The sequence below is a fragment of the Castor canadensis genome, chromosome 12, assembly GCF_047511655.1.
Source record: "Castor canadensis chromosome 12, mCasCan1.hap1v2, whole genome shotgun sequence".
Taxonomy (NCBI): domain Eukaryota; kingdom Metazoa; phylum Chordata; class Mammalia; order Rodentia; family Castoridae; genus Castor; species Castor canadensis.
The window spans coordinates 44,310,038-44,454,216 of record NC_133397.1 but is presented as its reverse complement, the minus strand read 5'-3'; the positions used below and the strand labels follow the sequence as shown (position 1 = coordinate 44,454,216).

The 144,179-nt window shown below is 34.3% G+C and overlaps 1 long non-coding RNA gene and 1 other non-coding gene across 5 annotated transcripts; both read right to left on the bottom strand.

The window, feature by feature from the left end:
* Positions 1-52,176: 52,176 nt before the first annotated feature.
* Positions 52,177-127,984, bottom strand: LOC141414810 (uncharacterized). Of its 4 annotated transcripts, none has more exons than XR_012439680.1 (5): positions 127,923-127,984; positions 122,769-122,869; positions 112,745-112,875; positions 73,559-73,663; positions 52,177-57,665 (listed from the first exon to the last, which is right to left on the bottom strand). It is a non-coding gene; the product is annotated as an uncharacterized lncRNA (long non-coding RNA). The 4 variants fall into 4 exon arrangements; XR_012439681.1 differs by lacking the exon at positions 52,177-57,665 and adding an exon at positions 61,468-62,979; XR_012439682.1 differs by lacking the exon at positions 52,177-57,665 and adding an exon at positions 67,340-68,548.
* On the bottom strand, positions 60,815-60,972 carry LOC141415114 (U1 spliceosomal RNA). The gene has a single exon (XR_012440140.1). It is a non-coding gene; the product is annotated as a U1 spliceosomal RNA (small nuclear RNA).
* Positions 127,985-144,179: the final 16,195 nt, after the last annotated feature.

Sequence of the window (144,179 nt, the reverse complement as noted above, 5' to 3'; positions counted from 1 at the left end):
GCCCTTTTATGTTCTGGTCATTTTGAAATGGGGTCTCTGTTTCGTGAATAGACAGAATTACAGGCATGATCTCCTGGCACCCAGATATCCATTGTCTCTTCTACTGCATCTATTATACAGTGGCTACAATATATATGTATGCATGTATGTGTATACAGAAACATATATAAAATATATTGTGTACATAATAAAATACACATAGTACAAATATATGTGTAAATACATAGATAATAGATAAGCATCAAATAGAAATTGGACCATATCCAATTTTAAACTCTTGCACAGTATCCCACAGCTCAGAAAATGAAATCCAAATATGTTATATCCTTAAAGACTTATAGGGATTTTGTCCCTTTCTACTTTTCTAGACCTTCTCTGATATTTTTGTGATACATTATAACATTCTAGACCTTTCTTCTATCAATTCTAGCAAGTCAAGATCTTTACCAGCTTAGAGATTCTTTATATATGCTCTCTTTAACTTGAAAGACACTCTCCATCCACACTCTCTTTCTGACTAACATCAATGCATTCTTCAAGTCTTAGCTAATGTCCCACTTTTCTTAAAAGCCCTTCTTTGACTACAATCTAAAATAAATGCTCCATTTATATTCTCTTATAAAGACAGTATTTTCCTTTCATATATTTGCTAAAACTTTAGAATAAACGTTTGTAGTGGGTTTTTTTTTTTTTAGCTCAGCATCTATCTAAGCCCTTAAATAGCAAACTTCATGAGGGTACAATGTTCATTACACAAATAAGTTTTCAATATGTTCTAATAAGTTGATTAATTGATTGATTAAGTGAATGTTTATTAAACCTACTTATTTTAAAAATCACCCATTAGAGTATGTATCTCTACAGTAAGGGATATTTGACATCTAACTCTGTACCACACACCAAGGCAATACTCAGTCAAAAGAACAATGCTGGAGGTATCATAACACCTGACTTCAAACTATATTACAAAGCAATAACAATAAAAACAACATGGTACTGGCACAAAAACAGACATGAAGACCAGTGGAACAGAATAGAGGACCCAGATATGAAGACACACAGCTATAACCAACTTGTCTTTGACAAAGGAGCTAAAAATATACGATGAAGAAATAGTAGCCTCTTCAACAAAAACTGCTGGGAATACTGGTTTGCAGTCTGCAAAAAACTGAAACTATATCCATGTATATCACCCTATACCAATATTAACTCAAAATGGATCAAGGATCTTAATATCAGACCACAAACTCTAAAGTTGATACAGGAAAGAGTAGGAAATACTCTGGAGTCAGTAGGTATAGGTAAGAACTTTCTCAACGAAACCCCAGCAACACAGCAACTAAGAGATAGCATAGATAAATGGGACCTCACAAAACTAAAAAGCTTCTGTTCATCAAAAGAAATGGTCTCTAAACTGAAGAGAACACCCACAGAGTGGGAGAAAATATTTGCCAGCTATACATCAGACAAAGGACTGATAACCAGAATATACAGGGAACTCCAAAAACTAAACTCTCCCAAAATCAATGAACCAATAAATGGGCAACTGAACTAAACAGAACTTTTTCAAAAGAGGAAATTCAAATGGCCAAAAAACACAGGAAAAAATGCTCACCATCTCTAGCAATAAAGGAAATGCAAATTAAAACCACACTAAGATTCCACCTCACCCCTGTTAGAATAGCCATCATTAACAGCACCACCAACAACAGGTGTTGGCAAGGATGTGGGGAAAAAGGAACCCTCTTACACTATTGGTGGGAATGTAAACTAGTACAACCACTCTGGAAAAAAATTTGGAGGCTACTTAAAAAGCTAGACATTGATCTACCATTTGATCCAGCAATACCACTCTTGGGGATATACCCAAAAGACTGTGACACACCTTACTCCAGAGGCACCTGCACACCCATGTTTATTGTGGCACTATTCACAATAGCCAAGTTATGGAAACAGCCAAGATGCCCCACCACTGATGAATGGATTAAGAAAATGTGGTATCTATACACAATGGAATTTTATGCAGCCATGAAGAAGAATGAAATGTTATCATTCGCTGGTAAATGGATGGAATTGGAAAACATCATTCTGAGTGAGGTTAGCCTGGCCCAAAAGACCAAAAATCATATGTTCTCCCTCATATGCAGATATTAGATCAAGGGCAAACACAACAATGGGATTGGACTTTGAGCACATGATAAAAGCGAGAGCACACAAGGGAGGGGTGAGGATAGGTAAGACACCTAAAAAATTAGCTAGCATTTGTTGCCCCTAATGCAGAGAAACTAAAGCAGATACCTTAAAAGCACCTGAGGCCAATAGGAAAAGGGGACCAGGAACTAGAGAAAAGGTTAGATCAAAAAGAATTAACCTAGAAGGTAACACACACGCACAGGAAATTAATGTGAGTCAAGTCCCTGTATAGCTGTCCTTATCTCAACCAGCAAAAACCCTTGTTCCTTCCTATTATTGCTTATACTCTCTCTACAACAAAATTAGAAATAAGGGCAAAATAGTTTCTGCTGGGTATTGAGGGGGTGGGGGGGAGAAGGAGGGGGCAGAGTGGGTGGTAAGGGAGTGGTGGGGGCAGAGGGGAGAAATGACCCAAGCCTTGTATGCACATATGAATAATAAAATAATAAAAAAAATTTAAAGTAAAAAAAAAAGACAATAAGAAAATTCACATATTATTATTAAATTAATTCTTATTTTTCAAAGACTGTCACCACTATGTAATGTGAAAAGGATATATGTCTTTCTCAAATTATGAAACAAACTATCCTGTGCATTTTTCTTCACATTCTTGTGTTTGTTGTTTTTGTTATTCCTTTTTTAACTCTGATATGTTGTCCTTTTTAAAAAACATTCCAGAGTCTCTTCTGTCAGGAGTTCCCAAGCCAAATCTCTCTCATTCTTGTTTTTCTACCATACCAAAAAGTCAACAGTAATAGTCTTTTATTGGTGTTTCATTACCTGTTTATCTTGTCAAGTAATATTTTAAATGTTGGGGGGAAAAGCTGATGTAATGCTCAATGTTTTTCATTGCCAGGAATTTTACAAAGAATTTTGGGACTATCTATAAAAATAAAATAATTATACATCTCTAGAAACCATTGGTTTCCAGAGACAACCTTTGTATCCTACTCCCCAACTACCACCACCCCTCTCTTCAGGATTACAATAGCAAGATCTACAAAGAATATACACAGATATAAGGCATTATCACTAAAAGGAAAAAATTTACATATCTTAGAAAATGGAAATGAAGAAAAAAGATGCATCCAATGGAAGAATAGATATTGCTTGTTTTTACCAATTTCCTTCTGTAGAGCTGTACTTCAAGTAATTCAGACTCCGAAAGTCTAAAGCCAGAGTTATCTCTGTAACATGAACTTACTCTCATTTCTCCTTCCCTCTGTGACTCTTTACCCTCTGATTCCTTCTCTCTCAGAAAGTCCTCCTATTTTACTTTAGCTTTGCAATGCCTTCAGTTTCCTTGTGAACTTGAAATGTACTAACAGCAACTCAAGTTCAAATTCTACATTAGCATTCTGCTCAAATATTTAACAATAACCACGTGTACTGTATGCATTCAGTTCACATTTTCAGAGGAGAGGAACTGGAAAGTTATAACCTGTTCCCAAATCATCTGTGGTACATTGGTCTTGCTTGGGTTATGCTAAACATTTGGAAAAAAATATCAATATGATTAGATACTAGAGGTCATAGGCATTCTGTGGTCATTAGTCTGCAGATAAGTTTAATTTTTAGGAGGAAACAGGTTGGGATATAATATCAGCCCTCTGATTCCGAATTCTAGGCCAAGCCATAGGAGTCTTTCACTTTGCCCTTAGCAAGTGGGTCAAATTCACCAACTGTTAACCCTCAGGCTTAGTTATTTCAGCAAAGGGTTTTTGGTTTTTGTATTTTTGGTTGAATAGCTGGGGTGTTTTGTTTTCAATTGAATACCTGTATTTGTGGCATGTGCTTTTCAATTCTCCTCAAGACAAATCAGCTCTATCAGCAGGTTACTGTTATTGACCTGGCTCTGCAAGTCATTGAAATTTACAACCCCAAGGTTAGAGCATTTAAGTTAAATCTATAACACATATGACATTTGTCAAGATTATTGTTCTAAAGCTGTTGAAACACTTGGTGTATTGACACAACCTTTTAACTAAGGAGGAAGGAGAAAGAATCCTTCTTCAACATATAATGGGAATTGAACCTGGTGATAAACAGTTTTAATATTCTCTCTTACTTAAGAATAATATAAACAGTAAGACACTTATTATTATCTTCATTTTGAAATTAGGAATAGCTATTCTGGGCTAGAGTCCAAGTTCATCTGTTTGCTATCCATGTTTCCTTGGAAAGTTATTTAAACTCCATTAATCTCAATATCTTCCTCTGAAAATGGTGGTGATAGTACCTATATTATAAGTTTAATGTCAGGATGAAATTATAAAAGTACTTAAAATTGCCTACATATAATAGATATTTAATTAAGTATTCCCTTGCCTTTTGCTTAATGATTTTAGAGAATCCAAGTTTAATCGTGTAATGTATCACCTATCATTGTCTTTCCTCTTGGGCTGTATAGTTACTACTGTAGTTGGGAAAACATTTTTGTAATCATATAAGAAATGTCTATATGCTTGGACCAGTGATATAATTTTTAGGATTACTTTATTAACCTGATTGCTGTATTAAAGAAGATATTTAGTCAGAGAAAGAGGAATCAAGTTGTAGGCACATAAAATTCACTTTGCTGCCCAGTGGAGTTCATGAATCAGGAAGCAGTGATGGAAAAAGAATGAGCTTTATTAGCAGTAAACCAGTATACTGTAAACTAGTCCTTTAACTTGGAACTAGAGTGCTCAGGAAGGGAAGGTTTGTGTATTCCTAGCTAACTTTAGTGTGCAGTTAATCTATAAAAGATAGACTTCAGTGTGTAGCTAATACTTACAAGATTCAACAGGCAAGAACAAGGAGAAGTTTCTGAGAATTGGGTCTGATTGAGACTTGGATTGTAGTTGTTTGTACTTCCAGTTATTTAATATATTTTGAGTAAAGGACTTGTGATCTTACCAAGCCAGTTTTTCAGTGTTTTGCAATTCATAATGGTCATTACTATTTACTCTAAATTTACTATTAGCTCTAACAATATTACTTTTGTCCCAACTGTGATATTGTGATATAAGAAGAATAGATATTTGGTCTGCATCCCCAGTTCTTGGCACAGAGTTCCCAAAACCCTCAAAATTTCCTGACCAGTCTAGGGTAAAAGGAGTATCTTTTCTTATTCATAATAAGATCTGTCAATCATACCTGATTTTATGCTAATTAGGTAACTTTTGGTTGATCCCTATACAGTTTAGGATAAGAGCTTGTGAGAGGAACTAATTTGTTATAAAAGAGTCAGCAACTTCAACCCTTATCCCCTCAATGACCTACTCCCACCAGTACTACCCCACTTCTGCCTCTGGGGAGGGGAGAGAAGCTTGCAACTAAAGAAATCACTAATGGCCAGTAATGTAATCAACCATGTTTATGCAATGAGTCTTCAAATGGGATATGGAAAATTTCTGGGTTGGAAAACACATGCATCTGCCAAGAAGGAGGTGCACTTCAACTTCACAACAGAGGCTCCTATGCTCAGAATCCTTCAAGATTTCTATGTATTTATTAATCCGGTTGTTTGAAAAAGTGGTGATAATAAGTGAAATCTTTTCTGAGTCCTGTGTGCCATTTTAGCAAATTAACAAAGCTGAAGTTGGGTCATTTGTGGGAACCTTTACTTTGCAGTCAAGTCAAAGAGAATTTGGCATACTTAGGCATACAGTATATTCACATCTGAAGTGAGGGAAGTCTTGTAGATCTGAGCCCTTAATTCTGTGCAGTCTGATGTTAACTCTTGGGCAGTTGGTGTTAGAGTTGAATTCAGCTGGAGAATACTCACTAAAAAAATTAATTATTACTATGAAAAAACTCACACACTTGGTGACAGAATTATGTTGAGTGAAAACAGTTCAGACATCCTAACTGAATGATTGTGATGTTGTTGATTCTAGAAGATTCATGTATACTAATATTATTTAAAATTTGATTGTCAAATCATTGTAATGAAACAGAAAGCGTATCAGCTCATTTAATGTCATGACACATGTAAATCTGTTTAGCAGAAGCCATGTGTCTTAGTAATTTATTTCCTTGAGTGCTTCAGTTTCTCTGGAAAATTCATTCTAATTTATCTTTATGTGGATAATAGCTTATTGCTCCATGTTTTGCTAATGCCTTCAGATCTTATTCCTACCTGTTTTAAAGGATGTATTCATCTGTGTATCTGACATAAAGACACAGGAGATTTGATTTCTTTGGAAAACTATGGTTTTCTTTATCTAAAGTATTTGGGGAGTGTTAGGAGAGGAAGCCAGGTCCAAATGCCTCTGAATGAACTTAAATATTCACATTTACTGGAAAGCAATTGGAGGACATTGGAAAATCTTGAATAGGTTAGTAACTTGACTCTTTGAACATTAAATGTTTATCAAATGCTTATGACACAGCCTTCTTTTGAAAACATTATCTGATCGCAATGTAAAAGGTAGAGTAGGTCAAGGTAAGATTTGGAGCTATTGTTTGAATCCCAATGTGCCATATGTCTTAAAATTATACTACAACTGACTATCTTAGCCTATTTCTATTGCTGTAACAAAGTTCTTTAGACTAGGTAATTTATGAGTAATATAAGTTTACTTATCACGGTTCTCTGAAGTCCAAGATCAGGACACCAGTACATTCTGTTAGTGGTAGGGGCTTGAACTCTGCTTCAAGATGGCACCTTGTTGCTTCTTCACATGGTAGAAGAGCCAAAAATCAAAAATGATGAACTCTGTGTTCTCATGTGGTAGATGATAGAAGGGTCAGGTAAGGCTGAAGTGTCTTTTGCAAAAGCATTGGTCCCATTCATGGAGGCAAAGCCCTCACAACTTAACACTTCCTGGTGGGCCCACTCACTTAGTATAGCAACATGATGGGGGTTAAGTTCCAACTTAAAGTTTAGAGAGAGACAAGTGTTCAAACCATAGAACAAAGAGAATATCAATAAAGGGAAGAATTAATAGATAGTGAAGGAAAGAGAAGAGGAAAGGCACCAAGTCAGATTCTTGCCACAAAATTAATAGAAAAAAAGAAAGCATTTTCCAATAGTATCAGACTTCCCAAGGGATGATTTCAGATTTTTAAATTAAAAAGTATTGTCACTATTGTAATAACTTTGGTCAACATCACAATGTACCCCCAGTACAACAATTAATAAAAAGCATAAAAATAAATAAAGAGTGTTGTCACCATATTCTCCTCATCTGTTTCCTGGCCCAATTCTTACCTTTTTCATATTTTCTGAAACAACTTTAATTATGTCACAAGATATGTGACACTGGAATTAAACATCAAATTTTTTTACAATAAAAATGTCTGGCAAAATAATGGGACCATGTGAGTGTGCCCGAGTCAAAATACAGTGTGTTACATCACATCTTCCCAGAAAGTATAATATTATGAGAGTAGGTTACATATTAGCATTAGAAAATTCAGCACAGAGCCAAGCACTGGTGGGTCATACCTGTAATCTTAATTACTTGGAAACCGGAGTTTAGGAGTATCATAGTTCAAGGACAGCTGGGGCAACAAGTTCACAGACCCCATCTCAACCAATACTTAGGCAAGGTGGCACCATACCTGTTATTCCAAGCAGCAGCAGGAAGCTTAACATAGGAGAGTGGCAGTCTGGCCACCCTATGCAAAAAACAAAGCCCTATTTCCAAAATAACCAGGGCAAAAAGGACTGGAAGCATGTCTTAATAGTATAGTACCTGTCTTGCAAGCATGAAGACCAGTTCAAGCTCCAGTACTGCCAAAAAGAAAAAAAAGTTCAGCATAGAAAGACTAACTATCCATCATAAGAGGGAAAGAAGACGAAAAGGAAGCAGACAAGAATTGCTCAATTGTCCAGGCTCATTAACTGTCACTAATCTTAGGAAAGGGAATATATTCATCCACCTTATGTAAATATTGGATATTGACTCAGACATTCTAATGAAAGTTCTTTGTTAAAATTTTTCCCTTCACAAACTGCTATCTTGGTCTTAAAAACTCCCATTCAAAATAGAGTTCATTAAGTTAAAGTATTGTCTTTTTCAGGATTCTAGGCAACTAAAAGAGTTGCACAGTCACAAATACATTTACATATTCATAATTTTGTCTTTTATATATGCTTTATGCATACAGTTCCAGGTCCATCCTTTAATAGAACAACTGGGAAATCATTCTGTCTCTATAATGACTTTGAGGAATGGAGCATAAATTGAGTTATATGAGCTAAGAGACCTTATTTAGAATATAGCTTAGTGTTTTATGGAACAGAAGGAAGATTCTGTCACTAGAGCATACTAAATATAATAAATTTTGGTATAAGAATGGCTTAGAAAGTGGATTGGAATCCAATAAAACAGGATCCATAAGACATGAAAGGAAATTCAGACTGTATTTTAAAGGCAAAATAAAACCATTGAAGGCTTATAAATTAAGAAGGGTTATAATTTGCTTAATAGTTCAATCTGATAGCTATCTGAAGATTAGAAAGAAGAATAGATGAAAGGAGCTTAAACAGCTCAAGACAAAAATAATGATGGTTTTGACTAAGTTAGTTTTTGTACAGATGGAGAAAATTGGAGAATCTGGAATATGCTCTGGAGTCAAAATTGACAGAATTTTCCAAAGGTTTTAGTGTATGGATTGTGGAAAGGAGAAATTGAGAAATGTTTTCATTGTCATTGATAGTTTTGAGAAGGACGACCAGAAAAGGTAGTTTTCTGGGAACAATTGGAGATTGAAAAGTAGTTACAGTGCCTATAGGAAGTGTTATTACAAAAAGAGCAAAAAGTTGGGATGGTTGCTGAGGAAAAAAAAAAAAAGTCTTGGGAGAAGTTTTGTAGTTTTTTTATGCTTTTTTTTTTAAGAGCTATTATTTGAATACTCATGGAAGTAATCCAGCAGAGAGGAAGTTACTGATGATGCTAAAGACAGATGGAAGGATTTTAAACTAGATAGGGAGAATTTATGCAAAGAGTGAGAAAAGTGTATTGGTTTCTAAATATATAAATTTTTCTATGAGAAAATTTTATAACATTTAACAAATGTCATTGAAGTATATGAAAATTATCTTGCTATGAATTCAATCTTGCTTTTCAAAATTATTATGAAAGCAAGTTGTGAAGTCATTTGCAAATCAAGTCCTTCTATTTCCTTCTATGTACATCAATATTTTTATTTATTTTTAATCTCTATCATTCTAGGAAAGCTTTGAGGCAGACTGCTCCTCTATCCTCTTTTCCAGTATTTCTGATTTTTGAGTTTGTCGGCTTAGCTATAAAATTATCAGTTGACCATTTTATGATACCTTTGGAAAAAAGTGAGGGAACCTTGAATTATTATAAACTAAGGTTTAGCAATCCCCATTTTTTATTTTTTCAATTTTATCTATTTATTTATTCTGGCTATCAGAATCTGCAAAGAGCCTTGGCCCAGTATACCTGAAAGCAATTGCTTTACAGGGAGCAATCCTAATCCAGACTCAGTTACAGTTAAGAAATCATAGTATTTGTGCTTAACACGTTTGTGTTCTTTAGAGTAGACAATCACAATGTTTGAGTAGAACTGAACTGAATTCATCACTGATGCTTAAGGCAGTAATAGAGAATTGCCTTGGGGGTTATTTGCAGCTGGTTTCAAGAGCATTGCGAATTTTGGAAATGCTTCCTATTTCCATAAATAAGATTCGAAAGTCTCAATATTGAGATATAGTTTTTGTGTTGAAATATAAATGATAAATGTTGTCTGGGTTAAATACCATTTATCGTTAGCTAGCAAAGAATTCACCTGGGTGTGTTTATGGTATAATTCCTTGATACATGCATTTGTGGTAGGAAAAGGTCATTGCCAGCTGCTGGATAAAGCTGTGTGTTTGCACTGTACATCTTAAGCGTTTCTGCCTTAAATTTGTATTTCTATGTTTTGTGACAGTAAGGCAGTTTTAACTTTTAAATCCAGACTCCAGATCTATGCATTTAACCTGCATGTTTAATTAGAAGTTTTACTTGACCTGCTAATATCATTGCATTGCAGGCTGGGATGGGTATCTCACAACTCTAATCCCACATCCTCCAGAGGCTGAGATCAATAGGATTAAGATTCAAGGCCAGCCCAAGCAGAAAGTTAGCAAGACCTCCATTTCAACAGACAGACCAGGCATGGTGGTACACTTCTTGATCCCAGGTACACAGAAAGCAATGGTAGATATATTGTGGTCCGAGACCTGCCCTGGGAAAAAAATATAAGACCTTATTTGAAAAATAAATGAAGCAAAAAGAGTCTGGGATATATAGATCAAGTAGTGGAGGTCCTGCCTAGCAAATACACAGCCCTGAGTTCAAATCCCAGGACCACCAAAAACAAAGAAAAGAAGGAAAAAAGGAAGGAACGAAAAGAAAGAAAGAAAGGAAAGAGAGAGAGAGAGAAAGGGAGAGAGGAAGGAAGGAAGGAAGGAAGGAAATAAGGAAGGAAGGAACAAAGGAAGAAAAAGAGGAAGAAAACAAGCCAGTATGACTGAAGTAGAGGCTTTTATCATGAAAGGATGTAGAATTTTGCCAGATGCTTTTCTGCATCTCTTGGCATAATCATGTGATGTTTGGTTTCATTTTGTTAATGTGGTATATCACATTTTTTGACTGGGCTCTGCTGAGCCATTCTTGAATCTCAGTGATAAATCTAACTTTATCATGGTTTATAGTCCTACTAATGTGATGTTGAATTCTGCTGGATTGAATTTTGTTGAGGAATTTTGTGTGCATCTTTATCACAAATATTAGCCTATAATTTATCTTCTTGTAGTGCCATTTTTGGCTTTGGTTTCACAGTAATCCTGCCCTCATAAAATGAGGTAGGAAGGATTTCCCCTTTTTCAATAGTTTTTGGAAGAGTTTAAGAAGGATTGGTATTAATTCTTCTTTAAATATTTTGCAGAATTCAGTCATAATTTGTTTGCCAAGATTTTTTATTTTTTCATAGTTCAGTCTTGGGAAATTGAATGTTTCTTGAAATGTGTCCTTTTCTTCCAGGTTATTTAATTTTTTGTCACATAATTGTTCATAATGGTCTCTTATGATCACCTGCATTTCTATAGTATCTGGTATAATGTTTTTGGTTCCTTAGGCAATTTTATTTGCAGCTTCACTCTTTGTTAGTCTGTTTGTTCATTTTATCCTTTGCAAAAAAAGTCTTAGTTTTAGTCATTTTTCTATGAATTTTTATTCTTTCACTTATTTCTGCTGCTTTAATGTGTAGTATTTCCATCCTTTTACTAATTTTTTCTTAATGTTGGTATTATAAACTTTCTTCTATGACAGCTTATATATTATTCCATAGGTGTTGATGTATCATGCTTCCATTTCCATTTTGCACAAGGAATTTGTATTTCTCTTTTGATTTCTTCTTTGACATATCAGTTGTTAAGGAAGGTGATGATTTTCTCACAGTTGTGAATTTTCCACTTTCTTTTGTTGATTTGTTGATTTATACCATTTAGGCCAGAAAAGACATGATTTCAGTTTTCTTAAATTTGTTCAGAATTATTTTGTGGTCTATATATGACCTACCCAGGAGAGTGTTCTATGTCTGGTGGACAGTAATTCATATTTGGTTTCTGTAGGAAAGAATGTTCATTTATACCAGGCTTACTGGTGTGTGCCTACGATCCCAGAACTCAGGAGGCTGAGGCCAGAGAATCATGAGTTCAAAGCCAGCCTGGGCATTGTCTCAAAAAAAATTTTTGTTTCTGAGGATTACATATTGATTCTCTGTTCAGATGATAGATATATTGTTGAAAATAGAGTATTATTGAATTGTTCTCAATTTTTTCCTTTTGTTCTGTTAATATTTGCAGGTATTTCAATGTTGGGTGAATATATTTTATAATTCTTTTATCCCCTTAGTGAATGAACCCCTTTACCATTATATAATGTTCTATTAACCCTTGTTAAGATTTTTACTTAAAACCCACTTTTTTTTCCATACCCAAATTTAGCAACTCCTATGCTCTTTTGGTTACCATTGGGCAGGATTATCTTTTTGCATCTCATCACTGTCAGACTATGTGTGTCCTAAAAGCTGAAATGCCTCTCTTGTAGGCAGCATGTTTTTTGGTTCACAAGCCTTTTAGTTGGAATTCAATCTATTTGCATTTCAAGTATTGATTAATCAGTTAAGCACTACTGTTGCCATTTCACTGTTTTCTGTTTTATTATTAATTCTTATTTTCTGTCTTTCTCTTTTACTTGCTTTCTTTGTAATTTGATGATTTTGTTGCAATGTGCTTTGTTTGTTTCTTTTTTGTTTATCTATTAGAGCTTTTGTGTGTGTGTGTACTTAACATAACTTATATAAACCATTTTGTTTTTATAATGATCTCTTAAAAGCTAATAACTGTCATTCCATCAGAAACACTACAATTTTGTTTCCCCTTTCATATTTTGTTTTTGACATCACACTTTACATCTTTTAATACATTTTTGCATTAATAGATTATTATATGAATAGATATTCTAATACTCCTGTCTTTTAATCTTATATGAGTTATAAGTGAGTGAAGTACACATTGCCAGTATAATATTATAGTATTCTGAATTTGAATATTCTCCCCTTACCAATAAATTTTATATTTTCATATGTCTTCATGCTACCAATTATGGTTCTTTCACTTTTGTTTGAAGAACTTCCTTTAGTACTTCCTATAAGGCAGGTCTTGTGGTGATGAACTTTCTTAGTCAATGTTTTCTAGCAAAACCTTTATCTCTCACTCATTTTTGAATGGCAACTTCTTCAGGTAAAATAGTTTTGAATGTTAGTTTTTTATTCTTTGAACACTTTTGTTATATCATTCCATACTCTTCTGATCTGTAAGACTTCTGCTAAGATAGCTTAAGAAGGTTTCTATATATGATGTAAGTTATTTTTCTCTTGCTACTTTCAAATTTCTTCTCATTTTGATTTTTGGTAATTTGATTATAATGTACTCTTTTTATAATTTACTTATCATAGACCCTGTTTGGAGAATTCTGAGACTCATGAAACTGAATGTTTATAATTTTTCCAAGATTTGGGAAGTTTCCTTATTCTTTTATACTTTATTTTTTATTATTTCTCTAAATAATCTTTCTATCCCTTTCTTTTCCTTCCATAATATGTATTTTAGTCCATTTGATAATGTTGTCTGAATCCTGTAGCGTTTCTTCATTCTTTTTCAATATTTTTCTTCTTGCCTAACTGTAAAATTTCAAATGAACCATCTTTCAATCATAAGGTTCTTTTTATTTCTGGTGATGATATCTGCTGTTGAAGTATTTTACTTTCCATTTTATTAATGTTGCTCTGCTCCAAAATTGATTCTATTTTTTATGATTTCTGTTGATGAACTCTAAATTTTGTTTTTGTATCATTTTCCTGACATCATTGAGTCGTCTATCTGTGTCTCCTGAAATTTACTAAGTTTTCTCAAAACAATTATTTCAAATTTTATGTCAGGTAATTTCTTCGGGGGATGTTTACCAAAATAGTGTTATGTTCCTTTGATGGTGTCATGTTTTGTTGATTTTTGGCACTTCCTGAAGTCAATGTTATTGTCTTCACATTTGAAGAACCAGACATTCCCTCTAGTGTTTACTGACTGACTTCAGCAAAGATCGTCTCTCACCAGTGAGTCAAGCCAGAGATTCCAGCAGTGTTTTTGATATTTTCTATGTATATACTTTCTCCATGCTTCTTCCTTATTGGGACGCAGAAGAGGGTTGGCTATGTATCTCAGAATCATATGCCTTTTCTCAGTCTTGAAAAACCAGACCATTTACTGATAGCCTTTCATTTATTTTTTCTGGAACAGTGCTCTGATGTGCTCAAGGCTAGGTTCCTTCTTCCAATCCTGCAGAATCGAACTGGCTATCTCCCATCGCTTGGGCACAATCCACACAGTCTCAATAAACCACATATGAGGATGGATATGAAATACCACCTATGGAGTTGCATGAGAGTTAGGGGCATGAGGAGTCCTAGGAGCATGCATGGTCTAGTTGAGGGGTTTTCAGATGATGCATTCTATAAGGTTCCTACAATGTTCATTGATTGTTCACAAGACAATTGGTAAAACTTATAACCCTTCGTTGAGTTCTGTGCCCTGCTTGCTGTGAGATTCTGCCCCTTTCTCTTCTCCTAGCTGCCCCCAGATTATTCTCCCATGCCTATTCCCTCAGTTGGGTAGGCAAGAAACAAATGGCTTCTTGGGAAGACTTCAACATGTCTGGGAAAACCACTTGTTCACTACTCTTTCACTTTATCTGTGAAGAAATTTCAGACTAGAAATCTCAGTATTGACCTCTGCTGCCTTGAGGAAGAGATGGTGCAAGCAAAGCAAAACTCTCCTTTTTTCATTTTTTAATTGATTCTCAGATTTCGTTTTTTTTAAACTATTTACTACAAAAGGGTACTTGAACCTCCCACACAGATCTTTGTGAAAATTAGTGTTTCTATGGGGAATAGAACGGAAAATTCTTATTGCACCATTTTGCTGCATGCCATCTTCTCTTCAGGAGATTTTTTGAAAAAGCAATGAGCAAGAAGATATGTAAAAAGTAGCTGATGCAATGAAAAAATTGTTTTAGGAATGCGCAAGTTATTGATCATGTTAAATTCAACTAATACATCAATTAAAATGAGTATTGAAAGTTGATCATCCAAGATGGCAAAATGTGGAAATCTTCCTAGGAAGGTAGTAGTTTAAGTGAAACTACATGATGGAAAAACTGATCTGAAGGGAGAAATAGACAAAGTAGTCACATAAGGAGAAATTGCCATCTTTATCTCAATAATTTATAGAAAAATTAGTCAAACGAATAGAATAAAGTGATTCAAACAAAATGATCAATCACCCTGACCTGATTTGTATTTATAAGACATTTCTCTAACAAGAGAAGGACACATATTATTCTCAAGGGCAAATAAAGCATGCACAAAAATAAAGCATAAAAAACAACAAATTTATAAGAATGGCACTCAAAGTATCCTTAGATTGCACTGGAAACAACCTAAAAATGAAAAGTAGAAATATCTCCAGATGTTGGGAAGTTAAATAGTGCATTTTTGTATACTCTATGGGTGAAAGTATAAGCTTAAAACTATTATTAACTAACTAAAACTGAAAATAAGCATATAAATTGGTGGGATGCAGTTAAAGTAGTGATTTGATTTTTTAGCATTAAATGCTTATACTGCAAAAGAAAGACCTAAAGTCAATAATCAAAGCTTCCATATCAGAAATTAAGAAACAAGTTAAACCAAAGGAAGCAGAAAAAAAAAGTATATAATAAAGATGAGAATAGAAAGTAATGAAACTGGAAACAGCAAAAAAAAATAAAGAAAATCAATCAAATAAAAAACATGATTATTAAAAAATCAGTAACATTTCTAAATTTTCTGACAGATCTGCCAAGAAAGTAGGGGAAACAAAGAAACAAAATGCCAAATTAAGACTAAACAAGGGATGTCACAACTGATGTAACAGATATTTAAAGGATATTAAGAGAACATAAGAAAGGCTAGGGCATGGCTCAAGTGATAGTGCCTGCCTAGCAAGTGTGAGGCTTTGAGTTAAAACCCCAGTACAGCTAAAAAAAAGAATACTGTGAAAACCCTGCCCTTATAAACTTAGCTGTGTAAATAAAATTCAATTTCTTAAAAGATGCAAACTATCAAAAGCTCTAAAGAAATAGAATAGTTGAATAATGAAAGAACCATATACGTGTATGTACATACATGTATTAAAGTATATATATATATATATATATATATATATATATATATATATATACATATGTATATAATCTATATATAAACTTGTTTCAACACACATGTACATATATAAGTATGTATGGTTACTCAGAGAAACAGCACATATATTGTATATTATATATAATGTGTCTACATAGATATAACATATGTAATCTATTATATAATAACCAATCTATATACACATAGAAAGACAAATATAGGTATATAAATAACTGGCTGTATTGTTAAAAAGGCCTCTCAAGATGCCAGGAATGTTGGCACATGAGTATAATCCAAGCATTTGGAAAGCTGAGTACAGAGGATAACAAGTTTGAGGCAAGCCTAGACTGCATAGTGAGACTGTCTCAAAAAAAGAAAAAAGTCCTCTATGTCCAGATGGTTTTACTTGCATATGTACCAAACAAACATTTAAGAGAGAAACAACATCAAGTCTACAAAATCACCCACAGAAAAACAGAAAAAGAAGGAATACTTTCTACCTCATTTTATGATGGCAGCATTACCAGTAAGGATGCAAAATTGTACAGCCAATCTGGAAAACAGCATGGTAGTATTTTAAGCCAAACATATCTAAAATATGACCTAAGAATTCCTCTCTTAGGAACTACCAAAATGGAAGAAAGTTAGGATCACATATTTTAATGATTATTCTCAGCATTATTCATTATGATCTAAACTAGTAGTAACCAAATGGCCATCCACAGAGGAGTGGATAAACAAATTGGTACAGACAGACACACACAACTGGAATATACTATTCGTGAATGGAAATAACAAAGTACTCATAAATGCTGCAACATATATGAACATTAACTATATCTCACTAAGTAAAACAATTGCAAAGTAATTACTACATACTAAATAGTTGCACTTGCATGAAATTCTAGAGTGCCAGTAATATTGTGACTGGGAATAAGCTTGTAGTTATTGGGGCTAGGACAATGGGATGGAATCCATTCCCAGTGGAAGACTGGTAACTATTTAGGAACTACTCTGTGTCTTCATTGGGGTGGTTGTTATATAATTGAGTGTATTTACCAAAGTTCACTGAACTATATATTTAAAATAGGTAAATTTTATGAAAAGTATACATTAATAAATATAAAATATGAACAATTAAACAATAAGAATGAAATATCAGAAAGGCTATTCTGCTGTACTTGAGACCTTTAGTTCATATTTTGCTAAAAATGATAAGAAAAGGAAATAAAACTTTTCAGAAAGTCAAAAGTGTCTGAAAGGTCTAATGATATCATTTGGACTATAAAAACAAATAGGTACCATTGAAATTACTTAATTATCTACCTATGGAATTTTCCTTGAGTGTTTTCTGGTTTGGGTTTTTGTTTTTTCTTTGGCTTAAAAAGTTCAGATGAATGCCTTTTTAGGAAGTGTCTTCATGCCTCAAAGATTCCTCATGGCAGCAATCCAAGTGTAAAGAGAAAAAAAATAACTTATGAGGCAGGAATTCTCTCCCACCCCCTTTGGGCTTTCTCTTCTCTGGCACTTAATCATCCTTTGGTGGGGTTGAATTGAGGTGGTCTGTATTCTCCCCCATCCTTTTGTAAGTGTACCACCTGGTGACTTCTTACTCCTATAGGAAACACTCTAAGTCAGCATTTTTGAAAACAGACAAAGTAACATCTTCCCATTCACCATGACAAAAATCTCTGCCAAATCATGCCCAATCTTAACAAACAAGGAATTATTCTTTGCCCCAGCTGAAGCTACATTCACAAAAAAAAAAAAAAAAAAAAAAAAACAATTTAATGAAAGCAAAATAAAGAGGGTTTGTGTGAGTATTCAATGCATTCCTTTCTGGAGCTAAGAGGCCTCTTTCATTTCCATTTACTTAAAGTTCTGGCAAGTCTAGATATGAATGTTTGCAAATAATTTTTGTCACATAATTTGATGTTGATGCTCAGTGTGTAAAGAAACCGTGAAGGAAAGAATTTGTATAGGATCAAAAGTGAGTATCAAGTGTTTTTGTCTCCAAAAGTATATTGGCATTCATTTTTGAAATCTTTATGTTAAAACTCAGTCAACAATAAGAGTTAGGAAGGTATCCTCTTGTAACTTGCAGACCTGGCTGCTTATGGTTGTTATACTAACATCATATTTAAAGTTTAGTGAATTGCAAGAGATGAATCCCTGTATTAGAAAAAGCACTTTGTATGACTCGCTTTTCATGTGTCTTTAATTCTAGTGGAGATAACAGGTTAAAAAAAAACATGAAACAAATATGTAACTACAACATGGTCTGTGATCTAGAAAGCAAAGGAGTACTATGAAAGGATGAAGCTGAGAGGATAGAGCTCTGGGAAATGAGCAGAAGACTCTGCTACAAGACAGTGGAGCTCAGTGTCCTGAAAAAGTTAGCAAAGCTAGACTAGTGTTGGTGGAGACTGCCATGCCATGCAAGAATGACTTTAGCAGTTTGTAGGAACTCAAAGAACTCCCTAGATCAGAATCAGAGGAACTAAATTTGAGTTTGAAAAAATAGAAGATAATGTGTCTAGCAGAGACTTTTAAAAACCAGGCTAAAAGTGGAAGAGTTAAGAATGTGGGTAGCATGTTATAAACATGTGGCCACATAGGCCTAATCTTCATTGAACTTTTATGAATTATCTTAAAATTGTCATTTTACAGCTTGTTTGATTGAATTAGAGCTTTTGCTTATGTGATTCTTTCCTCAACACCTGCCCTTTTCTTTTCTTTTTTTTTAAATTAGTGGCAGCATTTATTTCCTCAGTTCATCCCCAGAGTCAGAATAACAGCTGGCACAATAAATATTCATCGTCTCTGAGCTTCATGGTGTACCCTGTTTCTGCCCTTTTTCCTTTGAAGACTTTCTTTCTTTCCACTCTGACTTTCACTTTGTCATACTTCTTCCCCCTGTCATTGCTGGTACTGAAGTAGCTATAGCCTTTCTGGGGATCCCACTAATAGGAGCCCATAATGTAGATGCAACTAGCTTAGAGTAAGTGCAGTACTACCTTTGTCATTATAATCATTTCCATGTTCAGCCAAGTTGCTGCCAGCCACCTAGTGTAGATACAGCTTCCTAGAATTCTCCTTAATCTTCACTGTGCAACTCACCTGCGTCTTGAAATAAAGGTGCAAGTTTATAGATTGCATAGTGATATAAATGTGCCTTATAGAGCCCCCCTCCAGATTTATATAAGTAGGAAGATGCTTGAAGTACATGAACTTTACTCAGAACCAAGATAGGTCGATCTCCCATGCTTGTGTGTATATTTGGGTAGGGGTGTAGGGATTGGTAAAACAAAGATTTTTGAGTTGTTTTCTTTTTTTTTTTTTTCTTTTTTTAGGAAAAGTCTCCTTTATTCAAAATAAATAGATTCACAAATATTTTAAATACAACATAAAAATGCAGTATTTTCACATTTCATTGGTTTGTCTGCATCTATTTTGTTTCCTAATGTTTGGTCTATTGCAGGTGCTAAAGGTGAGGCATGTTTATTTTTTAAATTTCCCTTTAAATTTTTTCTGTTATACATGGTCACTGAAAATCTCCTAAAATTGTGGTTTTGTGCAACCGATGATGCCTTTATATTGTCCTTATCCCTGTTATTTATATTTCTTTCATCAAGCACTCTTCACCTTCCCTCTTCACACTAGACTCTCTCAAATATTTGTTCAATTTCCTTTTCTAAACACCAGTTCTAGAACCATATCATTTAAGATATTATTGAGTTGGGACACAGAAGGCTAATTCCTAGTTAGCACTTGAATAGGAGCCTTTAGTGAAAACTCAAGTGTTATAAGAAATAGTGCCAGAAATTCAATAGGTCAGGCACTGCCTCCAAGCCTCTGGTGACCCAATGCAGAGGCATAGAATAAGGAGCAGGTGGGTCTCACTTTGTCCTGAAGATGCACAGATTGGATGACTATAAACTCTGGCTGCTTTCAAACATAATAAAAGAGAAGTTTCAAGAACAGAAAGCAGATTCTGATTCATTTTATAAGTTGACACTTTTACAAAGCACCTAACTACCCACCCATTTTTCTTGCCTATGTATTTCAAGACTCAGCATTTGGTTTCCTTCTGAAACTCCAGAAACCTTATCTCCTGTCTTCTCACTTTACTTTCGAGCAACTGCAATTTATTCTTGTCTCTGTTCTCTCCAATTGAAAGTCATTCTTACTTATCTATCAGAGCCAATGCAATTGCTCCATTTGTACTGTGACGTATTGGCCAAATTGCCACAGTCTCTTGCCTGAAATACATGATTACACCTTAACTCTTTCAACTTTCCCTTTCTTACTTCTTACCCTTCCTATCCCCCAACTGCATCCAGAATAATTGTTACAGTACAGATTGATTTCTATTTAAATAGCACTTCTCATCAGAGTAAAGCTAAAATCCCAAAGCTCACCAGTTTATCTCATCTACTCTTTTTCTTCTTTTCACCTTGCCTCCACTGTCTCTTTTCAACTTATTTCATGAACTTTCCTCCATTTATTTTGCCTAACTAGTTCTTTCTCATACCTCAAAGCTTAGTTTAATTGTCATTTGTTTAAAGAACCATTAAATGATAAACCAGATTGGATTAGACAGACCTTCATTATTTCATAACACCTAGCAATTTATCTATAAAAATTTGGATATTTATGATTACTTAATTGCTACTTTTATGGCTAAACAATAAATTGTAAAATTAGTTGTATAATCTCTGCAACTCCAGCTAAAATAAAAGCTGCAGGAGTGTAGACACGGTGCCAGGTTTACTGCTAAATCCCTTGGTTCCTTGAGCCCAGAAAAGTTTAATAAGTCCTTTTTGAGTGAAAAAAGGAAATGAATGAATGATGCCAGTCCAGAATTGAAGGCTTTTAATGATATTCTCATCAGAATGCTCTCAGGTCTTGACTTCTACAGAACTACACTTCCCTGATTTTACTTCTGTATTCTTACATCGCTTCATCTCTCTAATATGTTTCTTTTCCTCCTTCATGCTTTCAAAGTAGGAACTTTTATTTTATAGATTAGCACTTGCTTCTTTTTTCACCCAATTTTCACTCTCATGGAGAATGCTTCAATTTTTAATGTCTCAATCACAGAATATCATTGGCAGAAGGAATCTTTCTGGTCCTGTAGTTCAGCCACAGACTTAATTCTTGTTTCTTCTCTGCAGAATTAAATAAATTAGACATATTATGACGGGTAATTCCCCATATTTTGAAGCAACCAATTGCAATTTCAGTTGGTGGCAATTTGATCCTTTAATCTTGTTGTTGTTTTGTAATTCTAGGGTTTAACTCAGGGTCTTGTGCTTTCTAGGCAAGCACTTTTCCACTTGAACCATGCCCCAAGCCCTTTTTGGCTTCAGCTATTTTTCTAATAGGGTCTTGCTTTTTTGCCTGGAGCTATCTTCAGATTAGTGATGCCTCCAGGTAACTAAAGCTTACAGGTGTACACCACCATGCCCACCTTATTTGTTGAGATGAATTTTCCCTAACATTTTTCCCAGGCTGGCCTCTGTCCTCAAATCACAATACTCCTGAACTCTACCTTCCAAGTACAGTAGCTGAGACTATAGGCACTAGCCACCATGCTTGGCCCATTAAGAATTTTTCAATGATGTTAATTTTAGTCTCATTGGAGATTTCATATGTGTATCATCTCAGTATTTGAATATAGTTTATCATTAACCCTGGTCACTCTGTTCTAACCAATTCTTACATGTTATGGTTTAAAGCCTTGTTTATTTGCTTTTCAACACAAATATCTCATCCCTGTCCCTCTTAAAAAACAGTAACTAGCCAGGTGCCATGACTTAAGCTTGTAATCCTAGCTACTGGCAAGATGAAAATTGGGAGGATGGTGATACAAGGCTAGCCCAGGCAAAAAAGTTCTGAAGAACCTATCTTTCCTGATGAGTACAGTGGAACACATTGGTCATCCCAGTTGTTTAGGGAAGTACAAATAGCAGAACTGTAATCCAGGCCAGCCCAAGCACAAAGCAAGACCCTGTTTCAAACATAAACAACTTGAAAAGGATGGTAGAGTGGCTCAAGTGGCAGAGCACCTCCACAGCAAGCCCAAGATCCTAAGTTCAACACTCAGTATGGACAAAAAAATATATAGTAAGTATTATGGAAGGTATTATTCCAGGTCTGGTGTGTTGAATTGTACTTCTGCTGCTTATAATCACACAACCAATGTTATTCATCACAGACAGGAAAACTTCACTAATCAATGTCTCAAACCATACATTCCTTTCCTGTGCACTCAATTAGTCATATTTTATTAAGGGCTCTGTCAGTTCCTCCATATGCAGGTAGAAGAATTCAAAACATAATAGTTTTTAAGCCTAATATATTTTCTTTTTAAGGGATGTTTCATAATAATTGCATTCTTATCCTCAGGTAATGGAATCATATTACATGTGTTCACTCAGCAAGATCTGACACCATAGGGCATGGTGTAAAGTAGTACATGGTAAGTACATACTGATATTTTATTTATGTAACTCACAATAATACTTAAATTTCCAATAAATCACTTCACTCTTTTATTAGTTCTGAGACCTATTCTTAAACTTGGCCTTTCTCTACTTTTTGATAGAGACATCTACTTTATTTATTTTGTACTCCCCAATATTTCACATTATGTTACAGATATTTCAATATGGTTTTTTCTACTTAAATTTTTTTTTCACTTTTAATTATCATACATTGATTTTTAGTATAAAGTATGGCCACATATTTCTAGGTTACACAAGGAAACCAGCAACACACAATAACAACCTCCATGAATTTACCTTAGCTGCTTTCTCACAGAGAAGTAATAAAATGTTTGCAGGAATTATGTAGATATGGATGAAATTATAACAGAAGTTTGGCAATTACCTGTAATTGCTGCTTACCCTCTTGAAACAGTAGCCACACGGAAGTAGTTAACAGCATAGAGCTTAGAGCAAGAGTTAACTATTAAACTTACAATATTATATGGCACCAAGTCCTCAAGTATTATATCAGCATCTAAAATAGTACCAAGTACCCTGAATAAATATTGTTGAGTAAATTAATAAAAAAATGAGAGGAATTTATTAATTTACTCATTTATTCACATGTGCATACATTATTTGGACCATTCCTCACCCCTGCTACCTTCTTTGACCCCCTCCCTCGCTTCCAGGCCGAACATGTTCTGCCCTTTTCTCCAATTTTGTTGAAGAGAAGACAAGCAATAATAAGAGACACAAAGCATTTTTGCTAGTTGAGATAAGGATAGCTACACAGATTCCTAGCATTGCTTCCATGTACAAATGTGTTACAAACCAAGATGATTCATCTCTACCTGACCTTTTCACTAGTTCCTGATCCCCTTCCCATATTGACCTCTGTTGCTTTAAGGTTTTTGTATTAGTTCTTCTGCAGTGGGGACATCAACACTTTCATGTTTTGGGTTTACTACCTCTCCCTATACTTCCCGTATGTGCTCTTCTGTTAGCATGTAACCCGAGTCCTACAACACTGCTGTATTTGCCCTAGATCTAAAGTTTGCATATGAGGGAGAATATTTGATTTTTAGTCTTCTGAGCCTGGCTAACCTGGCTCAGAATGATGTTCTCCAGTTCCATCCATTTACTTGCAAATGATAAGATTTCATTCTTCAGGGTTGAGTAAAATTTCACTGTGTATAAACACCACATTTTCTTAATCCATTTGTCAGTAGTGGGGCATCTGGGCTGTTTCCATAACTTGGCTATTGTGAATAGTGCTACAATAAACATGGGTGTGCAGGTGCCTCTAGAGTAACCTGTGTCGCATTCCTTTGGGTATATCCCCAGGAGTGGGATTGCAGGATCATATGGCAGATCTATGTTTAGATTTTTAAGAAGCTTCCAAATTTTTTTCCAGAGTGGTTGCACTAGCTTGCATTCCCACCAGCAGTGTATGAGGGTTCCTTTTTCCCCACATCCTCACCAACATCTGTTGGTAGTGGTGTTTTTGAAGATACCTATTTTAACAGGGGTGAGGTGGAATCTTAGTGTGGTTTTGATTTGCATTTCCTTTATGGCTAGAGATGGTGAACATTTTTTCTTGTGTTTTTTGGCCATTTGAATTTCCTCTTTTGAAAAAGTTCTGTTTAGTTCAGTTGCCCATTTATTGGTTCATTGATTTTGGGAGAGTTTAGTTTTTGGAGTTCCCTGTATATTCTGGTTATCAGTCCTTTGTCTGATGTATAGCTGGCAAATGTTTTCTCCAACTCTGTGGTGGTCTTTTCAGTTTAGAGACCATTTCTTTTGTTGTGCAGAAGCTTTTTAATTTTATGTAGTCCCCTTTGTCTATCCTTTCTCTTAGTTGCTGAACTTCTGGAGTTCTATTGAGGAAATCCTTGCCTATACCTATTACTTCCTGAGTGTTTCCTGCTCTTTCCTGTACTAACTTCAGAGTTTTGCAGCTGATATTTAGGTCCTTGATCCATTTTGAGTTGATACTAGTACAAGATGATAAACATGGATCTAGTTTCAGTTTTTTACAGGCAAATAACCACTTTTCCCACCAACATTTGTTGAAGAGGCTATCTTTTCTCCATCATATGTCTTTGGTGACTTTGTCAAAAATAAGGTGGGCATAGCTGTGTGGATATATATCTGGGCCCTCTATTCTGTTTCACTGGTCTTCATATCTGTTTTTGTGTCAGTACCATGCTGATTTTATTGTTATTGCTTTGTAATATAGTTTGAAGTTGGGTATTGTGATACCTCCAGCATTGTTCTTTTTGCCAAGTGTTGCCTCCGCAATTCCTGGTCTCTTGTGTTTCCAAATGAACTTTAAGGTAGATTTTTCAATCTCTGTGGTAAATGTCATTGGGATTTTGATGGGAATTGCATTAAACATGTAGATTGCTTTTGGTACTGTAGCCATTTTTACTATGTTGATTCTACCAATCCATGAGCATGGGAGATCTTTCCACCTTCTTTAGTCTTCCTCTATCTCTTTCTTCAGGAATTTTTAGTTCTTGTATAGATCACTTACATCCTTTGTTAAGTTTATTCCTAGGTATTTGATTTTTTTAGGCTATTGTAAATGGAACTGTTTCCATATATACTTTCTCAATTTGTTCATTATTGATGTATAAAAAAGCTAATGATTTTTTAACTTGATTTTGTATCCTGCCACTTTGCTGTTGGTGGTGGTGTCTAGGAGCTTTTGAGTAGAGTTTTTTGGGTCTTTGAGATATAGGATCATGTCGTCTGCAAATAGGGATACTTTGACAGTTTTTTACCTAATTGTATTCCTTTTATTCCTTCTTCTTGCCTAATTGCTCTGGCTAGGAATTCCAGTACTATGTTGAATAGGAGTGGGGATAGTGGGCACTCTTGTCTCATTCCTGATTTTAGGGGGAATAGTTACAGTTTTTCTCCATTAAGTATGATGTTGACTGTAGGTTTGTCATATACAGCTTTCACAATGTTGAGATACTTTCCATCTATTCCTAGTTTTCTTAGAGCTTTTATCATGAAGTGGTGTTGGATCTTATCAAAGCCTTTTTCTGCATCTACTGAGATGATCAAGTGGTTTTTGTCTTTGCTTCTGTTAATGTGGTTTATTATGTTTATTGACTTTCATATGTTGAACCACACCTGCATCCCTGGGGTGAACCCTTCTTGGTCGTGTTGAATGATCTTTTTGATATGTTGTTGGATTCAGGTTGCCATTATTTTATTGAGGATTTTTGCATTGATTTTTATTAAGGAGATTGAGTTATAGTTCTCCTTTTTAGGGTATCTTTGTCTGGTTTTGGGATGAGTGTTATACTGGCATCATAAAATGAGTTAAGCAGTGTTCCTTCCCTTTCTATTTCATGGAACAGTTTAAGGAGGGTTGGTATCAGTTCTTCTTTAAAGGTCTGATAAAATTCAGCAGAGAATCCATCAGGTCCTGGACTTTTCTTTTTTGGGAAACTCTATTGCTGCTTCAATTTCATTTTGTGTTATATGTCTATTCAGGTGATTAATAGCCTCTTGGTTCAATTTTGGTTAGTCATAAGTAACTGGAAATCTGCCCATTTCTTGAAGATTTTCAAATTTATTAGAATATAGGTTCTCAAAGTAGTCTCTGGTCATTTCCTGGGTTTCTGTGGTATTTGTTGTTATCGCCTCTTTTGCATTTCTGATTTTACTGATTTGGGTTTTTTCTCTCCTTATTTTAGTCAGGTTTGCCAGGGGTCTGTCAATCTTATTTATTTTTTCAAAGAACCAGTTTTTTGTTTCATTGATTCTTTGTATGGTTTTTTTTTTGTTGTTTCTATTTCATTGATTTCTGCCTTTATTTTTATTATTTCTCTCCTTCTGCTTGTTTTAGGATTTGCTTGTTCTTGTTTTTCTAGGAGTTTGAACTGTAATATTATGTCATTGATTTGAGATCTTTCTGTCCTTTTAATGTATGCACTCATGGCTATGAACTTTCCTCTTAGGACTGCCTTTGCTGTGTCCCATAGGTTCTGGTAGGTCATGTTTTCATTTTCATTAACTTCTAGGAACCTATTAATTTCCCTTTTTATTTCATCAATAACCCATTGCTCATTCAGCAATGTTTTGTTCAGCTTCCAATTGTTTGCATGTTTTCTGCTGTTGTTTTTGTTGTTGAGCTCCAATTTTAATGCATGGGATTATTCCTATTTTCTTATTTTTACTGAAGCTTGCTTTGTGCCCTAAGATATGATCAATTTTGGAGAAGGTCCATGAGCTGCTGGGAAGAATGTATATTTGCAGAATTTGGATGAAATATTCTGTAGACATCAGCTAGGTCCATTTGATTTATGGTGTGATTTAATTCTAGAATTTCTTTATTGATTTTTTGTTTGTATGATCTATCTACTGGTAATAAGGGGGTATTAAAGTCTCCCACTGCCACTGTGTTGGAGTCTATATATGTTTTTAGGTCTTTCAGAGTATGTCTGATGAAATTGGGTGCATTGACATTGGGTGCATATAAGTTGATAATTGTTATTTCTTTTTGATGTAGTTCACTTTTTATTAGTATGGAGTGTCCTTTTTTATCTGGTTTGATCAATGTAAGTTTGAAGTCTATTTTGTCCAAGGTAAATGTTGCTACTCCTGCCTGTTTTCATGGGCTGTTGGCTTGGTAAATCTTCTTGCAGCCTTTCACCCTAAGCCAATGCTTATTTGTATCAATGACATGGGTCTCCTGTAAGAAACAGATGTTGGGTCTTCCTTTTTTAATCCAGTTTGCCAAACACTGTCTTTTGACTGGGGAATTAAGTCTGCTAACATTCAGTGTTAGTATTGATAGGTATGTAGTGATTCCTGTCATTTAGGTTTTTTTGTTGTTTAAGGATTTGATTGTGTGCAGCTGAATTAATATTACTCTCTATTTTCTTTCCTTTTTTTCTCCTGTGGTTTGGTACTACCTGCCCTTTCATGGTTTTGTTTGCTTTCACTTTCTGTGTGCAGAATTCCTTGAAGAACCTTTTGTAGTGGTGGCTTAGTGGTCATATATTGTTTTAGTTTCTGCTTATCATGGAAAACTTTTTTTGCTTTGTCTATTTTGAATGATAGTTTTGCTGTGTAGAATATCCTAGGATTGAAGTTATTTTCATTCAGTGCCTGGAATACCTCACTCCATGCCCTTCTTCCTTTTACAGTTTCTATTGAGAAATCTGCTGTGATTTTGATGGGCTTACCTTTGTATGTTATTTGGTTTTTCTCTCTTACAGTCCTCAATATTCTTTCTCTATTCTTTGTGCTTGTTGTTTCAATAATAATAATTTCAAGTCTGTTTGGTGTCCTGGAGGTTTCCTGTATCTGAATGTGCATAGTTTTCTCTAGATTTGGGAAATTTTCTGTTACCATTTTGTTGAATATATTACAAATTCCTTTTGTTTGCACCTCTTGTCCTTCTTCAATGCCCATGATTCTCAGGTTTGGTCTTTTGATGGAGTCAGTTAATTCTTGCATATTCCTTTCACAGGTCTTGAGTTGTTTGACTAATAGCTCTTCAGTTTTTCCTTGAATTTCCATTTTATCTTCAAGTTTTGAGATTCTGTCTTTTGCTTGTTCTAGTCTGCTGGAGTGGCCTTCCATTGTGTTTTGTGTTTCTGTTTCATTCTTTTTTCTGAGGTTTTTCATGTCATGGGTCACTTCCTCTTTAATATTTTCTATTTTCATCTTTAATTCATTTATCTCTCTATTTATAGTGTCCTCTGTTTCACTTTGGTGTTTTTTTAGGGCTCCTATGATTTCATGTCTTTGTTCCTGTGTCTTCTCATATTCTTTATTTTTGATATCTTGAAATTTCTTGAGAGTCTCTTGTACATTTTGGTTAACCGTGTCTAGTATTATCTTCATAAAATTTTCAGTGACTACTTGCAGGGTCTTCTTTAAGGGTGTTCTTGAGGTCATCGTTGGGTTCCTTGGGTGGAGGGGAGGATGAGTTGTCTAGCGGGGTTGTGCTGGTTAATCCCAGGGGTGGCTGAGGGATAACAGTCGTGTGGGGGATGGTGCCCCACCTGTTCTCTCAGTGTATTTTGGCATGGAGAAAGCTACCACGGGCTAGGGGTTCAGAGTGCCAAAGTTTCAACTCTCCCTGGTGCTTCACCTCTGCCAAGAGTGGCTCCAGTGTTTCAGCAAAGTCTCTGATTCACAGAGCTCACACCGTCTGCATCTGTGTCGCAGTCGCTATTTTGAATCCTGTTTCCAATTGATACTTTTAATGAGGCACGTTTTATAAATCAAACTTTAACTTTATTCTAGATTATTAATATCTAAATTATACTGTAAGCAAATAAGGATGATACAATAGAAGAGAGAATTGTTTAGTCAGCTATTTATAAGTACATCTGGCTTAAAGACTAAATAAATCATTAGCCCTAGAACAGTATAATAAAAATGGTAACTTTTGGACAAAAAAGTGTTCATTTCTCTAAATAATCATCTAAAACCTGTTTCTATATTGAATATGTTAAGAGGGCATTTCTCAAGTCTTCACATTTTAAAAGTAACTTCTCTTTTCCTGAGCATTTTCTAGAGTTTATTTCCATTTAAGTCTTCAAGGAAATAAAAATTATCTTGAGATTTCAGAAGAAGCATCTTCCCTTAAGAAACAGTAAGAAAATATATAGCATATTACTTTATTCTAACATAATTCAGTTAATTAATCTTCATAAGTATATTCATTGTTTATTAACATCCTAGGTCCCAGAGGATATAAATGATCTTCTATAACTTTTGAATACTAGCATTTTAAATTCTTTGGAAGAATGATAAATATAACCAGGACAGCCATATGATTTTTGGTTTAAACTGTGATAATATGTAAATGGAAATGAACATGATTAATAATTATGGTGACCAGTATGATGGTGCACACCTCAAATCCCAGCACTCAAGAGCCTGAGGCAAGAGGATCACAAGTTCCAGGCTAGTCTGAGCTACACAGAGAGATCCTTTCTCAAAAAAAAGAAAAATATTTGGAATGTTTGGAAATATTTGCAAACTTGTAAATTTTGTCTATTCCAGATAAAATGGGATAATTGGTCTGCAAATAAGTTTGAATTAAAATATTGATACCTTACATGCGTGTACTATTTGTTGGGCTGTTACAAAACAGGCTCCATTTTAAGTAACAAACATCAGAGAATATAATGGCCCACTAGGAGATTTACATATACTCAATACCATTTTATAAAGTCTCAATTTAAATGCCACCAGGGATAAGAATCTCAGTGTCTTCTCATATTGCATTTTTAGATAGTGCTAATTTTATACAAAGGTGTTTATTATATTGCCCATTTGCTCTAGGTCTTAAAGGATAAATGCTTTTTCACAAAACAATTTTTCAAATGTGAAGACAGCTATCATTGCCTGCTGAGTCTTCTCTTTTCCTAGAAATCAATGCTCAGGTAGTAATTCTTTCTATGAGATGCTTGCCCTAATTGTTCTGCTCTAAATGTGCCCATTTCTACTAAAATATGTTACATACAAATAAATGAGTTTATATTCCCCCAATTTTTGGCTGAGAACAGATAGTTTTGCTTTGTTCTTTGATGAATATAACACATTGGGAATACTATGTTCAGTTACAGTTCAAGGAAGTCTTGAGGAAAATTTAAGGGAAGTCTAATTTTATTCAATTTTATTCATTATTATACTAAGAGAATATAAGTGAATATGTGTCTGTGCACTCTTGTATGGTTTTTCTTAATCCATACCTCTGTTTCATATATTTAATCAACATCTGGTAGGTTATGGATGATAAAAACTTGAAAGTATATATTTTTATGTTTTAATTTAGTATGCTGAATTAAATATGCAAATATATTAGACCATGCAAAAAGAAACAAAATTAAGCTAAAAGCTATTTTAGACAAAATATAATATATACTATCACAGTGACAGCATGAGAAAGGAGATGTATCACTTTAATAATTAGGTGCTTAGTTAATAGAAATGGGCAATAGCATATTTACACTTGCCTCAGAATAATAGTTTTTCAATTTTTAATTTTATTTTTGAATTCTATATTAATAATATTAGGAATTTCATTGTAATAATGCCATAATGTGCACAGTGTACCTTGAACAAGTTTACCCACTCCAGAATAACATATTTAATTTATGTATTCCCTTTATTATGGGCTACATGAAGCCATGCAAAGAGCCTGCATTTTTTAAAGTTATGTTTAGATTATTCAAGTGACTTGGATTTGAGTACCAACACCTCATAGAACTGATATTTCAAATGAGCCTGATGGGGGAGCAAATTCAGTTTGGAAGAGACAAGTCCAGATGCAAATGCATAGCTATAGCAGCTGTGGTTTTGTGTGGACATATTGCTGATCTGCCTTAAAATAATCAAACTCCAAGCTTCACACTCATAAATTAATTATGTTTTGAGCTCTCATAGAAAGCAAAGAACTTAAAGAGAAGGGTGAAACAAAAACAAACATCCCTACAGCACACTCTTCTTCAGTGGAAAATTATAGGTAAAATAATTCAGAGGATATTTAAGTGATATGTTAATTATGAAGACATTAATAATTGTTTAATGAAACTCATTTAAAACCATATATTTACATCATTCTGGGTCCTCAGCTCTTAGTCATATATTCCAGAGCACAGAGATCACTAAAGGATAATGTTCTTTTCTTTAGAATTTATAAATGAATTGAATCACATTTCCATGAAACACAAATATGTTCCAATACATGGCTGAAAGCCATGTGAATTCAGGAAGGGAAGTTTGTTATAAAGGCTTTATTATGCTGGTGAGACTTATTTATAAAGGTTCAAGTCACAGAGGGCTGAGGTCAACAGTAATGAGAAAGAAGAGCCATTATGGTTATGCCAGAAAATTACTGCTGATAGACAATGATAATTACATTGAAAAAAATTCCTGGCCAAGGTGCATTTGCCTGAAGGTAGCATTTCTGACTTTCTATTTAAGAGAATGAATGAACTGCAGGCAAAACATAAGCATCCTTATGTTGCCAAGAGAAGAAATCTTTTTATTTTCCTATTTATTCTTCATATTAGGAAGAGCATGTCTGGCAACCTTACAGGTTTGAATTCAGTTGATAGCCCTCAATGAAAGGTATTTACTAGCTCTGTGATAATACACTGAGGATTACACAGTATTACTGTGTCTTTGATTGGGATATGTCTTGTAGCACATCTATGAGTCTTGAACTCTACTCTCTGTTAACGCTTCTCTTCTATTTCATATAATGGGTTCATATTAAAATAAATGTCCTATTTATACTAAAATGTTAAAAAGTCTTTGATAGGGAGATTGAATCTTTTTAATTTATAAGAAATTAATAATAACAATAATGACCACAACAGTAGTACAAGTAGCAGAATTTTCCATCTATCTTATTCAATCTTCAAAATACTACAGTGAGTTCTCAAAGCCATAAAAACACATGGAGAGGAAAGTGAATCCTCTGTAAATCTTCAAATTTACAGAGCTAATAGTTAATTGGCAGAGTTGTAGTATGAAAAGAAAGGAAGAGTTGTTGTGCTGTACAATCATCTATCATTTGATGTTGCAATATACTTTTCATATACATTTAATCCTTGTGTATGGTTTACAAAATGCTCAGTACTTATTTCAAGCATATAAATTTAAATACTTATTTAATCAGAAACTGAATAATGAAGCAAACTTTCTTTGCCTCACAAGTCAAAAAAAAATCTAATGTTGAAAAATAGAAGCTTTATGCCAGATTCCTTCTCATTTCACCTTTTAGTGGGAAAAAAAATCCCTGTCTCGTATCCTTGAAAGGAAATTACATTTGGGGGATTTTATAAAAATGCAACTCATTCTTGTTCCTATTAAAATCATAATTCTTTGAATATTTCCATTTTGAATGCTTATATACCATGTATAAAAGAGGCTACTGACCAGCTGAGAGTTCATAGTACACTTTTTTGCATATCTCTAGCAAAAATAGGATCTAGAAAGCCAACTTTCTGTTCATTTGTTCCTTTAAAGATTTTTTTAAAGTTCCTGAAAATTATAAACACTTATAATACAAGAGTCCAATCCGGTGGGGTAAAGTATGATTCTAACTCTAATCCAGTATAAATTGAAGAACAATTGTATAAAATGCCAGTGTTTTTGCCACCAGCTCTCACCCCTCACCACTGCTCTTCCAAAAGACTGCCCCTTGGGAGAGAAGGGCTGAGAAATATCTGCATAAATATAGGGCCACCACAGTTCATTGTAGACCATTGCCTGATTTTTCAGGCATCATTGAGGGAGGCTCTATAGTAAAAAAATTGGACATGCACCATGACAAAAATGTCTATCAGACATTGAAATTGAAGTTGTAATGACTACTTTGATAGTTGTCCTTGAGGAGGATTTCCTGACTCCCAATATCATAAGACCAGCATACATATATACATTCTCCATGAGCGCTGCTCAGAGGTTGCACTTACAGAAATGGTGGACTAGACAAGACCCAACATGTAGGCAAATGATTATGAAGTGTTTCATAACACTAACATCAGGTCTCAGAACTAAGAAGTGACTAACCATCAAAATACTCAAAGACAGATAAAACTTCAGTGGCCATCAACCCCCACCCCACAAATTTTCCCATCTTCCCCTTGGGTCCATGGCAGGCTGTTTGATGTCACCTTGGTGAGGAACATAGGAAAGAAAAGAAATATAAAAGAACATCTAAAAGAAACATAAAATTCATGAGGCAGTTTCAAAAAACCAGCTTTTTCAAATACTGAAGCTAGTTTTTCATCTTAAACACAGTTTGCTGATACTTATTTCTCTCATTTGTTCTCCATTAATGAATGAGTTGGAGGAACTGACTCAAATCCTATTAGTTTTACAAACTTTATTTTTCAACTTCCCTCAGCATAGCTTGTAAATCTACCAAGGAATCTTGGTTTGCTTACCACAGCATTGCTTACCACAGCATTTCCCCAAATGATTACTGCACACTTCATCCTCTTTCCCTCCATCTCCAGCAACCCATCCCTCCTCTTGTGGGTATCCAGTGTTTTGCTTTCACCTCACTGAAGATATAGAAGCAATCAGAAAAGAACTCTGCACTTTGTCTCCTAATTAATGCCACTGTTTTCATGCTTGCCTTCTGCTTCAAAGTCTATTCTGTAAATAAGCAAGAGATGTAATTTGAAGATATAAACTGGATCATGCCATTCCCCAAGTGCCTGCCATTGCATTTCGGATACAATTCAAATCTCTCTCCAACGTTTACAAGATCTGTGGCCCCAGCAACCCTATGATCTAATACTCTATCTGCTCCTCCTATATCCTAAGCACTCTATCCTCTTAATTCCCCCAATCAAAGTACCAAGTACTGTAAACTCACTCTTCCTTCTATCTGTAATAGTTTTCCAATTGAAAGGTCACATAGTTGATGTTACTTCTTCAGAGGAGTCCCTGACATTAATCTGAAAGAGCTCTGCCCACGTCAATATTTCCCAAACCCTGTTTCATTTTCTTCTCAGAGCTTATTTCCTCACTGCTAGTATTTAGAACTGGCTCTGCCCCCACAAGAACTGTCTTAAACAGTATTTTTGAATGAATGCTTAAATTAATTAATTTTAAGAAAAGGATTAATACCATGTGATAATTATCCCATTATGAGTAACTAAAGAAATTAAAAATGATATAAATAGCATCATTGAAGTGAAGGCCTTCAATAAATGTAATTTGTCAGTGCTAATGGTTATTTGTAACTGGCTAACTTAATTGGACAGAGTGACTGAGATGAGATTAAAAAGCAGAAAAACAAAACAATGAGACTTTGATCCTCATGTGGTTCAATTAGTTTTAAAGTATTTTGTAGCCATAAAATTTACCATGCCCCAATCAGCCATTTTGTAATTATTTCCCCTTGTTTTCATATTTAGCTGGAACGATACTGATCTACTCCCAGTAATAGAAAACTATTCCCAGTTGGTGGGTCTGTAATACCCTCCAATCCTTAAATATAAAGAAGTTGTTTATAGGAATAAGAGAAATTAAAAGGGAAAATATTTGCTTTTAATTTAACCAAACACAGTGGCTACTTTTAGAATCCCTTTTGAGCATGGCAGAGAGCTCTTCTCAAAGATCATCACAGAGCAAACCACTTGGGTCTCTATTGATTTCAGATCAACCCACTAGAATCACGGTTTTCTTTCTGTAGAATTTTGGCATATTGGCTTCTTGCAGAAGTCAGGGGTTGGTGAAATAATGGTGAAAGCAATAAGAAGAGAGACATGATATAATGTTCAAAGCTGAGGAGGTCTGTTGTAAGGTCACTAAAACTCAGGTAAAATTCCAGTTGGGTCTCTTTTGTTCTCTTTACTGCAGTGTTGAAAATTGAACTTGGCAATTGGAGCCCTTTTGCCTTTTGATCAAATGTGGTTTGTATCCATTCTTCATCCCAAAAAATAGTTAGACAATATCTTAGATGCACATAATTCAAGTCTGAAAATGGTTTTGATGCCAATTGTTTTTGAAAAGACCCTGTGTTTCAAATAACTGCAATTTGACTGTGCATTCAGTACTCAGCAACTGCAAATAAATTGTAGATCTTTCTGTTTTACTTTAAATGTCATTATTCAAGCCCAATTTTGTTCACATTCACTGTAGCTTTCACAGTCTCCATGATTCCTGTTCACAGATTAATGAGAGTTTTTTCTTTTTTCTTCAAGAGAATGTGATGTTGGCTTTCTAAAGCTGTTCTTAAAAGCAAAAAGAAATGATAACATCTTTCAAATGCATAAATGAATCACATCATTCATGATTGTAACTTCAAAATTGAATATCAGATATGATCTAATTTCAGCCTAGCATGTATACAGTTAATGCTAGCCAGTGATCTTTCTCTGAGTCCTGAGGTGTGGTATTAATTATGTATATTGCTTACACCTGTGGAAAATCAGCCTGCCCTTCTGGAGCTAATAAGAAAATTAAATGTTAAATTCAGAGAAGGCCTTTTCAATTATGCCTGCCATCTTTTGCCTAAGAGATTCAGTCCTGCTTATTCAGTCCTGCTTATTTTTATGTAGATTACCATGTATTGTATGAGTCAGATTAGAAGAGAATGCCTTTTTGAAACCCTACAGCTGCTGGTCTATATACTACAGTGAAGAGAAAGAGGAGGAAACTGCTGTCCTGTTATCTATGAAAAATGACCTAAAATCCCTTGCATAGTCACTGAGAACCATGTGATACTATTTCTCAGCCATAAGAAATAGTGGTTTCTTAAGGGTACCGAGGGAGAATCTCACAGTCTTTTTCAAGGCTTCTCAAGACATTTCTTTGTATTTATTTTGAGAAGAATATGTACTTTTCTTGAGGACAGTAAAGTGTAGAAATTAAGAGTCTAATTTGTAGAAGTGATAGCTCGTGTTTACATCCCACCTGCTGTTCACCAGCTGTGTGAGCTTGGGGAGTTCACTTAGTTTCTCTAGCCCCATCTATAAAAGGAAATTGATAAAATTATATTAATAAACATATAGAAAGCAAGGAATAAGCTTTAACAAATGCTCGTCATTACTTTTATACATGTTTTGCTGAGTGACTGAATCCAGTGAAGCTAATTTGCACTAAAGTCAGGTCACTGTATTTGGTCTGCCATGTTGCTTAGTATACATCCTTCTTCCTGACAATTTATCTAGTATCCCTATAGAGCAAAATAATCCATGCCTGTATCATCTTTGCTTCTGTAGAAAAAAATACTAGATAGATTGGCTGGAATCTCTGTGGAACAGTATTTTCATAGCAGTCTGAAACAGTGATATTTCCTAACTAGACTTTTCAAATAGTATTGTGCCAGTTACTATGGTACAGATCTAGATAATTCATAAACTCAAGCTAAAAATTTCAATGAATAGTATCCTTGGTGATTGACAATAATAATCAGAGAAACATCAAAATATCAAGGCAAGCATATTTTTCCAAGGGAGAAATAAGATACATTAGTAAAAAAGACCTCAACAATAAATGTTTATAAATTCATATAAAAGATAGAGGAAGTTTATACAACAAAGTTATATTTATGGTCACCTTTGGAAAGGATACAGAGATTTGGAATATACTCAAAAGGGATGTTTTTCTTATTTTCATGGTTCAGTGTTTTAACATATTTCTTGAGTAATTTAAATTATTATTTTTATATGCATAATTTTATTAGGATTGCATAAAATATGCAATCCACATGGTACTCCATACATGTGTATAATTTTTATGTTTTTATGTATCAGCTTAAAATAAATTTAATGCACATTTAAAAAACAAAATAAAATAAAACAGCTAGAAATACTGCAATGACAGATATAAAATAACTTTTTAGAAAACAATATACAAATTTTACAATACATTAAATAAAACCTAAATATTTAGGAAGGTATACACAGACAGCATGTCATAAATGAAATTATTTAAAGATAGAATTTATATATGTGCCTTGGATTTTACTCTGCCTATCTCAAAACATAACTTGAGATAGTTTATTAAATAATGATAATGACAAAAAAGATCTGAAAAACTAATGCCTTAAAATAGAGGTAGTGATAGTTCTTAGTTTTAAGTAGTTTTTACAAAAATAGATAACTTTAGTTTTATGTATATATATTTTTGTGTGAAAGGAGTTTAAGAGTTTATTAGATATTATTGTAGCAAATACTTCTTTTTTTGTGGGACTGGGGTTTGAACTCTTACAAAATTTACAAAACTTACACACAAAGCAGGCACTTTACTGCTTGAGCCACACCTTCAGTATGATTGTGGCATAGATTCAATGTTTCCTTATAGATTTTGTATTTTCAATATGTTATTTCAAAATTACATGCAGGCTTATTAAAATAAGGAGTATTGTTTTTAATAATCCTATACAAAGCTAATAAGTTGAATATAATGAAAACAACAATATGAACAAAACTGTGATCATTTGTAAATACCTTTGTTTTACACATACACTGAGGCATAGAGAATTTAACTAAGCTACCCAAGATCAACCAAAATTAGTAACTGGTAGAACTATGGAAATAAAAAAGACAACCACAAACATGAGAACAGAGCCTATTTATTTAGATTATGCTATGACAAAGAAGTAAGTCACCGTTATTTGTGTTTGAAAAAGACTCAAAATCAGTCAGGGAAGTGAGAAAACTTCATCGTAAAAAAATTAAGGCCTCAGATGTGCTTTTATTGGAGGTTTTAGCAAGGAAAAGGAGTGGGGTAACCTGAAGCAAGGTGTTTTATGTCATTGGCTTGGGACCACACTTTACTTTTTTTGATTCATCTTGAATTGGAAGCTGAGGACAAAAAGAAGGAAACACATTCATTAACCAAGTCATAATGTTTCTGAACTACCCACTACTACTACAAAGGTTGCAGTCTGGCTTCTGGTCTGGCTGCTGCAGAAGGTACAGCTTGGCTGTCTAGTGTTTGCTGTGGAAACTGTGAGTCAGACTTTTCATTTTCAAACAGTCAGGTTGTCATTCACTTTAATGTTCAATCTTTCAAATCTAAGACTAAAACTAAGTTTTATGACCCAAAATGAGCTAGACTATTAAATCAATTCAAAGCTTTGTTTTAGTGAGTATAATTGAACAGACTATTTCTTTCTAATAATATACCTTAATGGTTCTTAAAGGGGAGTCTGAAAGCAGCATCAACATTACCTTAGAACTTGTTAAAAACGCACATTATTGTCTTATGTCAGACCTACTGAATTAGAGAGTGATTTTGACACAAATTATGTTTCTAAAATCATAGAAGTAGGTATTGAACTGAATTAATACAGAACACAAGATGATTTAGCTTTAGCAAATTATTCTTTAACTTAACTTACTGCTTTAGATTTCTACAATTTGCATAAAGGAACAACAGTATCCTATATCTATTTTCAACGCGACACTTTCTCATGATCTTAGTCAACAGTTGTTTCATCTTTTTAAAGTTGTTTAACAATGTTAGTGACTGATAGAAGTAAAAACTTCATCCACAAATGTAATATTTATTTTCAAAGAAGACATTCATTTAGGTTTTATAGATAAAAATTATGGCAAAAACTAAATTCACAGGAAGAGAGATGTGACCAGTCAAAAGATTATACTTATTCCTTTATGCCTTGGATTTTACATGATTCGAATGATTTTGATGAGAATCTTACCTTGATAATATATCATTGTTCCTAGCGGAGAACCTTGGCTTTCTAATTCTTTACTTTTCATCTGGATGAAGATGATGCAATTAATCTAAAGTGTTTTATCAATCTATTTCCTCCAACATATCCCTCATATCATTGCAAGTTGCTACTCTTGACTACCTACAGTGCTCCACAAATTTTTCACTGTCCATCTATAATGTGCCTCAAATGGCTTTCACTCAGTTGAGATAAATGAATCTTAAGGCGGAATGGAATCTGACAATTTGGGAATTTCGAATATCTTGTATTAACTGTTATTATTTCAGCAGATGCTCCATATGGAGCTAAGAACACTTGGAGCCACTGTGACAATGAAACTACTACATAACTGAAATCCTTTCCCTATGAAAATCGATAGGATTTTTAATCATAGTCTTTAACATTTTTGTGGAAAAAATGTGCTCTGAATAATATGAACTATACTGAAACTCATAATCTTTATCAATATTAAAATACCAAGAAGAAATGTTAGAAATGCTTGTTTTCAAGTGAGTGAAATGACTGGATCTATGCAGATTATATTCAGCAACTTATTAGCTTTAAAGATACTAAGAGATTTTTCTTTCATGAATTCAAAAAAAACAAGATGGACTACCATTGAAATTTTTAGCATTTTCCCTCTAGCAGTCAATTGAAGTAAAATGAATGCTAAGTCTCTGGTAGTGAGATCATATTTAATTAACTGTCAGTAAATTTGAGTGATAAGACTGTATAGTCAAATCACATAAATTGTACAATCATAAATAATGACTATACATCTGCATTTTTGAAAGTCAAATTCTAGCAATGTCCACATATATGCATACATTATTTTTTGATGGCTGAGCCCAAAATGTGTCATTTCCATTAAACTTGAGAATAATCACCTGCTAATACCTTTAAAATGACTTGGGGGGATTTTTCTGTGTTTATTGTCCTAAATTTTTCCAGAATTTGAAGAAAAATTCTTAAAAAGCAAAGCAATTGAAAGCAAAACCAAATGTTAAGATGATCTATAGTTCCACATTCATTCTAGCTGCCCTCTGATTTCCACAGCCCCAAATCCCAGTATGGTTGGGCTGTCCTGACTTCTCCAGCCATCCTTTAGCAAGCTCTGCTTTCTTGACATGCCAACAGACTTTCAGTTCTTTTTCTCATCTATTCTCTCTCACTAACAATCTTTTCATGGAATCCTTGGAATATCACTCTTACCTCCTTCATCTAACTCTCTCCTAACTTTTCTTTAAATATCAACTTAAGTTTCATTTTCTCAGGTAAGCTTTCTCTGTTTTTGGTGGTTTCTATAACTTTATTATAGACTTTATATTAATTTACATTTACCTTTAGCCTTTGCAATAGCCTTATTTTAGTTTGTTTATATAATTATTTAATATATGTATCTCACCCATATTACTATAATCTGATGTGCCTGATATATATGTTCATAAGTCTATTTTGAACAAAATAAGTCAATAGATAGATATATGCCAAGAACTTACTTTGCTTTCTGCTTTATTCACTTAACCTAACAAGCATTTTCTTATGCTTAAAAAATATTGGGATCCAGAGACACAGTGCAAAGGTAGAGGGTGTGCTCAACACTTGTGAGGTCCTGATTTCAATCCCCAGAACCACAAAAAGTTATTGGAGCATTATGTTCTATGACTGCATATATACATTCGCAGCACATGAATTTGCTATTTTCCCCCAGTTTTTCAGTTTTTGACCATTTATTTTGAATCCAGCTTGATTCTGTGACTTTTAATAGGGAAATTCAATTTGTATGTGTTCAGCAAAAAAATAGATACAACTAAATGGAAATAAAGATAATTAAAAATAAGCTAGTTACAAAATGGCAACTACTGTCTGATTCTACATAGGTGAGGTACCTAAATTAGTAAAATGTATCGACACAGAAGGTAGAACAATGGTTGCCAAGGGCTGAAGGGTGAGATAAGTATTTGTTTAATAGATATAGAGCTTCAATTTTGCAAAATGAAAAGCATTCTAGATGTGGTTTTGTGACAATGCAAATGTACTTAACACTGCTGAGTGGTGTCCTTAAAAATGGCAAGATGACAAATTTTACATTGTGTGTATTTTATTACAACTTAAAACAAAATTTCATTTGGATGATAGAAATAATACACTTTAAACACAAAATCTGTTCATTTTCCTTTTAGTGTTAAAAAAAATTTCTGTTAAAAATTTTAGAGAAGACCAAAGAGGCAGAGGCAGGGACCACATCTAAGATCATCTGTCTATTGTTAGTTAATAAAAAGAGGTTTTAAAATTATTGGTGAATAAAAAGAAATGTAGATAGGTAATAAAGGTCTGATTATTAAGTGGTTAGAAGTGCAAGTGGAATTGCCTCTGGGCTTGTCCTTAGGGCTGTCATTTAAAAATATGTAACTGGAAGGATAAATTACTCTGACCAGACATTTTCTTCTGATTTTAGACTGTTATCCATGGAGAAATGGCCTACGGGGAAATAATCTTCTCTATTGATATTTCCTCAAGATGAAACTTTGGAAAAGTACTACCAGTCCTAAATTTCAAATTTCCAATATTACCATGCCAACCAAGGAGTATGTTTCAAATATAAAATTGCTGAGGAGTCAAATTGATCCTAGATAACAGAAGGAAGATACACACAATACCAGAAAAATATGTTACCTCCTACCTATTAAGCTCTTCAATTTGTCAGGACCCCAGACTATAGTCAAAAAAAGTTAATTATTAAAAATACCATTTTGTAGTGTAGAAATTTATCCTTTGATGAAACCCAGTTGAGTAACCAGTTTTTAAATTTTTTAACTGGAAGGTTATCCTTATTCGAGCACATGTAAAAGAAACGGAGGTAATGTTTGAATCTGTATATAACACATTTGTAAGCCTGAAATGTGTTAAGATAAGAAATGAATTCCCAGTTCATTGAACAATGTGGTTTAAAAATTAAATAGTATATCCCTTACATATGTTCATTATTTTGTAGACTGTGAGGTCTACTGCAATTCAATTCACTGAACATGGGTGACTACAACTCATGAGTGACCACAATAATTTTCTTTCCTTGCATGGAAAAATATATGGAATTTTTACCAAGGTGACATGAGGTGAAAATCCCAGAAATTTCTTTTCCAAGTGCAAGTTAAGATAATCATTATCCATTGCCAGAACTATTCTGGTGTGGGTGTGCTGAAGGATCCATTCTTAAAATATGAGCAAAATATGAGCAAAAACATAATTATCGTTTTTGATTAATGAGAGCTAGGTATCAATAACAGGAAAATACTTAAAGTCTGTATTATTCAGGGCAAATCTGAACTGAAGGAGAGAGCTTTCATGGCAAAAACCAAATTAGTTGATAGTCTCTGGAAAGACTATGTTTAACTTCAGAAGCTTTATGGTCAGTTCAAACTGAAATGACCTGGTGGACTTAGACATTTAAAACAGGGAGAGGCAAAAGGCAGTCTCTCAAATAGCTCAAGGATTATTTCAAAACTACTTTGAGAGTTTCTGAAATAGAAAGATTTCTTCTTCCCTTGCTAATATGGGGCTCTGTTGTTCAGAGCCAAATACAAGTTCAAAATATATTTTAACCTCCTTCATTTGGTAAGAGAAACAAAGAATCATCATTGTGGTCTTAGGCACAATCTTCATTTATTGAGCATTTATACTGTGAGGCACTTTGTAGACATTACTGGCTAGAAGGGAAGACAGACATAATAAAGAACAAATTGCAATATTGATTTTCATGATTATTAAAAATAGTTGGGAACGACTAAACATCAAGGGAAATCTTCTGAAGCCCTTCCTTGTTAGAATATGGATTCGTTTTCGTTTTGTTTTCAGATATATTCTAGAGGAAAATCCATTTTAAAAGGATTTAAGTGTATTGTTTAAGTATTTATATCTCTCTCTCTAAGAGGCCCTCTTGAAAGTTTCATAACAACTGGTGGCTTTTCTGCTCCACCCTTGTTCTTCCTTTGACTCAGACAAGAAACAGATTTTTATTTGTTTGTTTCCTTTCCATTATTTAATCCTAACGTTCAGTAATCAAGCACTGTATAGTTTTTCTACATAAAACTCCTTTCCTTCCATACCTACCTTCATCTGCTACACATACTGCAACACATTAAAGAATGGTAAGCAGACTTTATTCAGAGGAAATGTGGCAAAATTATCAGGGCTGCTCCACTGGAGCTTCACAGTTGGGGAGACATATTAGGCCCTAAAAATATAAGAAAAAGTGTGAATTTATGATAACAAGTGAAGTGGGGGCTGTCAGTGGACAGAAAATAGCTAAGAGGAAATATTCAGGAAAAGGGGAACTCTGGCAACAGTTACCTAACAGGAGTCTTGCCGAAGGCAGGTCAGAATGAGCAGATGTCACGTTGGGAATGGAGGAGGATAAGGAATGTGCTGACATTGAGGATGATCAAATTCACGTCACTGGATTGTTCATACATCAAGGCCTCGTAGAAATAAAGTTCAGAGCATCCTGACTAAAGTTCAGTTAGGGAGAAATCCTTCATCAGTCCTTTCTTTTCTTTTCTTTTGGTGGCACGGGGTTTGAACTCAGTACCTCACACTTACTAGGCAGGCACTCTACCATTTGAGCCACTCCACCAGCCCTTGTCAGTCCTTTCATTTTTCAAGGAAAGAAGACATGTTTTTCTTTTCTTTTACCAATAGAACTTCATTTCTCATTTGATTGTTTTTTTGATCATTAAGAGTCAGCTGAATTTTCTGATGGAATCTGGGAGTTAATGTATACTTGCTGGATAGTGTCCAGACAGGGATTTATTAAGGAAAACTTACATGAAAATAAAAGAAAAAGAAATGTTAATAGTTATAAACCCAATTTCTGAGTTCAGAGGGCGAGCTGGCAAAAGGATTTCTAGATCCTTCGGGCTCAGAGTTGAAAGTGGCAATCAAGTACATTTCCTGGTTCTCAGTTTGAATGTCTTTGGCGGTAACTTCTAGAATTTCTGTAAACTTTCTTAGTGGCCCAAGCAGCAGCAGGCATGCAGGGTATGCGTCCATGATTTGTTGTGATTTCTTTGAAGTTTGTATCAGGGCACCTAGCCCTAGCTTGCAGAGCTTGGGGAAAAGGCAGCTTTTGTTCTCAGTGGCACAGTCAAGGGAGTGTAATAAAAGCTTGAAAGATCAGTTTCAAAAGTTGTAGCTGAATACTGAAGGAAACTAGAATTGATCTGCTTCAGATTATGGGTAATGACTCACAGAGTGTGCGCTCATTTCACATCAGCATAAAATTTCTCTCTAGTCATACATCTCCTGTTGATTCTCCTTTATACACCTGAACTCATTACGTTTGAGTTGGCTATGCAACGACATCAAGAGTGGCAATTAACTACACAGACCTTCTAAAATTTTCTTGCTGAAACTTTTCATAAACAATCTCAGATTGCACTAGAAGGCAAGGACAAAACACACTGCCAGATTCTGAGTGCAGTACCTACAGATCTCGTCTCAAAATCCCAAAAGGAGAATGCACAGAGCTCAAGTCTGTAAAGCAAATTTCTTACCTTGCCCACCTGCTTATGGGCAATTCCCTGGGCAAGATGTGTCCTCTGCCCTGTCCATTGGGTGCAAGGATCCTCCAGAAGGGCTTAGCTTCCTGGAGCTACTCACTGAGTTTCCTTGACTATCTGTGATCAGGCAGCTCCACAACCGTGTACCTTTACATCAACAGTTTATCAAATTGTTTCCATGTAGCTATTATATGATACAGTGTACCTTGTTCTTCTGGAATCCTTACTACAATTAACAGCCTATGTTGTCAGAGGAAGCCGGTACTTTGGAAATTCCAAGATGTCTGGCAGTTCGGCCAATGTGCTGAGCAAAGCAACTCTTCTGTGTTTGTTCCAAAAGTAGGTATCCTCCATTTCCTGTCTGTAACATGTAGTTGTACCCATTTCCTCTGCAGAGAGTCTGTTAGCTATTCTTAAAGCACCTGAATTCCAATTAACATTAAAAAGAACTTCAAAAGTTAAACACATGTTTTTGTTTGTTTCACTGCTATGTTTGATACATATGAAGTACAGTGTATCAAGCAATTTATTTCTGCTGCTTTTTATACATTTGTTCTTAGGTTGAGTTTAATTGTGTGTGTGTGTGTTTTATTAGAGAATGAGAATTCAAGGCCTCATGCTTTGCTGGCTGTATTGAACTAGCAGGATTCTGTTGCAAGCAGGCTAAGGTAATCAGACATCACGGAGGGAGTGGTAGGGAAGGAGGCATTTGGTCAGACATCAAAAGTGACTAGGTACCTGACTAACTAAACTCAGCAGGATTCCTGCTAAGATTAAGTGATGGAAATAAGGACACTGTTAGATGCCAAAAGATTGTGCTCCCAATTCATAAGATGTAATTTTGTTCCCCAATTTGATGGTGTTAGGAGGTAAAGCCTTTGAGAGGCTGTGATGATGAACCTCATGAACAGGACTAGTGCCCGTATATGAAGAGAGGCAGGGCTTACTGTCACTCTCTACTCTCCACAGCAACAGCTGGCATCTACCAACTAGACAGACTGCCCTCACCAGACACCAGACCTGCTGATATATTGGGGGACTTCTCAGCCCCCAGAACTGTGAGAAATGCACTTTTTTTCCTGGTGATTGAGCCCTTCATCAGCCCAGGTTGACTAAGAGACATAGAAATCCAAAAGCCAAAGCCTCATTGGGAAGAGAATTGAGAAAGGCCTAACTAAAGTTTGGCCAGAGACTGTCACATCTCAAGTGAACTCATATTTAGTGGACTCATAGTTAATCTCTCCCTCCTACAGATCATTCTATGTTTACTGCTGATTAATCTTCTTAAGGAACTACTTAATTCTTTCCATTTTTCTGCTTACTATTATCCTGTCTTCTTATTTTATATTAAATTTCTTCATAAACTGGCCCTAACTCAGTCTTCTAAAGACATATTATCTTTGACCCAGACAATAAATCTCTTCTCTATAGTTTTAAACATTATGTAGGCAAGGTGGCACATATTTGTAGTCCCAGTCACATGGAGGCTGAGGTAGGATGATCATTTGAATCCATGAGTTCAAGCTTAGCCTGGGAAACATAGCAAGACCATGTCTGAAACAAATAGACAATAAACTGCTCTGTATAAAGTTAACTATTTTCATTAAGTTTTCAGCACACAGTGCTGAAGATGTGAATATTAATTTGCAAAAAATAAGTAAATTTGGGTTTTTCCATCATACCGTTTACAAAATTTAACTCATAATGTTCATAGACCTAAACATAAGAGCTAAAACTATAGAATTTCTAAACACTAAAGTGAATCACCATGAGCTTATGTTAAGCAACAGTTTTTTAAATTTGACACTGAAAGCATAAGAGAAAAAGAAAAAATATGAGTATATCAAAATTTTAATATTTCAGAATCAAAGTCTTACATCAGAAATGAAAACATAACCCACAGAGTGAGAAAAATATTAACATATCACATATCTTTTTTTTAATTTTTATTTTATTCATATGTGCATTACAATGTTTGGGTAATTTCCCCACCCTTCCCCCCGCCCTCTCCCTTACCCCTGCCCCTCCCACTCCCTCCCTTAACCCCCCTTACCCCTCGCTACCCGGCAGCAACTATTTTGCCCTTATCTCTAATTTTGTTGAAGAGAGAGTATTTGTTTATACTAGTTTAGATAAAGATAGCTATACAGGGAGTTGACTCACATTGATTTCCTCTGCATGTGAGTTACCTTCTAAGTTAATTCTCCTTGAACTAACCTTTTCCCTAGTTCTTTGTCCCCTTCTCTTATTGGCCTCAGTTGCTTTAATGTATCTGCTTTAGTTTCTCTGCGTTGAGGTAAACAAATGCTATCTAGTTTTTTAGGTGTCTTACCTATCCTCATACCACCCTTGGGTGCTCTCGCTTTATCATGTGATCAAAGTCCAATCCCCTTGTTGTGTTTGCCCTTGATCTAATGTCCACATATGAGGGAGAACATACGATTTTTGGTCTTTTGGGCCAGGCTAACCTCACTCAGAATGATGTTCTCCAATTCCATCCATTTACCAGCGAATGATAACATTTCATTCTTCTTCATGGCTGCATAAAATTCCATTGTGTATAAATACATTTTCTTAATCCATTCATCAGTAGTGGGGCATCTTGGCTGTTTCCATAACTTGGCTATTGTGAATAGTGCTGCAATGCACATGGGTGTGCAGGTGCCTCTGGAGTAAGGTGTGTCACAGTCTTTTGGGTATATCCCCAGGAGTGGTATTGCTGGATCATATGGTAGATCAATGTTTAGCTTTTTAAGTAGCCTCCAAATTTTTTTCCAGAGTGGTTGTACTAGTTTACATTCCCACCAACAGTGTAAGAGGGTTCCTTTTTCCCCGCATCCTCGCCAACACCTGTTGTTAGTGGTGTTGCTAATGATGGCTATTCTAAGAGGGGTGAGGTGGAATCTTAACCAACTTGTCTTTGACAAAGGCGCTAAAAATATACGATGGAAAAAAGACAGCCTCTTCAACAAAAACTGCTGGGAAAACTGGTTAGCAGTCTGCAAAAAACTGAAACTAAATCCATGTATATCACCCTATACCAATATTAACTCAAAATGGATCAAGGATCTTAATATCAGACCCCGAACTCTGAAGTTGGTACAGGAAAGAGTAGGAAATACTCTGGAATTAATAGGAATGGGCAAGAACTTTCTCAATGGAACCCCAGCAGCACAGCAACTAAGAGATAACAGATAAATGGGACTTCATAAAACTAAAAAGCTTCTGCTCAACAAAAGAAATGGTCTCTAAACTGAAGAGAACACCCACAGAGTGGGAAAAAATATTTGCCAGCTACACATCAGACAAAGGACTGATAACCAGAATATACAGGGAACTTAAAAAACTAAATTCCCCCAAACTAATGAACCAATAAAGAAATGGGCAAGTGAACTAAACAGAACTTTCTCAAAAGAAGAAATTCAAATGGCCAAAAAACACATGAAAGAATGCTCACCATCTCTAGCAATAAAGGAAATGCAAATTAAAACCACATAGCATGTATCTGATAAAAATCTTGTATCAGAATATATGAAGAACACTGAAAACTCAATAATATAAAGATAACCCAAAATGGTCGCATGATCTCAACAGACATTTCTCTAAAGAATGTATCATTTGCTAATAAGGAGAACAACACACTAGTTTGTACAACAATATGGGTGATCCTGAAAACATTTCTCTAGTTGAAAGAAGCCAGTCATAAATATAATATATTCTATGATTCTGCTTACACAAAATGTCTAGAATAGGCAAATCTGTAGGGACAAAATGTTGTTTTGTGGCTGCTTAGGGCTGGGATAATGGAGGCAGTAGGGAATAGGGTGTATAGTAATTGCTGGTGAGTACAGTGTTTTGGATTGGGTTGATTAAAATGTCCTAAAACTAGATTGTTGTGATGGTAACACAACTTTGTGAATATGTTATAAGCACTGAACTTTTAAAGTGCACAAATTTTATAGTATATGAAATCTATTCCAATAAATTAAAAAGTTATGTATATTATGAATATTGAAACAATTTGATCATTTTTATTGTACAGAGTTTTCATAGGGCTAAAGAAAACATGTGTCTAATTTGATATTTCTGTTTTAGCTCTAATCTTCACATTTGTATTTCTATAAGTATATTGTTAACTTATAAAACATGATATTATTTTCTTTCACATTCTTACAAGTATAATTTTATATGATATATGTAAAAATCATAACTTCATGGCCAAAATTGACTATCCATATAAACTTCAAAAAGTCAAGTAAGTTTTTACTCCATTCTTTACTTACATTAAAGGTTAATGAAAATTTCACACATGAACTCCACCAGAAATTATGATAGCAATTCTACACATGATTAGATGTAAAGGTATAATAATGCAAACTTTTCAAAAACAATACAAGTTGAAATTAAAAAAACATTGCCTGCTTTATCCCACTTTTGGGATATGTATTTCCTTCCATTTTTAAGAGGGATATAATATTGACTTTTTTTGTCCATAATGAATCAGCCTTCTCTGGCTGCAAATACCCTGTCATTCTGACAGTTATCTTCAACCATTTGTAGTAATAAGATACCGCATTCTATAAAAGAAAATAATTACTTTTCATATTGCTAAATGCTGTTATTGATCTGACCAATCATTTTTTATTCACCAAGATGCTGATTATTAGTTTGGTACAAAGCTGGTGCAGACTTCTGATTGCATCCACTAATAAGAAAAATGAAACTGAATTCAGCACTATAATTTCACTTTACGTGGAAAGTATTAATTCTTAACCTAACCTGCCTACTTTATGGTAGTATAAGGTGAGTCTCAGAGGACAAATTTGTCTTTCTCCTGACACCTCAGAGGTGAACTTCAATAATTTCATTATTGTCTTGACTCTTCCCTCTTAAGTTTAGCCAGAAATTTTTCACACAACTAGATCTTGGTAATATAGGCATTCTAACAAAACCAATGTTTGGTTAAAACTAAATATATGTTTTTGGAGGGCCGCCCAAGGGTTTGAAGTTAGGGCCTCATGCTTGCTAGGTAGGTGTTCCACCTAAGCCACACTCCCAGCCCCTTTTTTTCTTTAGTTATTTTTTGATAGGTCTCATATTTTTGCCCAGGCAGACCTTAGACTATTATGCTCTTTCCTGTGCCTCTTGGCTCCTGCATAACAGAGACCACAGGCATGAGCCACCATGCCTGGCTTATTGATTAACATGGAGTCTCACTAACATTCTGCCTTTGCTGGCTTTGAACCTCAGTCCTCCTGATTGCCACCTTCCAAGTAGCTGAGTGAATAGAATTTTTTATACTGAGAAAATTGGCATTCTCTGATTAAAAGAACTATTAACTCAAGCATTTCATTGAAAAAATAAAAGGGTTAGTACACTCTCATTGAAGTGTAACATAACACAGGGCACAGATAAGACGTGGTGGACATCATAGTGAGCACACACACATAACCAAACACCCAAATCAAGACAAAGATCATTTCTAGAACCTCCAAGAACTGCTTTGTATCCCTGTGTCATTACTGACTTTTCAAGGACAATGACTAGAGAAAGTGTGTCTACCTTACATTATATTATAGTATTACAAAAGTCTGACTTGTTTTGTTCAAATTGTACTTATAAGATTAATTCATTCTGGTGTATAATTATGCTTTGTTAATTTCCTTTTTTTATATTGTGTTCATTATCCACCATAATTTGTTTGCCAGTTCTTCTGCTAATGAACATTTATGATGTTATGAGTCATTCTGAATTTGTTTTAATGAATTAACATTGGTTTTTAGGTCATTTAATATAACATTAAGATATTGAGCATATTAATAATTTCAAATTGATTGTGACATATTTAGCAGTCACTAAATAAAGTTAGCAAGCAAAAATAATTAGAAAAAATGTTAACATCAACACTTTTCTTAGACAAGGCATTCATATATATTTGATTTTTTCATCTGTATGTTTCATGTTTTTGAGACAGGGTCTTTCTATGTGGCCCAGGCTGCTGTAGAACTTGCTATGTATTCCAAGCTTGGCCTCAAACTGTTGATCCTCTTGCCTTTTGAGTACTGGGATTGCAGAAATATGCCACAATGCCTGGCTCTAGCCATTAACATTTTAATAGAGAATATTCTTTTTTTATTAGTAGAAATCCAGTCACCTTTAATTTATGTAAAATCATCCCACTTACCTCAATTTGCACTTTATATTGCTGTTCTTTGCTGGAAGTATTCCTGGTATACACACAATGGTTAGTCCAGCAGAAATTAAGCTGTTAAATGAACTTGTCTTTATTTTTCTTGTGAAGTATGTTGTGGTTTCATCAGATTAAACCCAATAAGGATTTAACATCATGTCAAAAATGCAGGCGAGTTTGGATTCTAATACTGCACTTCAAGTGAACAGCTCACTTAACCTTAAAACCACCTGTGTTCACAAGATTTAATTAAAGTGAATTATAATTAATATGAAAAATGCCTGAGATATTAAATTGCTGCAATACTTAGGTTTAGGATCTTGCTGAGATAGTCTTTCAGACAACTGGGTTTAGCTATAAGTCATTCAATTTCACTTCAGGTTTCTAAGCGCCAATTTTATGTATGGGAAAAAAATATTACACTGCCAAATGAAACTACGTAATCAATATTTTTTGTTTGTATTATTCTTGAAAGTATGGCTGGCTTAGTGCTTGTGATATTATAAGTGGAACATAAGTGTCCAATACACATTTGCTGAGACAATATGTAAGGTAGTGAAAAAGAAGTGCAGGGAGAAGATCTGCACATGGAAATGACAGTACACATAGCTTAGAGTTAAATGGAATATTTTGAGGAAGAATATTTTACTTGGTTTAAAAAATAAGCTTGCAGAGTGGCTCAAGTGGTAAAGCACCTGCCTAGCAAGCTCAAAACCGTGAGTTAAAATCCCAGAGTGGCCAAAAATCAAACAAACAAAAATCCTGTCACTAAAAACAGTTAACAAGGTTGATACGTATCTACTTTATTCAAAGTAAGTAGCACTGCAGTGCTGAGAGAAAAGCCAATTGCACTTAAGAAACTGCAGGGCTGCTAATTCTGTCTATGGAAATGTCCACCCCTTACTTCCACAGTAGCCCTCCAGCAGAAACTTTAAATATGTGATTAGATTACCCTCCCCATGATCTTGGCTTGCAAATGTCTAACTAGCAGTAATAAAATAATCATGGATTTGGAACTCCATCCAGTCATTCTATTTGACCATAATAATGTACCATGGAAGTTCATTGTGTGGCGACTGATGGCTGTGCTCAGAGGTACAGTTGAACCTGTGTTTACTGGAGTGGAACATGGACAGAAGCAGCTGGGCTTTGGAACGGGGGCTTTCAGTGGAGATCTCAATCACAGTGTTAACGGCAGGCCCCTCAGCAGAACTGAAATTCAGCCTTCAGTTAGAAACATTGTAATCTGGAATTAGTGTTTGCTAATCAGTTTTAAACTGTAGTCTTTTTCTTAAGACATCATTTCTTTATGTTTAAGGTCTGAAGTCAAAAAGATTCTGTTTTAAAGATTTTAAACAGAAGTTATAAAGTCTAAGTAATATCTTCAGATACTGGCTTTTATATGTGACAGTTTTTCTCAACTAATTCAGTTTTTGGATTATGTAACTACAGACTGAGAACTGAATTGGCTATCTGTATAGTAATTTCGTATATTTGTGTGTATGTTTGGATTTTGTTTTTGTTTCTTTGGTTTTGGGTTTGGTTTGTTTTCTGAAACAGGTTCTCACTATTGTAGCCCAGGCTGACTATAGCCCAATCCTCCTACCTCAGCCTCTTAGTGCTGGGATTAAAGACATGCATGCCCACACCCAGACAGTTTTTTGGTTTTGAGTATAAGAAACTTTATTACTAAAGTAAGCATCTTCTAGGTTTTAGAGTTATAAATAGCTTTTGTTACCGTAATTTGATAATATAATGCTATCTCTCAATGAAAGAGAAAACTACTTTTCATTAAGTTGGGTGAAGAGTTTTAAATATACAATAGTTAATAAGGAAAGACTGGCATCAAAACTATTTTGATATAATGAAATCTTGCAACATATTCTTTTTATTGGAACTTCATACAAACCCTCTGCCTATTCCCCTTAGAAAAAAGTCTGCCCGGCAAAGTTTTGAAAATGAAATTTGAGGCTGTAATAATTTGAAATGATTTTGACTTTTTCAAACATCTGAGGAACTTAATCATGTAAGTTACAAAGTAACATTTCAAGTAATGTTCACTCAGTTTCATTATTTTTAATATTCTACTGGATTTACTAAATCTTCAGTATCTTAAGAAATTTTGCTATGGAAAAATAACATAGTCCTGATTGTGAAAAAGAATTTTCAGAAATGATTTACATTTAAATCTCTAAGAGTAAATGAGAATGTCTCCACAAAGAATGCTACTAATTGAAATTCTGCAACAGACCTTTCTGCTAGATATTTTTCAATATCCCCCAAATTCATCTTAAGGAAAAAACTGCTGTTTACTTAAAATTGGATGCTAAGATCTTCTATAATCATGAAGTCTCTATTAAGCTCCTCTTCAGTTTTCATTTTATCTCTGTGCCCCTCCAATTAAAATATGCTATCACTATATCACTTTTAAATTGCCTGCAGAAAATTGTTACATTTTCTACCAAGCATACCTTTTTACTTTCAGAATTAGGGGAAAGTCCAATCAAAGATTGAAATTTAGATGGTAGCTACTAAAAATCACTGCCAACATGAAATGAAGTCATTACTAGAGCTGTGGGATGCTTCTCTCTTTCCATTATGTTCAACCTCCATCACTTTCAGACAAGAATGGACATTTCACTCTATTCTCCCCAATGGGCTGTTCTTGTGTCTTAGAAAGCTCCATAATCCAAAATCCTCTTTTTTCTTTTTCTTTTGTATTAATGTATTAACTGTACAAATGGGTTCATTGTGATATTTCTATATGTACTTTAATCAAATTTACCCCCTCTTTTGCTTTCTTACTCCCCCCTTTTTCTTTTATAATTTTAGTTTGTTTCACTATTCTATTTTCAGTTTTGCATATAATGTACTTTGATTAATTTAATTTCTCATCAACCTCTCCTTTTTCCCTGTTTCCTCCCTCAGACTCCCCAAAACATTCCCCCTTTGACATTCATGTCTTTTTTTAATCTTTCTTTTGAACCTCTGATCAAATTAACCTCACTGGATAAACCGTATCTGAATACAAAAGCTAGCCACCCCTGGATGTCAGTCATTGTCATGTTCTCTCATTCAACCTTTATCATTATTTGTTATTATCTCCATTAATTTATTTATATATTTACTAGTTGACTAACTTTAATCCTTCCAATTGCTCCTTCAGTCCATGCCATGTGTACATACCAGAATATATGCTCCATGGGATCAAAACCCTTGCTATGTTCCTTACCAACTACAAAACTGATGTTTAGAATAATGCCTGATACTTAAAAGGCACTCAATATATACTTTCATTAATTAGTAAGTAAATTATAAGAGTAGAGAGTAACATAGATGAGGCTGTAGAAGTAACCAGACGCCTGACTTTATGTCTTTTAACTGATTTAATGTCATTAGGAAATATTCTAAAAGCAATCAGCTAACACCCAGGACTTTATACAGAGAGTATATGAAGCATAAATTCTATGATTTAGCAACTTATATTTGCTTCTTAGAGCAGATTTCTGAGGATATTATACCACACTTTCTTTAGTCCTATTTTTGTACTTGCCAGTCTTCTCCCTTAATTAATTGTAATACCCACTCTGACCTTGACACATGTGTATCATCACAAGTCCTTCTACAGAATAAGGATCACTGAATACTACATGTGATTAGATTACTGAGAATTTATCCATCCCTTCAATAAACAGTTATTAAAGACCTATTTATAAAAATGAGTATACTGGATGAAATGGGAAATAGTAATAATTCTTGTCATTATCTGTAATTAAAGAAGTTATAGTTAAGTTATAAAAGATCCATTCAGAAATATGACTTTAATGAAAGAACTGCTGTATGTTTTCAGTGTTCATAAGAAGAGTCTACGGTTGTATAAAACATTTTTGTGTTTTTGTTCAAACTCATCATTTTTAGGATGCTGTTCTATCTGGAAAACTCTGGATGGGAACTGTTGGAGATTTCAATCAGTCACTGACATGTAGAGTACACCATTAGTTCTGTCCACCCTTATTTTAAATAGCCTACTAATTTATCTAAAACTTAGAAGAATGAGTAGATCTGTAGTCTGTCACATATAATCCAGGTACAGTATCCTTCTGTGGAAAGATGATCACCATGATGTTGTCAAGCAGGGAAGCGATACAGAAACTCAGAAAATGAGGTACTAACATTATGTTTGAGTTAAGAGCTACAAGGCATGTTTGTAAAATATTTTCTAAGCCTGTATCATTATAATTAGAAAGTGAAAATTATTCTAATGGAAATGGCTACAAATAATTAAGTTATAAGAACATAATAAAGAGTATGTTTTTCATAATTATAATCTCACTTAGACTATATTAGCCTTCAAAATTTGCATTTTTTCTATCTGAATCTTCACAAATTGCTATTTTTCAAGAGAAAAAGTTCTTTAAACATAGGTATTAAATTTATATCTGTGTGGGAAAATTGAAATATAACAGCAGAAAGGGAGCAATATACCCATAATACTATGTTGATTGAAACATCTTACTATTTTAATGAGTGCAATAAGCTCATTTCTTAGAAGTCTACTGTTGAGTTCATAAAAAGAAGTCTTCATTTTTTTCTATAATGTTTCTGTTTTCTAACATTTCCTTTTATTTCTTAGAGTTTCCATGTGCTCTTGCATTTTGTTCACTTTTTTCATGAGCAGTCTTAACTTACCAACCTCATGGTGTTGAGTTGCCTGTCTGATAATCACAAAATCTCTGCCATGTACAAGACTTGTTCTAACACTTGCTTTGTCTCTTAGAATTGTTGGGGTTTTCATGAGAACTTTTTAGTTTTCTGATGAAAGTGGGACATGTTGTATTGGATAATAATAATTTGCATATAAAGGCCTTTAGGGTGTGATTTTATTGTTAACTAATAGAATTTAGGCTGTGTTTAATATTCTCTATAACCATAGGTGTCAGTCTTTTGTTTCTAGTCCTCATTTTTATCTCCCCTGCTTTCTTCTTTTCAGAGTGTAGTCTGTATTTTCCAGTTATCTTAATTGTATCTCACTGTTAAAATAGGGTATACTTGTTAAGAGGGTGGCATGATAATAGAAAGAAGCATTCTCTAATCTTATGATTAATTCTCCATGCATGTAATGAGTCAGATTCCCTAGGCTACTACCTTTGGAAGAGTAACTTCGTTCTTTTTCTTCCCTATGTGAGAGTTATCCAAATGTCCTTCTCCTATGTCACTCAAGTCTCCAGAAAAGTAATTTCTTTGTGGGCAAACCTTTGCCATAGAACACTTGGAACATGTATAAAAACGACTACTGTTTTTATGGACATTGTCAACATCATTGCTTTTCCCTTTCCCTGTTGAAAGAATGAGGGAATTTATCTATGCTCTTAAGGAATTCTGGAAGTAAACTCATCAAAATCTCAATCCCCCCACCCCTGAGGTATTAGAGGTATTAACTATTAAGTTAATTCGCACTCAACTTCCAGTACTCATCAGTTACTATATTGGTGGTTCTAGCAGTTGAGACTACGTGGCTTCTGTTCCTAATAACCTGTGATTCTCTACTTTCCTCCATTACTCCAGTTTTGAGGATAGCAGGTTGTCCTATGATAACCTGTGTCCTCCTCAATTATACCTTAGCTAAATCTACAACATACCTGTTGCTACTTCATTGCAAATATGAAGTGAGGGAAGAACGATAGGAAATAAAAGTGGAATAACACAGTAGTCTTGTTCATGGTTCCCATATCGTATCTTACAAATTTTATCACAGGTGATGAGGTGAACAAGGACATTGAGTGGTCAATTTAAGAAAGAGTTGTTGAGTTTCTACTTAACCTTTTGCTTGTTTTACTCATGGAAATGGAAACTCCAGGCACTTTATTAATGTGGAAGCTGATCAACTAATTTAATCTTTATATTTTAATATATACCGAATATTGTTTGTTTATTTAGTAAGAATACTTTTGTGTATTCTGTATTCTTTGTACTGTCAAACATAAGATTTAAAAGATAATTCCTTCCTTTATCCTAAACACTCTTTTCCTTACTATGAAATCTTGTGCCGTGCATATTTTAATGCTGAGGGCAGCACAATGAAAAGAGGGTGATTGGTAGCTTTTCATCATTTCTTGAAAATGTGAACTAGCAGATGGTACTTCCTCTTTTCTGCACTTCATCATTCATCAGAAAACAATTAAAAGCAAATGAGTCTTAACAAATAGTTGGCATGCTCATTTCTTTGATGGTTATTTTTATAAGAATCAAAACTTGCTATAATGTATTTAAAATGCCACTTAATGTTCATTCTGCATTTTAGTTAAGTCTGGTGTTTTCATTTTCACAAAATTAGGAAATGTCCTCATTCTGATCATCAGAAACTTAACCAGTGAATAAAATACCACCATTGTGATTAATACATACAAATGAAAGTATATGGCTTTTAGGATACCTTGGGCCAAGAGGATATTTACAGTAGAGATAAGAAACTCAAGCTTTATGGTGTTTCACCCGAAGGCTCTCTCTCTCAGCTCTGGAAGAAGACGGTGACTTGTTCACCTCATCACCTGTTATAAAATTTGTAAGATGCAATATATTAACCATGAACAAGACTACCGTGATATTCCACTTTTATTTCCTATCGTTCTTCCCTCACCTCATAAATGGTAGTAATGGAGTAGCAATAGGTATCTTGTAGATTTAGCTAAGGTATAATTGACTTGAGAATACCTTTAGATTGGGTTTATAAAGATCCATTTAAGTGGTTTGCAGTCATTGTGGCACATATTTAAGTAATTCCTAGGTATCCTATAATAGATTTGGTTTCCAGGGATGTTCCTATTGCAAAAAGAACTTACATATGTAAGAGTTCACATATGACTCATAGCACTCATGCTAGGAAATAGGAAAAGTGAAGGACAAAATACATGGAGCCAGAGACAAGTCTCAGAAGACTTGACTAATAAAATTGAAGATTGTATTAAATTCTCATTATAAATAGAAAATGCACATTATTTTGTATCAGAAGTATATTCAGAGTGTTAGCTACTTATTGCTGCATAATCATTTATCCAACCTTCATTGCATAAAACAACAAGCACTTATCTCACAGAGACTGTGAGGGTCTGGTGTCCAGGAACTGTTTCATTGTGTGTTCTGGCTCTGATCCGATGAGTTTTCAGTCAAGGCTTGACTGGTGCTGGAGGATGAACTTCCAAAATGGATCAATCATGCAGCTGTTGACAGGAGACCTTGGATTCTCAATATGTAGACCTCACCACATGGCTACCTTAGTGTGTCCTATAGTCCAGCAGCTGGTTTACCCCAGAGAAAGTAAGAGGAGAAAGAGAGAGCGAGAGAGAGAGAGAAAGAGAGAGACAAAGTCATAGTGCCATTCATAAGGTATCCCCAAAGGCACACATTATCACTTTATTTTAGTCATTAGAAGTGAATCACTAAAGCAGGCCCATTTTCAAAGGTAGGGGAATGAGAAGAATTAGGTTCTGTATCATAAATGGGAAAAATATCAAAGAATTTGTAGACACATTTTAAAACTACCATGCTTGATATTAAAGCCGTGCATGAATGTGTATATGTGTTAATGTGTGTGTGTGTGTGTGTGTGTGTGTGTGTGTGTGTGTATTAACTTCCTAGGGCCATCAAAACAAACTACCACCAACTGATGATTACAATAGGAATTTATTATCTTCCAGTTCTGTTGGCTAGATGTCCAAAATCAAGGTTCCAGTGGGTTCTGCACCTTCTGAAGGGTCTAGAGATCCTTCTTACCCTCTTCCTAATTGTCGGTTCTGGGCAATCTTTTTCATTCCATGCCTGGCCTTTTTGCTTCTTTGTGTTCTCTTGTGTTTCCCTTTCTTTTCTTTCATAAAGTAACTGGTTGTGTCAGTAAGCTTTACATTGCTATAAAAATACCTTAAAAAATCAACTTATTAAGAAAAAATAAGGTTTCTTTTGGCTCACTATGTCAGAGGTACCAGTACGTGATCAGTTTGGCCCCGTTGCTTTTAGGCCTGTAGCAAGGCAGCTTATCATTGTAGGAGCATGTGACAGAGCAAAGTCACTTATTTCATTGCTAGGAAAGAAAAGAGAGTGAAAGAAGAGACTGAGGACTCTACATTCTCCTTAATAGAAAGCTCCTGATGCCCTGATGACTTCCCACTAAGAGAGCCTCACCTCTCACACTTTTCACCACCTCCCAGTAGCATCAGGATAGAGGGAAAGTCTCTCATATATGGGCATTTGGGGTTCATTCAAGATTCAAAGCCAAGCACTATTGAATTTGGAGCCTGCTCTAATCCAATATGACCTCAATCTAATTGGATTACACTTCCATCAATTTCTAAATAAATTCATATCACTAATGCCAGGGATTAGGATTTGAATATAGGTTTTTGAGGAAATATGATTCAGTCCTCTACCAATATCAAACATGATAGCATGTATTAGAATCCAAAGACAGCCCTCTCCCTTACCTCCCTAACATGGGTGGATATTACATACTTCATAAACTACTGTTTTTGCATCAAGATGTCTTTTATAAATAGTAAGCCTTGGGGACAGAGAAGGTAATATAACTTTTGTATGATGTTAACCTAAATGCTGATTCCAATATATTGATGATAAATGTTAAGGATGATGCTAAATATGTGGGGGGGGAAGGGGGAGGAGAAGGCAAGAATGATTCTTATGTGTGACTTGGAGGAAACTAAAGGTTCAACTGAGTCCACAGATATACTATTAATTCGATACATTTAAATTTATCTTTTATTGTAAGCAACTAATTTTTCTTCTCAGGGTTTATATTTTTTGAGAAGTGAATAGTGAACTAGCCCCTCAGTAATTTCTGTAAAGCGTATATTAGACATATAGCTGAATAGATGGGGTATAGAAATTTAAACCTCTCAATTTTCACTGAAATTTCATAAATGGAAATGGTAAAGAAAAAAATCAAGAAAGTAAAAATTCTTCATGTAACTGAAGTTCACAGAGCTTTTAAAGATGGGAAGGGCATTAGGTTATCTTGTTCATCACCTTGACAACACAGAATCACATCATCCTGCATTGATTAGAGTGTCCCAGACTATTTTTAATGACCCAGGAGATGGAAAACTCTTGACATTGCCTTTGGGAGTCAGTTTTAGCATTTGAACATTTGCTTTTGAAAGTTTATTTAAAAATACTTTTTTCTTCTTCCCAAGTTTGAAGTCAGCACTAAACTTATAATTTAATAAAGTACATCATATTTTGTGTTTAAAACAAAGTGTCATGTTCAAGATGCATGAGGATGTAATATAATACTTATAGCAACAGCTGTAAAGCCAAATACACATTTTATATATATATATATATTTTTTTAGTAGCCAAATTTAAATATAGATATGCAATATACACACACATAAATATGTATGTATATTCTCTATGCGATGATATGCATTAGATTATTACTGAGTGGGCGGCATGGAGACATCATTATTACTACACAAGTTCTACTGATAATGTTGAAAAGTCAGCTCAGTGAGATAAAAGGTACTTGTCCACATGAGAGAGATTAGCAAGCAACATCATCATGATTCAAACTAACATTGGACTGGCTTTGTGGGTAAGTATTATAAAATGACATAAATGTGAAAAATGTTGTGGCAGCATCTTTGTCAGTGATAAATTTCAGCTGTCTTTGCAATTCTACCTCAGATTGATACCATATAATGTGACAGATATGCAAATAGCACTTGAATGGAAAAATTAAAATAAAACATAGTAATAAAGGCTCACTAAAACATGGCCAATAAAAAGCTCATTTAGAGAAACTAAAAGTTTTGTGCAAGGCTGGTGATGTGGCTCAAGCGATAGAGCCACCTGGCTAGCAATCATGCGGCCCTGAATTCAAACCCCAGTACCAACAACAACAAAAAAAGATTTTGTGCTTAAGTTAACATAAAGGAACTAGATGGAGAGTTTCCTCTTTCCTCTTTGTTAAATTTCACTTATTTTCATAAATTGCTATCAATTTTTCTGACTTTGAAAAGAATGTGTATACTGTAGTAGTTATGACAGTGTTCAGTAACATATGCCCATTATGTCATGTTTGTTAATTGTGTTAATACCATATATTTCCTTAATAATTATTTTTCTATCAAATGCCTCAAAATGTATGGTAAAACAGCAATTCTATTTGTATATTTGTCTATATTTACTCTTTACTGCCAAAATTCACTGTACCAGTTTTATTTTATGGTATTGTGTTCAGACATTCCAAAATGATATATTCACTTGATCTTTATTGCTATGAAGCCAGTTTTATTTATAGCAAAATTTGTTGTATGTCATCAAAACCTAACTTGCTAATATTACAATGGTGGCATCATTTTTATAACATTTCCATACAGTATTTTTCTATCCTCTTACATTCAACTCCTCTGTATCCTTGCTTTTTTTTTTTTCAGGGGAGAGTGCAAACGCAGTCTCCCACTACCACAAATTATGCAGTTGAGTTTCCCACATTTGGGGAAATCGCAGGGGTCAGCACATCTGGAGTGCAATGGATAAGCCTCGCCCTGGGAAAACCACCTTCGTGATCATTGTGTCCTTACATTTTGATATGTCTCATAAACAGCATATAGTTCAAATTATTTCCCCCAGTTGGAATATTTGTCTTTAACAAAGCATGGAACCCTTTATGTTTTTCATTCAAAGTGAATACTTACATTTTAGAATAAATCTAAAAAATTTTTTATGTATTTGTTACACTAATTCAGCTTTTTATCTTTCTTAAAAAAATTACTGGGCATTTTTAATCATTATGTTTTTCATGCTTTCCATGGCTTTAAGTTATAAATTCTGATTGTATTTTGTTTGTATATATCTAACACACAATTATTCCCAATTTACCAAATCTTGTTTTAATAAAATTTTTATCTTTCTTAAATCAAAATTACTTTAAATTTTCTTTTCCAAATATTCCATTCTTTTTGGTTGTTGTTTATTTATTTTTTTGTTCATTTATTCACATGTGCATACATTGTTTGGGTCATTTCTCCACCCTGCCCCCCACCCCACCCTTTCCCCCCTCCCCGCCTCAGTTTCAGGCAGGTCCCGTTCTGCCCTTATCATCGATTTTGTTGAAGAGAGGACATATGCATAATAAGAAAGACAAAGTATTTTTACTAGTTGAGTTAAGGATAGCTATACAGAAAGATTCCTACTATTGCTGTCATGTACTCATGTGTTACAACCCATGTTGATTCAACTCTAACTGATCTTTGCATTAGTTCCTGATCCCCTGCTAGTGATAACCTGTCGTTTTAAGGTTTCTGTATTAGTTCCTCTGGAGTGGGGACACCAAACGCATTCATGTTTTGGGTTTTCTACCTATTCTTATATCTCCTATATGTGCTCTCCCCTTTTCTTGTGATCCAAGTCCAACCACATTGCTGCATTTGCCCTAAATCTAAAGTCTGCATATGAGGGAGAACATACGATTTTTGGTCTTCTGAGCCTGGCTGACCTTGCTTAGAATGATGTTCTCCAGATCCATCCATTTGCCTGCAAATGGTAAGTTTTCATTTTTCTTCATGGCTGAGTAAAATTCCATTGTGTACAAGTACCACATTTTCTTGATCCATTCATCAGTAATGGGGCATCTTGGTTGTTTCCATAACTTGGCTATTATGAATAGTGCTGCAATAAACATGGGTGTGCAGGTGCCTCTGGAGTAACCTGTGTTGCATTCCTTTGGGTATATCTCCAGGAGTGGAATTGCTGGATCATATGGCAGGTCTATGTCTAGATTTTTAAGAAGTCTCCAAATTTTTTTCCAGAGTGGTTGCACCAGCTTGCATTCCCACCAGAAGTGAATTAGGGTTCCTTTTTCCCACCAGCAGTGAATTAGGGTTCCTTTTTCCCACATCTTCGCCAACACTTGTTGCTGGTGGTGTTTTGGATGATGGCTATTCTAATGGGGGTGAGGTGGAATCTTAGTGTGGCTTTGATTTGCATTTCGTTTGTGGCCAGAGATGGTGAGCATTTTTTCATGTGCTTTTTGGCCATTTGAATTTCTTATTTTGAAAAAGTTCTGTTTAGTTCAGTTGCCCATTTCTTAATTGGTTCATTGATTTTAGGAGAGTTTAGTTTCTTAAGTTCCATGTACATTCTGGTTATCAGTCCCTTGTCTGATGTATAGCTGACAAATATTTTCTCCCACTCTGTGGGTGGTCTTTTCAGTCTAGAGACCATTTCTTTTGTTGTGCAGAAGCTTTTTAATTTTATGAAGTCCTATTTATTCATCCTTTCTCTTAGTTTCTGGGCTGCTGGGGTTCTACTGAGGAAGTCTTTGCCTATATCTATTTGTTCTAGAGTGTTTCTGCTCCTCCAAATATTCCATTCTTAACTAATAGTTTGTCAGTTATTTTAATCATATCTTGATTTTTAACATGTAGTATATGTAATTATTACTGTTTTGCTTGAAACATTTTTTAAAATTTGTCAATGCTCTTATTTTTTAATTTCAGACTTTATATTGTGTATCCTGTGAGGTTTTCTTCCATTAGTATTTTGTTTCATGAATATCTGTAGGTTCTGGTGTCCCATAATTATGCACAGGTTTTATGCCTTTATTCCTCAGTTAAAAAGAAAATAAAAGGAGATTAGACAATGAAAATCAAAGTGAAAACAGATTATTACTTTCTGAATGGAATGCTTGCTATCTGTCTATGTACCATTATCTGCTTTCATATTTAGCTCCAGCAACTTCTCTGTAGCTCTCATATTTCTATCTGCCATTTTAAAAAGTGTAAAGATTGAAAATTGTCTGTTTGTGATTAACTTTTTTCACTAAAAACATTTTTCTCTTGTTCTAATGGAATATTTTTTAGATTATGAAATCCTAAGTAGATTATTATTTTCTTTCTATTAACTGAGGATATCATTCAACTATTTATAGCTTTTATGTTGTATTAGAAAGAGCATTTGTTTTTGTCTAGCTATCATTCTTTCAAAGTAATTGAATTTTCTCTGATTTTGACATTTTCTCTTTTGTTTAGTTCTTGAAAATTAAAACATACTTGGATGTTTTACTTTCTTGCTTTACTTCTGTCCCTCCTATTTTCTTACTCTCCTTCATCTTTTTCTCCTTTTTCTTCACCTTTGAATATTCTGGAACTCTAAAATTTATGGAGTTTTTCCATAATTAATGAAATTTTTCAGCCGTTCTCTCTTTAAATAAAAGTTTTATGTCTTTCTCCCCCAACTAACATATTTGATGCATTCTTATTATGTTCTTTACTTTTTTATGGTATTCTCTTTTTGATATTTCTGTGCCATGTTTAGAATTTTTTTCTGATTTATTTCATAATACTCTTCTACTTTGTACAGTGTGCTACCAAATATACTCACTTTGTTTCTTGGAGTGCAAAATATATTATTTTATTTCTGTTCCTATGTTTGTTTTGTTGTTTTTTTTTTTTCAATACTGAGGATTGAACTCAGAGCCTTGTGCATTCTATACAAGGCTGTACCATTGAACTACATCCCCAGCCCTGTTTCATTCTTTTACCACTCTTATATGTCCCTTTCTATAATTACTTGCTCCCTTTAGTTATTTTCAAATTTTTCATTTAATTCTTTAAATAAATTAAGCAATCCATATTTGACTATTTTTAATAGTTTAATAATTTAATGTATATTTAAGCTACATATGCAGTCTGCTATATTTAGTCTTTTTCCTAATTTTTAAAAAATTTTTGACAGTACTGGGGCTTGAACTTATGACCTCATGTTTGCTAGCCAGGCACTCCACCACTTGAGCCATGCCACCAGCCCTTTTTTGTCATTTTGATTCACTTTTTTTCTTGTTTCTTTTTATTTGTTTTCCTGAATTATTTGCGTAACTTTGCCCTTGAGAAGCTGCATAAGCATTTTTAAAATCTTGGAATGATGGGCCATTCTTTGAGAGATACACCCAGCAGGGTATCCATCCTAATCAACCAAGCATGGAACTAAAAATGTCTAAACTTGCCTAGGCTATTCATGTGTTTGTGCACCCTACCTGGGTGTTCATAGACACTGAGAACAGATCAAGACAACCTTCTCTATAATACCTTGGGTTTGGGGAAGGAAGGTAGGAGAGCTACACTTCTAGTTCATTCTTATACTTATCATGAGGTTGTAGCTATTTGAGCTCTGTGATTAATGTGGAGGCTCTTTTACATGATTTTTTTCTTTAGTGTTACCTTGGGCTATTGAAGCTAAAATATCAACACTGAATTGTTACTCTTCAGAATAGAAATGGGATCTGTGTTTTGATAGTCAATATACTTCTCTAGGTTCAGTAATTTCCATCTACAATTGGCCTGATATGTATATATAAATATATATATTTTATATATATATATATATATATATATAGAGAGAGAGAGAGAGAGAGAGAGAGAGAGAGAGAGTGTGCATATGTATTTGTGTGTATGCTTATGAGAGAGAGAGAGAGAGGAAGAGGAAGAGGGAGGAGAGAAGAGAGAGAAAGAGAGCAAAAGCTGATATTCATATATTTGTGTTTGTGTATGTGTGTATGAAAGAGAGAGAGAAATTAAGAGGGAAAAACCAATGAAAAACATTGCTCAAAACCACAAGAATTTTTTAAATTCAGGAGTGTCCAGGTCAGTTGGACCTGGTTGATGTGGGACTCATTTGGTCACATATCCACAGTTAGTTTGTATGTGAGACATGATTGTCTTTGTTGATATTGGTTGGAGTCTCCCAAATGTCTGGTGCCTCAGCAGGGGAGGAATGGATCAAGTATCTAGATTGAATTCTCATAGTTTCACACATTCCAGCCCTATTCAGGGCTTGTTGAAATGTGAATGATGGTAATCTAAGAATAAGGAAATGCACATGGCTATGTGTGACCATATGTCTGTTTGTCCACTGCTAAAAGCAAGTCTTACAAGCAGTGTAGAAGTATAGGAAGGAGAAATAGAGTATGACTTAATGAAAGAACCTGAAAATGTATGTGCAAAGTTGTGAATATAAGGAGGACTGAAGGTTGAAGTCATTTATCGAGTTCCTGTCTCCCCCCATCTTTCAAACACACACAGACATACACACACACACACAAAATCACTTTTCAATATTTTCAATATGATGATTGGTTTGAATACCTGAAGTCAATATTTTGTCCTTTGATCTGTGCATGTTTCTCTTCCTTTCAGATTTTTCATTTTCTTTTTTTTCTTTCCTTTTCCTTCTTTCATTTTTATGCTTTTAAATTGGTTTTTAAAGTTTGTATTCTCAAGGAGATCCAAGATAGTGACTAGGATTCAGAATGAGAAATTCTAATCTCCATGACTCCAAAACCTCCCTGAGAAGTTTGAGCCACAGCTGGGTAACTCAGAATTCCTTTAGCCAATAATAACCACCATCACACTAGGTACAGGAAAAAATTCAAAAAATGACCCACAACTCAGCCTTTAATTGCACCTAACAGCTGTTATCTGCTGTACAGCCAGCAAGGCAGGGCTGCTGCCACCAGCTCCAAGCCTGCCTGTGAGACATTCGACAGAATAAACAGGTGAGCACCACAAGTCATGCAGAATTCCCCTATCCACCCCTGGAATAAACCAGCACAGCCCTTGCAGACTGACCCCCATTAAAAAAAAAAAAACTGAATAGCAAACAGCAAACTGTAATCTAGAACAACAGGAGAGGGGGGCCAGAATGCTGAAAATGCACCAGAGAAAGGGAGAGGGACAAGGAGCTAATCTCAGCACAAACTATCAGTAAACAAATGGTGGAAAGGCAGGAAGGTGGAAAGCAGGTGGGAGATAAGCCACTCCCCAAAGCAAGGCAGGTAGCAGACCACAGAGCTCATCTCTTAAAACAGTGAGCAACACCCAAAGCCAAATTGCTGCACAAAACTGAAAAACAAACAGTGAACCCTCACAACACACTGACAGCAGAGGGGCTGATGGAACACTAAACCTGCCCCAGAGAAAGGGGGCAGGGCAAAGAAATAAACCCCCATTGTGGAAATCCCAGTAAATAAACAGCAAAAAGCCACCTCCAAAGCATGGCAACTACTGGACCACAGAAATGATCTGAACCTGAAGGCAGCATTCAAACTTGAATTGCCCCATCTCACTGGGAGAGGAGCTGAGCAAGCAGCTGCAGCTGAAGGATAACGCAGTCATCAGCTGAGGAAATCAATATCTCTGACCACCCTGCATGATCTGGCAAAGCTACCTCACCTCACAATTTCAATTTAACTGGTAGACAGAAGAAAAAACACTACTCACAAGTCAATCACCTGGTGAGACCATGTCAGAGCTTTTGCTTATATGCCAAAACCAGGACTGGACGCCAGAGGAGTAACTCCAGAACTTAAACTAAAACTGAAATTCTATTGTTCCTGAACCTGGTGTTTTTCTTTATTTTTTTTTCTTTTTAAAAATTTGTTGTTTGTTTGTTTGTTTTTGGTTTTTGTTTGTTTGTTCATTTTTTCCCATTGATTTTTTTGGGGTTTTTTGTTTGTTTTGTTATTGTAGGTTTTCTATTTTTACTTCTATTTCCATAACCTTTTTTTTTCTTTCTATAGTATCAACTTTACCATCATCATCTTCTCATACCTACTTTCACCCCCTTTATCTCCCTTCTCCTCCTGTGCTAAAACCCATTGCTGTCCTCCCCAACAACTCATTTTTTTCCCTTCTCACCCACTCTCTCCCCCTGCCCTCAACTTCCCCTCCCATTCTCCCGCAAACTGTCACCAGACTACCCCCCCTTCCTACACACTCATCACCCACTGACCAGCCTACTATACCAACTTTACACAATCCCAAACCCCTGTAATCCCTGATACAAACATCTTCCACTACAACAGAAATACACCCAAACACACACAAGGACCACAAAAACAGCAGCCCCCACTATGCCTCTCACACACCCCCACCCTACTTCCTGCCCCCCCTTTAGTGCCATCCTATCCAACTCCCCAAATTTATATAACTAGACTTACAAACATTAACCCCCCAACTCCCACTGCTTATAGATATTACCACAAATGGGTCTTCAATATAACATATAAACCACTGGTTGGGCATTAAACCTGCAAATTATTACTGAATTACATCCAGACCAGAGACAAAAATAGCACACCAACCTAGCTAAAAACCCAAGACAGCAAAAAAAACAAAAATTAAATCAAAGGAAAGAAAACAGGTGACTAAAACCACCAACTAGCCTATCAAGAACATAGTTGCATGTACCAAGTGGAGCCATGGGAAGAAGAAAAAGGGATGGAAACCACCCTCTGCCCAAAAGTAATTTAATACAGGATTCAGAGGGAAATGAAGAAAACAGATACTCTGTTAACTCCAACAAAACAAAGAAAAATGACACCAAGGAACCCAACAATGCCCACAAAAACATCCTCAAAGAAGAAATCCTTCAGGTAATCACTGAGAATTTCATGGAGATGATACTAGACCTCAGTTAACCAAAATGTACAAGATGCATTCAAGAAATTCCAAGACACCAAAAATAAAGAAAATGAGAAGACACAGAAACAAATAAATGAACTCATAGGAGCCCTAAATAAACAACAAAGTGAAACAGAGAACACTATACTGTGATAAATGACTTAAAGATTAAAATAAAAAATATTAAAGAGGAAGTGACCCATGATATGGAATACCACAGAAAAAAGAATCAAGTAGAAACACAAAGCACAGTGAAAGGCCACTCCAGCAGACTAGAACAAGTGGAAGACATTTCAGAACTCGAAGAGAAAATAGAAATTAGAGGAAAAACTGAAGAACCGTTAGTCAAACAAATCAAGTGATGTGAAAGGAATATACAAGAACTCACTGACTCCATCAAAATACCAAACCTGAGAATCATGGACATTGAAGAAGGAGAAAGAGGTCCAAGCAAAAGTGATCCATAATATATTCAATAAAATAATAACAGGGAATATCCCAAATCTAGAGAAAGCTATGCCCATTCAGATAAAGGAAGCCTCCAGGACAGCAAACAGACTTGATGAAAATAGAACTTCCCCATGACATATTATCATTAAAACAACAAGCACAGAGAATAGAGAAAGAGTATTGAAGGCTGTAAGAGAGAAAAAACAAATAACATATAAAGGGAGACTCACCAAAATCACAGCAGATTTCTCAATGGAAACCTTAAAAGAAAGAAAGGCATGGAGTGAGGTATTTCAGGCACTGAATGAAAATAACTTCAACCCTAGGATACTCTACCCAGCAAAATTATCTCAAAATAGATGGGGCAATAAAAATCTTCCATGATAAGCAGAAACTAAACAATATATGACCACCAAGACACCACTACAAAAGATTCTCCAAGGAATTCTGCACAGAAAATGAAAGCAAACAAAACTAAGAAAGGAGAGGCAGTATCAAACCACAAGAGAAGAAAAGACAAGGAATCAAAGAGTAACATTGATTCAGCTGCATACAGTCAAACTCTCAAATACAAAAACAATAAAATGGCAGGATTCACCACATACCTATCAATATTAACACTGAATGTCAATAACTTAACTCCCCCATCAAAACATACCTTTTGGCAAACTGGATTAAAAAAGGAAACTCGAATAGGAGACCCATTTCATTGACAGAAACAAACACCGGCTTAGGATGAAAGGCTACAAGAAGAATTACCAAGCCAGTGGCCCCTGGAAACAACCAGGATTAGCATCACTTATCTCAGACAGAGTAGATTTTAAACTTACATTGATCAGATGAGATAAAAAAGCACACTTCATACTAATAAAAGGGAAAATACACCAAAAGGAAATAACAATTATCAACCTATATGCACCCAACATCAGTGCACCCAATTTCATCAAACATACTTTAAAAGACTTAAAAGCACATACAGACTCCAATACAGTGGTAGTGGGAGACTTTAATACCCCCCATCACCAAGAGATAGGTCATCTAAACAAAAAATCAACAAAGAAATTCTAGAACTAAATCACACCATAGATCAAATGAATCTAGCTGATGTCTACAGAATATTTCATCCAACTTCTACATAATATACATTTTTCTCAGCAGCCCATGGAACTTCTCCAAAGTTGATCATATCTTAGAGCACAAAGCAGCCTCAGTAAATATAAGAAAATAGAAATACCCTCCTGCATTCTATCTCATCATTGTGCATCAGAACTAGAACTCAACAATAAAAACAACAGCAGAAAATACAGACATTTGGAAGCTGAACAACACATTGCTCAATGACCAGTGGGTCATTGATGAAATAAAAGAGGAAATTAAAATGTTCCTGGAAGTTAATGAAAATGAGAACAAAACCTACCAGAACCTATGGGACACAGCAAAGGCAGTCCTAAGAGAAAAGTTTATAGCCATGAGTGCATATATTACAAGGACAGAAAGATCTGAAATAAATGACCAAATGCTACATCTCAAATTTCTAGAATAACAAGAACAAACAAAACCCAAAGCATGCAAAAGGAGAGAAATAACAATAATAAGGGCTGAAATTAATGAAATAGAGACCAAAAAAAACCATACAAAGAATCAATGAAACAAAAAGCTGGTTCTTTGAAAAAATAAGGCAACATCATACTTAATGGAGAAAATCTGAAACCATTTCCCCTAATGTCAGGAATGGAAAAGGATGCCTATTCTCCCCACTCCTATTCAACCTAGTCCTGGAATGCCTAGTCAGAGCAATAAGGGAAGAAAAAGAAATAAAGGGAATAAAAATAAGTAAAGAAGTAATCAAACTGTCCCTATTCAGAGATGACATGACCTTATACCTTAAAGACCCAAAAACTCCACCCCAAAACTTTTAGACACCATAAACAGCTTCAACAAAGTAGCAGGGTGCAAAATCAACTTACAAAAATCAGTAGCCTTTATATACACCAACAATGAACAAATTGAAAAAGAATATATGAAAACAATTCCATTTACAGTAGCATCAAAAAAAATCAAATACATAGGAGTAAATTTAACAAAGGATATGAATGACCTCTACAAGGAGAACTAGAAACCTCTGAAGAAATAGATTGAGGAGGACTACAGAAGGTGGAACAATCTGTCATGCTCATGAACTGGTAGAATCAACATAGTAAAAATGGCTATACTACCAAAAGCAATCTACATGTTCAGCACAATTCCCATCAAAATCCCAATGACATTCATCACAGAGAGTGAAAAATCTACTCTAAAGTTCATTTGGAAATACAAGAGACCGGGAATAGTAGAGGCAATACTGAGTAAAAGCAGCAAAGCTGGAGGTATCACAATACCTGACTTCAAACTATATTACAAAGCGACAGCAATAAAAACAACATGGTACTGGCACAAAAGCAGACATGAAGACCAGTGGAATAGAATAGAGGACCCATATATCAATTCACACAGCTATGCCCACCTTATTTTTGACAAAAGGGCTAAAAACTTATGATGGAAAACAGACAGCCTCTTCAACAAATTTTGCTGGGAAAAGTGGTTATCTGCCTACAGAAAACTGAAATTTGATCCATGTCTATCACCCTGTACTAGTATCAACTCAAAATGTATCAAGGACCTTAATATCAAGACCTGACACTCTGCAGCTAGTACAGAAAAGAGGAGGAAATACTCTGGAAGCAATAGGTATAGGCAAGGACTTCCTCAACAGAACCCCAGCAGCCCAGCAACTAAAAGAAAGGATGGACAAGTAGTACTACATGAAATTAAAAAGCTTCTGCCCAACAAAAAATAAATGGTCTCTAAATTGAAGAGACCACCCACAGAGTGAGAAAAAATATTTGCCAGCTATACATCAAACGTCTGATAACCAGAATATACCGGGAGCTCAAAAAACCAAACTCCCCCAAAATTAATGACCCCATAAAGAAATGGACAACTGAGCTAAACAGAACCTTTTCAAAGAAAGAAGTCCAAATGGCTACAAAACACATGAAAAAATGCTCACTGTCCCTGGGCATAAAGGAAATGCCCAGGAGATTCCACTTCACTCCTATTAGAATAGCTACCATCAAAAACATCACCAACAACAAATGTTGGTGAGGATGTGGGGAAAAAGGAACCCTCATACACTGTTGGTGGGAATATAAGCTAGGACAACCACTATGAAAAACAATATGGAGATTTCTTTAAAAACTAAACATAGATCTACCATATGATCCAGCAAATCCCACTCCTACGGATATACACAAAGGAATGCGATTCAGGTTATTCCATAGGCACCTGCACACCCATGTTTATTGCAGCACTATTCACAATAGCCAAGTTATGGAAACAGCCAAGATGCCCCACCACTGACGAATGGATTAAGAAAATGTGTATTTATACACAATGGAATTTTATGCAGCCATGAAGAAGAACGAAATCTTGTTATTCACAAGTAAATGGATGGAACTGGAGAACATCATCTTAAGCAAAGTCAGCCAGGCTCAGAAGGCCAAAAGTCATATGTTCTCCCTCAAATGCAGTAATATTATTGGACGTGGGACACACACTATGGGGAGAACACATACAGGAGGAATAGGGAAAGATAGGAACCCCAAACTTGAAAGTGTATGTGTGCCCACTGTAGATGAGCTAATATAGTAATCTTAAACTGACAGAGGTCACTATGGGAAGGTGACCAGGAAGTAGTGAAGAGGTCTGGTAGAGATGAACCAATTTGCATGGAAGCAATGCTAGGAATCTCTCTGTATAGCTATCCTTATCTCAAACCAGCAAAAATGCTATGTCTTTCTTATGATTGCTTATGTCTTCTCTTCAACAAAATTGGAGAAGAGGGCAAAACAGGTTCTTCCTAGAAACAAGTGGGTGAGGGGGAGAAAAAGGGAGTGGGGAACAGGGGGAAGAGATGGCCCAGACAATGTACGGATATATGAAAAAATGAATAAATAAATAAATAAATAAAGTTTGTATTTTCAATATTTCTACCAAGTTCATTGACCCTTTTTTCCCCTTGAATCCTCTTTCCACTAGCCCCTTAAATTTAGCTTTTCACTTTTTCTGGTGAATAAAAAATACTTATTAAGTGTTCATTGTCCATTTATGTCCAATAAATAATAATAAATATGTCTGATATTCTTTCCTCATCAATTTGGATAAGTATCCAAGGATAGGAGCCATATTTTGTTAAGACCTCATTAAACTCTGAAAATTCTCAGAATACCAGTGACTTAGTAACAGTTGCTTTGTTTTGCAGAGGCTAACATTAGTTTTAGATTTGCAGAGGTATCAGTGGAATTCCTTGAGTTATTTCAGATCAAACAATCTTTATAGCAGGGAGTAATAATAGTTGATTTGGGAAGAAAGCCATTCCTATCTGTGCCAATACAAATTTTTAATTAAATAAATAAGTGGCAAGTTCAAGGTATTATTGGAAAGGCTGGTGGTTTAAAACAGAACAACAAAGGTTTATGTTATAAGTCATGTTTCTGAAGAAGTCAATACAGTCTTGACTTTTGTTATATTTTATGTTTGGATGCTCCTCTTTAAAAGATCAACAAGCAGCAGGGCAAGGTGAGTTATGTCCTAGACTCTGCTATTCAACATCACATTATAAAAGGTTCATGACTCAGTTGGCATTTAGTAAGCATAGAGTACATAAGAGATGGTTGAAAGACTGATAATCCATTTGAAGGTGAAAAGAAGGAATGTTAACTGGGAAAAATGAATTACTGAGACAATAGTTAACTTTGAAAAATACTGGAGAGATTGTATGATATAATATATTGACATTAACTGGTTTCTAAGTGCATGGCACTGTGTCAATGCTACACCTATATATGAGGTTATTTACGTTTCAGGATAAGATAAACCTTGAAATAATATAAGCAACCTGTTTTTAAAGATGACAGTTGAGGCTGAAGGAGATTCAATAATGTTCCCCACATCTATGGCTGACGGATGGGAGACAGGATTAAAACTTCACTTTCTCATTCCAGAACCCACATAGACAGAAATCTCAAACAACTGGGTCTGATGTTCATCAAACCACACGGAGCTTTGTCAATTTTAATATGCTATTGAATGTTTTCACTTCCAAAATCTATTACTAAAATGTACAACAATAGTAATAATAAATATATTCTGACTGTACAATGTATCAAGCCCCTCTTATACATCATGTCATTTGGCATTATTGCCTCATTCTGCAGATGATCAAAACAAACCTGGCAAAGTCACCCAGTTAGGCAGTTGTGGAGTGAGAAGTCAAACCAAATTTATCTGGCTCTGGAAGCTAAGTCAGGCTGCTATCCTGCTCCACTCCGAAAAATCTGTAAAGATGAAACACAGAATTCTCAATTTTATCCAGTGCATAAAATGCTGTATTAATATGGTATTCATAATAGTGTCATCATCTTTGACACCATCTTCAATTTTAATTCACCACTGTGAATTTAACAAAGCCTTTGTTTTGCTTTTTTCTGAGAACCAATTCTGTAGACAAATAAAGGCAACCATGCCACAAATAGTGCTCTACTTCAGATAACAAGTTCCAATGTTTCTTAAGTTTAAGGAGAAATGATTTTATTTTCTTCTGTATTCCCATTCTCCCTCGCCATTCACCTTACAAGAGAGGACTCTCTAAATCCCTAAGCTGAGTTCATCTTTTAGTCATCTAATGAAGCTAGGATTCATGTGGTGCTTATGTATTCTACTGGAACACATAAAAAGCTAGCCATGAGTACTTGTCTCAAAACTTTACTCCTCTTAAACATGTCTTTACTCTTCAAGAATTCCCTTCATATGACTGGATTTAATGTAAACAAATGTTGTATATACTTCTGGGAACAGCTTATTTCTTGAGAACACTAACAAAGACATTTGACAAAGCTTAAAGATAAATGGTAGAGTAGCTTAGGTTTAGGATAGGTGGAGGGAAAATCTTGATATGGAAAAGAAATGTTCATAACTGAAATCACTGCCTTGGTCAGGTACTTTGCATACAACTGACCATGGCAGTCACAAAAGCAGTGGAAGTGAATGCAGTGAAGCCTATGACATGAAGGATGATGCTAATACATCCAAAAATAGTGTGGTTACAACAGTTAAAGAATAATTTTTCCTATGGTTGAAATAGAACATTATTGACAATTGAGGGGTGGGGCACAGCTGTGCACAGTCAGTAATTGCCTCTAAAATGGAAAGTGAATGTTTCAGCAAGATAAAGTATTTGCATTTAAATAAGAAAAAATCTAGTCAGCACTATCTTTGGATTAGGCTTTCTGAACATCACTTATTTTCTTTCTTTTTCTTGTTTAAGGCTTGGTTTTTCACCTAGCTGTAGAGATAAACAGGAAAACAAACTCAATGATGTGATCCTATATCATCCTCATGTAAAATAGTGGGCACAGGATGGCTGCAGGAAGAAAAGAGGACAGGATTTTTTCATGACCCAATTGACAAAGAAATATTCTAAAATGATTACCATGCCCCAAGAAAATAGACAATTGTGATCCATACATCATATTATTTGTATACTTCTATTTTCTATTAAAAAATTTCATGTGACATTTACTGTTTCCATATATATAAAATCTTTTCATATATTCAAATCCTGGTTTCATTTACATACTTGATAAAGGAAATAAATTTACATTAAGTGACTGAAACTAAAGGGAAAGCAAGTTAAGAATATCTTTGGCATTTATGACTTGATTTCTATCTGTCTGTGTAGATAGACAACTATGAGAGTCATTCAATCACTCATTCTGAATCATCAAATGGTGATATTCAATATATGATATATCAGACTGGTTATAAATTAGAGCATACAATGTTCAAAATGATATTCAATCATTTTTATTTAAAGTATTTTGAAGCTTAAGATAATATCTACCTGATGTCAATATTAATTTAAAATCTTTACATAACATTTAAATATATGGAATTCAAAATTACCAGATTATGTCAGAAAGTGGATTATATTTGCCCTCTAATTTTAAAAGAAAAGAGAAGTAGAAACATAATTTTTTCATTAATCATTTAAAAATTTTTAATTACCCTCGAAGAATGGAAGAACATTGCTGCTATTATTTTTGCATTTTTCAAAGAAAAATATTGCATAATATTGCTGGGGAAAGAAAGAGCACTATAAGAAAAAAGAGAAGTAAGATAAGCAGAATTTTATCTTCACAAATTGATGACTCAGCAGGGGTTACTAGTTTATCTACTGGGATTAACCCTGTAGAAATTATAAAAAAGAAACACAGAATCCAGAGTAGAATAAAATTTATGCTTCAGTGCATTTTTTAACTCCAGAGAATACCTTTCAGGGTTACTGATTCTGTTTCTATGATGTCTATTTAGGATTTTAAATTGTAGCTAACTGATAACAATGAGAAATAATCCTTGGCTGTAAACCAGCAAATACTCTGCTGTCCACTAAGGTTCATTTGGCTTTCCTCTCCTGTGGAAGTTTTGCTCTACTTGCATATTCATGTAATGTTCGTGATTGCTGAATATGTCTGCTCACCAAATTCTCTTTTGAACCATTAAAGCATCTGCCTAGTTCCCTCATTAATTACTCAGTAGAATAAAATCCTTTTAAGAAGTATTCTTTTTTATAGCTCCATGAAAGTAGTGATTTTATCTTTTATAAATATATTGTAACCTCAGACAATAAAATAACAAGAGCAAGAACAACAACACAGACATTGGGAAGAGAGAAGACTTCTGTGAACTACTCAGAGGTGGTCAAGACCAAAGCATTTGAGGTGGCAACCAGAAACAGAGGGAATGATGGCAAAACAGCTCTGGGGAATAAATTAGAAAAAAATATTTTAAGGTCTCTCCGTGCTCCTCTACAGTTTACCATTACCTTGGCACAATCACTGACTATGTTGTTAGAAAAATACATAAACCCAGTTCCAGTGTAAAATCAAAGGAACACAGAACACAGAGTAAATGAATATCATAAAAACACAAAAAGACTGAGGAGCATTTGGTATTCAACCTTTACCTGCTCTATTCTTCCACTGCCAATTTTGCTACTGTACACCTCACAGTGATAATACTTTTGAAGAAGTAGTGAAACAAGATACCACTAGACTCTGACAAATGCTACAAGAGCTAAGCAGTGTAACATTTAAAACGTTAAATAATAATATTGAAGAAAAGCGAAACAACAAACCATAAACAAAATTCTAGAGATAAATATGAAGTCAGCAAAAAGGATGAGGACATGCAAATGTGCTAAAATTCTTGCTGTATCAAAGGAAAATATAAAATTGGTGGGAATATGAAAATAATTGAAAAGTGATAAAAATGATCACAAAGGACAAAAAAATTGAGAAACATTAGGGTACATAAAGATACATCAAGGCATGACTGTCTAAAAGAAAGAGAGCTATTGTGGAGGCTGTGGTATTGTTACTGGAATAATCAAAGATCAGAAAACAAGTGCAGTTGTGCCTCCCTATTCAAAGGCATTGGTTCCAGGGCCACTTCAGAACAACAAAATCTGTAGAAGCTCATGTCCATTATGCGAAATGACACAATAGTGTTTGCATATAACCTACATACATCCTGCTTTATAAATTATCTCTAAGTTACTAATAATGCCTAATGAAATATAAAAAGTTTGTGCATAGTTTTTAAACTGCATTGTTTAGGAATAATGACAAGGAAAAAAATCTATCCATATTCAGAATGTTTTGGTGATGCAGAATGTTTTGGTGTTTTGGCAGTAGTAGGGTTTGAACTCAAGGACTCTTGCTTGCTACACGGGCACTCTACCACTTGAGCCACCCCCTCAGTCCTTTTTGTTTTAGGTGTTTTTCCCGTAGGGTATCTTTTATGCTTGAGCTGGCCTGATCCACTCTCCTGTTTACACTTTCCATGTAGCTGGAATGACCGTTGTGTGCCACTACACACAGCTTTGTCAATTAAGTCAGGGTCTCATTAACTTTTTCTCCCAGGCTGGCCTTGAACAAAGATTCTCCCAGTCTCTTTCTCCTGAGTAGTTAGTATTACAGGCATGAGCCACTGCACCAGGCCACATAAAATTTTAAAAATATTTAGATATACGATAGTTAAGTACATGGAAGCAGAATGCTTGAATATGGAAGAGTGACTGTACTCCACAAAAATTTCTTCCAAAGAAGAAACATTAGCACAGTCCATCTAAAATTAAGAGTAAGATACGAGTTACTACCATTGTCATTTTTATTCACTATTATATAGAAAATCTTAACCAGAAAGGAATACTGAAAAAACATATGGAAAAATTAAGGAAAAAATAGAAGTATTATTTTTAATAATATCAGATCTCTTTATAAACACAAAATCGACTGAAAATAAATCAGTACAAATAACAAATAACAGAAGGTTTTGTTTGTCTAGCTATAACATTAATACTCAAAGGCCAACTATTATCAACTGCAAGAATTAGTAGAGACACTAATAAAATGTAAACTTAACTTATGTGTACAGTACTTAAGTAATTTATCAGAAATGTCTTAAAATATTTAAAGTTGTAGAATAAGTCTTAAGAGGACACAGATAATTATTCCCCTATTGAATTATAGGGTTGATTATTCCCCCAAAAATAATCCTATTGTGGATTTTGTGTATATTATGTGTCTAAATTTATTTCAAAGAGCAATGATGGAGGGGGTGAATTCAAATATGATATATTTGGTATATTGTTAGAACTTTTGTAAATGCCACAGTATATCCCCAACACAATAAAAATAGAGTAAATGCTAAAGAATTGAGAAGAAGCCTCAGAATAAGTAGGAATAATATGACTCTAGCATATTTTAGAATTTGTGGTAAAGATACAGAGCAGACATTTAAAAAAAGAAAAAGATCAATGAATAGATAGTCCCAGAGACACACTCACTCTTTAAAGAATAATCATTGATACATACAGAAATGACATTTCAGATCAGTGGAGCAAGAGAACAGTTATTTTAATAAGCTAGAAATAAACAGTCATCCAAAACCTGTTCACCATTAATAGCTATCCAAATAAGAAAATAAATGGTAATCCAACTCTAGGTGGACTAAAATTTAAGCACAAAATCAACCCCTTATTGAGAACTTTGATTCTTTATTAAAGTAGATTATTCCTGACTGGTACTATTTATTTTGATCTCTAATTTCCCTAGTTTTGCAGTAGTCTTAACAATTTAAGGAGTCTACTGGATTTTCTGTGACTCTCCACTCTACACAAAATTGGAAAATCAGTGCAGTAAGCTGAGGAAATCATAAGATATGCTGTTTGGTTTTCCATCTCTCAAGGATCACTATCTTGTAGGTTGATATCTAGTGACTTTAAAATCATTATTACAAATACTCTGGTTTATTGACTGCTTTAGTCTATAAGGTAATCCAGTCCCTGTTACTTCATCTTGGCTAAAAGTAGTTGTCTAGCAAGCTTTTTTTTATTAATTTATTTTTAACTAAGATATGTTATATACTATTTAAATCAGGTTAAAACATATCTATCTCCTCAAACATTTACCATTTCTTTCTCTTAACTTTAAAATCCTTTCTTCTAGTTTTTTAAATGTACAGTGAATTATTTTCTATAGTCACCATACTGTACAAAATTTTATATAAATACAATTATTATAATAAATACCATAGAACAGAAAAACAGTAAAATTAAATCTATTGCTTGCATTTTTATTCATACAACAAGCTTTCAGAAGGACTTCAGATTTCCAAAATTGTCTCCCTAGATAATCTCTTGTCTATACCAAAGTTGAAATCATCTCTTTTACAACTTGTTTTTGTGGAAGCAAGTCAAATTTGTACTTAATAACCTTGATGTTAAGTTTTGACTCCTTCTATCCTATGTTTATGCAATACCCAGTCTTTACATTTTTTTCTTTTCTTGTAGACATATTTCCATTCCTTTCTGTCTGTACAATTACTCATTTAAAGTTGAGCAAACAAGGCACTATATGTCCCGACTCTACTTCATGAGAGGGAATGCTTATTGCAGATAATTCTCCATTTATGACAGGATTATATCCCAATAGACCTAACGTGTCAAATAGACTTAACCTACCAAACATCATAGGTTAGTTTAGCTCACCTTAAACATGCTCAGAACATTAGAGTATAATTGGAAAATCATATACCTGCTACACATGAATGAGTATAGAACTCTTAAATCAGCTGAAACCACCATAAGAAAGGGACTAAAGTAGAAGAAAGAAAAATAGAAGAGATGAACCATTTGGGGTTATAGTACATATATACATGGAACCATCACAAGGAAACTCCCTGGGTAGCTACCTTTATCTCAAACAAGCAAAAATGTCATGTTTTTCTTTTTACTTATACAAAACCAGGGAACAGGAGGGTGGAACAGGTTCCTTGGGAGGGGTGGTATCAGTGGGAAGGGGGAGGTGGCAGGGAAAGGAGTAGAAGGGTGAATATAGCAAAAAAAATGTGTATATGTGTATATAAATGAAAAATGATAGCTGTTGAAACTATTCCAGGCATAGGGAGAAAAGAAATAAAGGAGAGATGAACGGGTGAATTCAGGTATGATATATTTGATACATTGTAAGAACTTTTGGTAATGCCACAATGTACCCCCTCACAGCACAACAATAAAAAATAAACAAAAAATTAAATTAAAATAATTTTAAAAGATAGGCTAATATAAACTGAGTTTCAGTGACAGTACAAAAATTGTAAAATATTTCATTAACAATTTCTCTATTGACACGTTGAAATGATAACATTTTAGATATATTAAAGGAGATCTATTTTGAAAAAATAAATAATTTGGAAATCATTTAAAACAAAGCCTGTTTTATAATAAAGTGTTACACAGCTCGTGGAATTTATTAAACAGAGAATTTATTAATTTATTAAGACAGAATGGTTGCATGAACTCTCACCATACGCTGAAAGCATACTGGGCCTGAAGAATATTTGAAGAATTGAGCTTAAATCAGTTGCTGGATGGTAGGGATGCTGCAAATACAGCGCCATCAGTTTCTGCCTCTGTGATGAGGCTTAGAATAGTTGGTAGAGTGCACTGGTACATTGACACTTGTGTTGGAAATGTTGGCAGACATAGTGTTCTTTAGGAATAAATCAAGTTTTAACTTGATTCTTCTTTTCATATTTTTTGCTTCTTCTTTTCATATTTCTCTGCAATAACCAAGATCATCCTGTATCTGCTTGTCAGCTTTTGCAAATCTCTCATAATTGACACCCATTTCTTATAACAGCCATATGCCAATATTGACTGGAGAAAATGACCTTATCAATTTATTTGCTGTGAATTCCCTTAGTGTTTCAAATGTTCCTTCTTCTGCCTCAACTTCTTTTGTTTTCCTTCAGTTTGATCAACTTCTCAATGGAAACTTCTTCAACATTACTGCCAACAATCTCATAAAGATCCTTTTCATCAATATCTAACTCCAGTGCTTCCTAAGCACTAATAAATGGTACTTAACTATTTCATCAATAGCAGAATCTTTTCAAAGCCTTTGAATATATTCTCTTATGCTTTCAAAAATTCTTCTAAATACTTCAGTGATGTTTTGAGCAGCATTTATAATGTTAAAGTTTTTCCATTTGGTCAGATTCAATCACTGCAAAAAATATTTAGGTAAATGATGAGATAGAATGAAACTCTAGGATGTGCCTAGAATACAGTTAACTGCATTCAGAGCCAAATACATAGCCTTTACAGGTAGATGCATGCCACTATGATGTTGTGGGTACCCTGAAGCTTTTTTCTAAAATCAGAAGAATCTTGAATGGGATGTTGTTGTGCATATATTCTCTTGCCTGGAATAAGACATAAAACCAGTGTTTAAACAATGCTGATGCTATTCTATGTCTGTCTGGTCATGACAAAAATCAATGAGAAGTATGTGGTTGTTTACATTCTTGAATAGTCTAGGATTCTCTGAATGGTAGATTACAAACACTTTAATTTGAATCCCGTAACATTTCCAGTCCAGAGCAGTATTACATGGTGTTTGGCTGCCTTGAATCTTGGTCTTGCTTTGGATTCCTGGTGGATGTATGTACTCTTTGGTATTCATGTCTAGGTCAAGCTCCTTTCTTGAAATATGAAATATTTGTTCTAATAAGTATTTGTAATCCACAATTATCTTATGCAGCTCTTATTCAAAAGCTTCTATACTTTCAGTTGGCATTCACCACCCCATTACTGACTTTCATTTTGTGAAAATTATGACTTTTTGGAGCACTGAAACTCATGACTTGCTATAGCCATTTGCATATATGGAGGATTATTGACACACTCCTTTAACAAATAAAAAAAACATTCTTGCCTTAGCTTGGATCTTTTGTAGGTTAAGCACTACACTCTTGTGTGTCTATCTGGTCTTCCATCCACATCGAAAGCATTTTTTTCATATCATCTATTGGTCCAGTTCTTTTCTCCATAAGGACGGTAGATTTAACCAATGTTAGCATTTTTACCATATCTCTGACTCATTTCTTATCCTTTCAGCTGGTCAGATGTAGATGACAAAAGTTCTAACTCATGAAATGGCCATGACCACCTTGCTGTGGTCATGTTGAGCAATTATATTAAGTTCCATCCTAATAGAAATTATACTCCTAACAGAAGCAGGAAACGCAGATGATGATTCGTAGAGTTAAAGAGATACACAAACACAAAACACAATCTCCAAATTCTTGCCATACAACATCCTACAGAGTATCAGTTGACCTTTATGAGTGCATGGCTGACTGGGAGATTCAGTTCACTGCCACTTTCCAGCATTAGGGGAGAGTATCTTACCAATTAGTAATCCATGAAAAGATCAAAATTCATAGTTTTCTTCTGGATGCATATTGCTTTCACACCATCAAGTTAAAAAAACAATCCTAAATTGAGCCATTGTAACGTGGGGACCATTTGTGTAGACATTTTCAACATTGCATTGAAAAAGCTACCTATAGTGATATTAACTAGTCAAGGTGTCTGTTCTTTTGATTTTGGGGTGTATATTAGGTCTGATGACTCCTCATGCTGTCCAGTCACTCTTGCTTACTAATAAATACAAATGTTTATCAGAGAATAAGCATACTGCATGAAATTTAAGACTTTCTCCTCACACATTTTTAAGAAATACTTTGAATTCTGCTCTCATTTATTGTCTGAAGAAGGGAATGCCTAGGACTCTCCAGCCATTGTGTGAAAACTAGCAATAATTAGTGTTGCATAAGTAATTGCTACAAACTTGGTGGCTTAAGACAACAGACATGAATTATCTCATAGTTTTTCATAGGTCAGGCTTAGGTGGTCCTTTGCTTCAAGATTTCTCAAAAACCAGGAATTGAGTCCATGCTGAGGTCTCTTCTGAAGCTCATATTGAGAAGGATCTGCTTCCTGGCTCATGTGTTATTGGCAGGATTTGACCTTTGGGGACTGAAATGCTCCATCTATTCCTGTTAGCTAAAGGTTTTCCTCAGTTGCACATCCCATGGTGATCCTTCATGTGGCTACTTAATAAGTACTAGCAAGTTAGTCTCTTAGCAAGACAGATATTATAATCTTATATAATGAAATCACAGACGTGATTATCTAGTCACCTTTGCCGTATTCTGTAGGTTCCACCCACAGTCAGTGAGGGATATTATGTAGGAATATGAGAAGTGGGAGGTGAAGATAAATAGAATTCATCTTAAAATCTGTCTACCACACTGATTTAGCTCTGGAAAAAGTCTCAATTTTTGGTAGAAAATTCAGATTTAATCTTGTTTATTGAACGGTCATATCTTAATACTAAAACAAAAAAAAAGCTTATGGAAGATATGCCACACAATTTTTAATTCAACCCCAGAATATGACCTTTTGCCAGTGTTAAGAGTAACCCACCTGGGGAAATTATCACATGTACAATGGGTGGCCAAATAGCAAAAGATAAGAGAATTTATTTGTACAGTGATAGCTGGTTCCATATTTTGGAAGGCTGTGAAACAATAGCATTTTTTATCTCATTTTAAAACTTACACTAGCAAAATCATTTTATGCTGACTTCCAGTTTCTGACTTTTCCAGTAAGGATTTTAGAAGTTGCTACTCTATCTTTATAACAAACAAAAAGCTGAACAAGCCTGGTATGGTGCTGAACAAGCCTGGTATGGTACTACACGCCTGTAATACCTGCACTTGGGAGGGTGAGGCAAGAGAAACACTAGTTGGAAGCCAGGCTGTGATCCTTAGTGAGAAGCTGTCAAACAAAGTAAAACAAAAAAAAAGTTTTTGGATCTGTAAGAGAAGATTTAAGTCACAGAGCAAACTTCTTCCCACTCCCCAAGGTTATAGATACACAGGAAAATACAGGGAGTCAATACCAGGGTAGGGACTCCAAAGAAGAAACTGCTTTGGGAACCAGGGCTGGAGTAGGAAAACCTGAATCATCATTTATAAATTGCTGGAAGTTCAGTGCAAACAACCAAGAGTTAAAAACACCAAGGGCTCTCCTGTCACATACAGTAAAGTATGGATCTTCAGAGTACACAATTTTATGATACATTTTTATGTGTCACTCATACTACATCATTCTCTCTCTCATCTCTCATCTCCCTATTTCCTTCATGTTTCTATTTCTGGGAAACCCTAATGCACTATTTCATTCTTGCTTGCTTCTTCATTCACATCTCCCACAAAATCCATCCTTGCAATTGACTTACACTCTTTCTTCATTTCACTGTAGTTTATACCATGGTGATATCTATATGTATCTCTGATTCATATGTAAATCATCTCATTGTTTTTGAGAGAAAGGGATTCCACAAGAACAAAGAAACATTCAGTCTTCTTCCCAACTGTATTTCTAGTTCTCCAAACTGTCCTGACTTCACAGTACATATTCACATATTTGAGGAATGTTTTGTAATACCATCAATGAATAGATACATCAAACTATACATATATTATATATATATACACACACACATACATTTGTTATGTGACAAATACGACATTGCAAATCAATGGTGTAATCATTACATTAATAAGTTCTCATGCATAGGAGAATAATAAGTCAGATGCATGTGATCAGTTTTATTAAAACTACATTTCAGATTTAATATATGTGTACACGAATGAAATTTACTAAGTTTCATAACTCAAACATGTCTGGCCACAAAAGCACTTAAAATTTATTGTTGAAAAGATCCCATAAACAAAGTTAAGTAACAAATTTGAAAAATATTTGTGATATATACATATAATACAAAAGATCGAAATTTTGAATAATTTTAAATATTTAAAAAGAAAATAAAAACACCATTATAGCTCATTAAAAATGCCAAATAAAATATTTATATATTTTAAAGAAATGTACCTGACAAAGTAACAGATTATCAAGCTTTTAATAATCCAGAATATATAAATTAAAATGAGATATAAAATATCTCTAACAGATTGAATAAAATTAGATTATTAATTAATAACAACATATTAATTATTAATTATTAATAACATATTAATAATTATTAATATGTTGAGAAAGGCTTGATGAATTGAGAAATTGTATTCTGTTAGTAAAGTTATAAAAGTCTAGCTGCTTTTGAGATTAATTTTTCAAAAAATTCAATATCATATGCTTAGTTTTTCAAATATTCTGTTTATATATACAAGAAAAATACTATCACAATGAACAATGGTGGATGTTTATTGTGCAGAATATTTACTGTAACATTTTATGAGTTAAAAATTAGAATTCTTAGTTCTTATACTTTATCCTATGGAATATGCAGCATTAAAAGGAAACTGATCTAAAGCAATGATAGGACTCCTTATTTCACAAGTGTGAAAAAGGAAGAGCAAACTACAAAGCATATCCATAGTATAATCTCATCAATGTCAAGATATTTATAAATGAATATTCATTTATGTAAATATATACTTGTATGTGTAAATGGGAGCGGGAGATTTGTGTGTAAGTATTTAAATAAATACATATGAAACTTTTATCAGTGGTTATAGCTGGAAGGCTCATAAAATTGATTAAAGTTGTCTGGGAAGTTTTGTTTCTTCTGTTTGAAAATTTTAATAATTTTTTTTCCAATATTAATGTGTTTTCATGTGAAAATAAATAAAATGATTTACTGACAAGATGTCATATTCAATCAACATAATACATCTAACATGGCTTAAAGTTTAAGTAATTATATATCCTTGAGGAATTACTTTTGTAATTTTTATATTACATATTAGGAAATGTCTGAACACATAACATGTAGTCTGAAAATTTCCCATTAATTTTTCTTTTTATCTTGATTTATATATAATTTTCTTTTTCCTTAATTCAGTATTTCACCTAGAGTTAAAAGTCCAGACTGAGTATGATAGTGCAAGGTTGTGAGTGATTTTTCTTTCACAGGCGAGAACTATATTTAAACTATACATTAGCTCCCACATATTACAGATCCAGAATGAGAACGAGAGGTAAGGTGATTCAGGAAATACTCAGCCCACTTTAATATTAGCAAAGCTTTAGCAGTACTTCTTCTACCTTATCTATTCACATCCAGGCACTCAAATATGTCATAATGCTTTGACAGGTCTCATCTCTGACTGTAAAAATGACTTCAGAGTCCTTTGACATTTTAATGTCTAGATTTACATAAACAGACAGCTTTTACCAAAGGGATAGAAAAGAGAAGCAGAGTTTAAGAGTTCTTTCAATTTTTACTTGATTTGGTGTGTGAGGTGTGGGTGACATTAACTGTCTGGTTTTAGAATACCTTGAAGACTAGAAGAAAGTTAATGATTTCAATTGCTTTGACAATTTTTGGAAATTACCTGGACAGCAAACAATATATACTGATCAGAAAAAAAAAAAATATATATATATATACATAGATTACTGCACTAGAAATTTTATACACATATATATAATTCACAGATCCATTTTTCAAATAGAACTCTAGACAGACACTTTACAAAAGTAATTTTGATTTATATCCTCAAAGGTTGATAAAACAAAATCTCTTTCAATTGCATTTGTCTTTAAGCTTTCAGAATGGGTCAAAATCATGTTCAATCAATAAAATTCTATGCATCCAAAATAGTCATTTCATTTTTTTACATAAATACTCTTTTGCTCAAATCTCTTATACTAATGTAAATGAAATCTTTTATAAAATTTTCTGCACCTTAAGAAAATAAAGTATTGAAGCAAGAGAAATATTAAGTGACTACTTTGTGTGTGTATACCTATGTATACATTTATATATATATGAATTAATTGAACGCTTGTCAGTCTATATTATTTTCCCACAAATTATCTACCAAAGCAGGGTGGGATTAAATAGAACTATTACATGAATCCCAAGAGTGAATTTTTTCCTTTGGTATTGAATAAACTTAACTACATTAGACACAAGTTATCATATTCTATGAATTAATCAGTTCTTTTAAGTCTATACTATAAACCCAACTGAAGCCACACATGCACCCTAAGGATTTATACTCTCATCCTTGTTTTACAAATCTAAGAATAATTAGGAGTTACTTATATTTGCTATATGTTCTTTATAATATATATGATAAACACAAGAATTCAAGGTTGAACCAAATACCAAGACTCTAATTTTGATAACTGTGTACTTTGGTTAATTATGACTGGTTGAATTCAAATTCTTTTTTCTTAATATTCATTAAAAGGCTACCATTCTTGTGTGATTGCATGCTTCTTTTATTTCTTTCTACTTTGGACAATTTTTTGTATAGACCACATTTCACAGAGTTTGAAATTCAAGTTATAAAGCATTTATAAAGCATTTTTCATTATTAATTAAGTGACAGTATGCATTTCACATGCCATTTGTTAAAAAGTGAAGATATAGGACAGCCTCTTTTATTAAACCTTCCAGAAGAAAAGGTACCCAGTCATCAGTATGCAATCTGTTCCCATGGCTTTTTATAGCAAGTATTGAGATTTATCCTTAGCACAACTCTTTCCCAGGAAAACCTGACCTTTGGTATAAGCTCAAATCTGCTGTTTCAAAGATGGGTGATGAGGGCTCTCATACAACATAACCTCAAGAAAGAAAAAATTATATATTTTTAAAGATGATGTAGATGTCATGATATTTAATATCACTCAAATACCTCCATAATCTGGTCCCAATGCACTTTATGAAAATCTATGTTCTGCTATAAATCTTTACCTGTGAACTGAGACACTCAGTGATGGATCTTCTCCTTCAAGATTAATCTACTCTTGTATGCTCCCTCCCAACTGAAATTCAATACCTCTTTCTCTCTCTCTCTCTCTCTCTTTCCCTCCCCTCATTCCTTCTTCCTTCCCTCCTTCTCTCTTCCTCTTTCTCATACATCAAGAAATATATTGTTTCAAGTGTTCAAGTCTCTCTCACAACCTCCCACAGTTATGGCTTCTTTGTGACCGGAAAACACAAGTTTACCATTAACTAAACTCTTTTCTGCAAGCAAGCAAAAAAAGTTACTCTGGAATAGTCCCTCACATACAAAATATACCTTGAATAGACAAACCTATGGAGTGCAGAAGCAGTATTCTGTCTATACAAACAGAACATTCTGGTGAAGAATCCTGAGACCCTTGGTTCTGAGGAATGATTCTGTTCTGCAATATTATGAGGTGTGAACTTTCTTTAACTTGCGCTTAGTCTCTCCTCACTCAGCACCAGAAAAGATGCTGGGCAGGTGTGGGATTGTTTGAAACAAGCAGCTCTTGTCCTCACAATAACTTCCATACACATTGTAAAAGAGATGCCAAAGTCATAAAATATTGGAGGTGAGAGAAGACAGATTGCAACTACCTCTAAAACAGGAAAATATAAAAAACATTTGCTGAAAGATTCCAGTTGGTAATGGTGCCTCTGTGTGACATTATTAAAACCAAAATATTTGGCATTTTGGAAGTGTTATTGAATATTAGACTGTGAAGTAACAGAAATTAGGAACAAATCTCTATACTTAATTCATTTCCTATCTGCTTTTAGAAAGTTTAGTTAATATGTAAGTATACGAGTAAATAAAAAGAAAGCATTGTGATAACCTTGACAAGCTACCTGATATTGTCTATATGGGGAAAAAGAGGAAAAGCACAATCAAAACACAACATTGATAGCACCTTTCTCTTATTCTGTACTTAGCATCTATGGAAAATAATGAAAATCACCACATGATATCCATCTAAAGCAATATGGGGATCAAAATCCATCTGGCAAAAGTTCCAGACACTATCTATCAATCTGAGTTACACTGAACAATCATTATGATTATCTGAATTAAGTTATCAAGTAAGATGCCTTGAAATTTGACCAAAATTTGATGGAACAGCCTTGTTAAAAAAACGCATTTGCTGATGTGATTTCTGACATTAAGCAGGAATCTTATTTTCTAGTGTGATCTTCCTGTTCTGTCTGATCTGAACTTTGTCTGATCATTCTTACAATGGTTCATCAGGCTTCAAATGAACTCATCAGTGTTGATACCCTTAACATGCCTGGAAGAAATGTCATTTTTTAAAGTAAGTGGTCTCATTAACTATATGGTTTATAAATGGTGGCAGATGTTCCATAACATTGATGGGACACACATGCAAAAATGTCCATTTTGTCATATTTTGTTAATATACCAAAAGCAATAATGAGACATTGAGTAGAATTACTCTCCTAAAGGTTCAACTCTTCTTATAACCATAGACTAAGATTTAATTTCTCTTCCCTTTGGCAAATAACAGTCTCCCTTAAAGTTTCTTAATATCAAAACTTTGTTACTCAAACTCTTCTGCATTTGAATTACTTTAATCCTTTCCCCATGCCCATGATTATATAAGGTAACCCCATTGTGAGACTCCAATGTCTTCCATAAGGGCACAGTACCAAATCTTTCTGATAAAGTGCCACTATGCAAAATCATTTGCCTGCTGGTACAGTGTTGGAGTGCTAGACAACTGTTTTCTTTTTGTGCTTTGTCAGCCATGATTAAAAGAGAATCTAAGGAGCTCACACTTGCTCTTTTGAATGAATATTAAAAGGAGCACACTTGTGCATGGAAACAATGCTAGGAATGTCTCTGTATAGCTATCCTTATCTCAGCCAGCAAAAATGCTTTGTCTTTTTTATTATTGCTTATGTCTTCTCTTCAACAAAATTGGAGAAAAGGATAGAACAGGTTCTGCCTGGAAGTGAGCTGGGTGGGGGAGAAAAGGGAGGAAGCAGGGGTCAGTAGGGAGAAATGGCCCAAACAATATATGCACATATGAATAAATGAATTTTAAAAAAAAGAATGCCATAGACTGAAGACTATCAGAATCCAGGGGAAAAAAAAAAAAAAGGAGTGTGCATGTCTGTGCTTGATTTCTCTAATACTTTTGTTGATTTCAGATGAGGGCATGTTAGAATGTCCTGTATCATTCCTCCTTATGACTTTGCTCCTCTTGTGGTATTGGAATTCTTAGTTTTATATAAAGACAATTCAGCTGACAAAAGATGGGTCAAATTTTGTGCTAAGAGAGCCTTTACCTCTCATAAATTCATTTAACCTAATGGAATAATCTGATAAATGGCATGTCCAGGTCTAATATGTCTTAATACTGTTATCTGCTGAGTATTTGTTTATTGTTGAGCTTATCTGAAAAGTTCCAGATCTCGAGCTTTCTATTATGTGTTTCAAGGCAGCCAGCAGACAAGGACGTGAAGGACCTAGCTAGGTAAGTTCACAAATTCCATGTCTTGGTGGACAAAGGCAATGTACATAAATCTTGGATTACAGAGAGTGACAGTTTGTAGCAGATAGTAACAATGTATATTGTATTTCACTTATGTAGCTAAATTAAATGATTTTTTTCAAATTTTTCAAATACCTCTTTTTAAGTCACCCATCAATAAAGAATATTTGTTCATTAAATTGAAGAAATTTGCATATCATAAATTTAATGCATAATCTAAGATTTTTAAATAAATATAAATGCTTTAAAAAGGATCATAACTTGAACTTGAGGCTTCAGCTTTCAAATTCTTGATTTTATTCTGCTTTCTTCAATGGTAGTAAAAATCCTTATTCACACATATAAAATATTTCACATTTCAAAATATATACATTTTAAACCACACATTCTCCACTTTCTTGATACTTTCAATCTTACCAATTAGAAGGTTGAAAGACAAGTACCATGAAATTTTAAGAAACTTTAAAATTCATTATTGTATCTACAACTTCTAAATAAGAAATATCCTAAATTTATACTAATTACTTTAAAAATCTATAATCAAACACTATGACAAAAATGTCAGATACTTACCTGTAATTACAATTACACAATTTGTAATTGTATTAAATGAGATGCTTCTGTGATTCATCTAGCATTTACATCATCCTGGCCTATGGGGTATTGATTTACATAACTTCATGGGAATAAAACTGAACAGATCAAATGGTTTTTTTTTTTACAAAACACCAGTTCAGATCTTCTATATACTTTCTCATTAATTGAATATTGATATGTAATTAAAGTCTACGTCAGGAGAAGATTTATTCCCAGATCTGCCCCCAAACAAGACCAACCAGCCCTCCAAAAAATGCATTAATTATCTCTTGTGTTTTCACTTATGGTATATAATACACACAACTTTGTTTTTTGCTCTCCGATTATACATTAAAATATTAACATTATGAAAAGTAGTTTCCTTTTTTGTTGTTCAACTCCTGCAGTCCCTTCATAGTGTTGTGTGGTATTTATTAATCTCAGATGTGTTGATACTTTTGGAAGTTATTATTCTACCTGCATCTATTGACAAAAATCCATTAGGTCTAACTTTGCTCCTCATCTAATAGAACTGGCAGGAAATTCAATCTCAACGTTTTACTTAAAAAGTGAATTCTTCAGGTTTAGGATCATGGATGGAGTCTTCAGAGATTACATGGAACACAGAGACTCAAAACTCAGGACAATTTCCACCACTGGCTGTTGCTAACAATTCTTTGCTTAAGCTGATATTTTCCTTTGCTATGGCCAGGACATGTATTTCTTTCTAAGTAGGAATGTGGTAGGCTTTTGGTTATCTAAATTCCCTGATTGCTAGGTCCAGGCTACGTGGGTACATTCAAAAGAAGTAGACTTTTGAGAGTTTGCCACCTAACTGGAGCTTGGGTATCTATCATTCTAGATACATGTACTAACCTTTATTGCACATTCAATAAAAAGCATTTATTTTCTTAGCCTGCACTCCAAATCAGTTCTTTTTTTCTCCTCTCTCACTTTGGAATATGGAACACAATCTCCTAAATTCTTTCTTTTATAAGAAAAAGGAAGAGAAGTAATCTATTAGTAATTTTTAATTTTTCCCACAAAAGCTTCCAAAGTAATAGAATACTAAAAGAGAAGAAAGAATAAGAGGAAAAAAGCCAAGAAGAATTTACAATATTCAAACATAATTCTAATTATTCTACAAAAGCAAATTTAAAATGATAATAACTAGTATGATGGTAAATTTTCTTTTGTAATGGCTTTCATTCTATTTCTTTCTTCTCAGAAATATTATACTACGTAAAATCAAAACTCTGCTGCTCTGGTAAGCAGTGAGGCTCCAAATGTTTTTGAGAGCTCCGCCTGGAGAATTGTTCTCTCTCGGGACTGGAACTGATCTTTTATTTCAGCTTTGCTGCTGTTGCCTACTATGGCTCTTTTGTCAGATGGAATGTGGTAGGCTTCGGTTATCTAAATACCCTGATTGCTAGGCTCCAGTGGAGGGGACTCTTCACACCTGAGTCTCCCACAGGTGGGCAAAAATTCAAGTGGCCTTTGCCCCTGTCCTGGTGTGCTATCAACATAGACTTGATAGAGTAGAGTGAACAAGTGAAGGAAGAGCAAAAGGGAAACTGAGAAACAAGAAAAAACAGAAACAAAAATCCCACCCCACAAGAATTAACAGTCTAGAATCCTAATTGGTTTATTCACCATGGTATATTTCAAGTGAATTTAAGACAAATAGTAATTTTTATTTTCTCTGTTTTCTTCTTCTGATACTTCAATTATTTTTATACTTAATTTATTCGTTACTTGGCTACTTTGAAACAACTTAACTAAGAATATGAAGTGCAATGTCTAACATTGTGATTTGAGGAGAGGTTTGTTGCTTGTTTTGGCACTTGAAAGCATAGCCAATCTATTTAATGAATTAATGACAATTTTTAAATTTAACATTTTATTAGCATATATTAGTTGTAGAGTAGGGTTTCATTGTGAGATTTCCATATATGCTTACAATGTACCTTGGTTAGATTCACCCCCCCATCACTCTCCCTCATCCCCTGCCTCCTTACTTAAACCAATTTCAACAGGTTTCATCATTCTATTTTCATATACGTATACATAGTACATAGACCATATTCACCTTCCTTTATCCCCTCTACTCACCCTCCTTCCTTCTACTAATACCCATCCCCTAACAGTACCTGTTTTACTAACTTTGAAAGAAAAAAGAAAGGCAAAACAATAGTATCATTTTACAGTAGTCTACAAATAAAATTCTATTCTATTTACACCATACACATTCATCTGATTGTTGATTTCATTACTGATGCTAACAGACTTTTGGACACTAAACAAAAACAGCAGTCCTATGCCATTCACATGGAGAAAAGAGGCTGCTTATGGTGGCATAAAACTGTAAATAATTTAAAATTTTATTTCCACTATTTTCATTTCTTTATAATCTCATGACTAGAAGGGACCAAAAAGGTGGTCCAGGGAAATCATAGTCAGATAGCCTATATTTCATTTCTTTTATCTAGTAGTCATCCAACTTGTGCTCAAATGTTATATGTGCATATTGACAAGGAATTTAAACTTTGCAAGGCAGCCATCCTCAGACTGGTTGCACCCTAATAACCAGCCAGGCCACCTTTTATATTTTAACTCAATTGGTTTACATCTCTGATTTCTAGATGTAAATGCTTGCATTTTTGGAATAAGGTAATACTATTTCTTCAATGTATTGATGCTATAAATATTTTCTCCCAGCTCTCTTGTCTTCTGTTCATTATCTTCTCCTTGCCATTCATTTTGAGATACATCAGTCAATCCTGAAATAATTGAGAGAGGCCCAAGCTCCAGCCCTTTTCCTTCCCCTTAGAGTACACTGCTGTCTAATTTACTCCTTAGAAATCAAAAAGGGGGCAATATTTGGTAAAGAGTCACCAGAGAAGGGGTATGAATTTCTGAGATTACCGAGTAAAGTCACTTTAACATTTAAGCATACATGTCTAAATTTCCAAGCTTTACTATAAATATTTGTCATTATTTTCCTGAACCATTTCTGATACTCGTTCAGAAGGCTGAAAATCTAAAGATCTAAACTTATTTTTACTCTGTGATTGTATTGGAGATATATAATAGAAGTGAAACAATAATTAAATAATTAGGAAGGAAGAAATATTGGAGCAAACTGTTTTGAATAAAAACAACAGATATAAATAATGTGGATTTGATACATGTTAACAATAGTCATGTCATAATCTTGCTTATATAGTATTCTCTTTTTTTAGATACTGCAGTGATATATACACATATGATACTAAGTGAAATATGTGTTACATGATCATACACATATAAACATGCATTACAACTACTTACAATGCAACCAGAGAAACAGCCTTCAAAAGGCTTAGCACAGTAACATGCTGTTGCATAATTACAAGAACAAATTGATATTTCTAAGTGAGCACAATTTAGACGCTCAGTTCTCATATGCAGTTAGTTTCTTCTGATGATTTCACAGAGAAGTAGAGAAGACTAGCTCCATATCACTACTCAATCTGCCCAGCAGAAGAAGCACCCAAAGGGAATCAAGCATCTCTGTTAGCCCCTCTTTTTAGCCCTCAACCAAGAAGCAGCATAATAAAAACAGCTCCAGTTGCTAGGCAAAATCCCCCTCTTTTAAAATCAATAATTATAGAGAGGCTGAGGAAAGTTTTATCTTTCATATTTCATCACATCTTTCAATCACTATTAGGTGTAACAAGTAGGAAAAAATGTGCCATAAGGTTCACTATTTTCATTAGTTTTTAACTTATTTAATCATTTGTTTTACTTATTAATTTCCATATTTGATATTTGTTATGAATTTTAGACATTTTTGCTACATTCCTGTTTTTTACTGAAATACATTTTTTGAAAAACATACCAGTAAAGCTTTCCCAGGAAAAAAAATGCCTTTTTTTGTTCATTCTTATGATATATATATTTAAGTTTTGGATACTAACTTTTTGGTTTTATTTAATAACATTCAATTTATGTAATAAGCACTAAAGATATATCAATAGTTTCAATTTATGAAATATGTAGGACTAATTTTATTTTACTTGTCTCTAGGTAATGTGCAGTTTTCTGATATTTCATTAAATGTAATTAAAGTATGATATTCATATCCTCATTGAGGTGCATTTAAGATCACTTCTTCATAAACAATGATGCTATTTTAAATAACTCAAGTGTGTTATATTAACAGAGCCATCTGCTCAGTTCATAAAATGTTTTACTTTATAATACAAGCTCTGTAATATAGCATAGATTAAATCTAAAACAGGAGAGCATAAAAATAGGTTTTATATCTCATAAGCATTATAGATTCCTAGATGTCTTAACTTATTTAAGAAGTGCAGAACATCCAACACCTTCTGGATTTTGAGAAAACTCAGCATTCTGGAACTCTGTTTATTGCCCTCATTTGGATATATTTGCTTAGTATTCTTTTCAGGTTGGAATAATATAAAATGTTCCTTTTTTATTTCAAAAGTCTATCAAAACTAATTTGTCTAAAAGATATTTTGTTCCACCAAACTGCCAATTTTAATTTCTTGTTTATATTGCAAATAATTCTGGTCTATACAAGTGGGAATCAACCAAAGTACTCAGGGTCATTTAGTTTCAGAGATTCTGTCACTTACTCTTCTTATCTAAACCAGTTATAGGACTAGACAGTGGGGATGGGCTAGAGTAGAAGGGTGATGGGCTGGAGCATGAAGCATCTTTTGAAGTAAAGCACCTGCTCTACTTGTGTGAGTGGCTCAGATTCAAATTCAAATGAGAATGCGCACTAATTTTTCCAAAGAACCATGCTTTGCAAATAATATTTGAATAAAACCGCCAGCAGATGTTTTCAATCTTTTGAATATCATTTTTCTGCTTGTCATGGTCACTAGCTCTTCGCTTTACCAGTTCTGCATTTCATGTGTGACTTGATCCTGTTGTTCACATTGACTATTTGCTATCAAAGATGACTGAACACAATAAACAATTTTCATTCTCTTCCAAGAAATAAATAACATTCTCAAAATGTCAGTGAAGTTGCATACTGGCAATATTGTTTAGCAGAATTTACAAGCATTTGACTCATTTGTTTGTTGTCCTTTCTTTCCTTAGGTAACATCATATACTAGATAATTTTATCCTTGGATAATATTGGTGAACATTTTACTTTTAGGAGGACTTCAAAATTATTTTTATTCACCAGTCTGCCAAAGACTTAATTAATTTACTGTCACAGACATAACATATACAAGACAATAATTCCAATTATACTAGAAATCTGAACTATCTAAAATAAGTTATCACTCTTACTTGAGAGAAATAACTGATCTTTAGATAAGTGCTCAAATCCTGCTCCCTACATTTAATCTGTATTGATGCTTGCTTACTTATTTTAGTCAAGTTACTAACTTTCTTTTTTAACCTTAGAATTTTTATGTTTCTGTCAGTATATAAAGTGATTATACTGTGTACCATGTGTTCCTCATGGAATGGTGATCTCACTGACCTAAACAGTGGTAGAAGGGGCTAATAATGAGAAGACCCAGGGACAGTTAGAGCAAAGAATAGGTGAATTACTTTGCCATTGGTAGCAAGCAGAAAAATATGGTCAACTCTTCACTAACTGATACCCCACCTGGATGCCCACTTGGAACTGGGTTAAGAAAACTATCACATATCAATATTATGGGCAAATACACGGTTTAAAAGGATGATTTAGTTATACATCTGCTTCCATGGAAAAATCTCCGAAGAATATTGAGTCAAAAAGGTTTGTTGCTACACAACACATTACATCTGTATTAAAATAAAGAGAAACACAGTTACAAATACATATAATTCTCTGTATTGTTATAGACTTTTGTATGTATAGAGATGGAAAAATATGATCTGGAAAGATAAACATGAGTTTTGAAATAATAATTGTCCCTGAGCAGAAAATCCATTTTGGACTATGTGTGCAACAATAGAAATGAAAACTTAATGAGTGAATACTGGTGTTTCAAAAATATAAATACATTCATTGTACATAAAAGAACAATGAAAAAGTAAGGTTTTTCATTATTATAAAACAACTTCTAGCAAAATTACAGGCTGATTTCCACATAAAGGTTCATCAAGACATACTGAAGTAAACCATCAAGGATCGCTTATAACTGGCACATTTTTTAAAATGCAAACTACTTGCAAATAGTTTGTTTCCTTGGATAAAATGTTCTATAATTTTATTAATCATTATTTTTAATTTTGAAGACTATGTACACCCCATCTACACCTATAACAATAAATAGAGAATTAGAATTATTTTCTGGAGAATCCAGATAAACTGAATGGAAGTTGAATCCCAAACAAAAAATAATTCTAAGTTTCATTGGTTATTAAAAGCAACAAGGAATTCCAAGATGGCGGCTAGAGGTAGGAAGCAGAAAGCGACCCTCCTATAGTGAAATCTTGGAGAGACGCTGGAGACACATTTTGCAGGCATAATCACTGAGAAAAGGCATAACTTTGACCCCTCCACATCTCCAGCCGGCATAGAGAATCTCCACTTCACGTTAAACGGAGAACTGAGGAGGGCCCCCGGGGCCGCCAGTGGCCGGCGCCCATACGGCTTGGGAAGACGCGGACCAGGTGAGCTTCGCGGTACCGCGGTTCCCCCACAGACAAGCCTGGGCCAGAGCAGCATAGCCCCCTGGACAGACTGACCTCCACCCGGAAAAAAAAAAAGAGAAACTGAGTACTAAGCAATAAGAACAGTTAAGACACGCTGGAAAGAGGGTGGGGCTCCCTGAGCGCTGAAGATTGGGGGAAGGGAATCCTTCCCGGGACTGTAAATAAACGAGCCGGGCGGGCCGGAGAGGCTCTGGCGGGAGCGGGGCGTGCCCAGCAACCAGGAGCGGGACACTTGTGAGAGGAGGGAAGACCCACTTCCCACGTGAACTGTAAATAAACACCCAGGCCTGACAATGCGGGGCAGTGGCACCTTTCCCAGTGCTTGGAAAGGGGAAAGCCTGTAGCAGAGGCCCCCGGCACAGGAGAACTCTGAACAAACAAAGCCTGTGGGACCAGGTGAGCGCTAGCTCACCCCAGAGATCTGCATAAATAACGCCTCCAGCTACAGGCTGAGAGCAACAGGCAGGCAAGACACAGTTGCAGGTACCACTCTCAGAACTGCCTCCAGATGTTTTTTTTTTCTTTTTCTCCCTACCTTTGATGAGAGAACAACCGAATTACACCTGCAAGCCGAAAAACTTACTGAAACTGTATTGCATTTGAACTGGGGACACTTGGTGGGTTTTTTTTTTTTCCTTCTGTGTGTGTGTGAGTGTAGTTTTGTTCTACTTTATGCATCCCCTTTGATGAGACAACTACAGAACAACATCTGAGGCACCAACTCCAGGACTAGAGATTGAGACAGACATCCAAATTATTAAGACTGAAATTGCATTGCATATAAACTTGGAAGTTTTTTGGGTTTTTTTTTTTTCATTTTCTATTTTCCATTTTATTTTAATTCATTTTTATAAATAGATATTACTTTCATATACTTATTTTTAATTTTTTTTTATCTTTGATTTTCAATCCTCTCTCTGTCTCTCTATTGTCTGTTCAGCTTACTGTCGATTAGTACACTAACACTCCCTGTTTATACCTTTGAAACTCTCTTGTCTGATACCTTGTTCTGCTTTCTCCCTCTTGTCTGTATATTTGTTTTCCCCTTTTCTTTAACTTCTTGCTTTCCATCTCAGCTCACTCTTCCATTCTCAATATTACCATTGTTATTATTACAAGCTAGAAAATACTTAATTACACACAGTACAGGGACAGTAACAACACCAAGGACAATGACAGGAAGACAGAAAAAACAAGGAAACCAGTTTCCCCACAGCAAAAAATTAGTACAGGAACCAGAAGGGAATGAAGAGAACAGAAACTCAGAGCCAGACTCCAACAAAATGAAGATAAACTATGCCAAAGGACCCAATGAAGCCTACAAGAATAATTTAAAAGAAGACATACTACAAGTACTCAATGAGAATTTTATAGAGATGATACTGGATAGGGTCAACCAAAATGTACAGGAGACACTCAAGAAATTCCAAGACAATAAAAATAGAGAATTTGAAAAAGCAAAAGAAGAAATTAAGGAAACCATAGAAGCACTGTATAAACACCAAAGTGAAAGAGAGAACACAATGAATAAATGGATAAATGAACTCAGGACAAAAATAGACAACAATAAAGAAGAAAACAGCCAGGATATGGAAAACCTCAGAAAAAAGAACGAAACAGAACTGCAAAACAAAACGGAAGGCCAATCCAGCAGAATAGAACAAACAGAAGACAGAATCTCAGAACTTGAAGATGAAATGGTAATTAAAGGAAAAACTGAAGAACTATTAATTAAACAACTCAAGACCTGTGAAAAGAAAATGCAAGAACTCACTGACTCCATCAAAAGACCAAACTTGAGAATCATGGGCATCGAAGAAGGAGAAGAGGTGCAAGTGAAGGGAATGCGTAATATATTCAACAAAATAATAACAGAAAATTTCCCAAATCTAGAGAAAGATATTCCCATACAAATGCAAGAGGCCTCCAGGACACCAAACAGACCAGATCAAAATAGAACTACTCCACGACATATCAGCATTAAAACAACAAGTTCAGAAACTAAGGAAAGAATATTGAAGGCTGCAAGAGAGAAAAAACAAGTAACATACAAAGGTAAACCCATCAAAATCACAGCAGACTTCTCAACAGAAACATTAAAAGCAAGAAGAGCGTGGGGTGAGATCTTCCGGGCATGAATGAAAATAACTTCAACCCCAGGATACTCTACCCAGCAAAGCTATCATTCAAAATAGATGGAGCAATAAAAGTCTTCCATGATAAGCAGAAACTAAAACAATATGTGACCACAAAGCCACCATTACAAAAGATTCTACAAGGAATCCTGCACACAGAAAGTGACACCCAACTTAACCATGAAAAGGCAGGCAGCACCAAACCACAGGATAAGAAAAAGCAAGACAGTAGAGAGTAACATCAAGTTAGGTACACACAATCAAACCTTCAAACAACTAAGATAACTAAATGGCAGGAATCACCACATACCTATCAGTACTAACACTTAATGTTAATGGACTTAATTCACCCATCAAAAGACACCGTTTGACAAAATGGATTAAAAAAGAAGATCCAACAATTTGTTGCTTACAGGAGACTCATCTCACTGACAGAAATAAGCATAGGCTTAGGATGAAAGGCTGGAAGAAGATTTACCAAGCCAATAGCCCCCGAAAACAAGCAGGAGTAGCAATACTTATCTCTGACAAAGTAGACTTCAAACCTACATTGATCAAACGAGATAAAGAAGGACATTCCATACTAATAAAAGGGGAAATAGACCAAAAGGAAATAATAATCACCAATCTGTACGCACCCAATGTCAACGCACCCAATTTCATCAGACATACCCTGAAAGACCAAAAAGCATATATAAACGCCAACACAGTGGTTGTGGGAGACTTTAACACTCCATTATCATCAATAGATAGGTCATCCAAGATCTAAAATATGCAATAGATCAAGTGGACCTAGTAGATGTCTACAGAACATTTCATCCAACTTCTACACAATATACATTCTTCTCAGCAGCCCATGGAACCTTCTCCAAAATAGATCATATCCTAGGGCACAAAGCAAGCCTCAGCAAATATAAGAAAATAGAAATAATACCATGCATACTATCTGACCACAATGCAGTAAAAGTAGAACTCAACAACAAAAGTAAAGACAAAAAACATGCAAACAGCTGGAAACTAAATAACTCATTACTTAATGAAGAATGGATCATCGATGCAATAAAAGAGGAAATTAAAAAGTTCCTAGAAGTCAATGAAAATGAAAACACAACCTAGCGGAACCTATGGGACACAGCTAAGGCAGTCTTGAGAGGAAAGTTTATAGCCATGAGTGCATATATTAAAAAGATTGAAAGATCCCAAATCAATGACCTAATGATACATCTCAAACTCCTAGAAAAACAAGAACAAGCAAATCCCAAAACAAATAGAAGGAGAGAAATAATAAAAATAAGAGCTGAAATCAACGAAATAGAAACCAAAAAAACCATACAAAGAATTAATGAAACAAAAAGTTGGTTCTTTGAAAAAATAAACAAGATTGATAGACCCCTGGCAAACCTGACTAAAATGAGGAGAGAAAAAACCCAAATTAGTAGAATCAGGAATGCAAAAGGGGAGATAACAACAAACACCATGGAAGTCCAGGAAATTATCAGAGACTACTTTGAGAACCTATATTCAAATAAATTTGAAAATCTAAAAGAAATGGACAGATTTCTAGATATATATGATCATCCAAAACTGAACCAAGAGGAAATTAATCACCTGAATAGACCTATAACACAAAATGAAATTGAAGCAGCAGTCAAGAGTCTCCCCAAAAAGAAAAGTCCAGGACCTGATGGATTCTCTGCTGAATTCTATCAGACCTTTAAAGAAGAACTGATACCAACCCTCCTTAAACTGTTCCACGAAATAGAAAGGGAAGGAAAACTGCCAAACACATTTTATGAAGCCAGTATTACACTTATCCCCAAACCAGGCAAAGACACCTCCAAAAAGGAGAACTATAGGCCAATCTCCTTAATGAACATTGATGCAAAAATCCTCAACAAAATAATGGCAAATCGAATTCAGCAACACATCAAAAAGATTATTCACCACGACCAGGTAGGCTTCATCCCAGGGATGCAGGGGTGGTTCAACATACGAAAATCAATAAACGTAATAAGCCACATTAACAGAAGCAAAGACAAAAACCACTTGATCATCTCAATAGATGCAGAAAAAGCCTTTGATAAGATCCAACATCATTTCATGATAAAAGCTCTAAGAAAACTAGGAATAGAAGGAAAGTTCCTCAACATTATAAAAGCTATATATGACAAACCTACAGCCAGCATTATACTTAACGGAGAAAAATTAAAACCATTCCCTCTAAAATCAGGAACCAGACAAGGATGCCCACTATCTCCACTCCTATTCAACATAGTACTGCAATTCCTAGCCAGAGCAATTAGGCAAGAAGAAGGAATAAAAGGAATACAAATAGGTAAAGAAACTGTCAAAATATCCCTATTTGCAGACGACATGATCCTATACCTTAAAGACCCAAAAAACTCTACTCAGAAGCTTCTAGACATCATCAATAGCTATAGCAAAGTAGCAGGATATAAAATCAACATAGAAAAATCATTAGCATTTCTATACACTAACAATGAGCAAACGGAAAAAGAATGTATGAAAACAATTCCATTTACAATAGCCTCAAAAAAAATCAAATACCTAGGTGTAAACCTAACAAAAGATGTGAAAGACCTCTACAAGGAAAACTATACACTTCTGAAGAAAGAGATTGAGGAAGACTATAGAAAGTAGAGAGATCTCCCATGCTCATGGATTGGTAGAATCAACATAGTAAAAATGTCAATACTCCCAAAAGTAATCTACATGTTTAATGCAATTCCCATCAAAATTCCAATGACATTCATTAAAGAGATTGAAAAATCTACTGTGAAATTTATATGGAAACACAAGAGGCCACGAATAGCCAAGGCAATACTCAGTCAAAAGAACAATGCAGGAGGTATCACAATACCTGACTTCAAACTATATTACAAAGCAATAACAATAAAAACAGCATGGTACTGGCACAAAAACAGACATGAAGACCAGTGGAACAGAATAGAGGACCCAGATATGAAGCCACACAACTATGAGCAACTTATCTTTGACAAAGGAGCTAAAAATATACGATGGAGAAATAGCAGCCTCTTCAACAAAAACTGCTGGGAAAACTGGTTAGCAGTCTGCAAAAAACTGAAACTAGATCCATGTATATCACCCTATACCAAGATTAACTCAAAATGGATCAAGGATCTTAATATCAGACCCCAAACTCTTAAGTTGATACAAGAAAGAGTAGGAAATACTCTGGAGTTAGTAGGTATAGGTAAGAACTTTCTCAACGAAACCCCAGCAGCACAGCAACTAAGAGATAGCATAGATAAATGGGACCTCATAAAACTAAAAAGCTTCTGTTCATCAAAAGAAATGGTCTCTAAACTGAATAGAACACCCACAGAGTGGGAGAAAATATTTGCCAATTATACATCAGACAAAGGACTGATAACCAGAATATACAGGGAACTTAAAAAACTAAATTCTCCCAAAACTAATGAACCAAGAAAGAAATGGGCATGTGAACTAAACAGAACTTTCTCAAAAGAAGAAATTCAAATGGCCAAAATCACATGAAAAAATGCTCACCATCTCTAGCAATAAAGGAAATGCAAATTAAAACCACACTAAGATTCCACCTCACCCCTGTTAGAATAGCCATCATCAGCAACACCACCAAAAACAGATGTTGGCAAGGATGCGGGGAAAGAGGAACCCTCTTACACTGTTGGTGGGAATGTAGACTAGTACAACCACTCTGGAGAAAAATTTGGAGGCTACTTAAAAAGCTGGACATCGATCTACCATTTGATCCAGCAATACCACTCTTGGGGATATACCCAAAAGACTGTTACTCCAGAGGCACTTGCACATCCATGTTTATTGCAGCACTATTCACAATAGCCAAGTTATGGAAACAGCCTAGATGCCCCACCACTGACGAATGGATTGAGAAAATGTGGTATCTATACACAGTGGAATTTTATGCAGCCATGAAGAAGAACGAAATGTTATCATTTGCTGGTAAATGGATGGAATTGGAGAGCATCATTCTGAGTGAGGTTAGCCTGGCTCAAAAGACCAAAAATCGTATGTTCTCCCTCATATGTGGACATTAGATCAAGGGCAAACACAACAAGGGGATTGGACTATGAGCACATGATAAAAGCGAGAGCACACAAGTAAGGGGTGAGGATAGGTAAGACACCTAAAAAACTAGCTAGCATTTGTTGCCCTTAATGCAGAGAAACTAAAGCAGATACCTTAAAGCAACTGAGGCCAATAGGAAAAGGGGAACAGGTACTAGAGAAAAGGTTAGATCAAAAAGAATTAACCTGGAAGGTAACACCCACGCACAGGAAATCAATGTGAGTCAATGCCCTGTATAGCTATCCTTATCTCAACCAGCAAAACCCCTTGTTCCTTCCTATTATTGCTTATACTCTCTCTACAACAAAATTAGAGATAAGAGCAAAATAGTTTCTGCTGGGTATTGAGGGGGGGAGCGGGAGGGGGTGGAGTGGGTGGTAAGGGAGGGGGTGGGGGCAGGGGGGAGAAATGAACCAAGCCTTGTATGCACATATGAATAATAAAAGAAAAATGAAAAAAAAAAAAATAAAATAAAATAAAAGCAACAAAAATCTTAATTAGAAATATCTTAGATTATGTAGGTTGTTTAGAAAAAATAAAGTCCCTTTGTAGGAACCAGAGAAGCTGTAAAACCTTCAGGCATGGATGCTGACATTGGATGATTTGATTGCCCATCCTACAGTTCTCTATTTTCATTTGTTCACCTCTCATAGGCTTTTTGCATTGATAAAGGAGCCCAAAGACAGCCCTCTCCCTTACCTCCCTAGCAAAGGAGCCAGAGTTCCAATATCTTCTCCTTCAGATCCACAATATAAAGTGAGAGAATTCTAGGAAAAGTGAATCACATATGAATCCTGTGCGCTTCTCTCCTGGGTAAGTAAGTCTAGGGAATCAAAGCCCTGCTATTGTAAGGGCCTAAGTAGTGGAAACCCAAGATTAACAGTGCCACTAAAATCTCACCATTGAGAACATCATCTGAAGGGAAGTTAGTTAGGCTCAGAAGGCTAAAAATCACATGTTCTCCTTAATATGCAGATTATAGACCTAAAACAAATGCAGAAATATTACTGGACATGGATCACACACTAAGGAGAGACCGGGCACAGGAGGAATAAGAAAAGTGAAGGAAACCTAAAACTTGAATATGGTTGATGTGCTCACTGTATAGAAATGAATATAGTAATCTTAAACTGGCAGAGGCCACTATGGGAAGGGGACTAGGAAGTAGTGAAGAGGTCTGGTGGAGATGAACCAATGTGGGTTACAATACACATGTGCATGGAAGCAATGCTAGGAATCTTTCTGTATATCTATCTTTATCTTAAACCAGCAAAAACACTATGTTTTCTTATTATCTCTTATGTTTTCTCTTCAACAAAGTCAGAGAACACAAGGGTGGAACAGTGGGCAGGGTGGCCCAAATAGCATATATACATGTGAGTAAATGTATAAAAGATAAAATAAAATGTAGAATGAGTAGTTTCCTTTTCCATAATGTATAGGAAATCTGAATTGTGGGTGGGGTCTTTGGTAGATATTATGTAATGTACCAGTATGTTTTTACTAAAATGAAAATATCAGCAGGTATGCAATACAATATGGGTTACTATTGCTGCTTGCCAGGTGATTTTATTCGCAGCATTGCTTTCCTCCATGTCTTGGTTGGCTCTTTGCTATTGCTCAATAGTTATTTGATACCTTTGCTTTTGGATACTGCTTGACAGTCATTTTATATTCATGCATTTGATAGCTTTTCTTTCTCTAAGCACAATTTCACTATTACTACTCAGTCCTTCTAAATTCTATTTATTTTTTTCCTTTCAGAAGTCTTTGACTTCTTCAGAGTTATTTTTGGTAACTCCAGTAGTCTTAGAGCATTATAGACCAATTTTCAAATATTGGAGCAAGAAATATATCACATTAAGTTTACAATAAATAATTATTAAACTTTTAAATAGATTGCTTATAAAGTTATAATACTACTGTTACAGAAGCTTATAAATAGTTTGTACCTTAAGATAAATGAAACTGCAAACAATAAGTGATTTTCAGAACACATATCTTGGTCTGCATATATTGAAGGCAATTAATGACCTGCATTCTGAAAATAAAAAAATGAATAGAAACTTCACCTTTGAGCATAGTATACATCTGACATGTTTTTATCATACTGGTGTGACATCTAACAATGAAAACAAAATAAACATTTGAGTCAGAGCTGCTTCACTGGTCTGCCACTGCAACCTTCGTCTTATATGTTGCAGAACACAGTCTCTTGCTGACTTCATGATTTGACGTAGGTTACTCACCATTGTGGCAGTTTGATGCTTTCTGTGCTTTCCCCATCTCTTATAACTCAAAGAGGAATTGGTTAAACATATTCTAAGGGAGTACATAGAGGTTAACGCATTGCTGTTTCCACAGATATCTTACTCATACTTCTCTACAAATGATCCTTGTATTTTTGCTTTCAATTCTGGGCTTCTTTCCTCCCTTGGGATTTTGCCTAATCACTCTTCCTATTTCTTTCTTCTGCTTTTATCTATTGCCAGTCAAAAAGGCCAATAAAAATGTTCAGTTATCATTCACAAGTAAATGGAGGGAACTAGAGAGCATCATCTTAAGTGAAGTTAGCCTCAGAAGGCCAAAAATCTCATGTTCTCCCTCATATGCAGATTATAGAACTGAAACAAATGCAATAATATTGTTAGACATGGGTTACACACTAAGGGGAGAACATGCATGGGAAGAAAAGGGAAAGGGAAAGGGAAGGAAACCTAAAACTTAAATGTGGTTGATGTGATCCCTTTTGAGGAGTGAATAAAGTAATCTTAAATTAGCAGAGGCCACTATGGGAAGGAGACCAGGAAGTAGTTAAGTAGTGAAGAGGTCTGGTAGAAATGAACCAATGTGGGTTGTAATACACAAGTGAGTGGAAGCAACACTAGGAATCTCTCTGTATAGCTAAATTTATCAAAAAAAAAAAAAAAGATATGTCTTTCTTATTATCTTTTATGTTTTCTCTTCAACAAAATTGGAGAAGAGGGTAGAACAGGTTCTGCCTGGAAGTGAAGGGGTTGTGGGGGGTGACACAAGCAATGTATACATATATAAGTAAATGTAAAAATGTTAAAATAAAAGGAGAAAGAAAAATAAATAAAACTTTTAAAATATTCAGTTCTTCTATATCTTAAAAATAGGATTTATTCAAGTATTATACTTTTGTCCTTAACTAAACAATATTCTCAAAAAACTAAATGTAGCTTTTCTGACTCCAATTGCTTATCTTCTACTACTTGTTTGAAGTATTACAATCTTGTTCTGTCCCCAGAAAGTGATTTAAAAGGAAGTTGATGACCTCCACATTGCCAAAATCAGCCACAGTCTCTTCTTAGGTCTCATTCCAGTAAAATTGACACTGCTTGGGAATATCTTTTTGAAATTCTGTGATGATACTGGGTTCTGCTTCCCCTTGTATCACTCTTGATGGCTCTTCCCCAATTTTCAAACATGCATTTGGTGCTTTAATATTTACTCAGAGTCCTTTCTCTGTTAGGTACATATTTGTAGGCTTCTCTTCCTCTGTGGACCTTAATTAAAGACAGCACCCATATTTTTATCATTGGATCTATTTTCTTTTTCACCATTCTCTTTCTTTGCAGTGTTATCATTCTTATATTTAAGTGTCTTTGCTGTATATTAGTCAGCATGCTGTATATTAGTCACCAACGGTATTAGTCATCATTGCTGATTCTAGTATCTTCTTTGAATTCTAAAAACTTTTTCCCAGTTTCCTATTGAACACATTTATGAAGATCTCTCATTGATGCTACAAATTTACAGTATTTGCACATGATATCATATCTCCCTTGCCTGCAGCTGATCACCAATTCCTATCTCAGGAAATATTCTTTAAAATTACCAACACAGCCAAGTTAGTGATTTTGGTCTTCTCCTTGACTTTTATCTCTCCCTTCATTCTTACATGCAATCTTTTTTAAGGGATAAAATTTCTGACTCCAGAATGTCTTTGCAAAATTTTTATTTCATTCTAAGACAACTTCAAAATCAGATTTTTTTTCATTGATTACCTTCTAATTTCTTTCTACATACTCTTAGACACCTATCATTTTCTCTTTTCGCATCCATTCCCATAGACTGCTATTAGAATTTTCTTCATTTCAAAAAATCTTGGCCTTCCATTCTGTTGTTCTAAATTCACCCAAAATTTAGGGAAAAAACTGCTAGTAAGAATCACTAGAATCCTTTCACTCATGTAGAGTATTATGTAAATTTTTACCAAAATGTCTATCTCCGAATGGATATTTTTTCAAGTCCTCAAGATTTTGGTCCAATGACAAAATTTATTGATGGCACAAATCCCTAATATCTATACAGTTCTCTTGGCCTGCTTACTTTTTCTCAGACTTTTGAATTGAGTCTTATCAAAACTTTGTCTGCATTGGTTTTATAATTAATCAGTTAATATTAGCAATACTAACTTATAATGCTCAAGTAATATCCACTCGACTTCTTTTCATTCTTTCTCTGACCTGGTTTAGGTGATTTTATGCAAAACTACAAGGTGGTTTAGTTTTTGGGTGAATTGGATTCTCAGACTTTTCTACTTTTCAGGTTGTAGGATCTTCTTGAGTACTGCCTTTGGTAAGCAGATGGATCTAATTCTACTCATCATTGACTTTTCTCATGGGGGAATTGTTTCTCTGATCTCTTGAGAGATCTCTTCCTAAAGTGGCAGGTTTCAGAGGAGTGACACTGTATTGTGGGACTATTTAGAAAGAACAGTTTCTTGAATTGCAGCTATCAGCAGATAGTGTTATATATGTACATGTGTGTTTGTTTATTTTTGTTTGTGGAGAGAATGACAAAATGAGATTCTGAAGACCTGAGTTCTAGTTATAATTCTTTTTATAAAAAAATTTTTATTCACCTGTATTTATTCTATAAATAGAAATAGAATATGTTTCTACATATCTTCATAAACAGGTAGTGAGATTAAATGAAATGCTGCATTTTCAAATCTAAAATTTACTCCTGAGCTTTGCCTTCACTTACACTGTTAGTCTAACCTCTACTTATTTATCTGTAAAAGGAAATAATTCCTACCTTAGAGAACTCTTGTGAAGACTGAGCAAGATAATGTTTAATGCACATATTTTCTGGAATAGAACCAATACTCAATAGAATGTAACTATAAACTACTTGGAAAAGTCTAAGAACATTAATAATAGCTTGTCATAAATCAAGGATTTTAACAGATATGTGAGTAGAATTTAAGGATACCATGAACTTTAATGCAAACAATATTGTATCTGTACTAATTAATCTCTAATTAGAATTTAACATTTCCTGTTATAATGAATGAAGACAACAAACTACAGTAGGAATAGCAGTCTCTATGAAGCTGTCACTGATTAAAAACACCAATATTGTCATACATTACAGTTCTTACGTATATTTCAAAACACCTGTACACTTACCACTGCTTCAGAATTATAGCTCTTATTAGCCCCACTGCTAGAGCTTTTTATTTAATGCTAATAAAGAAACACATATTGAAGTATATTTAAATTTTCTATTTTAAAAAATATTTTATACTTATATTTAGATATAATTATTTTATTACAATTTTGGATATTAATTTTGCTTTTTTAACAACATTATTCTGGGAAAGAGTCCATGTGTTAAACCAGGCTGTCAAAAAGATATGGCACAAAAAAATATTTAAGAACCATGTCGTAAGTTGTTCAGTATGAAAGCAATAAAATGGGATCAAGTCTCTGAAACTGTTCATGTGCAAAGTAATTCTTTTTCTCTGTGTATAAATATTATTGAAATGGAGCACCTCTTTGAAACTGACCAATTTTTGCCAAGCCATGCAAAATGTTCTAATTGCCCTTCATCCAAGACTCCTACCGCCTGTGGCATAAACATTTTAAGTAGCTTTTCAGCTGTCCTGAGTTTGAAATTGGTTCTTGATTAAAATGAAAATCAATTACAACTTCATTTGTGTCACAAAAACTTGCCTCCAATATAGTTATTAAAGTGGGTGTAAAAAACCTATTTTTCAGTATCAATAGATAACATCAAATAGTTATTCAACTTCTTTACAGTTTCTTTTTTTTTCTAAGCAGCAAATATAACAAGGGATAATATATTTTTACATCTGTATTTGTATCTAGTATAGATAATATAGATATAAATATAGACATCTATATATACATATATGACTTTCAGATTGATCATGAGGAACATTAAGAGGTTTGTAGTATTTGTCCTAAGTAATGTTTCTCCCTTTAGTTCTTCTTTCTTACCAGATTCAAAGTGCCAATGTGCTATTGTGCTTCTGAGCATATTTTAATGTGGACTTGATGGGTTCTGCAGTTTACAATGAAAGCACTGTATGTATATATATACATATATATACCAAAAAAAGTATGTATATACACATATCTATACAACACATATATGCATATATATATATATATGTATATAGTAGTGCAGTCTAATGAGAAAGACATCTAGGACCAAAAAGTTTTTGTCTTTTTTTTGAGACAGGATATCTATCATTATGTAATCCACACTGGCCTTGAACTCACTATGTAGCTCAGGCTGGCTTAGAACTCCTGATACTCTTTCCTCAGCATCCTAAATGCTGGAATAACAGGCATATGTTACCATGCTTGCTTCAAAAAGTATTTTTCTACTCTAGAAATCATGCACTGTGACGGTTACCTTTTCATTCTATATTTAGAGATATACTACTGTAAAGTACATACAATGTATGATAGGTATGAAAACACTGTTCAGCTGCAAATCCTCCATTTTCATTTTATTATGGGAGGAAGTATAGTAAGCACCATTGATTTGTTGCAGATGATATAACCTATCTCTCTCAATGTGCTGATTTTTGAGTCATTGAATAGAGAACTTGGATTCTTACAGATTCTTGTTGTTAGATTTATAGCAAGAGAGAAATCTAAAAAGTATGGACATAAAACCAACTGAATTTATATGGCTTTTGATTAGTTCAAAATAGTGGCAAATGACAAGTCACCATCTAAATTATTTCTAGGAAATCAGTTTTTACTTTAAATATCCTCATGGCATTTTTAGTGTATGCTGGAAACAACTTAAAGGATATATAATATCTTTCAATGCTGTAATGAGGACGTTTCAAGTTCTAATCAACAAAGACAGCCATTTGATAATAAAAATTATGAGTAAAAGGAGCTAACACAGATGTTTGTTTAGTAATATCCAAATCTCTAAAATCTGTTATCTCTTGGTAAAATTTATTTACACTGAATATAGTAGCTCATTAGAAAAATTAAATAAGGTCAAATATAGAATATTTATACAGATAGGAATTAAAAATTCACACAGTTCTTCAGAAACCAAAAAATAAAAGGTGATATCAAATTTAATAAGATGGAAAATTGATCTCTCTCAGGAAAATTCAGTTGGAAAGATCATGATTGCATACTTGCACATTTTAAAGAATTACCTAAAACATGTTTAACAATGCTGTAAGCATATGATCAAGTGGGGTTAATTTCCTGTTCCTGTAATTTATAAAGAAGAAGTCCAAATACAGTTGATAAGTTTTCAAAAAGATGTTCATAAAATTATAAGACATTTTTAATCAATAAAGTGAAAGCATCTTGCCTCAGTAATTATGTTCAGAATAAAGGTTTTATATTACTCCTAAGGGAGAATTTCAGGTCACAGTTACATGTAAGCATGGTACAGAAGGATGTGTAGATCTCAACCAAAACTAAAACTTTGCACAATGATGAATTTGCCAGCTGAAGAATTCTTCGCTAGTACTACCCAATGGTAACTATTATGTACACCTTACTCCATCAAAACCTAGCACTATGATATAGTATAGTGAAGTAGCTATAAGAAGAATGGATAAAATGTTTATTGAGTGAAGTAGTGAACAAATGATAGATCCTGATAAGTAGTATCAATACACTAGATTTGAATGTGAATTAATGTAGTATCTCTCTTAATGGTGCTTATGTTTTAGCATTCTTTCTAATTTTAGGCATTTAATGTACTGATGAAAGATTTTAAGCACTGAAAGTAAAGAATGAAGTTCTTTTTTTAAAGGCTATTTAGAAGCATGTTACAATACACAGGGTCTGAATTCCCCATATGGAAATTTTTTAAAATGATTCTCTTTAAGTTACTGAATCACTGTGAACACATACTTTTTCATGTATAAGATGATGCTGATAATAACCTTCCAGGATGTTATGATGGCTAAATGAGATAATACTTTAAAATATGAGCCAATGATAGGAGTACTTAATAAATGCTCATTTCCTTAACTTGGAGCTATATCATATTAGCAACCATTATCTCAACCAACACCTATGATCTTTCCTAGGCAGTGATTGGGTAACTTAAAATTAATATTATCTTACACCATCTGCTATATGTGATCCCATAAATGAACTTTTGGAAATGATTTGGTATTCTAAATCCAAAATCTTTTTATTACCACTGGTGAAGTTCTGTTCTCACCATATTATTAGGCAGAATTTTAGTCAAACACTAGTTAATTTGTTGGCACAACTAACCAGAGAGTAGTAGTTTTAAAATCCTTTGAAATTGTGATGCCATGATAGCTCAGTACAACCACTTTCAGTTTAATATATATATATTAAACTGAATATATATATATATATATACAGTCATGCTTCTTGAGATAAATTATGTAAACTGTAAATTCCCAGCTCTAATCATTTCTTGGGGAAAAGGACTCACTAGATTGATACCATTTCTGAAAGATGCTAAATGCTTTTCCAGTACAGTCACATAGTACTTACAATAAATGTTTAGGATATGGTAAAGCCAAGCAGTGGAAACACATTTATAAAATACACAAAATACAGTAATGAACACTAAAGACTTGTGATGTCTTCAATGATAACTAAATAAACTATAATATGTTTACCCAATTCTGAAAAAATCTGTAGAATAGACATATTATGAAAGTTAGAGCTCTGGAGCCAAGTATAGTGGCACATGCTGTAATCCCTGCACTCAGGAAGCTGAGACAGAGGGATTGAGAGTTCAAGGCCAGCCTGGTCTCCATAGTAAGACCCAAAACCCTATCTTAGCAAAGAAAAAAAAGGAAGAAAGAAAGGGAGGGAGCCACTAAATTTAGATTATAGAACTTCCATTTTACTAACCTGATGAACTGGTAACCATGGTCCTCTTCATCATGGTAACCATTGGCATAGAAAGTGATGTTACAAACTATGTTTAATTCTCTGACTCGTCTTTGACCTGCTCATGTACCAGAAAGACCAAAACATCACAGCTGGAAAAAAAAAAGAAAGAAAGAAAAACAGAGATTTGAGATCCTGTCTTCCACATGAAAGACAGAGTTTTCAATTTGATTCTAAGTAAGTTATTTCATTGCTAAAACAAAATGAATTTTACCAGGGAGGGATAAAGCAGATCCTGAGAATCCATAACATAATCTCAATTTCCAAAATATCATCTAAAATTATTTGTCAAAAAATTGTTAAATGTTTCCTATTCTCAAAAATGAAAATAATCAATAGAAGTCAGACTTAAGATAACTCAGATATTGTAATTATCAGACAAGCACCATGAAATTAGGTACTATACCTGTCTAGCTATGCACATATATGTACATGTTATAGATAAAATAATATGGAATATCAGAGAAATAGAAATTATAAAAAGCTCCACTTGAATATATATCTATAGAGAGAGAGAGAATGCAAAAAGATAAGTCTAGAATATCACTAGATGGACATAATATCAAAGGTTCAATGTACTTGAATGTAGATCCATAGAAAATATTTAATCTAAAGGAGAGAAACATTATCTAGAGAGACAGATATGGGTAATGGTTATATTTCAATTATAATTACAATGATATAATTTGTAACCAGGTATGACCATAGTTATTATTATGATACACCTACATATGATGGCATATATTGTGTCATATTTTATGTCACATTGTATTATTATGCACATGTCAGAGTTAGAAAAAGTTTGAGAAGTTGCCTCAGAGACCTGTAGGACAATATCAAAAAGTCTAAAATACATATAACTGTAGTACTAGAAGGAAAAGTGAGATAGAATAAAGGAGATAAAATTATTTGAGGAAATAATCGCCCAAATTGCCCACATCTGGTTAAAAAAAACCAAAACATAAAGTTGTCCATTAAAAAAAGACCAGCAAGCCCCAAAATACATCAACATAAAAAATCTTAGGCTCATCACAAACTACTCAAAATCAAAAGTAAAAACATATCTTGAACATATCCTGATGGAAAAAAATGGCATATCATGTACAAGAAAATTAAAATGACAATTACTACAAACTTTCCGTTAGAAACTGTGATGACTACAAGAGTGGAACAGCATTTTTATTGTATCAAGAGATGCAAATATTCTTCAATAATGAGGCTTAAGTAAAACAAATACTACTTCACACAAAAGATAATAAAAACAAGGAGGCTCTCCTAGACTGATGTCATTCACCCATACATCTTGGAATTCAGAGGCTTTAAGATGTGCATTGAGAACAATACCAGGCTGATTGGTACAAGACTCAACAGTTAAACTTCTGTATCATTTTATTTGCACCCCTCTATGGTGTATACTCCATTTTAGAGTACACTGATTTCATGTACATGTTGTATCTCTCCTATAAAATAAAATGTTTGAAGAAAGGGTTGTGTCTTATTTTCTTTGATATTCCCATAGAATTGTACCTAGTAGCTGCGTAAAGTAGCAGCTGAAAGCAAAATTAATATTTAAATTCTATTTTTATGCCATATTAAAACCTATTCTCTAGGACTTAAAAGTTTTTGTGCAAATGTGATATTTCCTTCCTACATAAATATCCCTTCAGATGAAGACAAATGTTGAAATATCATTTAATAACTGATATGCAATTAAGGTTGGATTTGTATGCATTTTTATGAAGTCACTGACAATTTGTAAAATATGTAGCATGAAACAAAAAAGCATTAAAAACCCAGTAACAAGTGGTGTAATCTTTTAACTACTTTTATTCATTCTTTCAGCAATGCTAATTAGCATTAGTTGTAAATGTACACTTAGCTCCTCAACTTTGTTTTCTTTTGCTAGTTGAAAGCAATGAGCAGGATCTGTAGTGAGAATATCTGAAGTTAAATCTTGAATACATAACTTCCTAATAGCACTACTAGAATCATTTCCTTCGTATGTATACCTTAGTTTTATAACTTGAAAATAGTTACAAAAATAGAACATATCTTACAAGCATGTTTTCAGTGCTTGATACAAAGCATCTGTGTAAAGCACCTAGAAAAGTGCTTAACAGATATTAGACTTTAGTAAGTACTAACTATATTAGTGAGAGTGGCACAATACATTATCTGTTATATTGATTGAATTATGCAAGAGCTCATTTCTACACTTGTGGAAGCAACAAAAATGCAAGTTCTTTTGGCTTTTCTTCTCTTTTATTTTTTGAAATAGTCCCTTAAAGATACTAGGATGTATCTATACAGGTTGCATATATGAGTGTTGATCAAACATGAGTTTTTTAAGGATACTTGCACATATATATATGTGTGTATATATATTTATTATTTATTATTAATAAATAATATATATATTTATTATTTATTTAACTATATATATTTAAATTTAACTATATATATTATTAATTTAACTTCTATTTTTGTCATATATTTTATAAATGTGATGGAATAGGTCTGAGAGTATATAAAACAAATTTTACTCTTTAATTTATTTTATGAAGAAAGTATATTTTGTAAAGGCAGAGTTTATTTTGGGTTTTTTTGTTGTTTTATAATAATGAAGTATCTTTTAATGGGTCTAGACAAAGCATAGTGGAAAATGTATGAGATACACAAAACTTTGATACAAGCTTTGGCACCATGGAAAGAGAAGAGTAATTATTTTTTTCTCACAGAAAGAAAAGAACTGTAATCAGGGTTTGTGATAAAACAACTAAGTGAAATTACATATAGTAGGTGTATCTTAAACTTCTGTTTACTTTGGTTTGAGGAAGAGCAAGAAAAGCAGACTGTCATTTATTTCTGAGAATTTTTGTTTCTTTGAGATAGAAAGTCAAATTCATATCATGAATCAAAAGATAATTTTGTAGTAAACAACATAATCTAGCCAACCACTCATTCTGCTTTATTAAATATTTTCCTGAAGGTATATAGAATGTTTGAGTCCCTACTAATTAGACCTCTATATCCTCTGGAAATAAACCAGTGAAAGTTAATAATCTTACCATGATCTATACACACACACACACACACACACACGCACATGCACAAACACAGGCCAGGGCTATCACAGCTGGCATTATATCTACTTCATACAAAGTCATCCTGAGAGCAAATCGTAATCTTCCATGTCTCTCCCATGTGTAGGCATGATGATCAGTACAAGTAAGTCATGTACCAGAGGAGGCGTTATCATGATGCCTGCTTAAAAGGAAATAGAGGTAGGCCCTTGAGAATCTTCTCTTTCAAGGTAAAGTTTGAAATAATGGAAGAATTTGATGTTTCAAACACTTTTGTTCCCATTTTGGTCCACGCATCCAGTGAAATTTTATTTCTACCTCCTTAGGTTGCTTATGTTGAAAAAGAGAGAGGCTGTAAATTTTGAAGTGAATGTTCAGAATGTATTGTGAAAAACAAATCTAACCTTGTAGTTAAGAAAAAGATTATTAAAGTGTATGGAAACTTATTGTGAATGTAGATTAATTTTCCTTCTTGAGGTTATGTTGGTATGTATCACCATCTGCAAATAGTGGAAAAAGAACTGATAGCGTGAATTATTATCTCAGTGGGAAATATAATGAAAAATAGAATTCTTGGTCAGGACTGTATGTAGATAAATAGAGGTGTCCCCACATGCACAGTTGTGTATCTGCTTCTTGGCCTATATGTCTCATGCACTCCCTTCCACCTCTTCTCTTGCTACCCTTACAGCTCATCCCCTCCTCTACACTTAAAAATTCAGAAATCCCTGTTCCTCTTTTATTTTCTAGAATGCATAAAATATTCCTACAAAGAGTCCTCAAACTTTTGCCTTTTTTTTACATTGTTCTACCCACTCCCATCACTTTTCTAGCTAGTTCTTACCTGTCAAATTTCAGTCTAGGCATTATTTCCTTACCTTCCTCAAAGGCTCTTTCTCTAAATATGCCTTCTACATCCACCTCCCTCCCCAGTATTACGTACTACCTAACCTCATTTCTCTTTTGTGTAGCATTTATCGCAAGTTACCATTACTATATCTAATCTTCTGTTTGTTTGTACATTACCCTTTTTGCTTATTGGATTCATTTCCACACAAAAGGCAACATTTATCCCTTCTTCAACATGGTTATTGGAATACCAAACATGCAAAGAATGCTCCATAAATAGTCATTCAATTTGCAAAGTGAAAATCAAAAGGATCCTGTGATAAACACTTGTGTATAGAAAGTATCCCATTCCATATAATTGGGGGAATTTGGGAGATAATATAAAACTCTGTATATGATATTTTTATAGTTAACCTACATGTTAATAGCAAACTTTACCCAATTCCATAATGTGCTTTTAATCTTACCTAATTAAATCATCTTTTTCACAGAATGCTGGGAAGAAGAAAACCACCAGACATTTTATAGACTATATGCACCATAAATATGTCAAACAACCTAGACTGGTCACATTGGGTAAAAAATAGTCTTCTCAGTAATGTTTCCTTAGCTGTGTATATTTCTGTATGGACATTTCACAAGCATATCTTTTCCATTCTTGTCTGGTCACTACCATTGGCTCTATAAAAGTACCAAGGATAAATGATAGATCATAAAAGTAAAAGATAAAAGAAGTGAAAATTATGAAATCAGTGAACTCATGCTATGCCCAGAAAAGATGAATACTTGATCTTTACAAAAGCCTGAGAAGAGGTGACAACTAGAGTATGTTTTTGAGTTCACACTGAGGACCAAAAGGAATTTTAAAAAGCAAGAAAGTAAAAGTTAATTTTAATTACATTCTAAGAGAGATGAAAGCTGTACCAAACGTCAAGGGAAAAAATGGGCCTTCCTGTCTACCATTGAGGGGGCAGCTGGTGCCTTTGTGGTATTCGGGTCTGCTCGTCCCAATCCCATGTGGACTCTGCAGTAAACACTGTTTAGCTGAGCAGTTCCATCACTTTCCCTACTCAAGCTTCCATTTAGAAAGGTAAGATTTTGCCCCCAGCTTTCTGGACTCTTGCCCTACATAAAGATAATTAGATTCCAAACAGAACAGAAGCTAATTTGTGGGTTTAATATAATGCTGCTTTTAGATAGTAATAAAGTCCTCTCCTAAAACATTAAGTGCACACCATCATTAAAATAAATCAAGCAGTTTCTAGCCTCACATCTGAAGGATTTTTTTTTTTTATTATTTAAACCCCTAGAGATGGCACAATACTACAGTTACCTAATAATTCCCTGTTTTAGATTCTGATGATACTACTTTACACTTGATTTGAAATCTAGGTGTTTTTTAAGAATTGGAATGTGTGGGCTGACTTGATTGGTCTGATCTAAAGTTTTCACATTTAATTTTAACAGTAAGATGAATACTAAATCATTGGATTTCCAGAGTTAAATTTGCTATAAGAACTGCAGACCACTGGTGGAGTGGGTTTAGTTCAGACCCTAGTACTCACAAAAAAAAAAAACAAAACCAAAGTTCAAGAACTATAGACCTCATTTATGTAAAATTAAGTCACATATTTCTCTATAATTTTAAAATTCTATTTCTACACTAGTTTTCATAGGCATATTATATCTTTTTCCACTTTTATTTTTAATATATTTATGTATTTATATTTAAAGTACATTTCTTTTAAACGACATAGAATTGAATCTTATTTGCTTTTGCATAAAATGAGACCATTTCTGACATAGTTGAAATATTCAGATTGTTTGCCTTTAATTTTACTGCTATGGTTTTATTTTACTCTGTCAGCATACTTTTGCTTTCTACTTGCCTACCTGTTCTTTCTCCACTTTGTCTTTGTTTCATATCTTCTTTGAAAGGACTTGAATATATTTTGTGACTATTTTATCTCCTTTGATAGTTGATTTGTTATAAATCTTTGTTATTTATGTAGTTGATTTAGTATCTATAATATGCATTTTTAACTTATCACAGTCCGCTTCTAAGTACTGTTATGCCACTTCATATATACTTTCATTTCACTCCACAGGCCCTCATGCTGTTATTAAAATATATTTTATTTCACACATGTTTAAAATCCTATATCACATAAAAAGAACAGTAACAGAAAAAAAGTTAAAATCCTACTTTACATTTTTTATGGTTGTTGAGACAATATACTGTCCCTGAGGCATTAATTTGGGGCCATAATAGAGCTTCCTCATTTGCTTCCATCTGTAAGTGACCACTGTTTTTTGTTACCTAAAGTGATTGTCTTACAAACCATTAGTTTATAATTTTTCTTAAGTTTTGATTATTTCAGATGAAAGATGAGACTGTTAACTTGAACTTTTTGTTACTCCACCTTAGCTAGTAGGTGATTTGATTGAGTCACTAGTCCTCAGGACCCATTATATTTCAGGGCCATTGATTTTCTGTGTAACTTCCTCTACCAGTCATGGCTTTATTCCTGATACTACATAGAAAAATATAATTTGCCTTCCATGAACTGATCCCCTTATTTTTAAAGATAATGTATATCATGTCCAGGCTTTGAGATTTTCTGTATGTGTCACTTGTATAATTGCTTAAATTGGCCTTAGTTTGACAATGTGTCAAGGTGATCATCTGCATTATAGCCTACTTTATAATGGGCTATGGTTATATTTTTGTTTAAAAAATTTATACTTTAGCATCTGATATTGTGGCAATATTTTGCATACACTTGTTGAAACAATATCCACAATAATTATCAGGTAATTATTCTTTTTTTAAGAATGTACTTTACCTAGTGATTCATGCAATGGATAATACAAATTGCACATAATTACAGAAAAAAATTAAGTATGTTATAGTTTAGCCATATAATAAAAAAGTATTCAGCTACTGAAACTATGGCTAAGATTTATTTTCATTGGTAAGTAAAGTATTATACTTTATCAGAAAAGTAAGTTGCAGATTAAAAGCAAAAAGTATACTACTTTGACTGAAGTTTTTGTTACCTTGGAGAAATAGAATAAAATACTTATAACAGGATTGGAATATTTTATCTTTATGTGTACTTATGTACATGGAAGTGCCTGGGATATACAGGATATGTACCAAGTTTTGCTTTATTTGTAGTCTACTATTTGCTATTCTTACCTCTTATCCGACCATACCGACCATATAGGCACATGAGATTATAACAAGTGTATATCAAAAAAACCAAACAAATGTTGAAGCCACTTCCATTTTTCTTAAAAATAAAAGCATTATGTGTAATAGAAATAGTACATGTAATAGAATGTTTTAGATGGACACATTCCAGCTTATAGTATATTCTGATTGATTTGATCCAGACCTGAATAATAATGGCAAAAATCAATTTCTAAGCCTATAAGAAATTTTGAATCTAAGTTTAACTATATTTCCCATGTTTTAAAAATCTCTTCAGTTCATTCAGATTTTATCTTCAGTATTATAAACCTCAGGGGGTTAGGTGGTACAAGTTAATTTTCAATAGCACAGCTGAATATTTTGGGGTTTATCCAAGCTGAGCCTTTAGAGACTCATAGAGTACTGGTGTGTGTTGACCCTGTGGCTTGATCATCTTTCTTCTCAGCAGTAATCAAAGCTAGACCCATGCAGCCTGAATACCAAGAGCATCTAGCCAGGGTTTAGCTTCTAACATTGCATTTTATATTCTTACTTTATGATTTTAAATATTATTTAATTTTTATTATAAAAGTCACAAATGAAAGACTTTAGAAAATAAATTTAGAAAACAAAAAATTATGAAGAAAATAAAGTTATCCATAAGCTTACCATTAGGGATAATTATTATAAATACTTTAATCTGTTTATCTCAGATAAGAAAACTTTATATGCTTTTTGCTTTTAATCTGCTTTGTTTACTTACTGTCTTGTGATATATTTAACTATGCAACTAAATAGCTTTCAAAAATATAGTTAAGTATAATTAGATAAAGTTTTTCTTGAAAGAAAATTAAGTTGTTAGTATTGTATTATTACAAATGACTTTCCAAAGAATAAATTTGTGTGTAACTCTTAAAATCATTAACATTGTTATATGTGACTATTTTTAAGATTATATTTCTAGAACTGGGATTTCTGGATCAAATTTCATAAATATGTTAAAAGTTATAAAAATTTGTATATCTAGGAAAGTGCCTTTTCTGTTTTACACTGGTTAATATATCTTCTTAAAGAAGGCTCAGAAAATATTTGGGGGTAATTTTATGTCTGCAGTAGGGGGTATTATCAATTTTCCACACACTGCATGTGCTGACTTTTTTTATTTGCTTGTAGATATTATTGCCACAGAATGAATGAAGCTATCATTGTAGCTTATAAATATAAACATGATAATCCAAAAAAGATTCAAAATCTCATTCATATCTCTCTATTTGACTGAATATGAGATTGTCTCATTTTTTATAGTACTGCTTACATTGAACATTCCTGGTGAACACAAATTGATGAAGTTCATCTGTACACTTTTTACATATTCCCATGATATTAAGTATCTTTTAAACTATTAAGTACAAGCTATATGTGCTACAACAGTGTCCATGGTTATCTGTGTATGTTCATCATTTAATTGAAGTATGCTTATTTCCATTTATAAAGTTTATCTCAATCAACTAGCAATCATGTTGTTCTTTTCAGGAATCAATTAATCTGTAATTTCTTTTCTTTCAGAGAAGGAAAGTCATGTTTTAAAGACCTGAGAGTTCTTATGGTTGGGAAGAAAAAGTACATACTCTAGGCTAATAAAGGAAGTTCAAAAGGAAATGCAGGTGTCATAGCTGTCTGTATCATCGATACTTAACAACACTGATGACCAAGCATCACTGTTTCTCCTCCTTCCTGGACTGAGTATTTAAAATCACATTTTTCCCCAAGATGTTAGATCCAATTATTGACAAAAATAAAGGAGGGAATTTTTATTTGAGCAATATTAACCCTTACCACTCTATGGAATGTTGCTTAACCAAGTTCCTATACTGGGAAAATAAAGAAATTGTGATACCTGGGTTGGGGATGTAGCTTAGTCATACTATGCTTGCCCACCACATGAGAAGCCCTGTGTTTGAGCCCCAGCAATGCCCTCCACCCCACAAAAAGAAAGGAAAAGACAATAAAAGACATTTAGATTCCTTGGACAACTGAAAAATAATTCTCACTATAAATATATTTGCAAGATTGGTATGAAAAGAAACATGATACAAATTGACCATCAGATTAAAATTACAATGGTAATTAATATTTTCTGTTATCAACCTTTATGATAATGTTTTCCTTAATGGGTACAAAATGAAAAATATTGTTTATGGGATATATATGTATATTGATATATGTTTTATATATATATATGCATCATTTGTATTTACATATATATGACAGTCCATACTACAAGTAGGACTGTCACATGTCTTTCTATCTAAGCACCCACACCATCTATGCATTTTATTTGCTGCTGTCCATGAAGGGAGGCTAAGGTCTTATTGCTTCATTGAGCACAATCCCCTTCCACTGCATGGTTTCCAAACTCCTCCAGGCTTTTCTCATGCTTACTTACTTCCAGACCATAGTCAGAGAGGTAACTAAACAGGAGTCCTTCACAGAAGCATCAAATTCTGTTATTTTTACTTTGATTCTCCTCCCTTTCCACTTTAGGTAAAATTTGCTAGTCTCTAAGTTCAAAACTAGCTCTGACATATTTTTCAAACCTTTTTTTCTTAGGCCTGATCTATAAATCTGAAACTCAGAAGTACAGAATCATATTTTATATATTATATTTTAATATGCTTTTATTCATATATTTTTATTTATATATTTTTTCATTCTGCCCCTTTACTCTGTCATCTCTTCATCTAGAGAACCACAGCTACTGACTGAATGACATTTGAGAATGGGACAAGAGAAATTTTTCATAAAAAATCAGGGTCAGAATAAAGAAATGAAATTATTACACTACATCTTCTTTTACCTTTAGTCAAAGAATGCTTTGGACCTTTAGTCCCTAGTAGGGTCCTTTGTTCCCAAAAAGCTCACTTTTACAGGTTGGGCAACATCTCAGCTTCTTTATCTCTGAAACGGAAAATAATCACAGAAGCTAAGTGATAAGATTGTGGTGCGCTTTAAATGAGATCACGCTTGCAGATACAACTTCAAGTTTGAAGCATATAATAAATAAAGCCTGAGCACATATTAGCTGCTATTGTTGGCTAATACATTGGACTTCACCAAGCTCTTTCCCACCTTAATCCCTATACCATTCTTCTTCACATAATTTGGTCTTTCCTACAACTCAAGCTCAATACTACTTGTTGACTGAATGAATGGATTGTCATGATTCTTTTTTTTTAGAATGAATAATAGTATTTGGCTTTACTAATTCAATATTCAGGATCCTTCACAATTACTTTTTAAATATTTAAAGCCCTTTCATACTTATGCAGCGTTATTATTTGCTCACAAATCTGCTTTTGGCAAAGGACAAAATTGTAATTGAGTCCATCTTGCCTGTGGTAAAACTCATTTAAATGTTTTTCCAAAAGACAATTAATGATGAATAGGAAAATATTACACGTAGAAGAATCTGTATCAAAGGCTTTAGGCAGAACTTTTCAAAGCCGAAAGCAGTTCTCAGACATTTCAGAATGAAAGCACTAACCCACTCATCGCAGCATACAGCCTTGACTTTTGCAGACCTTCAAATGATTCCACAACGAGCATTTGCGCTAGAAGTCTCCACATGATTTGACCTTCCAAAGGCCATGAATAAGAAAATCTCTATGAAAAGGGTATCTTCATTTAACTTTTAAAGAGAAATTTTTGGGGGGTTTTGCTTTTATTAATCTATTCACTTATTTTATATCTGCTTTATTCAAACAAATATTTTAATCCATATTCACAAGGTAAGCTCTGAAGGGAAATGTAGCATATGATCAAAATATCAGGCCTGAAATCTGGATATAGTAAAGATAAAATCATTACATACTTATTCTGCTATTAAACATCTGCTTAAATATTTGAAGAATCTCTTGCACATTTCTATCTGCTCAAAATGACTGTATAAATTAGTGTGACCATGCCTCCAACTAACGCAAAAGCTGCCTGAACAAATAGGAAATTTAGCTGTTCATACATTTGCCAATTTTAAAGTATAGTTCAAGGGAGGTTTTTCAACTTTCCTATTCTCTCATTTCTATAAAGGTAGTTTTAGCTTCTGGTTAGATGGACTCTTAATGTTGTAAGATGTTTTAGATTTTCTTTGTTCAACCTGCATTGTTTAAAAAGTGATTTTAGCCGATTCATTTAGATGTGGACAATGATTCTGGTTGCATTTGCAGTTATCTGCTTGCTTACTAATGCTGAGTTAAAGATAGCCATGGATAGTTGGAGACTGTGACCACTGAAAGATGGAGACTGTATTTTATCTTTATATTACAGGTGGAAGCTCTGTGATTGCTTTGACTAATACAACATCCCACAAGTGATTCTGAGCAAATTTCTGTACTTAGTCATGAAAATACAGTTTCTATGAGTAGGCTCAATTAGCAAAGGGCCCACAGAGACAGCATCTTATGATTGCAGACAGTCTTGACTAAGCTACTTGGTAATACCCAACACCTGCTTGCTCACCAGGTAAGGGAATCACCTGGGACATGGCTACTTCAGCCCTATTTGAGCTGCCCCTGCTGAGGCTGTGTGGAACAGTGATAGCCATCCCTTATAAACTTTACCAAAATTGAAGATTGGTGAGTAAAATAAATTATTGCTGTTGCTCTAATCCACTGGATTTTGGAATGGCTTGTATTAGAGCAACAGTTTGCCTGAATACCACAATATCAATTGTACAAATTTCAATAAACATTTTTCCTAGTTGTATATGCTTCTTTCTGATCTGCCATGTAGTAACTTCCAAGAGTGGTGTGGGAATAGCATCTTCTTTGTTAGCTTCAAAAATTTATTGACATGTTTTATAATATCAGCTTGTTTTATTTCTGATGAAACAATCCTCATCATGTTTGCTTCAAAGTGATATAGTATCTTGTCAAGTATGTTAGCTCTTTTGTTGAAATATGTACAATAAAACACATAGTAAATAATAATTTTTTAGATTATAATTTTTATCAATGAAAAATGCTAAGGTTTAATGGCAAATAATCAGTTGTCCCTGAGGATATACAGAGTCATGGAAAAAAAATTTGTGGGGTTCCTATCTACTTAAACAATTTGAGCTACTGAATCAACCTTGTTAGAACGATATTGTTGACCAGAGTTTACATGGATCTGTGAAAGACATTCTGTGCTAACAGTGAGGGCCTAAGTATTAGCCCCTTGGATAGGCCCATAGGCATGAATCCCAAAGCTTCCAGGAATATCTGTCCAACTTCACACAAAAAGCATGTTGAAGAATCCTCAGAGGCTTTGTTTATCCCAGACTAAATTTGGAGTATCTCATCCAGATGATACCACCAGCTTGGCCCTATCCCAGATAATCGAGAGGAAGGGAGAACAAGAAAGGTACTCAAAAATATGGAGGCCCCAGGGACAGAATCTGAAGAAGAAACTCCTTTTACCTGTATTCAAGGGCAAATCTGCATGAAATCACAGTGCACAGTTGGGTTTTTGGGGTTTTTTTTCACAGTGATACTGAGGATTAAACTCAAGCCTTATGATTGTTAGGCAAGTGCTCTACAACTAGAGCCACATCCCAGATCCCAGACCCACATTCTTTCTTTGAGTGATTATGTGAACGTATCGGACTCATTGTGTTGTTTCATTTTATATAATTTCTCTTCTATTAACACTCATTGAAGGATTAACAGGTCTTGGTAAATAGTGTCACTTTGTATGAATCCTGATTGATCTTATCCATCATCATTTAAAAAAAATTTTTTCTGGTTATTTTTTATTTTATTTTATTATTCATACGTGCATACAAGGCTTGGGTCATTTCTCCCCCCTGCCCCCACCCCCTCCCTTACCACCCACTCCACCCCCTCCTTCTCCCCCCCCTCAATACCCAGCAGAAACTATTTTGCCCTTATCTCTAATTTTGTTGTAGAGAGAGTATAAGCAATAATAGGAAGGAACAAGGGGTTTTGCTGGTTGAGATAAGGATAGCTATACAGGGAGTTGACTCACATTAATTTCCTGTGCGTGTGTGTTACCTTCTAGGTTAATTCTTTTTGATCTAACCTTTTCTCTAGTTCCTGGTCCCCTTTTCCTATTGGCCTCAGGTGCTTTTAAGGTATCTGCTTTAGTTTCTCTGAGTTAAGGGCAACAAACGCTAGCTAATTTTTTAAAAAAATTTTTAAGGGAAATTATCTTATTCACCTACAAAAATATCCTCATTTAAAATTAATTTCACCTAAAATAAAAATAATATTCATACCTATATATTTAGATAAGGAGCATTCACACAGAGTCTGAAACATTTTATAATTTTACCTTATTACAACACAATATAGCCTTGATATTTTGCAACCAAACTAATATTCCAGGTAAAAATATGCAATGTCAGATATGTTCTAACATCAACTAAGGCTAGAGTAATGTCACCACTCATACAGGTCAGGGTACAAATATACATTCACACCTACATTAAAAGAATCAATCTGTGCAAAGCTAATCTTTGATCATGTGCAAGCCATTGGTAATGTAAGCTGAGTTGTGAAACATATTTCAATGATTATGTTAACATTAATGACTAAGTCTTCTAGAAATTTTTATTATTCAAGTAAGTTAATTCTTGGCAAGCAGTATATATGTGAGAGCATGTTTATTAATATAAAAATGATTAAAATATATTTTTGAATGATAAATTAAGGAATGGGAGTATAGCTCAGTGGTAGAACGTGTGGTTAGCAAGGCCCTGAGTTCACTCCTTAGCACCAGAACAAAAAGAAGGGGCTACATTCAAAATAATAATTTACAGACTACTGTACTTTACTATGATTTTCATGATGTGAACTCTTTTGAAAAAGATAATATATCAGATTTTCACTGGATCTAAAAAGGCTTTTTTTCTCATTCTGATATGTGGAAAGCCACTAGCAACAAATCCTCTCTGGCCTGATCTTTCCACTTGTTAGTACAGAGGAAGTACTAATATTTCCACAAAATATCACTCAGAGAAAATTCCACACACCATAAAATAGTTCTAATATCAGAAGTTCTAATTTTCTTTCTAGGATTCATTATCAATATTGATGAAAATGTCTCAATTCTGGAAATATTTGTGCCTGAATAAAATGTTGACTTCAATAGCTTTCTGATTGTGATTTACAGCAGTTAATAGGAATTATTCTATTTAGATGTTTAAGAGGCTTTTCTCATTTCCTTCATCAGGTTCAATCATAAATGGCTTAATCATTCAGAAGACATTACTGAATTAGATTGCATTAACTGCATAATAACAGAAAAAAAGGGCAATATGGAAACAAGCTGAAATGCTATTAGGAAGGAACTAAGTTCATTCCCTTTAATTCCTTTGGTTGATTTGTTGAAATTGCTGATGTGACCTCAATCAGGATTTCTATTCTATTTTGTTTGTCAGTTTCTCTTCACATTAGAAATAAGCATTTGCATTTTTGAGAAATATAGTCTTTACCTATGTTAGGCAGGGTTTCCAGACTACTGTGTGAGTCTAGAAGCCTAGCTTAGGTTCCAATGTTTACATAAGAAGCCAAAAAACATGAGGCTATACATTAGGCATAGTTTTTATTTGTGTTGGCAATGGAACCCAGAGACTTGCTCATGCTAGGCAAATGTACTACTACTGAGTTACATTCCCGGCCCATAGAAATTCTCTTATCTTAATCTTAACACAAGCCATAAATAAGCAGATGATCTTCAATTAAAAAAAAAAAAGTAAAAGAGTTGATAAACATAATGAGACAAAATAACTGAAAATCTGCAAGGATGGGCAGGATTAGAAAAAAATATTTGAAAGTTTTAGCAAGAATTAATAGTGGGAAAGTGCTAAACTAATTTGTATATGCCCAGAATCTTAAAGTAGATAAAGAACCCCATGCTCACCTAAACGAATGTCTATGCCTTATAAATATGGCTAAAGTCTGGAAATGACTTATTCAAAGTCACTGAGCTTATTTTTAGCAGTCAAACTTACCTCAGGCCTATGGCTTGTGAAGGAACCTATGTTCTTTGCACCTTTCTTTGTTTCTCTTTGCCTCTTCTAAACTGAATGCCTTACAATTGAATTATAATTAATCTTATCTCAAGTTATTTAATCATCTATTAATCAATGTTCCTACTGCCAACATTTTTTCCTGCTTATTCTGCAACATTGTGTCCCATGACCTTTTCTGTACTCCGTCCTTCATCGAGGATAATTTCCCCTGTTTCCATCGTCTTTCTCACCCTCTTTCTGCAGAGAAAACCTGTGCAGATCCTCTTCCTTCCTTTTGTTCATTAATCATTTAGACTATTTTTTTACATTTTTATTAGCATATATATTATTAGCATATATTAGGTTGGGGGAGGTTCATTGTGGCATTTATGTGTGTTTACAATGTTCCTTGATTAGATTCCTCCCAAATCATTTAGACTACGTGTTTTGGCTTGTTTGTCTGCTTTTAGTATCTCAAAAACAAAAGACCAGGATGCTTCTTATTCTGAGTTTATAGAAATTTGGAGTGTATTTGCATCTTTTTACTTGAGAGATTTGGTAACTGATGTCATAGGCCTGTCTTTTCTCTTTTGCCATTTTAAATACTGTCAATGAGAAGTCACTCTATGAAAACTGAGAGCAGAATATAATCCAGTAAGCAAGGAAGTAATTGTAGATTATGATGAGACCCCATGAATGTAACTCACAAACTGATGAGCCAGAACAAACTGGAAGCCACTTTACATACAGAGTCAAAGAAGGCATAACTAAGGATGTAAAACTTAAGATGAAAATTTTAAGGGCCTAGTGAAGGAAAGGACTGAAGGAAGAGCGTCCAAACAAAGAAAGTAAGAAGTGCTAAGGACAAAAAGATCTTGGTAAATTTGAAACATAGAAAGAAGCTCCCTGAGGCTCTAGCACAGTGCATGGGACAGTGTTGGAAGATGTGCTTGGTAAGGATAGTTTAGTTTCAAATCTCATAGATCCTTATAGGCAGAAGGAAGAGGTGTCATTTTGTTGTAAACACCAAGGGATGCCAACTGTATGTTGTAAACTGCAGAAGGTTTATCTTACATTCCTTTCTTAGTTCAGTGAAGAGACAGATTTAGAAACTGAATGATTAGTGAGCTTGGATAAAGTAAGAATAATGGTTAAATGTGTCATTTGAGAGCTTCTCACACATAAGCTGCTTTTTGTACATTGCATAATTTTGAAAGCCCTGCAGGGTCTTATGAGATAGATAGATAGATATATTTAACAAATGAAGAAATGATTCTCAGTAATGTTAAGTAACATTCCCAAGGTCACAGAAAACTCCAGCTGATTGGAGTCATGTCAAGATTGGAGACATGTCAAGACTCCAGCTGACTGAGTCATGTCTGATTTCAAGGACTTCATACTTCTCATTGTACCTTATGGTTTCCATGAATTAAATAACCAACACACTTAAAGTTTTATTGTGTTTGTTCTCTAGAAAATATTCCTGGATCACTTAAAAGATGCAATAGAATATTATGCAGAATGCTGGCAGAATGAATGCCACTTGTGATGAATTCTTTCACTATAGGAACACAAATCTTAGCCCATGAATTCAAATGTATTTTAGTTACTAATATATAAAACAGGCCTTGCTTTATGTATGTAATATTTGCCTTATTACGCTTTATTTTCATCACATGATAGCATAGATGTTGGTACGGCATACAAAGTCTACTGAGCAAAACCTGTAGGGAGAGAAAAGATGATTTATTTCTTTTTGGATGAAGTAGATTGTCTTGCTTAATCTGATTTTTGCTTTGCTTGTATGGAAGAGTAGTTTACCTGGAAAGAGGCAAGAAAAAAAACCTTTTTAATTTAGTGATAGAGAAGATTTTTTTTCTCATATTTCCAGTAATATTACTTCATTGCTTCCTTTAGTCCTGCATTAAATGTTATCCCATCAAAAACTATTTCTTCATTTTCTCATCCAGAGGATAATTCCTTCAGTATACTGTATATTTGGGAGTTCATACAGGTAGAATTATTAATGTCCTTAATCATGTAAAATGTAATAACTATCAAAATAATTTTCTTAGGGATTGCATTCCAAAGATTTAGAGAACATAATAAACCAATACTATTTGATTACTTTATAATTACTAACTGATCACATAGAAAGGCCTTGAATATAAAATAACTCAGTCTTCAAACATTGAGATGGGAAAGAATTAAAAACAGGGAGGGGTTCAATTTGATATATAATATCATCTCAATGATCTTTATGACAAAATTCTTTATAATGCTCCTCTCCACATGAGAGTATATATTCATACTTCTGTATCTGTGTGTATATAATGACCATATATATGGCATATATATGTGTATATATATCTACATACATACATATATATGTTTATATGTATGTATATGTATATATGTATGTAGGTCAATCGTTTCCAATCTTCCCCATTATTTTCTTAAAAATAACATCAGGCAGTTCCCAAACTTAGAAAATTGCAGTCTATATTCCTTCAATTTGTTGATACAAAATACATGGTAGGTTAGAAAAATTAACTAATCATTTCATCTCCTTTCCAAATTCTAACTAGGCCTGATGTTACTCAGGTTTCAAGATCAGATGAGATCAGGTGGAGAGTAATCATTTTTTAAGAGACAGGGCATTGTTTAAGGGCAGAATTAGAAGTGGATAAAGCATTCATGCAAATCAGTCATGTTTGTATGTAAATTGGAGTGTTCAGGTTACTCTGGGAAACATTAAATAGTCCCAATAAATCCTTTACTTTGTACTGCCAGAAACCAGTTTCTATTCATAACCTTCACTAAAACTAAATGTTTTGTCTATTCTCACAGCTACCAAAGTGTAGAAAGCATACCATGATTGTGATAATTTTACTTAGGGCAGGTAATAGTCATTGAAATGTCCATAAGGCTATATGCCATAAGGAAGAAAAACAAGCATACTTAGTTTTCTTTAGTTTTGATTTTTGTTCTCACATTATGTTCTAGTTTGGAAGAACAGTATGTCACTATAGTACTAGAGAAGAAAAATCCAGTTTTTTCTTAGACAGGCCTCAGGGTTAGGGGTCTGACAACAAGCCAAAGTTTTGGTTTTCACTGTAGATATTCGGGAAGCAAAGGAACCACTGCTTATTTATAAAATTCTATAAGTAAAATAGAAGTACAAATATGTAGCTCCAAAGTTAGATAAAAGGCAATTTTAAATTACATCATTTTTCTCCTGTGAAAAAATCTCTGGGCATCCTTTGTTCACTTAAATCACTAATAATCAGTTGAAGTAAAATCTAAGCACTTGGTACTTCTTTCTGTTTTGTTAGTCAATGTGTATAAAACAGACTACATGATCATACATAACAAAGGTTATTGCGTAATCACTTATTTCTATTCAATTAAATGAAAGTGCTATAAGGTTGCAAATAAACTTAAGGACACCTTACCACACAGTATGTCACATTATATGTTCTTTATTTCCTCCCATCATTCACTCATTCTTCTTGCTTTCCATTTTTCCCTTTCTCCTGTCCTTTATTCTTCCTTAGCTTCTTCCTTCCCTTCTATCTCAAATATAAGTTTCTTGATATCAAGGACTTTTACCCTATGATCTGACCCAAAATCCCAACACAGCTTAGAACAAAAAGCAGAAATTCAATAACTGTTTATGCATGGTTTAGGGAAAAATTATTATCATTCTGTTGAACATAAAACTTTGCCTTCTAATTTTTCCACAGAGAAACACAAATAATGATGCATTTTGCTTCTCTTTCATCTATTTAAAGTTTTTCAATTTATATACTGTAGGATTCTGTCAGTCTGAGTTATTCTATACTGTGTCATACAAACTTAGAACCATCACTTAAGCTTTGCTACTCCTCTTCCTCTCTCTTTCTCTCTCTCTCTCCCTCTCACTTTTTCATCCACTCTTCTTTTAGCTCACAAGTTCCAACATCTCTCCAGAAAATGTTTTCCTTATATACAGCAGGATTTTTTTGTTTACAAATACACAGACACATTTGAATAGAAAGAGATTATGAAAAATTAAATTGTTTGCAAAACTTTAAAATCCACATATATACATAAATAAGAAAAATTAAAATGCTAAAATTCAAAGGTTAATAAAAGAATTCAAATTCAGATTTTTGAATTTTAACAGATAATAATGGATACCTTTTTATTTAGATATTTTTTATTTAGAAACCAAATGGATCTAGGAGCATCATAGAAACAGACTTTGAACTACATTAGACTCTAGACTAATTATTAATTCTCTCAGATAACAAATGAAAAAACTGATATCCAAAGAGCTTGTGTGACTTTCATCATTTTATTTTGAGACATATTTTTTAAATTAAATGAACCACCTTACAAGACTCAAAACATTTGGGGACAATAAGTTCTTAACATATGTCAAGCATTGTGCTTATCCTTTACCTCAAACCTTTAAAATCTTCCAAAGTGAGATCAATTTTTCTTGGTATTTTGAATACTTAACGCTCAGAGAAAATGTGACATTTGAGTAACATCTACCAGCTAAGAAGTAATGGAGCTAGATTCAAATCCAGTAAATATATCACAGGCTGAATGTTTCCAGAGTCTACCCTCTTCCATACGACCATAAATATTAGCACCTAGGAAACAATTTTAGGACATATTAACTATGTGGTACAGAAATAAATTCATAAGCAAATTAAAAATCATTAGATTAACAAATCGTGGAGCTGACCAGGATGACTTCCTGGGGAATGAGTTTTGAAGCTGAACCTTAACTAATTTTTCTTTTTAATTTTTTTCTTTATTTCAATGGACACATTGAAATGAAGACCTCCATCATTCATATCTGATGCATTCTACTTGTAAGAACATCTTTAAATGTCTCCAAAGACTTATCACTTCTCCATAACACTTTTAGTCAATGTTTATATATACTTGATAAGTTACCTACTTTCTCTCCTAGGTGGCACCAGTGTTTAATCCCATTGGTATGCAAAGCTTTCTCAGTTTTGTCACTAGCTGTAATTCAGTTGAGATCTGTTAAGACATCTGATAAGCTTAATTCTTATTCTATATTGGAATCAAATAGTCTATATCACCACAGTGAGAAAAGATCCTTGAAATCCCTCTTTCTTTTGGTGATTCAATTCAACATACAACTTGATTCCAAACATACAAACTTAATTTAGCCTAACTACTATCTGGTTATTTTCTGGCAATATGAATTTCAGATAAAATGTTTAGCTTCTTGGGACCAATACTCCTGCATCTCTGTACCTGAAAATCTTTGATTCTCTAGTATGTATTTCCTCTTCTCCACTTCAGCTTAACATAGTTTTAGTTTATAGTCTCAATAGATAAAACTTAAACAATTGAATTATTTCCAAGTTATCTCTTTGCCTTCAATTTCCAACTGTCTAATTTACTCTTTCTACAACAATCAATGATAACTTCTCTAAAGCACAGAAGGTTTCTGCTCAAAAAACATCCAATAGTTTCCATAGCTAATAAAATAAAATTAAAAATCTACTTTCTAGAGCTCAGCTCCTAGCAATATGATACAATAGATGCAAAGGTAGATTCTCTTTCTGGGAAAACAAGTAAAATTCCTGAAGAAAATATTTTAAATGTGTCAATGAACTAAGAAAGTTCATTTATTCATGACTAAATGAGGACAGTAACCTGAACAGATAACCAGAACATAAAAGCCATAATTACTACTGAAAGTATTTGCTGAATCAAATTAAATTACCTCAAAGACCCAGATGACAAGAGACAAAATGTATGGTATTACCAAAATGGAAAATCTGTAGGAGACCTCCACCCAGAAGATGAGTACTCTGAAGGTGAATCAGAAATAAATCATCTCTGTATCTCACTCTTATAAAAGATAGAAGGAAAACCACTCTTGTAAGGACAAAAGAGATGAGCTCCCCATAATTTCCTTGAGAACATGGGGACATATTTTAAAGCTCAAGCAAGTAGGTAGTATTTAGCTTCCTAATTTCACTATTTTAACAAGTGCATTGAAGTTATTTTAACTTTTTATTGGAAAAATAATGTATTTTAACATTTAAATTTAATAACTAGTCACATAAATTAAGTAGTAGGCATATGTTGACCAGCTTAATCGTCATCTGTTTCCCATTATTATGGCCTTGCAACAGGTTTTTCCTCAGGAAACAACTTCTACCCTGTTCTTAGTCCTTGTGTTTATAATGGGTCTTTTTTCATATATCCAAGAACTTTTCAATGTGTCAAAACTTAAATGGATAGTTTTTCAGGTAGATCATGGATGGATGAATAGGTGGATAGATGGATAAATAATAGCTAGCTATTACAAAATTGAACAACTAGCTAGCTAGATAAATAGATAGACAGCTAGATATAGATAGAAAATTGATAGATTTTGCTTGTAAATGGTAAGTTCTTGTTCTTATTCTTAATATCCTAATATGGGAATTGGACTCAGGACCGGATACTTGCTAGTCAGGTGCTTTACCACTTGAGCTACACCACCAGCCCTATTTACATTTTTTGAGACAGGGTCTTACATTTATGCCTGGCCAGCCTGGCATGCAGTCCCTCTGTTTATGTTTCCCCATATAGGTAGAACGTCACTGGCTTCAAACTGTGATCCTCCTTCTCTCCACCTACTGAATAGCTAAGATTATAGACTTGGACTACTGTACCTGGCTAATTTTCATTTTTTAAATGTAAAATTCACATTTAATTGAAAAATTCTTTGTTGGCTTTTTTTTTTCCAAGTACCCAAAATGACAAAAGGGGTCTTAGTCTTTTCTTTCTGAGAGTGGGGTATAAGATAGCAGGTAGAGGAAAGATCAAGAAATTCAATGATTTATTAATATTGGACATTGTCCTTATTTTTTTTCAAAATTATGTGGAAATGTCTCTAGTAATATTTTAGTTAAATCCTGATTTTAAACAAAAGATAAAGAGTGATTGATAAAATTTCCTGAAACTATGGCCAAGTTCAGTTTATAGTCAATCACCAGAGATTAGTTCTATACCACTCTAACCTTCACTTGCTTTAAGACTGGTCCTACCTCTGTTCATTCATGTGATGGCCTTAACAAGCGTAGTAGTAACTGAAGATCTCTGTGGTGATGGGAAATCATCTTTAAGAGATGGTGGCCCTCTTCCCCAACCTGTGAGATAAACACTCTTAACATTGATAACTTTTCTTCTTTAATGACAGTGTCCTCACCTCTTAATCCATGTTGAGTAACTGGTGACTTTTGGAGTACCCTGAACATGTTTTAAATTTGGCAATTGTAACACCTGCTTCCCATTTGGCTTACCATTATCATAATAATAAACATAGGTCTCATTTGGATAATTCCTATTGTGTGGCAAACATTGTGATAAGCTCATTCAGTACTTACATAGACATCCCCAAATCCTATGAGGTAAACTCTGAAATGCATACTGGCTTTATTCTATGCACTTTGTGCATAGCATTTATATAGGAAAGGAACAATGTAACAGAAAACAATAATGTAAAAGTCATATTCTCCACATTCATAAACTATCTCTCTCTCTCTTTTTTTTTTGCAGTTCTAGAGTTTGAACTCAGGGCCTCACACTTGCGAGGCAGGTGTTCTACCACTTGAACCACTCGGCCAACCCTACCAAGTTCATAAACCCTAACTCTCTATGGACAAAACTGTCTTGGACTCCAAGAGCTCATGCAGGATTTTGAGTAGACTGAACTATAATTGTAATGGCAATCAAATTCTGACATGCCTGGCCATTGGTTAGAGAAGGTGTTCTTCTCCGGGTTATAAATCTCCCATAAGTATGCACTCCCACAAATACTTTGACACAAACTAAAGTACATTTTATATCAAACACTTAATCCTGTTGTCTCTATTAAGCATCTCGTATTTTTATGTGAAAGTGGATTTCCTTTTGGAAAACGTTAAGCCATGTGATACTACACTTGAATATAGAACATAACAGAATTGCTTGTAATTCACCAAAATGATACCCAACTACCTCACTGATGTCACCCAATCCTGATCTTCAAGGGATTGGGAAACTACTCATTATAATGTTGAAACTATTTAATTCACAGTACTTAATTACCACCTATGAAAGTTTTCAAAGAAAAATGACTGTATCTGTATTACTCATTCATGTCTTGAATCTTTCTTTAAACAAAGTATTATCCATTTTTCACTCATTACTGGCAAACTTCTTTATCTTCCTGGCATCTCTTCTATGCCCACAATAATACTGAGTTTCAACAATTTAGAAATGTTCATTGATATGAAATTACTGATTCATGCAATTCCCTCAGGAAAATCGCCATCTACCTCAAAGCTGATGCAGTCTGAAGTTCACATTCCAATTAGAACACAGTGCAAATTCTTCTGCAGATGAAAGTGTAGTGAAATAATTACTGCATAGGAATTTCAAAAACCTTTTATTGCTTCCACTATTGCCTTCTTGCCAAAATGAACTATATTCTCATTTATTCTAAATTAGAATTGTGTAGTTAACAAAGATCAAGAAGATTAAAAGCATGGTGTAAAGCCAACATACCATAGCATACTATTCTTTTTGTAAATACTGCTCTCCCATGCTAAGTATTATTTAAGATCCTCTTGGATCTTTACAGAATGTTTGCATCATTAAAATTTAATTTGGTCATTAAAACATGTATGAAGTTCCATCAACTATTGTTAATGATTAAACAATGAGGATATATGTTATTACAATGTGTTCAATCTCTAATGTCCTTTAAATTCAGTTGGTAAGTGTGAATGGTAACAATACCAGCTACAATTCTTGAGAAGTGACAGTCTTACAATAACACCAATCCATATGTGACAAAACCACACATGGTTATTTAAACAGCTGTAACATGAATGGGTCTTTCACAGAAATTGTATTATTCTCCTCTTAGGGACAGTGCCAATAGACACTCCACTTCCCGCTTTGTAACCAGATGCCTGTGCATGTAGCACTGTGATTACATTACTATCTTGGGCTTTAGATCATCTTCAGCATCAGAGAGTTCTGAAAATCCCATTAAGAAATCATTTCAAGGGAACATAAATGTGCTTTGAAATAATCTTCAATGTTTTTCTAATTTTTTATACAAACCTCTTCTCGGAATGAGGAATAAATCCTCTTGTATGTTTGCCCAAAGAGGTATGTATTTGCAATTTCTTTATTTGCTATTTTAAATACTCTTCTAACTAAACGCAGCACATGCAATACACATATCTGCCAAAGTGCATCTGAGAAATGCTTAGCATCTGTCTAACACTGCATTTCTAAATGAATTGATCCTGACAAAGCCTTCCTGAATCTCTTATTTTTGCAACTCTGCTACAAAATTGAGTATGCATATTTTCTTAAGATTGTGTGATTTAATGAAATTTTACCCAATTTCCTTTCACTTTTAATCACAGGCTTCAGAAATTTTTCTTTATATACATCCCCCAATTTTTTGAGTGGGTCATCATCAACAATGATTTGCTAGAAGCAAATATGGGTAGAATTTACATTAAATTCTTCATTTTGTACTTTAGGGTGCTGTGAATAAGAAGAAGCTTCAAACTGACTATTCCAATTATAAGGATAAAGTAAACAGCTTGTGAAAGCTTTTGCATCTTCTGATGTTTAAAGATCATTTTTTTGTTACTTATTGCTAATTTAATTGTGAAGACCCAAGATCTAATGACTTACTCTCATAATCTATTTTCTGTAATCTTTCCACTTATATTTATTTAGAATTCTTATGTATTAAGAATTATTAATATTTGGCCATTGATTATTCTGACATAATTAAAAGTGTGACTACTCTACTCAAGTTACAGTAACTAGGCATCATTTGAGGGCAATTCCTGATAACGCCCCTTCCCCTGAGAACATAACCACCCAGCCTCCCTGCAAATTCCTCTGCCCCAGGAAAATATAATAGAATGCTATTATGTCTGTCTAATAGGGTCCTTTTCTGGTCTTAGGTGCCAAAGGCAGACTACTGCCCTAAGCCAGGCCAGTAAGATCTTCCTTCCTAGGAAACTAGAAGAAAGAAGATACTGATGCAATCTGAATTGTTTGTTTGGATTTAGGTCATTCAGACCTGACAAATGGAAGTTGGGAGGAGATGCTTTAACATGGAAATGTGGATAAATCCAGTCTGTAGAGAGAATGAATAAATGTGCAGATAATTCAGAGAAGAGAGAACAAGAGTGAGAAACTGAGTGAGAAAATACAAGAGCAGGAACAGAGGAGAAAGTGGTAGGGAGAGAAGAGAGAGAAAACAAGACATTGGCTAGTCTTACATATTTCTAGTTCTCAGTTTTACTTACCTAAGAAAACAGACGATTTTGAAATTTCTTAAGATCTTTTATTAATGAAACATCAATGAGTTTTAAAACTTTGCAGCAATTTTATATATATATACATATATATATATACTTTTTTGTGTGTGGTACTGGAGCTTGAACTCAGGGCCTAGACCACCAACCTTTTTTGTGATGGGTTTTTTTGAGATAGGGTCTCTGGAACTATTTGCCTTGGGCTGCGAACCAAGATGCTTCTAATCTCTGCCTCCTGAGTGGCTAGGATTACGGCATGAGGCACTAGAGCCCAGCAATTTATATTTAATCATAAGACAAAGTCACGTTCTCCTATTTTTGTTTTACCTTGAAGAGAGAGGTCATTGAGTCTAAATCCCATAGTTCTTCTTGCAGATATGGAAAACATACTCCAGGCTTATTTTTCCTGGTGTTTGTTGTATATGCTATATTGCTTGATTTCCTAGGTAACAGTGTGTGTAGACTTAGTCGTAAATTTTCTCTTTCCTTAAGCTCATACTTTGGGGGAGTTCTTAAAAATATACATGAATTTCAGGATCAGAAATTTCCCTCTCATCCTCCATTACCTCTTCCTACCCTCCTCCTCACACAATCTGTATCTGTTGACTTTTAAGCAAGATTTACTGTCCCTCAATTTTCCCACAGGTCTTTAGGTATTTATATCTAGCTTTATGACACACCCAGCTTATGCTACCTAATGAGTCATAAAAATGATTAAAAATTTCCTACAAATTATAGAAATATAATAACCATTTACAGAACATTCACCACTACCAATTTGCTAAACCTTTTGCATGCATTATTTCATTTGATCCATATGACAATACTACACATTAAAATGATTGTCATTTCTTTTTGGTAGGTAAGAAAACCAAAATTTCATCAAGTTAAAAAAGCCTAATAAGTTAGTGAGGCAAAGACTTGCTTCCTATTCATAGGTTGCAGAAAGTCATGAATATATATCTTTGCATATGCACAGGCAGGAAGAAAATCAGACTCAGTCTGTTTGAGGCCTCAGGGATACATGGTGGAGATATATATATATATATATATATATATATATATATATATATTTTTTTTTTTAATAAATAGGGAGGAATTTGACTTGCAGCATTTGCCATCAAGTATTTATCTCTTAAGGACAGGGAGGGCACTGCATATCTTCAGTCTCAACCATTACATAATGTCTTACTGGTGGCAAGCTCTTAATAACAAGTTGATTGATTAATAATTGGAAGCCTGGGTATAGGCTGGGTATAATTTGTAGGTTCCCCTTTTACTTCCATTATGTTTTTAATGCATCTATTAATAATATTTATGTTTCGTTTTTACAGCTCCTATATATAGCCAGAAAAGGTCTTGTAGATAAATTACAACTAATAAGTATAGGCTAGAAAATCTTGGAGTAGGAAGTTTTTCTATTGACTTTTTCAGTCCAGAGCAAACTTGCTTACTTCTAGCTTACTATATCACTTTTCCTGTGGCCATACCATTGATTCACCTTCTGAGAACATCAGGGATGGATAGACTCCTGCCCTTTGCCATTGTTTCTGATAATGAGACCCTGGGAATACAAACAATAAAGGGAGTCAGCTAATGATCTACCCCACATACAACTGGGACTGCAGAGCAAGAAGTACAAATGAGGTTTTTTGATCACACATCCAGTCCAGTGATATGCCCACCACATCTCACACAGCCATTTTGGCATTTACCATTACCTTTCACTTTGGTCATCTCTACCTGTAGCAGTCATTTTGGTTATAAACAAAATAATCTGACTTTTGGTAATTTAGGGAGAATGAAGCACACTTAGAATATACCCAGAATGGCAAAGTATTAGTGGAAAGTTGAAGGACTGCATCCAAAAAATTAGCAAGGACCAAAAGAGATTGGGTCCCAGGACAACTGCCTGAGTTCTGTCACCCTTCATGATCTGAAGTAGACAGTTGTGAAGCAGCCATGACCACAGGGACACTAGTGACAGTGCCACCCCCAAGTTGGATGTAGCCCTTCTTACCACTGGTCCAAGAATAGTTCCAAACTGCACCCAGCTGATTTACATAAACCATTCTGGATTCAAAGTCCCAGCAGGAATGGTCTAGGGCAAAGTTAGGGCAGAAACACATACAGCTGCCAAGTCCCTAGAGGAGAACAAGTATGCTCCTCTTCAGTTTTCATTGTAGAAGTTAAACACTGCCTTTCTTTCCTGAGATTTTTCTCTTAATAGATGGAGTTCAATATTAGACAGCTGAAAGTGAGAAATATCCACTAAACATTCTAAAAGCACATTCTAAAAACACGTGAGGAAGAGACTATTGCAAGAGAGAAGCAGGAGAGTTTTTAAATGCTGAGAAGAACTAGTGGGAAAGTAATGAAAGAAGGAATTAGCAGGGAGGTTGGTCAATGTGGTTAAGTTATCTGTGGCCTCACCCATTTGCTAACTGATGCTTATCCAAGTTAGGCCCTTGCTTTCTCAGAGACTGGGAGGTAGGGGTCCTGTCTTTATGGCTCCTTGTCCTGGAGAAAGACATTCTTAGGCAATAAATTGGTAGAAATCTTACATCTCAAAGAAGCAGAGAAAGAAATTAGGAATGGAAGTTACTTAAAGTAAATGCACTGATTCCCTGAGAAAAGGGAATCAGGAGCTTTATATACTTGGGGAGAAGCCCATCTAAACTTTATTCAACCTGAGGGAGTCATTAAGGGTATCTTGGTCAGGAGTATGTCCATGTTCTGCTTTTTGAAGTAGGGGAAACCTTTACAAAATTTCAATTTATACAATTACCTTTTTCTATCCTAAGCAACCATACTTTTGGTGTATGGCAGTGGTAATGGTGATTAACTGAATGAGCACAGTGAAAAGTCATAACATTCTCCCATCGTAACATTTTGTACAAGACCTTAGTAAAGGATTTCTCAAACAACCTGAGGATAAAAACAGAGAAGTTTCTAAGAGTGTGAATAAGTGATTAAATGTGTTTCAAATAGTTTTCAGACTAGGTTTATTTTTGGTTGTCTAGAGATATTGATAAAATTTGAATTTTTGCTAGTGGAGTGAAGTGGTATAGCGCCTTCCTGGCAAATGTGAGGCCCTGAATTCAAACCCTAGGATCATTAAAAAAAAAATTGAGTTCTTGTCAGCAAGCCTATTTAGAGAAGTGGTGGTGGGTAATAAAAATCTAATTATGACTCCAGTGTTTCTTGATTCCCTTTGCCGTTTCATTCAAAATGTTATTCCCATATTCATGTTTAGGTTGGGTTTCATAATGGGGACATTGATAGAACACCAAAAATATATGTTTCCTCTAACATTGTAAAAGAAGGAATGATAAACATGTAATAAATAAACATGCTGTACTGTGTTGTAGTAAAATAAGCAAGAGATAAGCTTGGCCTTCAACAGAACTGTCTTTTAGTTCTGCAGAAACTACCCTAGGCTGACCTTATTTTAAATCACTACACAATACCACATAAGAACTCAAAATTAACACAACTACTAAAACTGAACTGCAGCAGCCTCCAACATAAGAATTTGGAAAACTAGAATCCCTGTTTCTAGAAACTCTTGCTGCTATACTCACATTTTATTCACTCTGCACCCATTACTTCTCAGGACAACAATAACAACAAATCCAAGAGGCTATTGAAATGAAGAATGTCAGGACAGAAGTAATTGAATTATATCAATATATTTCAGGTCTGAGAGGGAAGAATGCTTTTAGAGTGATTTCTGTGATGGTTGAATTTACTCCTGGAAACTACAAACGGGGGAAATAAACTTGAATAGAAATGTGTATGTATGGATGTGCATCTATAAGATCTTGTTCATTTTTTTACCAAGCCAAATTTCTAAAACAACATTTATCCTTCCATCCATTGTCACTTGTGAATGCAAAAACCTCTATCATAAAATGGTCCCCTTATGAGAACCTCTACAATGGATAATATACCTTAGAGTGTATTTGAGGCAAAGCAGCTCTATCTTGCATAGGTATAGCTATAGGCCCCCTGGAGATTCCTTTTTGACAGTGATAGAATATTGTAGAATGTTTGAAATAATGAGTTAGCTGCTTTTAGAAACTTTTAGTTAGCTTGGAGAACAATAGTTAAGACATAGAAATTCTTTGAAATTTATCCAGAAATGCTGAAAATTTAAGTGGAATATAATGACAGTGATAATTTCTATTGGTAGCATGTTTTTACACTTGAAATGCATTATATGTGCTGTATATTTGAAGCTCACTGAAATACTGTGAAATCTGCTGGGTAGGTTTTATTTCCATTTTGTACGATGAGAATATTGATATTACTGACATGTAAATGGAAGTGCTCAGCTTGGAATTCATGTGTTCTGATGCCAGTTCCAGGAGTTAACACATAAGGAGGACATAGCATTATGTTTGGTATATGTTAAATGTTTAATAAAATGCTAGTTATCAATATTAATAGCGCTAGTAGTATCTTTTCTCTGAATCAAATTGCCTACCATAAGTAACATAATTTACAAAACTTCTTTCCTGGGACAGAATTTTCCTATATATATATTTTTTTCTTGTAAGATCTGTTCTATTATATTACTTTAAGGGAGATTCCTGATTCTGTCTAAGGATAAAAACAATTTGTCTGTAGACTCTGAATATATGAGGCTAATGCCCACAATTCATCTAAGAGAAGAAAGTTCCTGGTTATTTTCTTCCTATCCAAACCTATGCACGCATTTCCCAGCAAGATTTCTTTCTTAGCACAAGTACACAGAACATCTGGGAGCCAGGGGTTCTATTGTTATTTAAGATGGCAGTCTGCTGCAATTGTCTGCCTTCATTTCCAACCAGTCCCAAGGGAAATTTCCATCACAACTTGGATGACCTGGATGCTAAGCAAAAGAGAAATCATTTGCTACAGTGGTACTCAAACAGAGGAAAAAGAATACGTGAACTTCACTGTCAAGGTAGTAATTTCCATTCCACAAAGCAAAATCTTGACCTGTGATAGATAGCTAATTTTGATGGCTCTGAACAGACAAAATTACAAATTAAACTTCCACACATCAAAAAGCAATTAGTGGATTAGATTTCCTTAGGCGTTGCATTCATTCATGAGCCATTTTGCCCCAAATCAAGGTGATTTTAGTAGTCCTTACTAATGAAATGATTCTTTGAAGGAATATGTCATTAACACTCTTTAAATACACTGTGTTAGCAGACAGAGTTCTTTTGTGTAGGAATAAACCACTTTTACAATTTTAAAATTCTATATAGATAATTAGGGAATTATTTTAAATTTTAATTGTTTTGTTTTCTTCCTAAGTACTGTCACTGCATTTTTTTGTTTTTTTTATTAGGATATATTCACTATACATGGGGAATCCATAATTACAATTCCATTAGTGACATTGCCCCGTAACCTTTCCCTCTCAACCCCCTCCCCATCCTACTTAAAGGAATTGCAAGAATTTTCCTTGTTCTAATGCATATAGGTCAATGAAGTCCATGAGCCATACACCCTAATCTTAATCTTTTTCATTGTCTCCCCTCGCACTAGTTACCACCCCCAAACACACACACACACACACACACATACTATACCTATTTTACAGTCCTGGCTTTCATTATTACTATTTAGGTTGATGTTCAAAGGGATTTCTCAATGTATGCCCACTATGGGTATACTTTGCACTGGTCTGTTTAACCCCTTCCATTACTATCCCTTACCCCTTTACCTCCCACTCCCCAGTTTTCAACAGCTTTTAGAACACATCCTTATATCCTTTAAAGACAAAGGCCACAGGTTTTCTCTCATCATGGAAGATAAATCCAAAAAGATAAGCATATACACAAAAACATGCATGACCATATACAAACTCATATGTAGAACATGTTTGTAACAGTAGAAC